The 144179-nt window shown below is 42.2% G+C and overlaps 2 protein-coding genes across 7 annotated transcripts; one reads left to right on the top strand and one right to left on the bottom strand.

Annotated features, from left to right (window-relative positions):
• Nucleotides 1-48455: 48455 nt before the first annotated feature.
• On the top strand, nt 48456-62768 carry ZSWIM2 (zinc finger SWIM-type containing 2). Its single transcript, XM_077830419.1, has 9 exons — nt 48456-48590; nt 48796-48872; nt 52076-52116; nt 52923-53142; nt 54157-54408; nt 57265-57349; nt 58511-58632; nt 59736-59889; nt 61953-62768. The coding sequence occupies exons 1-9, from the start codon at nt 48456-48458 to the stop codon at nt 62766-62768; spliced, it is 1902 nt and encodes a 633-aa protein (XP_077686545.1).
• Nucleotides 62769-70578: 7810 nt separating this feature from the next.
• On the bottom strand, nt 70579-143834 carry FAM171B (family with sequence similarity 171 member B). 6 transcript variants are annotated; one of them, XM_077829769.1, is made up of 10 exons: nt 143532-143603; nt 97066-97550; nt 93011-93290; nt 92679-92912; nt 91724-91816; nt 90556-90714; nt 87872-88042; nt 85240-85356; nt 82272-82395; nt 70579-81915 (listed from the first exon to the last, which is right to left on the bottom strand). In XM_077829769.1, exons 3-10 carry the CDS (start codon nt 93036-93038, stop codon nt 80583-80585), a joined length of 2259 nt encoding a protein of 752 aa, XP_077685895.1. In that variant the 5' UTR covers nt 93039-93290; nt 97066-97550; nt 143532-143603; the 3' UTR covers nt 70579-80582. The 6 variants fall into 6 exon arrangements, with proteins under 6 accessions (XP_077685895.1, XP_077685896.1, XP_077685893.1 ...); XM_077829770.1 differs by lacking the exon at nt 93011-93290; XM_077829767.1 differs by lacking the exons at nt 93011-93290; nt 97066-97550 and having other exon boundaries at nt 143532-143834.
• Nucleotides 143835-144179: the final 345 nt, after the last annotated feature.

The following is a 144179-nucleotide window of genomic DNA, read 5'->3' as shown; positions in this document are numbered from 1 at the left end:
GACTTTATTATGTTCCTTTGGTAAACATTTCATTCCCGTTATCTATTGTTTTCATTATGTACTGTCCTAATGAAAAGTACGTAATTAGACTGCAAATAGCTATTAGTGATCAGCCTGTTACAGGCTTCTTTATCTAATATTATAATTAAAACCAGATAATACAAAGAAAGACTTACATCAAACCTATTTTAGAATCTGAACCTCCTGGAGAACAGCTTAGAGATGAGTAATTGAGGAACATTTATCCAAGAATTAACGAGAAATAGCTTTTTTGGAAATAGCTATATGTTTGCATGTTGACCAGTGGTGGCTGGTAGCTCAAATAGATTTAAAAGTATAAATAGTAGAATGATCGTATGACTCCTTTAGAAGGTATAAAGTGGTATCACAGTTACAAAAACCCATTAAAGAAAGTATTTACATTATTATAGGGACAGTAGAGAAAATGTCTGAACAAAACAGCATGCTATATTGTGAAGTTGCTCATTCAAGTGTTGAATCTGAGAAGAAATTTTCAGTGTTCCCTTATGGGATACATCTATTACCTAAATAAAGTGGATATGTATTATAGATTTCAGTGTTGTGTTTGTAGTCAAGTGTCACAGATTACTTATAGGGGAAAGTACAAAGCATAACCTGTAAGGTTTTTGAATTTGCTGTGCAGAAATCTGCAAAAGATAGCATCCCAAGAGGTAAGAGGAAGAAATGCACTCCACATTGGAATGATGTTGGCATAGCAAATCTTATCATGGAAAGGAATCAAGTTCAAGTAGAGACTGAATGGAACCCTGGAGATGAAGAGACCAGATGAAAATGGAACAAAGTCTCAAAAGAGGTAACCACGAAATTGCTGAATGTAGATGCAGGCAACAGAAAGACTTGTGAAAGGCTGAATCTTCACAAAAGAAAAGAATTATGGGTGATACTGAAGTGAACTGAGAACAAACAGACTAAGGCCTTCAATCTAAAAAACACCAATATCCTGAAAATGGAAATACAGAGGCACTGGGCGATAACGTCCGTCAATATGTTGGTCAAAGATTACACCGCATATAAAAAGATGATAATGGAGCTGTTGCAAAACACACAAGATGAATTATTCAAGAATAAAGACAAAGAGAATCTAAAAACATGCACACAGCCCCAACTGAGTACCCTCGCTTCAGTAAGATCTTTTTCATACCTGATCTAGAAGAAGATGCAACAGGAAGCTCAAACCCAGCAAATGCCCGGTACTCAATGTCATTTTTGGCCATATGATAAAGCACTTTAGGAAGCAAGCTAAAGCCAGGTTATTGATCATCATAAACAAATCATGGATAAAAGGGAAGGTATCTAAAAAGGCAGAAGTCAGCAATTATTGTTCCTCTTCTTAAGACTAGCAAGGATCCCTCTTCCTCAGGTAGCTATCTTTAACTAGACACGTTTGTAAGAAAATTGAAAGAATGGTACAATCAAGTCTTCTATGTGGCTGTTAAAAAAAAAAAAAAAGACAGAACCTACCCAGATCTCATACAGGTCCTTGTACTCGAATATGGACCTACTGGTGGACTTCCGCTAGCCAATTGGTGGATTTCAATGAAAGCCTCCACAATCATCAATAGGCATCCATTTGGATCTTATTGCAGCATTTGATAGAGTGTCATGAGATGCTCTTAGTGAAATTCAATGAGATGGGAAACTGTGGCAAAACATGGTTCTGGACAAGAGACTTCCTGCAGTACAGGAAAATTACAGTAAGACTAAATGGTACTTTTTCCAAAGACAAGGCCACTTGGAGTGGGAGATCCTCGGGACTAAGTTCTAAGTCCTCTTCTTTTCCTGCTATAGACTTCTGGACTGTTACGCTGCTTGAAATCATCTGTATACACATATGTAGAAGATATTGTGCTTGGTATCATGGGTCATGAAACTGATGAACTGGAGAATGCATTTAATGAGGACTTAGAAATTGTAAATAGATGGTCAGAGGAGCATAAATTCCATCTGAAACCAGCAAAAACCAAGTCCACCTACTTTACCACAGAGTTTAAGAGGTTCAGGTATCATCCAAAATTGACACTGGATGAAGAAGGTACTGGTGTTGAGAGAAACCCAGTATACCTTTTAGTGACCTTGGACACAGAATTAAGGTTCGGACAAGAGTCATAAAGATGGTAGCCAAACCAAAGAAGAGACTGAATCTTCTGCAATGTATTGCTGGCACCAGTGGAAGCTCATACCGTAGGACACTGAACTCAATGTACTGTTTGATAGTTTGCCCAATACTCAGCAGAGCAAGTAGGGAGGTATGGTCCGGTACGCCGTACCAGCAAGATACTTATAGCTGGTACGGCGTAACAGAATGCCAGCAGCTCCTCCAGTGCAGTTCTACCGCCCCAGCCCTTCCACACAGGGTCTTCTCCATCTGTACAGCAGCCACGCCAGAGGACAGGGCTGAGGGCGGTACAGTAGCCACGCCGGAGGAGCTGTCGGCGTGGGGCCAGCCAATGGTCCCACGTTCTGCTCCTTTCCCCACTGCGGTTCCCGGAAGAGCCCTTTCCCTCGAACTGCAGTGGGGAAAGGAGCCCTGCTCCCTGTCCTTCCACGGAGCTGTGCCTCCTCCGGCTCCCAGCAGCAGCCCTGCCGGAGGACAGGCCTGGCGGGAGGGGGCGGGGGGTAGAACAGCCACCGGAGGAGCTACCAGCCTTCTGCTCCTTTCCCCACTGCGGTTCCTGGGAGAGCCCTGAACCACAGGGTTTTCCCAGGAACTGCAACGGGGAAAGGAACAGAATGTGGGGCCACCAGCCAGCCCCATGCCAACAGCTCCTCCAGCGCGGCTGCTTACCACCCCCAGCCCTGTCCTCTGGCGGGGCTGCGGCTCTACAGACGGAGGAGACCCTGTGTGGAAGGGCTGGGGTGGCCCCACATTCTGCTCCTTTCACTGCTGCGGCACCAAAGACACAGCAGGAGAAGGACAGAGCCCTCCTCCATTCCCAGGTAAGGGGGGGTGGATCATGGGGAGGGCATAGGGAGATCATGGGGGTCTACTGCCAATACTTGAATATGCCTCATCGGTCTGGTCACATGCTGCTGTCAGTAACCTTACCAAGACTGATGTTGAGCAGTTGTCCCCAGTTCACATGATAACTGGAGTTGTAAGATCAACTCCAAGTGCAATTTATTTGTGAAAAAGAATGATCTTCCACCTCTTGAGAACCGTAGAAAAGAACAGCTAATTCAGTATGGAAGCATCTTTGAATGTCATCACTGTTCAGGTCTATTCAGACTGAAACAATTGTCTTGTATAAAGGTGTATAAAGGCTACAGAAGACATGGAAGTAATTTATGATGCTAGGAAGATGAAGAGTGTGAAGAAGCTTATATGCCCACTAATTCCTCCACGTGAACCTACTTACATTAGTAAATCTCTCCCCCTTTGGAACTTTCCTCCGAGGAACACATGAACATGCCTACACTAAGGAAAATTATAGAAAAGACCTTCCAACAGTATCAGTCACAAGGCAAACAGATTCATATGTACACTGATGGTTCATCAGACAAATCCTTCTAGAATGGTGGTTGTGGTTCTTCATCCAGTGGTCTAATGGACACAATACAAAAAAGAACACTAATTCAGGACACATCAGCTCAAACTATATGGCTGAAATGAAAGCTATTCTCACTGAATTGAAAGAAATAAACGGAGCAGAAACAGAGGCGGATGTTGTGATGTTAGGTGACCCACAGGCAGAATTCCTCAGTTCCCTTTAAAGAAATCAGAACACTATTATCAATCATAAGGAGGCTTAGAGTGTGAGGCAACACTAACTTCAGTGAATTCCATCGTACACTGGTATATAAAGGAGGTAGCTGATGATCTGGCTAAAGTAGGAAGATTGGAAACTCAGTTGAGGATACCTATGCCCTATGAATGAAAATATTAGCTGGAATAAATGGCTGAAAAATAAAAGATCTTCTGATTGATATCAGAGCATCTCAGAAAATAATATCCACTATTATGAGACTGCAGACAGGGCACACAGCAGGAATGAACATTAGTAGAGATAGGACCAAGATATATCCACTCTACAAGTTGTGTTGGGAGCAGGCTTTAGCACCTGGCCATGCTTTTAAATGTAATTTTGTAAGGAAAATGATACTCTTTGGATTTGGATCAACCCCTAACAAAGGACCCCGTAAGAGTCGCCAAATTCATTCTTGAACTTAATGGCCTCATATGATTATTGTGGGACAATAACAACAGCAAAACAAAGCATTCTTATGCTAGAGAGGGGACAAATCTACCCAAACCATATCAAAGCACCTCAATTCTTTTCTTTCAGTGGACGGACTAAATTGAATACAATCATTTATCCATATGACTCTAAAGTGTCATGTCATCTTATTAAGCTTTGATTTATAAAGGTTTCTGTACTAAATTGAAATACTTATTGACTGTCGTTTTAATCTGCATTATATTAGAAGATGACTTGCCGAGACAACAATGTACATTGGCTTGGATTCAACATGCTACTTCAGCACATGCCTAGTTTTAAATGAGTAGTCCCATTGAAATCAAGAGGATTACATACATGCTTAAAGTTAGGTATCTAAGCTTGCTGAAGAAGGGCCAATATTGCCAGTATCAGATTTTCAATTTTAAATAATTTTACCAGCTTTAATATTGGCAAAAAAAAATCTCTCAAGTGAAGTAACATGGTTAAAGGTGGTTAACTAGATTTAGGACCACACTATAACTTATTAAATGCATTTTGGAACTGTGTTAAACAATAGCCTTTGAAGCCTGCTTTGGAAGATAGTTGAATAAGATAGCTGAATATGACTTTGCTTAAATCATTTTAGCAATAATAAGGTCCACACCTGGGCGTTCCAGGATTTGCTGCAGATCCATGTTAGTTATTCATTCCAATCCAGGGGCACCGAAATGGGGGGGCCAGGCACCTATGGCCCCATCACTTTTAAAAGCTCTTCCGCTTTTTACCTGCCTTAAGGGTGAGTGATGGAGGGAGGGGCGGAGAGGAGAGAACAGCGGTGGGGCCTCAGGAGAAGTGGTGGAGTGAGGGCAGGGCCTTGGGGGAAGGGGCAGAGCGAGGGTGGGGCCATGGTTCGGGCACCGGTGTCTCTCCCACCCTTCTAGGGAGCATCTGGCGTGCCTGCTCCAATCAATCTACCACACACATTGATGGGCAAAAGACACATGGGCCAAATTTTCTAAGTCACCAACAAACTTGTGCCTGCAAGATATACATGTGCACCCATTGCCTGCACAGACTGTAGCTTTGCACATGCAAATGGGTGTTTGTGCACAGAAATGGTATATTTTCCAGTACAGATATTCATTTGAAAGTATTTTGCACCTAAAATTTAAATGGCCAACTTTGAAAATATAGCTCCGCAACACCAAAACCCTAGGTCCAGATTATCAAAAGAATCCTGTAAATCTAAACCCACAATTTTACATGAGGGGGAAATTGAATGCCAGTCTCACATCCCAGATAAGTACCCTAACCACTTGGCAAAGCTTATAAGCACCAAGCACCACCACTTCCTCCACCTCCAGCTGTTTTATGCTCTTTACTTTGTTTTCATAAAAATGCCTAGAAATCTAAACACAACTTTTCAATGAAGTGTTTCATTTTGACTCATTGTTACTCAACATTTTTTCAACTTTTCAAGTCACTGAAAAACAGATTTTGGTTTAACCCAAATAAAAAATAATTCCAATTTTTTGAAATTGCCAGTGAGCTGAAAAATCCATTATTCACCCAGCTCTGTATAGGTGTTAAAAAAAAAATCAAACGAACATTCAGGTTGCACAAGCAAACTCTGTAAATGTCTACCCACTTTCTGCAAATGAAACATACATGCACCAACATGAGTTTTAGGATCCAAAATTCGCACATAAAAACATGCATGCAAAATGGGAACACAATTTTAGATGCTTTGTTAACATCACTTACAATTTTTGGACCAAATGGTCAAAAGAACAAGAAAGACAGATCCTTCATATTACATATGGATATACAGAAGGATAGCAAAGATTACCAATTGCTTCTGTAGTCAGGGGTCTATAAAAGTGTCACATTGTTCTTTACCAGCAGAGATTCTCAAAATAAATCAAGGATCATTTAATAACCTACTAGGATGACTCTGAATTTAAATAAAATCAGTTTTCAGACTCTGACTATTCTCTTGTATTAGTCTAATTAAATTAGTTTACTGTGCCTCAGTGATTTGGCAGAGATGCCTATTAATCATCAAGATGAAGAAAGCTCACTAGCAAACTGCTATTTATAGTAGAATTCAGTGCATGGTAATGATGAGAACCTGAATCATGACAGGAAGGTGAAAATTAAGATTGCCCATGTGTAGAAAACATATTTTCATAAACTGTTAGTGTAGCAGTAACTGGAAAAATTTTAAAATGACATGGCAAAGAAAAATAGAAGTATTATTTTGATTTCTATATCTTGTCTCTGCTTTTTTTGGAAATTCTCCCAAGGGCATTTCTGGTTGGTGTCCTTTTTTTCCCCATCGGTTGGCCTGCTGGGGTTTCTGAAATCCAAGCTACATGTAAAGATATGGGTATTTTATGATCGCATCTAACACTAGACCACATTAATACAGAAAAAATTAGTGTCTGTAAATTAATTGGAATAATGTAATTTACAAAGCCAGCCATGGCATTTTTGTGTGTGCCTACAAAACAATTGCCTCTCTCCAGAAACAACTGCCCACTTCTCAACGAGGTCTCACAACACTATCCATAGGACCAGCCTCAAGATTTTGGGGAGGAACAGTAAAATCAACTTTAAAATTCATCTCGCTCTTCCACTATACTGGATATATGGAGAGAAAGAAAAATTATTAAGAAACCATGGAGGAGTCTTGCTCAGTAAGTGGCTGGCCAAAGTGACAAGTACCATAAGAAAATCCTAAAAGTGATGAGCTTTGTCACAAAAGTCATGGCTGTGATAAAAATGCAGTTTTAATCATTAATGTTCATTGGTTAAACTACCTACTGTGGCTGAACACAGTATACTAATTTAGCTGACCACAAGTGATGAGACAGCACTGTCAACACTGGTCCCTGAGGAACACGAGAGCCCATTCTGAATTGAGCTGTTTGATTTCTAATTTAAAACTAAAACAATGGAGGGCTCAACTGGTTTCCAGTGTTGTGGTGAGGCAGAACATTTAGGGACAGATTCTGACACACTTACTTGTGTTGAAAAGCCATTTACACCTCGAATCTTCCCACTGAATTCAGTTGGACAACTTGCGGATTGAAGTGCTAATCTCTCTGATTAAAGGGATCAGATTCTGCCTCTTATTAAACAAATATGGAGCCATTGGAAGCCTCATAGACACTACAGTGATAAAAGGAATATAAATGGATAGACAGGCAGAAAGAAAGTGGAGGGATCTTTCTTTCTCCATGTTCCAACGGTTGTTTGAATTGTAAGCTCTTTGGACAGGGACTGTCTTTTTACTACACTTTTGGCCAGTGCCTACTACAATGAGGCCCCCAATCCCTGACTGAAATCTCTATGCTCTATCACAATATAAACAAAAAATATTTTCTGCAGACATTGGCTATTTTTCAAATAGTTAAGGAGAAAGTTTCTCTATCCCCCGGGGGGGTGGGGGGGGAGGAGGAGAGAGCCTGGCAATTCCTCACTCTGTAAACAGTAGTTCTGATCCACACACATCTCCTCTCTGACTGCTTAATACTATTTCTTCTGCCCTTCTTATTACCCCACTCATTTGTTGTACTTTATAAATACAAAGCCCAGCTGCTCACTAAAGTCTCTCCTAGAAGTGTTAGAGTTTCCTTTCCCAAGTTTAATTTATATTTTTCCACCGTCCATAAAGCAACTGTCAGCAGAAAACAAATTGGCCTATAAAGATAATTACTGCACTTGAGCCTCTATTCAAAGTATCAGAGTGGTAGCCATGTTAGTCTGTATCAGCAGAAAGAATGGGGAGTACTTGTGGCACCTGAGAGACTAACAAATTTATTTGAGCATAAGCTTTCATGGGCTAAAGCCCACTTCATCAGATGCATGCAGGGGAAAATACAGCAGGAAGATATAGATATATACACACATACATACATACAGAGAACATGAAAAAATGGGGGTTGCCATACCAACTCTTAATGAGACCAATCAATTAAGGTGGGCTGTTATCAGCAGGAGAAAAAAAACTTTTGTAGTGATAATCAAGATGGCCTATTTCAAACAGTTGACAAGAAGATGTGAGTAACAGTAGGGGGAAAATTAGCATGGGGAAATAGTTTTTATTTAGTGTAATGTCTCATCCACTCCCAGTCTTTATTCCAGCCTAATTTAATGGTGTCCAGTTTGCAGATTAATTCAGTTCTGGTGTTTCTCGTTGGAGTCTGTTTTTGAAGTTTTTTGGTGAATAATTGTGACTTTTAGGTCTGTAATTGAGTGTGCAGGGAGGATGAAGTGTTCTCGGACTGGTTTTTGAATGTTATAATTCTTGACGTCTGATTTGTGTCCATTTACTCTTTTGCGTAGAGACTCTCCAGTTTGGCCAATGTACATGGCAGAGGGGCATTGCTGGCACATGATGGCATATATCACATTGGTAGATGTGCAGGTGAATGAGCCTCTGATAGTGTGGCTGATTGATTAGGTCCTATGATGGTGTCCCTTGAATAGATCTCTGGACAGATTTGGCAACAGGCTTTGTTGCAAGGATAGGTTCCTGGGTTAGTGTTTTTGTTGTGTGGTGTGTGGATGCTGGTGAGTATTTGCTTCAGGTTGGGGAGCTGTCTGTAAGCGAGGACTGCGCTGTCTCCCAAGATCTGTGAGAGTGAGGGATCGTCCTTCAGGATAGGTTGTAGATCTTTGATGATGCGTTGGAGAGGTTTTCGTTGGGGGCTGAAGGTGACGGCTAGTGGCGTTCTGTTACTTTCTTTGTTGGGCCTGTCCTGTAGTCGGTGACTTCTGGGTACTCTTCTGGCTCTGTCAGTCTGTTTCTTCACTTCAGCAGGTGGGTATTGTAGTTGTAAGAATGCTTGATAGAGATCTTGTAGGTGTTTGTCTCTGTCTGAGGGTTTGGAGCAAATGCGGTTGTATCTTCGAGGTTGGCTGTAGACAATGGATCGTGTGGTGTGGTCTGGATGAAAGCTGGAGGCAAGTAGGTAAGTATAGCGGTCAGCAGGTTTCTGGTATAGGGTGATGTTTATGTGCTCACCGCTTATTAGCACTGTAGTGTCCAGGAAGTGGATCTCTTGTGTGGACTGGTCCATGCTGAGGTTGATGGTGGGATGGAAATTGTGGAAATCGTGGTGAAATTCCTCAAGGGCTTCTTTTCTATGGGTCCAGATGATGAAGATATCATCAATGTAGCACAAGTAGAGTAGGGGCATTAGGGGACGAGAGCTGAAGAAGCGTTGTTCTAAGTCAGCCATAAAAATGTTGGCATACTGTGAGGCCATGTGGGTACCCATAGCAGTGCCGCTGACTTGAAGGGTCACTTGCCCCATATCCTCAGCCGTGCAGAACACAATGCCATCCACAGCCTCAGGAACAACTCTGACATCATAATCAAAAAGGCTGACAAAGGAGGTGCTGTCGTCATCATGAATAGGTCAGAATATGAACGAGAGGCTGCTAGGCAGCTCTCCAACACAACATTCTACAAGCCATTACCCTCTGATCCCACTGAGGGTTACCAAAAGAAACTACACCATCTGCTCAGGAAACTCCATGAAAAAGCACAAGAACAAATCTTCACAGACACACCCCTAGAACTCCGACCAGGGGTATTCTATCTGCTACCCAAGACCCATAAACCTGGAAATCCTGGATGCCTCATCATCTCAGGCATTGGCACCCTGACAGCAGGATTGTCTGGCTATGTAGACTCTCTCCTCAGGCCCTACGCTACCAGCACTCCTAGCTATCTTCGAGACACCACAGACTTCCTGAGGAACCTACAATCCATTGGTGATCTTCCAGAAAACACCATCCTAGCCACTATGGATGTAGAAGCCCTCTACACCAACATTCCACACAAAGATGGACTACAAGCTGTCAAGAACAGTATCCCTGATGAGGCCATGGTACACCTGGTGGCTGAGCTTTGTGACTTTGTCCTCACCCACAACTATTTCACATTTGGGGACAATGTATACCTTCAAGTCAGTGGCACTGCTATGGGTACCCGCATGGCCCCACAGTATGCCAACATTTTTTGGCTGACTTAAAACAACACTTCTTCAGCTCTCATCCCCTAATGTCCCTACTCACGCTACATTGATGACATCTTCATCATCTGGACCCATGGAAAAGAAGTCCTTGAGGAATCTACACCAAAAGAAACTACACCATCTGCTCAGGAAACTCCATGAAAAAGCACAAGAACAAATCTTCACAGACACACCTCTAGAACTCCGACCAGGGGTATTCTATCTGCTACCCAAGACCCATAAACCTGGAAATCCTGGATGCCCCATCATCTCAGGCATTGGCACCCTGACAGCAGGATTGTCTGGCTATGTAGACTCTCTTCTCAGGCCCTACACTACCAGCACTCCTAGCTATCTTCGAGACACCACTGACTTCCTGAGGAAACTACACCACACGATCCATTGTTAATCTCTAATATGCCACAAGTACTCCTCGTTCTTATTCAAAGTATGTGTTTCTCACACTCTAAGGGTGTGTGTGCCCTACAAGAATAATACATGAGTAAGCAAGTGCCAGAAATGGCACCACAAATCCCTTTCTCACACAATTTCTATGGTAGTAAGGAAAATATGGCTCATGCCAGTGTATCTAACATCTGAATTTTAAACTGACAGAAGCGTTATGCACCTGTAACCTGATTATCGATGCTGGTTTTCGATAATAAAAGCAGGTGATGAGATTTGCTACAAAATCATTAATTTAGCAAAGTGTTGACTGTATTTTCATAGTGAAGCATCCAATTACAGTGATTGATAAAATTTTCTGTGGGAATGGTTCACTGTAAACAATATCCTTACAATAGATCCATTAGAAAATGTAAGTTGCTCCAAAAAGAGTGCTACTTAAGGTGTATTAAATTATAGCTTTTAAATAGCATATGATGTTTACATAATTACAGTGAAATTTGCAAAAAGATGTGGGTTTCCAACTGCTGGTTTCCAACTGGTGGTGTGTAAAAGCAAGGAAACTACTGCATGAGAGCCCTAATCCTATTGAGAAATCCTATGTGGGGGAACTAAAACAAACTGGCAGACTTGGAGGGATAGCCCTTTATTTAAGGACAAAACTGAATATCTAAACCTAATTAATAATGTGCAGTGTTTACATATATAAATAAATATTGTGGCAAAAGTAGCCTGAACAATATCTAACAACTTGTTACTTATTTGGGCTTGTCTACACTCAAAAGTGAATTTGAAGTGCAACCCCTATTCCATAGTAACTCCATTTCTAGGTAAGCCCTTAGAGATACTGTTGTCTTTAGAGAAATAAAAAATACAAAGGGAATTTTTAAGCCTTCTTTGTTATACATGGTACGATTGATTATTTTAACAACATAACCAAAGAAAACTGAAAAAGCTAACCAACCCAGACCTCATTAAAAATTGCTCAAGTATCCAATTCACAAGGGTCAGCACTGCTCATATTGGAATGTATCAAACACCCAAATTTTTCCTATTGACGGTGGATGGATTACATGAGACCAAGACGGCATGTTGCCTAATACTACCCATTTGCATGTGTTTTACTGGCGATTCAACATCAAGAAACTAACAGAATGGTGGGGGAATATCTCATGGGACAGCTCTGTCACTTTTACTTATGCTAAATTGCACTTGTCCCACTGAAATCAATGGGACTATTCACAGGATAAAACTATTGCAGCGGGCAAAAAAGGCCCTCAACTCACTACATTAAAAATATTAAACTGGTCAAAATGAGTGACATGAGCACACACATTTCAGGAGATAGAGAAGAAAGAAATTGCCCTTCCTTCTTTTAAGTTTGGAATTAGTTTAATCTTTTAGATAATCAGGAAAAAAATCATCATTATGAGGAAGATTTTGTAAAATAAGTATTTTCTGCCTGAAATTTAGCACCTGTTTCCTTGGGCTCATGAGCTGACTTCTCAGCAGGGGAGCAAAAAGCAAAAGTACATTATTTGAACAGATGACGTATGGTGCGAAGAGTTTATGATGGGAAGACTGTGACCTAGAGGCACTTTATATGTTGGCAGCTGTTTTAAAAGCTTGCACAAATTCAAAGGGCATAGAAGTCCTTTATTACATCACAATAGAGACACTGAACTTGCCAATACATTAAAAAAGATACAAAGGTTCTATTTGGTGCATTAAATAACTGCATCATCTATTTCAGAGACTTAGTTTGAAATATTAGTTTGAAATATTCTCATTTATCTGGGTGTCCATTCTTACGAACAATATCTCCCTGCCTAGATGAATTAAGTTTTATTGGTTGCTCAGATAAATATACTTTGTTTCAGTCCAGGTGACATGAAGATCAAGCACAATAAATAGCTAGCCAGCAAGAGACATATGGTATTGTACAAAACCACTCTTGTATTGTAGATTACACATACGCAACAGTTTTACACTGCAGGTCATACGAAGCCACAAAATCCATGGTGTAAAATGTCCACTCCAACTTTAGTTATTTCCTAAAGAAATTTCATTGCTGAAAAGGAATCTATAGCAAAATCTTCACTGGACTCCAATTAAAATTTTAAGTGAAAATGTTGCTGGATTTAGAAAGAGGGAGAAAGAGCGTGTCCCCATTTTAACATAGAGTTAACGGTGCCAAGAGGAAGACGACTTAGAATTCCAGTATTTCTAGTAATGTGATAGTTTTTTAGAGTGGAAGCAATAATACCATTCCACAGATCCTCACTGTGTCATTCAGATTTTAAACATAAACCACAGTGGGTACATATTTTAATAAGCAAAAGCTATATGGAGTTATGCAAGTGTGGGAAAAAGACAAGTGTGGGAAAATACAAAGGAGATGGTTAATGAAACTTGTGTTGACCTTTGTTCAACATTCCCAGAAGCTAATACAGATTGAGCTGTAACTCATGAACTGTGGCAATGCTTTTATGATCCCCTGCATTGGATTTGTGAGCACTGCTGTACCTTTAAGAACAACAGTATGAGAGAATAAGGACATAGTCTCTCTAGTTCTCAACTAATTCTAAAACAAAATCAGTTAGAGAAGCATGGGCTCTTTTTACTAATGCTACATCCATGGATTTTTCGGTTTCTCCCTTTTTTTTTTGTTTGAGGTTTTCAACAGAAAATCTAGATAAATTTAACAGAGCTTAAGAAAAAGAAACATTCCTTTTTAAGAGTTAAAAATGGACCTATGTAAAAACTATTCTTCATGAAGGATGCATCCTGTCCATTAGGGCTTCATGTACAGTGAGTTACCATTATTCTGAAATGATTCTTGCCTGACTTCATTCAGCATAAAGGGTGTTTTTCTGAAGTAGACTTGTTGTTGCCTTGAGAACCACTTCTGTCTTCTAAAAGACCGTGCTTTTTTATTATTATCCTAGCAAAGCTTAGGTGCATGTAGCCTCTGAGAACATTTAAGCCATAAAATGAGAATCCAGAAAGATCACTCTCCAAAGCCTTTCAGTGGTAGATGGGAAAGAGCTTCAAGGGGCCCTCCTCAAGATTTACAAGGCTTGAATTGCTCCCAGACATACGCAACTTGGAACTTTTTTTTTCTTTTCTGCTTTCTGAGCTTTACTGGACAAGTCCAACCTTGGTGATATTCCTGAGCAGTCATTGCACAATGTAAAACGCTACAAAAAAATATAAACAAAATGGCTTAAATAAACTCAGTGGATGGTTTTCTGAAAAGAGTTAAGGATTTAAGAAGCAGCACTTCAAAAAGCCATGGGTATGGCCATGATCTTCCCAAAAAGCCATGATCTTCCCAGAACCAGAAAGACCAGGAAGGTTTAAGTTGCCCCACAAACAGATACAGGACTTCAGCTGCTTAGCCTTTCTTATCCCACAACGTTCACGACTGAGTTTAACTTGATCTTTGTAATCATGTGACCTCCACTAAATGGGGGACTACACTCCTCAGACCCCCATGCAAAGGAAACCATCCTCACACAAATCCCCCCCATACATCTATGAAAGAGGGCCTCAGCCAACTTTGCGCTACAGTTCCATCTTTACCGAAGTCCTGTGAGGATGCGCCACAGGGGCTGGACCCACATGGTAGGAAGGGGTGGTGAGTGGATGAGCCAAGGACTCACATGGCCTCCTAACCCTCCGAAGCCTACAGCATTTACCAAAAAAGATCATGGGATTATATACCATATGAGATTACATTAGTTCTATTGAGCCCTCTCTAATAGCACAGTTACTTTGGAGTCACTTTATCAGAAAACTGGAGGGGAACTGCCACAGAGATGGCCCTGGCCTCCTGAAAACCCCCAGGAGTAAGGGGCAAGATACTCACTGGGTGTAAAATGTCATAGCTCCATTGACTTCAGTTGAACCACTGATGACATACAAATTAAGCACCTGTCCCTTGAGATGAATCCTGCGGCCCGTTCCCCCATGGAATGATTGGAGGGGATGGGGGAAGGGAAATCTGCATGGGGATCCTCACAGAGATTTCCTCCTCTGACTCCACTGCCATAGGTTTCACCAGGCAAGATGGAGGGTGATCATGCTCAGTAAACCTTGATACAGACACACAAGTTATTATTTTCTTATCATATGAGTGCAAAATACAAAATAAAAAGTAGGATAACATGGAATACGATACATATTATATATATCGTAAATACTCATTTTTCAAACTAATGATTCTTTAGAGTTTTGCCAGTTGTTTGGACCTGACCATTTCAATGGGCAACTTTATCCCCTCTATTTAAAAATACAATCCTTTAATATCAAGTCTAGAGGTGTTTTTGTATTCTTTTTTTTTTTTAGAGAAAGGTTACCCTATATTGAAATGGAACGTCAGCTTTTATAAATTACAAAGAACTCTGACTCCCTCTTGTGACTGAGGAACAGAAAGCGAACAGACCTTCAAGTTGAAGTTTGTTTCACAGAGTGTGCAGTATGTTATTCTTGCAAATGAGACTGCATTCAGAATGAGTCCCAAAAACCTTTCGCCCATTGGAACTAGAGAGAATTAATTCAGATTAACTACATTCCAGATGGTTTCTTCCAAACTTAATAGCAGAGATTCCAAGGGGAAATGGATCATACCGCAGGGACAATAATATTGTGTGTGTGTGTTCTATGTCTGAGTGCCTTTGCTTTAGGACTCATTGTGAATTTCACCTTGTCTTTATTCCTGAAGCACTGTGTCTTAAGATAAATAGAATACTGACCATCAAGTACCATTCCACCAGCCAAGGATCAGAGATGTTCATCACACTATCTGCTACCCCTGCAGCACGTCCCCGGCCTGGGCCTCCAGAAAGCCCCTATGACCCCTATGCGAAGGTACAATGGAATGGGTGCTATAAAACTAACTTTCCTGGCTTTTTGTCATCCACACAGGGGAAATCCTCGGATGAACCTTTGGGGCAGCTTTAATGTTATTTTGTGCTGTTCTAGTGATGCAAAGTAACATTACAGGGGCTGCCACATTATCAGGATGTCTCCCCAGGAACCAACTAATGGTAAGAACTGCAGCTTAATTTATGCAATTCCTCTTAGTTCCTCTTAGAATTTTCCAGCCTGTGTCAAGTGACTATTTAATGTTTTTATCTTTAAAACAAACAAACAAAAAAAACCTCTAGCTTTTATACCGATGTTTACATATTAAACATGCAGAAATAGCTTGCTGAATACAAACAATGACCATTAGCACTGCCTGGAATTTCCACAGGGCTGTGTGGGCCTGTCCTCAGCACATCCCTCCTACCCGCAGCCTTGACCCTGCACACGCCTTACACCTGGGTTTGCAAATAGGTCACTGGAAGGTAGCCTTATGGCTGTTTTCCACAGTGCTTCTCCTGGGGCATTTCCACCACAACTGGAACCAGGGCTTTTAGGGCCCCTTTATGTGGCATAAAGGGGCTGGATTGTATGCGTGGGTGAGTGGGGGAAGGATCTGTGGTGTCTGAGGCTGACAATCCTATAATTACAGCAGAAAAGAGAAACTACTCCCCATTTTTTCAGATCATCAAGAACCATCATTTCCACAGTATTGGTGAAGTAATAAAATCTCTTTTCTTATCCATACCTGGCGTGACCTAGTTTGAGATGACGGTTTCTTCCCTTATGTCTGGAGTGAGCTCGGCAAAGTCTTCAGTCAGAGATCTTTCCCAAATATTCCAAGAAATCCCCAGATAGAGAAGATGGCCACAGAGCCTACTGAGCCTTTTCAAAGGATTTTTCAGATGGCTGCCAGAATAAATAGATGGATTTAGTGTGGCCTACTTAGTGCTAACGAGAATCTGTGCAGAAAGGGACAATAATGATGTGCAACTATGCTGGAAAGAGCCACTTCCACAGTGAGCCCAATCCCTTCTTGGCACATGGAGAAAGTGACGACCTTGTGAGAGATGGTCAAGCGGAGGGCAACCCCCAATCTGAAAGGGGAGTTTTACAATCATTAAGGAACATATTCAGCATATTTATGTTACTAATGAAGTTCATTTGTTATGAGACCACAGTCAAGGTGCATCTGTCAAAGTGAGTGACTTTCCTGGTTTGACCATTCCTGCCTTTCCCAGAAACTTTCTGAAAGTTATGCGTCTGAAGCAAGTAATATCGCCCTGAGCAGAGGATGGTCCTCAAATGAATAGCATAAGAGGGGGAAAAAACACCTTCTCAAAGACGGTGTTCATATAATGGGGCAAAACCTTCTGTCTTCTTAAATGATTGTGTCATTTCCTGCTATTCTCCTTATGGAAATATTTATTTTGTGACCTCAAATACCGGCTAATCAGGAGGCCTGATTCTTTGTAGAAATTTTCAATGTGCAATTGAATAGAATATTATTTAGAATGAATTCTTGGGCAGTGCCCTTCCTGTCTAATGAGGAGTTGTTCTGCTGGGAAACTGCAAAGGCAAAAGATATATACAGGCTTTTATTAAAACAGGGTTTTTTCCTTTGTTTTTCTCAGATGCTACCAAGGACTAAAACAGCAAACTATAGGGAAAGTGGCCATGACAGTGAAAGATGACATTCAGGCCCACTCAGACACTGAGATGTAGAAAATGCTGCACTTTTTGGGACAAGAAAAAGTCAACAAAATAACAATACATTTTTACAACTATGCTACGTTCCATTTGGTTGATAAGCAACACAGATGTAATATTTTTGCTGGTTTTCTGAAGCACCAGGAGGGCATTAATGAGTGCATAGTATTATAGTGGAAGCATTCGTGCATACCTCTGGTAAACTTCTAAAACACAAAAGGATAGATAGACTAAAGGATTTAAAATAATTAAATATCAATGGGGCCAGAAAGTGAGAGAGTGACTTTATAGCCCGGTTGTGAGGACACTCACCTAGATTTTGGGAGCATACGGTTCAATTCCATCATCCAATCAATATTTAGTTACACAAAGTGAAACAGCTTCAACAGGAAAGACTGAGAGGGACCCACCCAGCCTGAGGCTGAAGGGACTCACCTGGGACACGGAAGACCCAAGTTCAAGTCCCTGCTCCAAATCTGGCAGAGTAGAGGTGTGAAAACAGGTCTTCCACATCCCAGGAGAGTGCCCGAACCACTGACCTATTGGCTATAATGGGGTGCAGTCTCTCCTTCCCTCTTGAGCACTTAACTCCAGAAGAGGATTCACAGCTGTGAATCTGAAGCAGAAGTAGTACCTCCCTCCAGCCCAGAGCTAGGCGCTTAACTACCTTTTGAGATACCTCAACCCCTGTTGGTGGCTATCACATCATCTTGCGGGCACATGCTTCAGTAAAGCAAAAAATAGGGACAGAAGAAATGTATCCTTAAGGAGTTGCTGTTCCCAAGCAGATCCATAGGCAGCCAAGAAAAATGTGTGTTTGTGTGGAGCTATGCAGTGGCACATCTGCTCATCACCACCTTACTTTCTGCCAAGATGGAGAATCCAAATCGATTTAAAAAATGACAGGGGGGCACTACAGGTGTCCCCATAAATTTTGAAACGTTGATGCAGGTTAATTCTCCTGCATGGTAGAAGACTGAAAGTCGTTTACGAAAAGATGTTATACAAAATCTGATCTCTTCGGTATTATTCAGGTATATTTACCTCCAAAAGTACTCTCTATCATTCCATTGACTCACAACACTCCTGACAAGATACATACCTCATCATTCAGCAGGGACTGCTGAGTCAGCTGGGGTATTCATGCCATTGCTGCTCTGCTCCAAGGCTTATGAAGGGTGAGAGCAGTTTTAAAATTCATGTGCGACTCCACAGGCCCCCAGATGATGGAGCTGCACCCCCTTTCCAGGTGGACTTACTGCCAGAATGGGCCCACAAGCCGGGTTGCACCAATGGAAGTGAACATATCCTCTGGAACAAATGAAGTCAGGGTGCATAATGATGCTGTTGTGGGTACACACCTGAAGCACATATGCAAATCTTCCCTTATCGCTAGATCTTTGTAAAGTACAGTCTCTTCTGAAACACAAAATAAGGCCTTCTCTACGTAATTATCAACTGAAGATTTTTTATTAACTCCTAGCATTTTCAACCATGCTATTGCCAGGCTGACAGCTTCAGAGGTAGAGAAAGAGTCTCACTACAGATGTGTGAATCACTGGTCTGGCTCTTATCAACACCCACTTTGACTGCATAGCAGGAAGATTTAATCTAATCATGGTAGCCGGCAAGCAGAGAACACAGAATCGTAATAAAAATATACTATTTTAGGGCCTGGGCACAGCAAAGGAACAAAACAAGGCGCCTGTTACAAGGAGACTCAAAATCCTCATCTGGGCTAACAGAATTAGCTGTGCCCTGAAGAACTAATCTACCTTTTAGTTTGCTGAAACACCTGCCACATAATACAAGAGGAACTCAGCAAAAGTGAATTAGTTTCATTATATGGTATGTCAATAAAGAGATTTTAATCACTTCAGTCTAATAAGAATTTCAAATTTGATTTCTGTCAAGAGGCATAAAAGAGCAATTCACAAACAAACAATTTACTAACCGTTAGAAGGCAAATCATAAATAGCAGGAAGATCCAGGGTCAGAATGGCAGCAGCATCCTCAAGAGGAAGACCAACAGTTCCAGAATATAAACATTACTCCTAAGCCTCCTGACTAAAAAAACTTCACTTTTTAATTCTTTGTAGATAATATAGGAAGACAAAAATATTAAGGGAAAATATGATAGGAAACAAAAACTCACTACAACCTGATGTTTTTCTATATTACTACTCAAAATCGTAAGTAATCTGCTCTGATATTACTGTAAGATTTACCAAATGCAGATAAAAATAGGTTGTACCTACTATCTCTAGACTGGGGTGGCCAACCTGTGGCTCCAGAGCCACATGCGGCTCTTCAGAAGTTAATATGCAGCTCCTTGTCTAGGCACCGACTCCAGGGCTGAAGCTACAGGCGACAACTTTCCAATGTGCTGGGGGACGCTCACTAAAGCACTACTGCAGCACAGCTACACCGGTGCACCTACAGCGCTGTATATGTAGACAAACCTTAAGGCAAAACTTAGATTAGAGGTGGGAAAACTAGTTTCCTGACCTTAATCTGGTTTTGTTGTCTGCTCAGAGTACGATGAGATGTGTCTCTCTGAGTTTGACAAACAGAAGCGGTAAAGATTGAAAAAAAAAAAAAAATAGATGGCCAAAGCACATGTCCCTTTCAGCAATGGAAATGTTGGGAATTAATGGATATAGGAGAATTTCATGGTTTTATTGTTTATTGTTGTGTTTTTTCATATGTCCATATTTTTTTTATTTTTTCTGATGAGTTCTAGTCTGATGGATAATTTTCCTATGCGGTTCTCCAAATGTGAATGGGTGCAGTAACATTAAAAAAAAAAAAATCTCTTTTTTTGAATACCTGTCCCAGAAAAAGCTGGGCATTTCATTTTTGCAAGAGATGCACACCGATGCTGGCAACCAAACCCACTGGCTTACTGAGGTTTTTCTGAGTCACGGTTCCACTGCAAATGCAGGGGTTGCCATTTGCTTTACAGGCAGGGTGAAGCCAGATTTGGTGATTGTGCAGGAAGTTGTTCCAGAACATTTATTGACAGTTCAAGCTACTTTTCAGTAACATCATCTTTTCTTTATTAATACCAATGGTCCAGCAGTAGGGAAAGACAGGGTGTGAGTTTTTCAGATGTTGGGAGCTCATTTTGCAAATTGTTTGGTACGTGATGTTTTAATTTTGGGGGGTGATTTTAATTGTATTCTTAATGAGAGATTGGATAGGAATCATTCAGAACCACAGCTACTGCCTGCTCAGCGACTTGCAACTCTTCTACAGGTTTCTTACCTGGCTGAGGTGTGGCAACATTTTCACTCTTACGCACAGCAATGCACCTGGTTGCGTTCCAGTGGCAGTTCTTTCTCTACGGCCTTTTTGAATCATTATGTTTTTAGTGATCATTTGTCTCATTTTCTTTCTAGCTGTATTGTCCCTACCAGCATTTCAGATCGTGTGTTGGTCTTATTTGTGTTGTTTCTTCCTTCTATTCAAGACCATTGTCCATACTGGCATTTTAATGCTCACTTTTTACAGAATGTCACTTTCTGGGGGAGTCTGGAGTGCCTCAAAGGATGTTTTCCCCTCCTTGAAGCCATGGAGGGAGGTGGGTGGGTACTGGTTAACCAAGTGCCAGCTCTGGCCAAGGCTGTAGGCGTTATCTAAGAACTGACAAACTCATAGCTGGAAACCAAACCAGCTGTATGTTAGTTTTGTTCAAAGTTGGTATTAGTCTTACAAGAACGTATTTAGTGTTTAAATTCCATGAAATGCTTGTAAATTGCTGCATGCCTTAATCTCACTTGTAGTGTCTCAATTCTATGCTACAAAGTAAAATATATGTTTGTTTTATTATTGTAAAAGTGCCTGCTCTGAACTTGTGAATTCAGACAGGAAGAGTGGCTCCCCGCCCACCCATCCAGGGACTATCAAAATGAAGTGCGCCATTACAGGACAAAAGCTTTGTTAATTGCCCCATCCACCCATGGGGAAGTAGGTGCAAAAGGCCTCATCCCATCAGTTTTAATGCTGGAAAAGGGAAATAAAAATAGCTAAATGAAGATTTTTCATCTTTGTGCTATTTGAGCTCTCACAAGGGCTAAAAAAAGCAGAGATTGCCAGTGTTGACCTTGGTTAAGCCCTAAAAAGACATTCAGTGCTGACAGCTTACTCATATCTCTCTGGCACCTTTTGAATCACAGAATGAAATTCATTTATATGTACTGTGACAAAGTTCCTCCTCTACCTTGGTGGGTCTTGCACTTATTGGCAGATTTGCTCACCTTGGAGCTTCATGGCAGCCTCAGTTTGGCCATTTTTCTGAATCCACAATCCAGGTCAGCTCCTCCTGTGTCTGACTAGGAGTTGGGAGGTTTGGGGGGATCCTGGGCCCACCCTCTACTCCGGGTTCCAGCCCAGGGCCTGGTGGATTGCAGCTGTCTAGAGTGCCTCCTGGAACAGCTGTGCGACAGCTACAACTCCCTGGGCTACTTCCCCATGGCCTCCTCCCAACACCTTCTTTATCCTCGGCATAGGACCTTCCTCCTGGTGTCTGATAATGCTTGTACTCCTCAGTCCTCTGACAGTCCACGTTCTCACTCTCAGCTCCTAGTGCTTCTTGCTTCCAGCTCCTCACACGCACACCACAAACTGAAGTGAGCGCCTATTTAAACCCAGGTGCCCTGATTAGCCTGCCTTAATTGATTCTAGCAGCTTCTTGATTGGCTGCAGGTGTCCTAATCAGCCTGTCTGTCTTAATTGTCTCCAGAAAGTTCCTGATTGTTCTGGAACCTACCCTGTTACCTTACCCAGGGAAAAGGGACCTACTTAGCCTACTCTCCTGCTGCTGCCTTCTGGCCTGGGCTTTCCTTGCTTTTTACCCCTGCTTTCAGCTTCCCCCCGACCGGACCAGACGCTCTCCCCGCTTTCTTTTCCTTTTGTTGTTTTTTTTCTTTCTCCACTGTTGCTAGAGTGCTGGCCGGCTGTTAGCCCCCGCCTGCCCGCCCTTGGACACTGCTGACACTCCAGCTGAAACCCCCCCCCCGCAAGAGAGGGGGGGCCTACCAGCCCGCTTCCCCGGAGGGGAGGTGTGGAAGGACCCAGCCCCCAGACCCAGCCGCTTGCTGTTTGTTTGTGGACCCGTCTCCGGTTGAGAGGAATCTTATCACTTGCTCCAGCATTTCTGGAATGCAAAAAAGAAAACTCGGAACAGACAGAGAAACAGCCATCTACCAGAGGAACACCGCCCGGGGAACTTACAAATCGCTGTGGAAGGGGCCCAAGACTGAGTAACTTTCGAACTGTGCTCTCGTGTGGGGGGAGGCCTTGACTGTGTCGTGACTGTGTTTGTAGGGACACAGGGGGTGTGGCATGGAGCTGCCCCCCGATCCATCTAGTGTCCTCCCAACCCCCACACTACCATCTTCACAACTGCCTCCTCCACCATCATTGCTGGCTGTTTAACATCTGCCTCTGGACTTAGCTGCTCACCCTGATTCCACTGTGTGGGCCAGAAGCACCAGCCAACCAAACAGGACTCTCTGGACAAGCGTACGGTGGCTCATGTGCCCCCCCACCCCTGAACTGCCCATCCCACAGCCTGTCCCTTTTTACCTGACCCCAACTCCTGTTAACCACCTGCCACCACCCCTGCTGGGGCATCGGCAATGGAGGGCACCGGGGTGACCTCTGCCATGCCCACCGCCTCCCCAGACTCTAGGGGAGCCCCCCCAGCTGGCGGGAAAGGCCAGTGCAAGAAGAAGGGGAAGGGCCCCACTAAAACCACCAGGCCCTCCGTGGCAGAGACCACCCCCACTGCTGCGGCCCCACCACTGACCACGGCGTCCCTCCCCGCTGCCCCCTTCACCAGCTGTGCGGGTGTCCCTCCCTCACGCCCCAGGACATATGCCCGGGCGGCGGCAGCCCCCCCGCCTGCCACCTCATCATCTCTCCCGCCCACTGCCTCCGCTACCATCAACAGCGGCCGGGCCCCCTTCCCCACCATGACAAGGAAGCACGGTGTCCGATGCCTCCTGGTGCCTGCCTTGCCCCACATGGAGACCTACGTGTGGGCATTGGCAAGGGTGGTGGGGCCCTCGGCCATTAATACCACCCTCGAGAAGTGAGACCGCTTGGGGACTGAGCAGAGCCCGGCCGCCGCGGACACCCTCCGGGAGATAGTTGAACATCACTCTCTAGAGGACATCTGGCATGACCACCACCCGGATGACACTTCCACGTTCACCTTTGTCCGGGTGGAAGCCCATCGGTCGAGCCACTCCCAGTTGGACCGCATTTATTTATCATGCTTCCATCTCTCACGAGCCCACTCCTCCAGCATTCGGCTGGCCCCATTTTCTGACCATCACCTAGCCACCATGACAGCCTCCTTCTGTGCGGAGAGGCTGGGGCCGGCCTATTGGCATTTTAACAACAGCCTGTTAGAGGATGAAGGCTTCGTGACGTCCTTCTGGGAATTCTGGGTGGCCTGGCGAGGGCAACAGCGTGCCTTTCCCTCGGCGCGGCGATGGTGGGACCTGGGGAAGGTGCGCGCCCGGCTTTTCTGCCGCGACTACACCCGGGGCACCAGCCGACGGAGAAATGCGGCGATAGAACAGTTGGAACGGGAGGTCTTAGAGCTGGAGAGGCATTTGGCCGCCATCCCTAAAGACCCACTCCTCTGCGGAGCATGCCAGGAGAAGTGGGAGGAGCTCCGGGCCCTCGAGGATCATCGGGCCCGGGGCACCTTTGTTCGATCCCTCATCCACCTCCTTTGGGAAATGGATCGCAGCTTCTGCTTCTTCTATGCCCTGGAGAAAACGAGGGGGGCAAAGAAACACGCCACCTGCCTCCTGGCAGAAGACGGCACCCCCCTCATGGAACCGGTGGAGATGTGTGGGAGGGCCCGAGCCTTCTACACAAGTCTTTTCTCCCCGGATCCGACGACCCTAGCGCTTGCAGAGTGCTTTGGGAGGAGCTCCCTACGGTCAGCGCGAGCGACCGAGACCGGCTAGAATTGCCTCTCACTCTGGCCGAGTTCTCAGAAGCCCTCTGTCATATGCCCACTAATAAGTCTCCAGGCATGGACGGGCTGACCGTGGAGTTCTACCGCGTGTTTTGGGACGTCCTCAGCTCAGACCTAGTCACCATCTGGGCCGAGTCTCTGCAGAGCGGGGTCCTCCCTCTTTCGTGCAGGCGAGCTGTGCTCGCCTTATTGCCGAAGAAGGGGGACCACCGCGATTTAAGAAATTGGCGTCCCGTCTCGCTCCTCAGCACGGACTACAAAATCGTAGCAAAAGCAATCTTGCTGCGACTAGGGTCTGTGCTGGTGGACATGATCCACCCAGACCAGACCTACACCATCCCGGACCGCAGTATCTTTGATAACCTATTTATGGTTCGGGACCTTTTGGAACTCGGGCATAGAGACAGTCTGTCGTTCGCCCGCCTGTCCCTAGATCAGGAGAAGGCGTTCGATAGGGTGGACCACGGGTACCTCCTGAGCACTCTGCAGGCATTTGGCTTCGGACCCAGTTTGTGGGTTTTCTCCAGGTGCTGTACACTTCCACAGAGTGTCTGGTTAAGCTCAACTGGACCCTGACCGAACCGGTCAGCTTTGGGCGAGGAGTACAGCAGGGGTGCCCCCTCTTGGGCCAACTGTACGCTCTGGCGATCGAACCCTTCCTCTGTCTCCTCCGCAGGAGGTTGACAGGGTTGGTGCTGCTGGAGCTGGAGCTGCAGCTGGTCCTGTCGGCGTACGCTGATGACGTGCTCCTCGTGATCCAGGACCCCGGCGACTTGGTGCGGGTGGAGGCTTGCCAGGCCATCTGTTCGGCAGCCTCCTCCGCCCGGGTCAACTGGGTCAAGAGCTCTGACTTGGCAGTAGGAGACTGGCAGCAGGCGAGCTCCCTCCCACCCGCGCTTCAGACCATCCGGTGGCACGCAGGTCCGCTGCTCTACCTCAGCGTTTACCTTTCTGCCACGCATCCCTCTCCACCAGAAAACTGGGAGAATTTAGAGGGCGGGATGATAGAGCGGCTCCAGAAATGGACGGAACTACTCCGATGTCTCTCCGTCTGAGGGAGAGTGCTGGTGCTTAATCAATTAGTCCTGTCCATGCTCTGGTACGGGCTCAACACCCTGGTCCTGGCCCCAGGTTTCCTGACCAACCTCCGGACATCGATTCTGGGGTTCTTTTGGTCAGGAACGCACTGGGTCCCTGTAGGGGTTCTTCATCTACCCCTGAAGGAAGGAGGACAGGGCCTGAAGTGTCTACACACTCAGGTCCGTGTCTTCTGCCTCCAGGTCCTACAGAGACTCCTCTATGGTGCAGGCAGTTCAGTGTGGAGCACACTGGCGCATGCCATCCTGCGCTGCATCCGAGGGCTCCAATATGACCGGCAGCTCTTTTATCTCCGTCCGGGAGGTCTTCTGCAAGACCTCTCCGGGCTGCCGGTCTTCTACCAGGACCTCCTCCGGACTTGGAAACTGTTTTTAACGACCAGGTCTGTGGCGGCCACCGAGGGGGTAGATCTCCTCGCGGAGCCATTGCTACACAACCCCCAGCTCCGTGTGCAGGTGGCGGAGTTCCGCTCGGTGCGCCAGAGCTTGATCCTGGCAGAAGTCACGAGAGTCGGAGACCTCCTGGACTACAACCAGGGAGACTGGCTGGATCCCCTGACACTCGCCCGGCGCATGGGGCTCTCCAGACCTCGCACCCCCCCAGCGCGTACTTCAGGAGGCGAAGGCCGCTTTGCCGCCCGCTGCTTGAGCTTACCTCAACCGGGTCCTGCTCAAGAGCACGCCCCGCCCACCCTCTACCCCAGGCCCGCCGGACCTTTTAATTGGACCCCTACCCCGCAGACCCAATCGACCCCCTCACCCCTTCACTGCGAGCCGGCTGCATGAACTGCAGCCGGTACGCTTCGAAACCGCGCCAAGGAAACATCTATACATGCTCGTGCTCCACAACCTTCACGCCCTCACCCTAGTGTCCCAGCCCGATACAAAGTGGCGAGACCTTCTGCCACCTTTGGAGGGTGAGCAGCCCCGGTGGGCCAGCCTATATTCCACCTTGGTTCCGAGGCCCGTCGGGAACATCAATTGGAGGCTCCTTCATGGAGCTGTGAGCACGGGCACGTATTTGGCACAGTTCACCCCCATCCCAGATACTTGTCCCTTTTGTGGTGTGAGGGAAATCCTGGCGCACGTATATTTGGAGTGCGCCAGGCTGCATCCCCTGTTCCGGTTCCTCACAAATTTCCTATTACGTTTTTGGTTGCATTTTTTCCCTCATCTTTTTATTTATGCACTCCCCATCCGTGGCCTCACAAAGTTGCAGGATCTCCTAGTTAACCTCCTCCTGGCCCTAGCTAAAATGGCCATCTATAAAACCAGAGAGAGGAGGTTGGCCGATGGAGTTTCCTGTGACTCTGGGGCCGTTTTCCAATCCTCGGTCCATTCACGTATCCGGGCGGAGTTCCTCTGGACGGCGTCCACCGACTCTCTTGATGCTTTTGAGAAGCGGTGGGCACTGTCCGAGGTTCTTTGCTCGGTGTCCCCATCCGGGTCCCTTTGATTGAGGGAGAGAGTAAGGGACCCCAGCCCCAGCCATTGCTGCTGTGGACACCACCACCTTAGAGGGGTCCTTTCACACATGCGTGCATGTGTCGTCCCCCCCCCCGGATTGTCCACCCCACAGCCTGCCCCTCTTGTTGGGTGCTTTCAGAGGAGGGAATTGTTGGTGACACTCGGGCATGGCGCCAGGTAACTCGAAGGGGGTGGAAGACCACGAGAGTCGATGAAGCCCCCTCGCTCTGGGCCACCAGGTAACTCGGAAGGATGGAAGACCACGAGAGTCGAGGAAGGCCCCCGCTCTGGGCCCAGGCAAGCTTGAACACTTCCCTCCCCTGACGCTAATGAGAAAACAGTTGTGATTGGTTGCTGTGTTACACATTGCATATGCTGCTGTTTTTACTTTGTAAGTGTGTTAGGCAAATAAAAAACATCTTTTGCTTCAAAAAAAAAAAATTACTCTCCTATAGCCATCTGGCCCGACCCTGTCACAATACATGCTTGCTTGCTTTAACCAGTAAATAACTCTGTCTTTTTCCTAGTTAATAAATCTTTACTCAGTTTTATTACAGGAATGGCTACAGGTGTGAAATCTAAGGTACAAATTGATCTGGGATAAGTAACTGGTCTCTTGGTCCTGGGAGCAACCTGGGTGGCAAGATAGAAAAGCCCAAGGGTAAACTGGTTTCAGAGTAGCAGCCGTGTTAGTCTGTATCCGCAAAAAGAAAAGGAGTACTTGTGGCACCGTAGAGACTAACAAATTTATTTAAGCATAAGCTTTCGTGAGCTACAGCTCACTTCATCGGATGCATGCAGTAGAAAAAGTGGCAATTCTTCAACAAAAAACTTCAAAAATAGAGTCCAACGAGAGACTGCTGAATTGGAATTAATTTGCAAACTGGACACAATTAACTTAGGCTTGAATAAAGCCTAGGAGTGGATGTGTCATTTCACGAAGTAAAACTATTTCCCCATGTTTATTTCCTCCTTCCCACTGTTCCTCAGACGTTCTTGTCAACTGCTGGAAATGGCCCACCTTGATTATCACTACAAAAGTCCCTCCCCCGAACCCCGCCTTCCTGCTGGTAATAGCTCACCTTACCTGATCACTCTCATTATAGTGTGTATGGTAACACCCATTGTTTCATGTTCTCTGTGTGTATAAAATCTCCCCACTGTATTTTCTACTGCATGCCTCCGATGAAGTGAGCTGTAGCTCACGAAAGCTTATGCTCAAATAAATTTGTTAGTCTCTAAGGTGCCACAAGTACTTCTTTTCTTTTTTCAGGGTAAAACTGTTACAGTGATCTAGGAATTCACATTTGTTACTAGGTTGGTGAAATCTAATTGTAGAACATATTACTAGTTTGCAGTGCCTCCCTTGCTTTTGACAGTCGGCCCTGAGGTTGGCATGACAGTAGGTAAAGTTAATATTAAGTATTTTTGTCAGCAATACACTCAGTATTCAAGGTGTGGGCATACCATGTATTTAAATAGTGATGTTATGATATTTTCTTATCAATATCCCTTTTCTAATGGTTCTTAAAATTCCACTAGCTTTTTTGACTACCACTGAACACTAAGCAGATGTTTTCAGAGAACTATCCATGGTGACTCCAAGATCTCTTTCTTGAGTTGTAATAGCTAATTTAGACCCCATCATTTTGTATGTAGAGGTGGAATGATGTTTTTCAATGTGCATTACTTTTCATTTATCAACGTCTGAATTTCATCTGCCATTTTGTTGCCCATTCACCCAGTTTCATGAGATCCCTCTGTAACTCTTCACAGTCTGCTTTGAAGTTAACTATCTGAAAACTTTGCCACCTCACTGTTTACCCCTTTTCCCAGATCATTTAGGAATCTGTTGAACAGCACTGATCCCAGTACAGATCCTTGGGGAACCCCGCTATTTACCTTTCCACTGTGAAAACTGACCATTTATTTCTACCCTTTTTTCCTATCTTTTCACCAGTTACTGATCCATGAGAGAAAGTTCCTTCTTATCCCATGACAGCTAAGTTGCTTAAGAGCCTTTGGTGAGGGACCTTGTCAAAGGCTTTCTGAAAGTCCAAGTACACTATATCCACTGGATTACTCTTGTCCACATGTTTGTTGACCCCCCTCAAATAATTCTAATAGATTGGTGAGGCATGATTTCCCTTTACAAAAGACATGTTGACTCTTCCCCAACATATTGTGTCTGATAATTCTGTTGTTTACTATATTTTCAACCAATTTACCTGGAACTGAAATTAGGCTTACTGGCCTGTTGTCAGGATCAGGATCCTTCCCCTGGAACAGCAGCACCAGATAGCCAGCAAAAGGGAAAGTCCTTGCGCCCACCAGTCCAAGAGCTATGACAGCGGCCAGGAGAAAGGAGAACCTCTGAGTCCAGTGGAGGAAACTCTCATGTGCAGTACTATCCACATGACCAAAAGCCTCCTCTGATCTCAGCAGGAATAATAGCAGCTACAGTGCTTAGCTCTTAAACAGGGCTTTTTACCAGAGATCTACAAATGTTTTACAGAGGAAGACAAGTATCATTATCCCCATTTTACAAATGAGGGAAGTGAGCCACAGAGAGATGAAGTGATCTGGCCAAGGTCGCTCAGTAGGCAGAGTGCAGGGAATATAACCAAGGTCTCCTGAATCCCAGTCAAGTGCAAGCCCATTTGACTGTTCCAGGTATGTCAGAAGCTTGGTAAGATATCTGTGGACTAGTCCATTAAAGATGGAATCATTTAGGGCCAAATCCTGCACACACTGAAGTCTCTCATAATTTGGCCATTGATTTTGAGGAGTTCAGGTTTGTGGCCTTAGATTGCACATGCAATAAGGAGGGAACCATTTTCCTTGTGATTTGTAAACCATCAGGCATATGATCCATACTCAATAAATCAAAATGAGCAAATGCTACTACTGCTACTGACTTTAGAAACACTGGAGGTGTCACACTGAAGACAGAGACCTCACACACAATGGGACAGACTCCCAAGATGGGGCACAGCCCCTTTGTTCCAGTGAGGTGGTGTAAAGGGGCCACAATCTTCTGGGCATTTGCTGCAGGAGAGTGGGGGAACTCTCCGTTGGTGCATCTGTGATGTTGCTGGCCCTGAGCCTCTGTCTTCAACTCTCTTCCCAGGATAGGGGGCATGTTGGGCAGGGTCAGGGGAGCATGGTGGAACTGTGTTCAGTTCCACTAATCCTCCACTGATGTAGGATCCATTGAGGATCATACACTGATGGCAGGGCTACTGGAACAATTTTTATAGTGTGGGTGCTGAGAGCCATTGAACAAAACTGTAAACTCTGTATATGATGGAAACCATTTCAAACCAGCACCTATTTCCAGCACCTATGATTGATGGTGCAACCTAGAGCTTCCTGGCAACAGTTGTATGTTGCATCAGAGCTTGGGCTGGCCCTTAGAACCAAGAGCTGGACCTGGCTCCAAGTACTCCTGGCCCTCACTTCTCCTGAACTGAGCAAAGCCCTGAGTAGAGAATCTAGACCATTACGTGCAACTGTAAAAAAAAAGAAAAATAAAAAAAAAATCTGGAAAGACATTCCTCAAGTAGTAAATGTACTGGAAACGGAAGACAAACTGCAATTGGATCCAAAATTAGTACTAATGACCATAATTCCAGAAAATCAGCCATCACTGCACAAACCACAAAACTCCTATTAATAGTATTCTGATATGTCAAAACTATCATTACAAAGAAGTGGAAATCCCCTACAAGCCTATAGTAAAACAGAAATGATGACTCAAGGCTGTGAAATAAATGAGACCATTGTATATGTAGATTAACAAATTTGACAAGGCATTTTTTTGTAACACATGGGAACCCTAGATTCATTACTCAACATAGTATTAACTTGCAACATGAGATCTAAGTCTTTCACAGTGAAGTATATATTGCAGTTATGCTACAGCTATTATTTCTATTAGAGAACTAGTTTTTTTAAAAATGTACAAACTGTAACAAACACTCTCTAAGAGATGACACCTCCTGTAAAAAGTTTTACATGGTTGCATGATTTTACGCTATAGGCATATAGCACCAACCAAAAATATGGGGAAACATGACTGTGAATCAAATCATAAACAGTATATAGTATTAGTTTAATATTCTCTTAGCAAAGTTTCACCGCCTTTTGACCAATCTGATACCCTTCCTGTATTTGTGCTCTGTTGAACACAAGCAAGCTCACGGCTTCCTGTGCGATGGTGATAACATATGTCTGACTTTGTTGTTGGCTGCTGGAGTGGAGGGGAAGACAATGCCCTTTCACCTGTCTAAAGCAGCACAGAGCTTATCAGATCCTCTCCAGATATCACTGAAGGAAATGGGCTGGGAGGGCTGGCCCCACATAGGAAACATATATATAAAAAACTGTCAGGGGCAATCTTTTTTTAATGCCATTGGAAAAGCACTTCTATGAAATTTAGTCCTAGACAATGGCATTTGTACAAGGTAATTTGAAGCAAAAGAACAGGAGAAAGCATGCGATACAGCACATTAAACTTAGGTTCGTATCTTCTCAAGTGATTTTATAGTCACACATAGCAAGCATGCTTCACTTTATGGTGCCAGAATAATTTGTTCTTCACTGTTCTTCCTCTTCTCTGTTTCTACAGTGGACCAAGCCTTTAGAGGTCATACATCGGGTTACAAGCCTCCTTTTCCCCAGTAGGTACATTTTAGGGTTTTGTTAATCTGCTAGGGCTTCTCGCCAAGCTATGGCAAGCACATTTTCTTAAAAACGACCGTAAAGGAAACCATATGTCCCGGTGACTATTAGGACCATTTCTGAATGTCCCAGTGCAGCAATCTAGATAATATCCATACTCTCAACTGGTAAATAAAAAGGACTGTACTGTTTAATGAAACACGTGATCTCCTCTACATAGTTACACTAAGTCAATTCACAATAAAAATGATAAAAGGGCCTCAACAAACCAAACTTGATTCTGAAGGGTTTTTTTCCCATATTGTTAGCAAGACACACTTGAACTGATAACTAATTGGGATTAAACAAACTCCCTTTTTCATTGTGTTTACTTTGTGCATTTGACAGCACTTCCTTTATAATCAGTTTCACTGCTTCCTGTATATAGGGCCTGATCAAAAACTTCCACTGAAGTCAATGGGAGTGTTTCTAGTCATTGGATTCAGAGAGAAACGCACTTAAAAAAAACAGGATGTAATTGACAAAACAAAAAAATTGCAGTGGGACACAGGGTCAGACGTAGCACCTGAAATGACAGAACTTCCATTTTTGAATTAACAAGATTTCAAGCTGGTGTTCTCCCTTTATCTTGATATATTTATTAATGTTGTTACATTTCATTCTCAGAATCCTAAATTCTTTCCAGAAACAAACCTGTCAGTACAATAACAAAATTGAACAGTGAAATAATTTAGAAGTCAGGAAATGGTGTTGGAATGCATATTAAAGCATATGAAACACAGGAGTGATAGTAAAACTGAACTTTATTCCCTGACCTAGTTACCTGACATGGGTCAGGGTTACACAAGGTTAGTGCCCGTTTCCTGACAAGAGTCAGTATCCACTTATTCCAGAGAACCTCTGAGGATTGAGAAACTGGCTTTACAGGAAACCCTAAGAACAGCTTTTTGGCCCGAGGGCCACATCTGGGTATGGAAATTGTATAGCAGGCCACGAATGCTCATGAAATTGGGGGTTGTGGTGCAGGAGGGGATGAGGGCTCTCGTGGGGGTGCAGGCTCTGGGGTGGGGCTGGGGATGAGGGTTGGGGGTGCAGGAGAGTGCTCCAGGCTGGGACTGAACGGTTCAGAAGGTAGGAGGAGGATCAGGGCTGGGGCAGGGGGTTGGGGCAGAGGAAGGGGTCAGGGGTGCAGGATCTGGACAGCGCTTACCTCAAGCAGTTCCCGGAATCAGCAGTATGTCCCTGTTCCTGCTTCTATGTGGAGATGCATCCAGGCGGCATACCTGCAGCTCCCATTAGCCAGGAACCCATTGGCAGGGGTGGCGCTTGGGGCGGTGGTAGCATGTGGAGCTCCCTGGCTGACCCTACGCATAGGAGCTGGAGGGGGGACATGCTGCTGCTTCCGGGAGCCACAGTACACACAGAGCGGGGCAAGCCTGTGACCCTGCTCCCTGGCGGGAGCTCGAGGGCCAGACTAAAATGTCTGAAGGGACAGATGTGGCCCCCGGGCCATAGTTTGCCCATCCCTGATCTATATACACCTGTGGTAAGGTTTTACATCCAGTTTGCAAAGCTGTAAGGGACTACACAAGAGTTGTAACTGTAGCTCACGAAAGCTCATGCTCAAATAAATTTGTTAGTCTCTAAGGTGCCACAAGTCCTCCTTTTCTTTTTACACAAGAGTTGTAAAAGCAATAGAGAGCCCATACTCTTTCCTCCAACAGTACACTCCAACATTATGCAGCCTTTTATTACAACATTAAATACCTGCAGTTATGCACAGAGGTCACAAAAATAATGAGACTGGCCTAAAAGTGATGAGATTTCTTTCTTTTTTTTTTTTTTCTTTTTCTTTTTTTCTTTAATTGTGGTTTGGTCCATATCCTGGCTTTGGAACTCCCCATGACCAGACCCAGGGTATGTTAGAGTCAGTTACAGGGTAAAAATTCAACCTTAATGTATGCCAAGTATGCACATAAAAAATGCAAGCCTCCACTCCACCAGGAACCTGCTCTCCAAATTCCCCCCTCCCCTCACCCAGATCCCTGCTGGCTCTTCTCAGGCTGGCTCCGCCAGGCCCTATCCCAGCAGGGTCTCATGGCCCCTCAGAGTCACTCATTGTCTCCAGCCTGCAGAGGAAATGGGTCCTCGTGGCCTCTTACTTACATGAACTCCCCCTTCCTGCACTGTGATGGTGAAGGTGAAAACACTGCTGCCCAGCTGGCAGCTTTGCTCTGCTGCACCTGCTCCAGAACTCCACTCCTCTCAGAGCACAGGCACGCACCTGGACTGCCAGCAACAGCTATGGCGGCCTGCTGGAGCACAAGTAGCACAGAGGCCACTAGTGGCTGAAGGAGCTATTGCAGGCCGTTTGGGCAAAATTCCTGAGCTGCCTGATGACAGGTTTCAGAGTAGCAGCCGTGTTAGTCTGTATCCGCAAAAAGCACAGGAGGACTTGTGGCACCTTAGAGACTAACCAATTTATTTGAGCATAAGCTTTCGTGAGATGAGTTCTCTTGCAATATCACAAATAGGAATATGGCAAAATAAGCCCAAGATTACCACACTCATGATAATATCCTGCATGTTAACAATACCGCATCTGTAGTAGTTCATAGTTCTGTGCAGTGCTTTGTGTCTGAAAGAGAGAAAGAGGCACTGCATCAAAGTCTGAGCTATGTACTTTTTTTTGTGGGGGAGGGAGAGTTGTTTATTTATTTTGGGTTGTAAAACTGCATGGAAATAATGTAGCTAGAGAGGTCTGCCGAACTGACATCAGCTTATTAATTTAGAACCTACTGTCCAGTTCTCAAGAGGTCACAGAAATCATTGGCTGGTTTTGTTGATTTGTTTGACAAAAACCTACACCCCAAATTTATCATATTTGTATTGTATATTTGTATTACAGTAACACCTAGCAGACCTAACCACGATCAGGGCCCATTGCACTAGACACAGTACAGATACATAGTGAGATAATCCCTGCCCCTATGAAGTTACAACCTGAACAGACAAGGTGAACAAAGAGTAGGGGAAAAGGACACATTACCCCTATTTTACATAGGGGAACAAAGGCACAGAGAGGCGAAGTCAGAAGTGCTGGAACAACATGTATAGTGGGGGTCCTGTGAACCGTTGAACCAAACTGTAAATCTTGTATATAATGGAAACCACTTCAAGTAAGGGGGTGCTGCAGCACCCCCCGCATCCCTAGTTCCAGCACCTATGAGCTAAGCGACTTGCTTTAGGTCACACAGGAAGTCTGTGGCCAAACAGGAAAATTAAACCAGATCACTTGAGTCCCAGTGTGGTGGCTAAACCACAAGACCATCCAACTTTTCAAGTCTAAATATATTGACCTGATAGTTTTCAAATATGTTAAAACTAGGGCTGCTATAAAGAGGACAGTAGTCAATTGTTCCTCATGTCCACTGAAGGTGAGACAATAGTAATGGGCTTAATCTGCAGAAAGCAAGATTTATATTAGATATTAGGAAAACCTTTCTAACTACAGGGTAGTTAAGCTCTGAAAGAGGCTTCCAAGGGAGGCTGTGGAATCCCCATCATTGGTGGTTTTTAAGAATAGGCTAGACAACACCTGTCAGGGGTAATCTAAGGTTTACTTGGTCCTACCCCAGTGCAAGTGACTAGACTTGATGACCTCTCAAGGTCCATTCCAGCCCTACACTTCTGTGTTCTGTGTAGATACTTATAGACAATGCTCAAGTCTTTTAACCTTCTCTTTGTTAAACTAAATAGATTGAGCTCTTTGAGTCTGTCACTATAAGGCATGTTTTCTAATCATTCCTGTGGCTCTTCTCTGAACCCTCTTCAATGTAGCATTCCTGGACATTGCTCCCCTTTCAGTGAATAATTGATTGCAATGGGAGTTAGGTGTCCAAATAACTTTGAGGATCTAGGCCAAATGCTTATGCAAAGATTTGCTTAACTTCCATAGAAACTATACTGAACTATTAGGATAACTGGTATTTCTTGGTTTCAAATCAGGATGGAAATACAGCATGAATAGGGGGAGAAGAGTTTCCCTGTCACCATAAAGGGGGATTTTTTCCTCTCTTTTTTCAGGACAGATTAGTTATAACAGGCATCTTACAGCTCCTTAAATTCCATAGTCCTGGCACCAATTTTTTTTATTAAATTTACAGTTAGTGGCTAGGACACGTCCAAGCTTTTTGTTCTTATTATAATTATTATTTTATAACTTTTAGGGGATTTTAGAACATTATGAACAATGCGTGGGAAGTTTCTATTTACCATAAATACCCTCCTTGCACTCTGGACTTGCCTTGGAGAATTGTAGTTTAGTAACTGGGTAGTTGTTTTATTCCAGACATTGTGCTTTGTGATTCACTGGCTCTGTTAAGAATGTAATTTTATTAGAGGTGTATAGGAGTGAACAGCAAATTCAGCCTAGGGCTGACAGTTGTGATGGCAGTATATGGTCCTGCTTTGAGCAGGGGGTTGGACTAGATGACCTCCTGAGGTCCCTTCCGACCCTGATATACTATGATTCTATATATACACATCTGGCTTTCTGAGAATCTACTGCAAGAGAAAGGAACTCCCCTCCCCCAATATCTTTCACATAGAGTGAAACGTGATCAACTGGCAGAAGAATTACCAGGAACTCCATAAACTGTACTCTGTGGAGTTTCCACTCCTCTAAGTCAGAGTAAGCACCCGCATAGGGAAGACTATTGCTTGTGTTTATATACTTCTAAAGTAATTGGAGGAGCATTTAGTATGTATAAATATAACTTAAGCCATGACCCGTGCAAGAGAACCCCTGTAAAACGGAGTTTCTGGGGAAACCCCAGGTAGAGGAAGCACTTGTACCATTCCATCAAACCATGCAGTACCAATGGAACAACTTGGGAGGGATCTCTGTGAGAAAATCCTTGGGTTTCCCTGCCATATAGCCTCCTCATGTAGCTTTTACCAACAGGGGAGCAGTAATCTGGCCTAGCGATCTCGTATGTCCTGTCCGCATCAAACAACATTACATTAAAAAGATGCCATCAGAGAAGCAGCATGATCATTTCACTTTGTATTTGCGTCTTACAATTTTCTTCATTTCTCATCTAAGTCATTTGAGTCTTAAAACTTTTCTCACCACCATCACCCCAATATTTTGTTAATTATTTACCAACAGTTCTCTGACTAGGACTTGAAAAATATGAAATACAATGTAAAATATGTAATAAAGATATAATAGGGATAAACTTATAGTCTTTGCTTTCCTTATATCACTTTATGGTCCTCCTAAACCTGCACTACTTAAGTCAATGGTAGTTTTGAGATTGACTTCAACAGTGAAAGATCAGAGTCCTTTTATAGCCAGTGAGTTTCACATGTATTTGCTGACAGCAGAGGAATGGTGGGACTCAAGAATCTTGGGTTCCATTCTAGATTTGGCAGGGAGTATTCTAAGATAGTCACAGATCATAGAATCATAGAATCATAGAATATCAGGGTTGGAAGGGACTCCTGAAGGTCATCTAGTCCAACCCCCTGCTCGAAGCAGGACCAATTCCCAGTTAAATCATCCAAGCCAGGGCTTTGTCAAGCCTGACCTTAAAAACCTCTAAGGAAGGAGATTCTACCACCTCCCTAGGTAACGCATTCCAGTGTTTCACCACCCTCTTAGTGAAAAAGTTTTTCCTAATATCCAATCTAAACCTCCCCCACTGCAACTTGAGACCATTACTCCTCGTTCTGTCATCTGCTACCTTTGAGAACAGTCTAGAGCCATCCTCTTTGGAACCCCCTTTCAGGTAGTTGAAAGCAGCTATCAAATCCCCCCTCATTCTTCTCTTCTGCAGGCTAAACAATCCCAGCTCCCTCAGCCTCTCCTCATAAGTCATGTGTTCTAGACCCCTAATCATTTTTGTTGCACTTCGCTGGACTCTCTCCAATTTATCCACATCCTTCTTGTAGTGTGGGGCCCAAAACTGGACACAGTACTCCAGATGAGGCCTCACCAATGTCGAATAGAGGGGAACGATCACGTCCCTCGATCTGCTCGCTATGCCCCTACTTATACATCCCAAAATGCCATTGGCCTTCTTGGCAACAAGGGCACACTGCTGACTCATATCCAGCTTCTCGTCCACCGTCACCCCTAGGTCCTTTTCCGCAGAACTGCTGCCTAGCCATTCGGTCCCTAGTCTGTAGCGGTGCATTGGATTCTTCCATCCTAAGTGCAGGACCCTGCACTTATCCTTATTGAACCTCATCAGATTTCTTTTGGCCCAATCCTCCAATTTGTCTAGGTCCTTCTGTATCCTATCCCTCCCCTCCAGCGTATCTACCACTCCTCCCAGTTTAGTATCATCCGCAAATTTGCTGAGAGTGCAATCCACACCATCCTCCAGATCATTTATGAAGATATTGAACAAAACCGGCCCCAGGACCGACCCCTGGGGCACTCCACTTGATACCGGCTGCCAACTAGACATGGAGCCATTGATCACTACCCGTTGAGCCCGACAATCTAGCCAGCTTTCTACCCACCTTATAGTGCATTCATCCAGCCCATACTTCCTTAACTTGCTGACAAGAATACTGTGGGAGACCGTGTCAAAAGCTTTGCTAAAGTCAAGAAACAATACATCCACTGCTTTCCCTTCATCCTTCATAATCTCATCATAAAAGGCGATTAGATTAGTCAGGCATGACCTTCCCTTGGTGAATCCATGCTGGCTGTTCCTGATCACTTTTCTCTCATGCAAGTGCATCAGGATTGATTCTTTGAGGACCTGCTCCATGATTTTTCCAGGGACTGAGGTGAGGCTGACTGGCCTGTAGTTCCCAGGATCCTCCTTCTTCCCTTTTTTAAAGATTGGCAGTACATTAGCCTTTTTCCAGTCATCCGGGACTTCCCCGGTTCGCCACGAGTTTTCAAAGATAATGGCCAATGGCTCTGCAATCACAGCCGCCAATTCCTTCAGCACTCTCGGATGCAACTCGTCCGGCCCCATGGACTTGTGTACGTCCAGCTTTTCTAAATAGTCCCTAACCACCTCTATCTCCACAGAGGGCTGGCCATCTCTTCCCCATTTTGTGATGCCCAGCGCAGCAGTCTGGGAGCTGACCTTGTTAGTGAAAACAGAGGCAAAAAAAGCATTGAGTACATTAGCTTTTTCCACATCCTCTGTCACTAGGTTGCCTCCCTCATTCAGTAAGGGGCCCACACTTTCCTTGGCTTTCTTCTTGTTGCCAACATACCTGAAAAAACCCTTCTTGTTACTCTTGACATCTCTCGCTAGCTGCAGCTCCAGGTGCGATTTGGCCCTCCTGATTTCATTCCTACATGCCCGAGCAATATTTTTATACTCTTCCCTGGTCATATGTCCAACCTTCCACTTCTTGTAAGCTTCTTTTTTATGTTTAAGATCCGCTAGGATTTCACCATTAAGCCAAGCTGGTCGCCTGCCATATTTACTATTCTTTCGACTCATCATTCTGCCTGTTCCCTATCCAAGTTTGAGTCATTCTGTTTTGTCCACTCCAACTCTGTCCCTGTCCTATCACTTTCCCACCTCTGGCTCCTTGTCTCACTGCCATTCTCTTTGCCTTCCCAATCCCAGTCTCCCTTCCTCAGATTTCTCAACCCAGTCCCAGTCTCCTCACCCAGTCAGTCCCAGTCTCCCCCTCTGGATGCCCCATTCAAATCCCAATTTCTGACATTCTCAGCCCGTCTCCTTCCTTGCCCAAACAATCACAATTCCCTCCTCACAGTCTTTCATCCAGTCTGCCTCTTCCTCCCACCAAATTTTAACAGTGGCAATTACCTTCTCCCCACCTAACTCCCCCTCAACCTCTCTTTCCCCAACACCAGTTCCCTGTCTCCATTCCAGATTCCTCATCCCCTATCAGTCTCCCTCCCCAGACTCCCAATTCCTTGTCCCAATCTCTTTGGACAGCCAGTCACAGTTCTCCCCACATATCTGACAAGGAGCAGGGTTGTCTTCCCTCCTCCTGCCCCCATTCCCCCCAACAGGTTCCCAGCCCCAGTCTCCTTGTTCAGCTTGTCCCAGTCTTCTCCCCTCCCCACAGCTCTTTGACCAATCTGTCCCCCTGCCAATAATTAGTTCTTAGACTCTTCCCCTTACCCTCACCATCTCCCAGTCCCAGCCTTCCCTACTCCTAGTCTCCTTGCCCACCAAATCCCAGCCTCCACGAGCCCCAGGCCATCTCCTTGCCCAACTTATCCCAGTATCCCTCCTCCAGGGTCTCAGTCCCAAGACTCCCCCAAATCAGTCACAGTTTCTCTCTCCCCCCAACTCACCCCAGTATCACAGGCTCCTTTTCCAAATCTGCTCCCTTCCCTCAGCCCCTTGGTCCAGATCTTGTCACCTGTGCATTTGAGTCAGGCTGCCTGGGTGCCAACGGGGCATGGGAGAGTGTTACTGACAGCACAGAAGAGACATTATTCCTGCTCTCTATTTTGGTGCCCAGCTCAACGCAGCCATTAGAGGGAAAGACTGGCTTAGCTCCTAGGCCTGGCTAAAGCATGCCGAGTCACTTTCTGGAGATAATTCATGCATAGTCTGGTCAGCAGTAGGAGTTGTGAGAAGTCTGAGCATGCTCAATGTACATGGAATCCTTGGAGACTTTAGATACTAAACTCTAAGGCCTCGATCCACAAATATATTTAGGCTCCTAACTTTCATTAATTTCAATGGAAGTTAGGAGCCTGAATATCTTTGTGGATCTGAGCCTAAGTCTGTACTGAGCATTTGTGAACCAAGATGTTTTGAAAAGGGGTTATAAATTGGCCAAATTTGGGTACATTTTCACAAGAAGAGCAAAGGGCATACCCCTGACACAAAGACCACTTCACTGCCTGATTTTAAGTGTCTGCTCCAAAGCATATTGGCGTTAGAGCTTCTCAAAGAAAAGGATGGCAGACTATTTTTAAATAGCAAAACAACATATTTCCCTCATCCTCAAAAATGGCTGAACCTTTTCATAAAAATTCAGTCTAAGGCAGATAACCATCATGGAAAATTTCAGCCCAAAGAGTTAAAGTATGGCAGACTTACTAAAAATAGGGTGTTATAATGGGAAGTGTTGGACAACTTTAAAAATAAGGGAACTACCATCCCCACCTATATCATCATCTAATTCTCTGTTCACCTGCTCTTTTTAGTTAATACCTTGTGAAATCAGACTGGTGATGTCAGCAGCCAATCTTCTTATTTTTTCTAGTGACAGGTATACATAATATAGTTATTTTAGAGTAGGTAAGCAGGTACAAAATATTCCTATAATGTACAGCTGGAACATATTTGGGAAACAACTGAATGAGTCAAAACAAAGAAAACAGCCTGATAAGAAATAAATTAAACTAATCAAATAGATTTAAGATGCAGTTGATTTTTGGTCACTTTCAACTTGGCTGAAATTTGATTGAAGGTCAATATGCTATTACTAATCTAAATCATCCAAACCAATCTAAATCGTCTGTACAATCTTTCAAGTCAACATACAACCTTACAAAAATTTAGAAGATGTCTGCAAGACTTCTTGTATTTCCCTTTCCCCCACACCCATGTTACACAAGTGAAGCTTCATATTTGGAATTAGGATCTGTTCATAGCAACACTTCCAGTAAATACAGGAAGTTGTGTCATCCTAAGTGTTTGGTAGTTACAATTTAAATGAGTGGAAAGTCTGCAAAGGAAATCTTTTGAACCTGAATAATTAGCAATTTGGGTGGAGCACTGGGATAAGGCATTGCTTTACTGTATTGACCTTTCACCTCTGGAATTTAAGCTTGAAGTCCAGAGATATGTAATGGAAAATTCACTTTAACAATTTAACATTTAGTATTTAACATTAGTATCACATTTAGTGTGAAATTAACTACAAAAATATAAAGGCCTCCACAGCTAATATTTTAACTCATAGGGTAACCATATTTCCCAAAGGGAAAATGGGACACCGCGTTGGGATAGCCCAGGGATCGGCAATCTTTGGCACGTGGCCCATCAGGGAAATCCGCTGGTAAGAAGGGATGGTTTGTTTACCTGCAGCGTCTGCAGGTTCGGGCCGATCGCAGCTCCCACTGGCCACGGTTCACCATTCCAGGCCAATGGGGGCTGCGGGAAACGGCGCAGGCACAGGGATTTCCCTGATGGGCCACATGCCAAAGGTTGCCAATCCCTGGGATAGCCCAAGCCCTCCCCTCCCCTAAGCAGGGCTGGCCCAAGCTGCTTGCCCAAAACCCTCTCCCTGCACAAGGCTGGAGCTGGTTTCACTGGATGCCCAAGCCCTGTCTTCCCCATGGGCGAGGCTGGAGCTGGCCAAAACAGGATGTATGGTCACCATAAATCCAATGATCAATGTACTGCTGTGATGTGAAAATAAAAAAATAGCATGATCTGGCATGTTTCATGATAAAAAAAATATTTAAAGTATACATTTTACCCACTCCATTAGGTATATTCTAATTACATAATTAAAAATGAGATTCGCTTTGAGATTTAAAAAGTACAGGACCAATGACATATAGCTGAGCAGGTCTGATTCCGTCCTGCATAGAGCAGCGGTGGGTATATATATTTATATATACACACACAAACCATTTCATGTATTATAAAGTAACACATGCACCACTACACTAACCCCAGTATATGCCAGAGGTAGAAACACAACTGTTAACATACTTGGAAACCAATGTATTTAAATTAGGCAATGAACCCAGCCACACATCAATGCATATCTAGAGTCTCCCACAGCAGAGTGTCAACAGTAGTGGTTCTCAACCTTTCCAGATTACTGTACCCCTTTCAGGAGTCCGATTTGTCTTGGTAACCCCAAGTTTCACCTCACTTAAAAAATACTTACTTACAAAATCAGACATAAAAATACAAAAAAGTGTCTCAGCACACTAATACTGAAAAATTGCTTACTTTCTCATTTTTATCATGTAATTTTAAAATAAATTGATTGGAATATAAATGTTGTACTTACATTTAAGTGTAAACTATATAAAGCAATATAAACAAGTCATTGTCTGTATGAAATGTTAGTTCATACTGATTTTGCTAGTGCTTTTTATGTAGCCTATTTGTAAAACTAAGCAAATATCTAGTTGATGTACACCCTGGAAAACCTCTGAGTATCCCTGGTTGAGAACCACTGGTCTACAGGTTATTTTTAATCTGCCAATAAAAGGGTTGGTATAATCCTTCCAATACACACCTGCTATGCTGAACTTCACTAACAGGTATAAAATACAGTGGGGGAAAATCACTAGGCTAAAATCTATGTTACACATTATTTCCTGCGGCATCTGCCAGTGGCTTAAAGATGCCCATGATCTGACAAAGATTAATTGATAACATGAATATTACTTCAAGAAAACCATGTCACTTCAGCTTCACATGTTGTTTATGACACTGAGCCCTCATCGTCATCAATAATGCAATTCAGCTGCTCATTACAACCCTCCACCACAAACTCAGTTGTCTGTCATTAAAGTAGTTGATTAGCAGGGATGAGTCTGATGAATAACAGACAACCAGACTGTGGAAGGAAGAGCTGAAGAAAACACACCATTGTTTAGTACAACATAGTCTGTATCAGTGTGAGGTTATGATTCCCCTGCATGCAGACAGTGACTGCAAGCACCCCTTAAAATAGAGCAATACAAGTAGCAAAGATCTGAAAGGAGCAGGTGTGGAAATTTCAAGGAATCAGTTCAAAGAAAGATGTTAAGTAGCAGTATTTGCTTGTTCATCTGTTCCAGTGGTTCTCAACCAGGGGTCTGGGAGCCCCTGGGGGGCAATAAGCAGGTTTCAGGGGTTCGCCAAGCAGGGCTGGCATTAGACATGCTGGGGCCCAGGGCAGAAAGCCAAAACCCCACCGCATGGGGGTGAAGCCCAGGGCCCCAATCCCCACCACCTGAGGTTGAAGCCAAAGCCTAAGCAACTTAGCTCTGCCGGGCCTCCTGTGGCATGGGGCCCCAAGCTATTGCCCTGCTTGCTACCCTCCTAATGCCAGCCCTGCCTTTTATATGCAGAAAAAGTTGTTATGGCACAGGTTGGCCATGGAGTTTTTATAGCATGGAGTGGAGGGGGCCTCAGAAAGAAAAGGGTTGAGAACCCCTGCTCTATCACACAATCATACTGCAGGGAGCGTGCAATCAGTAAGCAGCCAGCAAGCTCTTACTGGTGCCCGTGCCCCATAAACACTACAAGCATCTATGCAATGGCTAATTCACAGGTGTCTATGACCAGACATATTACACAGAGATGGAGTGAGAGATTACAGTTGCCCATCTACCTTTGGAGAACACCATGATATGCAGCTGTACGGGATGCTCACAGACAGAGTAAGTCTACTGCACCTATTAAATGCTGCTCAATCCCCAGGACTAGATCAAATGATCAAACTTCCATTTGAATTTAATAAATAGTACAATATGAGAAATAGACTGTGATTACATAAGTATACATAAACAAAGAATCAGAATTAAGGTGGAGCACTGAGCTTTAATTGATAGTTCTTGACATTGGAGTGCTCCATTTTACAATCTTCACACAGTATCAGTATTTTAAATTTAATTTTCTAAATTTGGTGGACTTGTTTGTTTGTGGAGGTACTACAGGGTAAAAAGCAAAGGGCACTTCAGTCTCCAAGGTTTCCAAGCTCCTTGGGTCTGAAAAAAATTGCAAATGGAAGTTGTAATATCTCTATATATAATTTTGAACTAATTGGCTTCAGTGCCATTGTCCTTTAACAAAGATCATTAGAACCCCGTTGCTTTTGACAGAGGGTTGTGGATAATCAGAGAAAACATACACCTCCGTCTTGTTTTGGTAAATACCTAATAAAGTTACTTAGCCTCACTGTGCCTCAGTTAGCCCACTTGTAAAATAAGGATTAATATTATTAATCAGGTTTATTATGGTAGTTCCTAGAAACCAACCAAGAATGGGCCCTGCTGTGCTAAGAACCATACAAACAGAGTAGTAATCAATCTCTTACCCAAAGAGCTTATACCAAAGGAATATTTACTAACATCACAGATATGGTAGGAGATCTCACTAAATTACGGTTGTAAAGTTTAAAACCTTCCTAAGGTCACTGGTTGGAAGAAGAATAATTCTATTCTAGTCTATCTTGTATACATTCTTATACCATACATAATGCACTGCTGGAAGAATTCAGATATTTGAATACCTTCCAGCAGTGCATTACGAGTATGTCTACACTACAATCAGGAAGTGTGATTACAGCATACGTAGACATACCAAAGCTAGCTTTGATCTAGGTTGCTTGAGTACCAATATCAGGGAAGCCACAGCAGCACAGGTACCAGCTGCTTGAGGGTCCTAGGTGGGCAAGGCTAGCCAGTACTGCAGCAATTTCACTACTAGTGTTACTCAAGCTAGCTTTGACCTACTACAGACCATCTACACTTCAAACTTCCAGCTCAGGCAGACTAGCTTTGATTGGACTAGCATGCTAAAAATAGAAGTGTACCTGCAGCAGCGCAGGTGGTAGGGTGGGGTAGCTGCCCAACTAAGTACTTAGGGTCCTGGGCAGGATTGTACTTGGGATATCAAGCCTGTCCCACTGCTTGTACCTCCTAGGCTATACTTCTAATTTTAGCATGCTCACTATAGGGCATTTGGTAGCCACAGATTTATGAAATGCTGGCTTTTCCAAAACATTTGCTTTGATTGTTTGCCAGGTTTGGCAAATGTATACAAAGCATGTATACAAAGCAAAGCAAAGAATGTATACAAAGCATGACATCCAACTTTCCACTATACTGTTATATCACCACATCTGCATATGCACTGCATCTGAAGTTAAAACCAGACTTTTCATATTGCATGTCCATCAGGATACATTTTCAAATGTTCTCAATTTTTTTTAATATGTCCAGATTTTTCAAACTGTAGCAAAGGTTCAGCCACTTTTAGTTTTCCTTTAAATGTGAGAATATTTCTTCTACCAGAGTATTTTCCCCATTCTTCCATAACTCAAAAATAGCTGAATACATTTTTCCTGTGAGTTAACACACAAGTAGCTTTGCGCAGAGACCAAATATAGAAAATTCCGCCAAATAGGTGAATGTTTTGGAAATCTGAGCATACGAAAACAGAAGGAAACTGTTTATCAGTCATATTGTTCAAGTGAATTGTGTGCTTAGCACAATCATGTCTTGGTCCCTGACTGGGGCCTTTACTAGCTACCATGTACAAATAATAAAAGAATAGCATGCACAATCAAGCAAACCCTATCATATCTTCAAGAACAAGTTGTTCAAACATTTAAGTTGATATTTTGATGTGCCCAAAGTTTGTTTCCTGTATAGTCAATACAAACAAGGATCCAGTTTTCAAACACATCCAAAAGGTTGATTCTCAGCTGCTGGAATCTTATGTGACCAAAATTATAAGTACAGACAACAGAAAATTATTGTGATGCTTGAAAAAAATCAGAGCTATTTTACAACTAAACATCAATGATTAGAGTTAGTTACACATGTTTTTGTTGGTTTGCATAACTTTTACATTATCTATCCAAGTAAAGCCTATCTGCACCTACTGCTGGACAGAAATATTGATACAAACATAAAACTCTCCTTTATGATAGATTCAGAGCAAATGTGTTTCTGTAATCAACTTGTAAAGCTAAAATTTACAAAAATGAGAATCTTCCTATCTGAATTAGCAATTATAGTTTATCCGCTTAAATTCACAGTTATGTCACAAGAGCATAGAAAAAGAGCTAGTTTTTATTATTCTTACAAAGTTGTTATGTAATAACAAAGAGCAGGGGTAGTGGAGGACGCTGGGGATACAGAACTGGCAGTCTGTGGTCTCCTGCTGATCCCCTGCAATCTGTGCAGACAAGACTCCAGCCTCTTCTACCACTGAAAAAAGAGCAGTATCAGCCTACCTCCCAATGGAACAATTCTAAACCGAACCCGGTCAGATACGCACACAACATACTTGAGCTAATATTGACACAAGATGGTAGGAACTGTAATATCCTCTGAATAGACACAATTCCATCATAATTACTTTCCTGTACCTCTGGAGGAGCGATAAGCAGATGGTAGGAGAGGTTAAATCACTATGTGGCTTCAAAGAGGTCCGTACTATTTTTGTTGCTGAGTATTTTTCATTGAAATGGAATGAGCTGTCCATTTTTAATATTATTGGGGGAATTAATTATGTAAGGATGCCTAAAGAATGAGATTGGTAATTAATCGAAAAGAAAGATACATAAAATAACTAAACAAATAATGATCATCAATATTTATGTAAAGATTAAGAAAGAAACAAAGTGCAACAGTTCCCCCTATTGGCTCCACAAAAACCAGGTTACTAACAAATACTGTTCCCAGAGTGGCACTCACATTTTATTATATTACATTACTGGTACATAAGCAAGAAAAAATATATATACAAAAGAAAAGATTAATTTCAACTGCATAAGAAAATAATTAAATTTTTCCAAATGCTGGAGGACAAAGTGTTATTTTCAACCTTGAGGAAATGCTACAGACAGTGAAGAGTAAAAATAATATTGAATAAACCTCTGAGTGTTCTTAGGTTTACTTTTAGCTACTCAAAATAAAGAAGGAAATGCAAAAATGACATTAAAGAAAGGTAAAGAGTTCACACAGCATTTCAATTAAGTTCTAAATTAGGGCTGCTATTTCTGGGCCTGTTACCTATGATGATGTGAATGATTCTGGCACAAGGCAAGTATCCATTCCCTCCCAGCTAGTGTTGTAAACACTGCCCCTGACCATTCCTAAGGTTCTCCTGCAAACAAGCATCCCTTCCTTATCTAGATTTAATTACAGCCAGGTCACTTCCACCAAGATTTTAATTCAGTGAAGCAGACTCTGGCAGGAAGACTATAGAAAGGTGGAGTTAATGAAGAGAGAACATTAATAACGCTGCAGTGGAAGACATCTCACAATGGCCATGAAAAATTAAAGGAAAAGGTAAAGCCCACAGGTGAAAGGCCCTGCAATAAAAGAGCAGTTACACACTGGGAAGAAGGGCTTGGATGCTGCTCCATAAGTCCCCATTATCTACTTGCCTATTTGCTCCAAACCCCTCCCAGATGCCCCCTGAAGCTAAATCTATTGTGAGGGAGGCTGTAGGATGTTGTGGTGGGGTTATAGTTCTACTTACATGTGATTTTTTTTTTTTTTTTTTTTACACATTGTGAAAAGAACACAGAATCAGATGAAAACCAAAGAATGGCAAAAACCTGGCGGGGCCGCAGCACTACGGCGGTTTGGCCTGGCCTCTGCCCCCCTCCACACAGGCCAACGCCAAACTGGAGTGGTGCTGCGACCCTGTGCACCAGGTCACAACACCGGCGTAGGAGCAGGCCCGGGCCCTGCCAGGGGAGAGCGTGGGGTGGATTTATTCGCCAGCACCCCCCGGCCGGCCCTCCTCTCCTCCGTACCTGGAACTTTGCTTTAATCCCCCCCGCGGGGGGTGGGGGCAGGACGCCCCCCAGCCTCTTACCCCGGGGCAGGACCTGACCCGACCCATCCCCACCCCCAAGGCAGGATCTGGCCCGACGTGGGCAGGTGGTAGCACGAAATAACACGAATTTCCCGAACAATACGACGGAGCAGTCCGAGCCCCACGGAGCTGCGCGGCTCTAGACGGGAGCCCCGGGATCGAGCGCCGGGCGGAGGCCGATCCGCGGACGCCCCCGCAGCACGAACGCTCCGTGGCCTGGAAGGGCCCGCGGCTAAAAGCCCGCCGCCGCCGCGCGCCACACCAGCAATTAACGGCTCCAGCCAGTCATCGTCACCGCGTCGCTTTGCCCCCGCCCCCGCCCCCGCCCCCCACGGGCGCGCGCTCGCTGAGAAGCGCCGAATGCTCGCGGGGACGCGCCGTTTCTATGGGGACCGGCATCCACAGCAGCGGCTGCCGTTTTGGACCCTCCACCAACTGCCAGCCGGGACCCCGCCATGTCCCGGCGGCGGTGCGCGAGCGCCGGGCTGAGCTGGCAGCAGGACCAGGCGCTGGGCAGCACCATGCGCATCGTGCGGGAGCTGGGCCCCACCGGCTTCGTGCTGCGGGAGGAGGGCGGGCCCGCGCACCGGGTACGGAGAGATGGCGGGGGGGGCGCAGGGGCGGGCTCGCTATAAGGCCCGCGGTGCCGCGCCAGCCCTGCCCGCCGCTGGGTGCTGAGTGACCCGCCGCCCCGCAGCGTCTGCCGGGGCGCCAGCCAAGGGGGCCGCGAGGTCCCTCCCGAGGCCCCCGCTCTGCTGCGCCGCGACCGACGCCGCTGTCCGTCTGTTTCCCCAGGTGCTCCTGGGGGAGCCCCACTCCTGCACCTGCGCCACGTTCCTGAGGGAGAAGGAGCTGTGCAGCCACATCTGTTGGTAAAGGCGTTGTTCCTGGGGCATCTCCCCCCTCTCCACCCCGGCTACGGGGGCAGTGCCAGCCCTTACTCCTGCCTTTCCTCCAGGGAAGACGAAGCACTGGTGGTACAGATCAGGTGTCAAAACAGGACTTGCTGAAACAAACCCCCTTACCTCTTAACTTCGTAGTACACATGAAAGAGCAGGGAAGGAACCCAAGAATGAGGGGGCTGAATTGCTACCAATCATGTGCAATTTTCTCATTAAAGTTACCTATTTTAAATGTAGAATGGAGGGTAGAAAATTTCATATCTTTCTGAAAGAGAGTAGTGGGAGTGAAGTTACAGACCAGTGGTCTTACTTCAGATTCAGGTAAATTACAAACCCCTCGGTTAACATCAACTGCTGGGGACCTACTAGCTGTGCTTGCTGTAAAGGAAAAGTGGTTGCTTTCTAATTTATCAGTTTGCTCTAGCAGCTCTTCTTTGATACCCTGATCTCTGAGAGGACTTCATCTTTATTACCAGGAGAAAGCAGGCCTAGGATAGATATCTGCCACCTTTACTGCAAGGACTTTACTTGCAACTTTAAGGCATTTTTGACGAACCATCTCATTTTATTTAACTCTCCCCTTCTAAAGTTTCTAGAGTATTATGTTTTGGTATCTTATTTCCTCATTCCACTCAGGGTGTTGTTACTATTTAATGGCTATTTCTACTTTTTGAATTAATGCTTGTGTATCACATAATACTCAAACAACAAGTTTCTCCTCATGTTTGCTCTAGAATTAACTTTTCCAAAAAGCAATCCATTAAAGCATGAAATTGTTTCTCTAAATGTTATGCCAGTGTGCAATTTAACCAATTAGATGTAGTCAATTATGTATTTCCACTCTAAGAGAATTCTTTGACTGTGAAAACAAAATAATGGATGAAAGAACAGGTGGATGTAATTTTCATTTGGATTTCAAAAGTGTCCCTCACAAGAGACTCTTAAAGAAACCAAATAGATCTGGGGTAGTAGCTAAAGTACTGTCATGGATTAGAAAATGGCAAAGAAATGGGGGGAAATAGCAAAAAATAATTGGTAGTTTTGAGCTTTCAAACAACCGGCAGAGGCACAGAGGACCCCAGTTTGGATAAGACCTCATTTGTAGCTTAGCACTATAAACTTTTGTTCTTACAGTTTTAGTCCTAATATTTTCTCTCTGAAGTATTTAAGATGGCTGTTGTCCTTGAAATGTAAATGTGATGGGTTCAGTCACAAAAACTTCCTTGGGACTGTCACTTGACGTGCTGGAATGACCTCTGAGCCCATTTTCCCTGCCAGCTTCGGACTCCAGAACCCTGCCTTGTTGAGCCAGACTTGCTAGCCTGCTGCAACACAGACCCCACAAAGCTACAGACTTTAACCAAAAAGTGCTCAGAAGGTCACTTATCTCCAGCACCCAGACACCCAGCTCCCAATGGGATCCAAACCCCAAATAAATCCGTTTTACTCCGTATAAAGCTTATACAGGGTAAACTCATAAATTGTCCGCCCTCTATATCACTCATAGAGAGATATGCACAGCTGTTTGCTCCCCCAGGTATTAATCGCTTACTCTGGGTTCAATAATGAACAAAAGTGATTTTATTAAGAATAAAAAGTAGGATTTAAGTAGTTTCAAGTAATAACAGATGGAACAAAGTAAGTCACCAAGCAAAATAAAGCAAAAACACACAGTCTAAGCATAATACATTAAGAAACTGTTTACAGTTAATGTAAAATCTCACCCGCAGAGATGTTCCAATACGCTTCTTTCACAGATTAGACTCCTTCCCAGTCTGGGCCCAATCCTCTTCCCAAGTACAGTCTTTGTTAGTTGCAGCAGACATCTTTAGGTGGAAACTAGGGGTGTTCTCATGACTGGCCGCCCTCTTTGTTCTGTTCCACCCGCTTTTATAGCTTTGGCACAAGGCGGGAATCTTTTGTCTCTCTGGGTCCCCACCTCTCCTTCTAAAAGGAAAAGCAACAGATTTAAGATGGATTCCCGTATCAGGAGATAGGTTTCAGAGTAACAGCCGTGTTAGTCTGTCTTTGCAAAAAGAAAAGGAGTACTTGTGGCACCTTAGAGACTAACCAATTTATTTGAGCATGAGCTTTCGTGAGCTACAGCTCACTTCATCGGATGCATACCGTGGAAACTGCAGTAGATATTATATACACACAGAGACCATGAAACAATACCCCCTCCCACCCCACTGTCCTGCTGGTAATAGCTTATCTAAAGTGATCATCAAGTTGGGCCATTTCCAGCACAAATCCAGGTTTTCTCACCCTCCGCCCCCTCCCCCCCCACACAAACTCACTCTCCTGCTGGTAATAGCCCATCCAAAGTGACCACTCTCTTCACAATAAGAAAAGGAGTACTTGTGGCACCTTAGAGACTAACCAATTTATTTGAGCATGAGCTTTCGTGAGCTACAGCTCACTTCATCGAGGTGAGCTGTAGCTCACGAAAGCTCATGCTCAAATAAATTGGTTAGTCTCTAAGGTGCCACAAGTACTCCTTTTCTTTTTGCGAATACAGACTAACACGGTTGTTACTCTGAAACATCTCTTCACAATGTGTATGATAATCAAGGTGGGTCATTTCCAGTACAAATCCAGGTTCTCTCACTCCCTCACCCCCTTCCAAAAAACCACACACACAAACTCACTCTCCTGCTGGTAATAGCTTATCAAAAGTGACCACTCTCCCTACACACTCCCTACAATCAGGAGATACGTTCACATGTCCTTCCTGTGGGACCCCAGCTTCCATTCTTTCAGAGCTGGCCCACACGTACCCAGGAAGGTTTGCAAGTAAACAGAGCCATTTACAACCAATTGTCCTAGTCAGTGGGAGCCATCAAGATTCTAAACCACCATTAATAGCCCACACTTTGCATAATTACAATAGGACCTCAGAGTTATACCTCATATTTCTAGTTTCAGATACAATAATGATACATGCATACAAATAGGATGAATACACTCAGATTATGAGCTTTGTAATGATACCTTACAAGAGACCTTTTGCCTAAAGCATATTCCAGTTACTCATAAGCATATTCACACTCATAAGCATATTTCCGTAAAACATTATGGAGTGCAACGTCACAGTAAAGTTGAAAGTAATAGGTAGTAGTTAGCTTTAGTTGACTTCCACAAGCTGATGGTTATTTTATTATCATTGTTAGGATATTGTTGAAAAAATTCAAAATTCCAAGAAACCATGAATGTAAGTATAATTATTTTTGCTTGCTTGTTTTATCTTGCATATAGAGTTTAAAGGCAAAGTTCTCTGGAGGTTGGATAAGCTCAGCTTTTAGATCAATGATTGTTTTCCCTTAACTAGCATACCAACATTTTTATGCTTTGGGGCATTTTCAGAATTCTGAAACATGATACCTTTTTCCTATCTGTAATACTGCTGCTAAAGGTACAACTGTAAAGTACTTAAAGAAAAATCTAGTCATTTGCAACACTTTCAGGGCCTTAGAGTAGAAGATCATGTGATTTAATAAAGCACATATCCCACTCAGAGTATCCTAAAACATTTTCAGATCCAAGTACTTCATTGATTTGGCAAACATATAATCCATTTTGCACTTGGACAGATTCTGCACAGCACCTAGTACTACTCATTACAGTAAGTGAAACTCCCTTCTAGCCATGTTTGTGCCACACAGATTCTGTGGGTGATGGGTCTCCTGGAATAAATTAATAGCTGCAGTTTTGGGTTGCTTCTGATCATAGCTAATACATATACACCACCACATTTTGGTGCTGTTTCAGGAAACTTGACTTGAGTTGTACAGAAAAACCTTTGAACCAATTTTGCCATAAAGATCAGATTTAGATGTGAAGTTGTACAAAACTATCATTACAAATTGCAAATGAGAAATGAAGATTTACAACATTTCTGGCAGTAGAAGCACTGACAGAGTTGGTTCACTGCAGATGATTTAGCCTGACAGTTATTATAGCTGAGTATTAGTAAACGTAAAATTTTTGCCAAAGAGCTTTAATCTGAGTTTTCTATAGATGCTTTTCAGCTGGGTCTTCTGGAAGGAGAGATCAATGACATGCTTCAGCGATTACAGCAAGAACAGACCCTCCCCCCAAGAGCAAACACTCTCTCCACCAAAACATTTCAGAAAGAGGATGATGGATACATTAATCAGAAAGAAATTGATGCAGAGGCTGTCTGTCCTATTTGCCAGGAAGAGCTACTAAAGAAAATGTTTCCCATCACTTACTGCAGGTTAGATATATGGTTTTTCTAGTTTGTTTTCATGGTGGAAACTCAGAAAATGTTTGTTATATTAGCTAGTGATAGCAAGTTTCTACACAATGTTGCAGGGGTCCCATTGGAGGGTTGGTCTTGACATGTAAAAATCATAATTTTAAATAGTTAATTTTTACCGATGGCTTTTTTTTTAATAAATGCTCTTTGAAACAAAGCAGTAGTAGTGCATGACTTTTGCATTGTAGCTGAAAAACTATTGTATTAATGATACTGAATTTTCTAAATGTTTATGGACAGGGTACAGTAATTGATGCCTGTTTCAGACCTTGTCTATTCTCTACAGTTTTGTCGACATAAGTCAGCTTTCGTCGACAAAAGAGTGGAAGTGTACATCCTGAAATGCTCCTCCTGCTGATGTAACTCCCCTGCTATGCAGACATAATAAAAGCACCTCAACAAGAGGCGTAGGACTTATGTCAGTGTAGTTAAGATGCTGCAGTGTCTGTGTAGACACTGAGTTCCTTACATTGGCTGTCATTCTTGTCAATTTCATGAAATTGACAAGAAAGCTGGCTCCTGGCTCCCCAGCCAGACTGCTGCCCTGTCTCCACTCCAAGCTGGGTTGCTTCCTGGCTCCCTGTTCCTCGCTGGGAGTCCTGCTGCCCCTTGGGGTCCTGGCTCCCCGCTCCCCACCAGGAGCATGGCAGCTGACCGGATTCTAGGCACGAATATCCCCATCAAAGCCGAGAAACCCCTGTTGTCTGCCCCTGTCCCGTCCCTGCTCCCAGCTGAGAGCATGGAAGCAAGAAGGACTCCCAGTGGGGAGCTTCGTGGAGCTGAGACCCCTGACTCTCAGTCCTCCACATTACCCCTCTTCAGTTGGTGGAAGCACTTCTGTTGAGGACATGCACCACTGACAGAAGGAAGGTAGTGTGGACATCAGCCACTGCCATAATTAATGTGGTGGCTGTAAGTTGACCTAAAATAGGTTGACTTAAGATTGTATAGACATAACCTTACTTTTTGTAGGTACAGCTGTGGAAACAACGTTCACATCACATGCATGAAGATTTGGGCTGATCACCAGGGTGAACTGGAGAGTGACTTTGTGGTGAAGTGTCCCCTCTGTAGACAAGAATTTGCACCATTAAAGCTCATTTTAGAAGAATTCAGAAACTCCACTCAGCTTGTGACTGCAGCAGAGAAAGAGAGACTTGACAAACACCTTGGACTCCCCTGTAATAACTGCAGAGCATTTCCAGTTGAGGGAAAATGCTACAAGTATGTACTTTTAAAACACTTCTAGTTTAACCGTACAATTCCTTGTAACAACCTATACTTTACTACTTATTCCCCTTTGTCTTTATTATAACCAAACAATGTTTCTCTGTGAGTTAGATGACTTTGGTTCAAGTCTGGTTATACACTCAACCCCTTGGTGCTGATTTCTGGTCAATTTACATTACAGTGATCTGTGTAACAGACTCCTAATGGGATCTTTAGCTCAATGATGTATGAGGTTGAGTCAGCGCCTCAGAATTCCTTAGTGTAATGCATTTCATCTGAAGACTTACGGCTATATCCACTGAAAAACACAAATAACTTTACTCACACAAGATGTTGCATTGCCAATGATGAGAGTAAAATTATTTGTGTTTGCAGTGGTGTTGTAGATGTGTTTGTGCCAAGATATTAGAGAGACAAGGTGGGTGAGGACACACAGGGTTCCGGAAGGTGCAGTCCACGGAGGGGTTGTCATCTCTTACCCTTTAACCCAGTGTGCCTCACAATGCCTTGCCACTGTAGATCCCAGTTTGGGATGTTCACAGCCAGCAACAAGCATGCAGGTCAAGTGTCTGTGCACTATGCAGCCAGCCCTGGTTGAGGAACTCAGCAGCCTGTTGACGGCCCCTCTCTGGCTTCCACAAGTCTTGGTTAAGACCAAGGTGACCCCAATACATGCCCAGTCCCAAATTTTCCTCAAACCATGTTCTCTGCAACGTCTAGCCCTCTCCTGGACAGTTCAGAGAAATAATAAGGTTTGTTTGTTCCTTTAAAGAAACAAAAGCACATCACAGCTTGTTTACTGGGGTAAATACACTATTCCCTGCAAACACATCACTAAGTTGGTTTATAATAAATTGATTTTATTTTTTAATAATAGGACAAAGGTTAAATGACACCAAGTAAAAGGAATAAAATTAGAAAGGGTTAGGCCTGGTCTACACTACAGAGTTAGGTCAACGTAAGGCAGCTTATATCAACCTAACTTTGTAAGGATCTACACTACAATGTTCCTCCTGCCAATTTAACTCGCCTGCTGTGGCAATGTACTAACACCACGTCTGCAAGAGGCGTAGAGATTAGATCAATGTAGTTAGGTCAACACACTGTCCATGTAAGACACTGCATTGCTTACATTGCCTGTTGCTGCCTTTGACAGCCCAAGCCCCACCACCCCACCTAGGACAGACGGCCAGGGCTCTCAGTGCCGGGGCTCTGGCTTTCAGTGCCCCACAATGCCCCACTTTAGTCCGTGCAAGCACTCCTGGTGAGGACACACACTGCCTACAGAAGGGCAGAGTGTGGACATCAAGAGCCAATTTAATTACTACAGTGGCTGTAGGTCGACCTAACTTAAGTCGACTTAATTTTATAGCATAGACATGCCCTTAAAAGAAAAAAAAATCTGAAAACACATCTAAAACTTAATCTAGCTAGGTACAGGCTTTGTTCAGGACAGTTGTCTCTCACCAGTATTCTTCTCAGTTATGACTGACTTTTTCCTCAGTCTGGACCTTTCACAGAAGTACAAGATGCTGTCTACCCTTGTCTTCCTAGGTGAAGGATCTTTGCCTAAGCCCATTTCTCACCTATTTTCAGTTTCCAGAGACTTCAACCCCTCCTTGGTTGAAGGACTCATCTTTCTCATCTTGAAAAAGCACTGGCCTCTTGTCTGTCTAGTGATGGATGCTCTGTGTAGCTCCACAGCTTGTCTGTTTCACCAACAGAAATTGATCCACTAAAAGATTTGCTGGACAGCTTGCCTCTCTCAAATTATTCATGTAATTGTTTGCCAAATCAGGGTCATTGTGCTGACTAGTTGCTTTTTCCTTTAGATCAGCTGTACTGAGAATTGCATCAAGGTCAAATGTACCAAAGCTATGTTGAACCATTTGTGTTTTAAATGAAATACTGTTACGCTAGAATCTTCTTTTCAATAAATATAGACAGCCATCAAGTTATTTATTTTAAAAAGTGATTGTGCAACCCAAAATCACCTTTGGAAAATATTTTGCCCATCCTCCCATGCAGCATGTGGCCACAAGGTTTGCTTTTTCCCTCCCCCCTTGCCCTTCTTACTGAGAAGAGCATCCTCCAGGATTCCTTCATCTTGAATTACTTCTTGAACAGTAAAAAGAAAAGGAGTACTTGTGGCACCTTAAAGACTAACCAATTTATTTGAGCATCCGATGAAGTGAGCTGTAGCTCACGAAAGTTTATGCTCAAATAAATTGGTTAGTCTCTACGGTGCCACAAGTCCTCCTGTGCTTTTTGCGAATACAGACTAACACGACTGCTACTCTGAAACCTTCTTGAACAGTGTGCATGTGCCACTTCATCATGAGCTTTAGTATACTTAGGAGAAAAATACAGAAATGTTGCTGTACAGCAAGCTGAAGGAACGTATATAGGTTTTCTCCTTCAAGTATAGAATCCACCAATGGTTTTTTCTTTAGCAGACCCCTAAAAAACTTTGAATGGAGGTACAGGACCCCTTTGGAAAGTTAAGACATAGTTCACGGACACCCAGGGGTCTGCAGACCACAGGTTGAAAACCACTGTTCTGTTGTAATGACAACTTTTCGCTGACCCCATTGAATTAGTCTGTGGACCCCCACAACACTGGCGTACACTATTCACTTTTGTATAAAATTCAGCCAGAAAGAAAGCAACAGGCTTTATTTTCTACAAACTTTCACTGGTGAAATGGGCTTGAGTTTGGATAATTTTATACTGTAATATGGGACTTCCTGATACTAAATAGTAGAATTTTCAACAAAGGTTTTTCATACATTAATAAGTTCTCCTAAACTTAACATTCCACTCCAACTACCTTATATTTTTGTTTTTTAGGTGCACTGAGTGTAGTGAATATCACCTATGCCATGAATGCTTCACTAGCGTTTGCCATCCTCCACATGTTTTCACCTTTCGACAGGTACAGAACTATATTTTATTGCATCATATCCAAAGCACTCTAATGGTCAGACATAGAAAACATTTTATTTGGGAATGTAAAGCTGATCTTGTTTTTTAAAAATAAAAACCACTGTTACAATGACTGGGATTACTTGTGATGGACTGTAGACCACTATGAAATACTTAAACAGTGAGGAAGGAGTAGAACCATAAACTGAAATGGTCCTTCAAAATAGGCTCAATTGTGGGGGTGAGGAAGACAACATGACAGCTGCCTCTGTACTATTTGTCTTCTGTCTTGCTCTGGACCTTTCAAATTACTCTGCAGAACCTGGGAACAGACAGATAATGGGTCATTTTGGGGCTGGGGGACTGAATGCCGTCATCCCCTCTCCTGGCCCTCATATCCAGTGGTATTTTCTATGAAAAAAATACAGAACCATACTGTATTAACTTCTTGGAGCCCCACTCCATGGTAGGATCACCCTTTTAAAAATGCTCAGGACAGCCACAAGCTGGAGGAGCCCAGTCAGCATAGCTATATTGGAACCACAGTGTCAGGGGAGTGCTGGGAGCACAGACCTAGATCTAAGGCATGGGGTTATCACTGTCGTCTAGCTTGGCCTTCCACTGTGCCATATCCCAGGATCTAAAAGTCTTGGGCCGTGATCTAGCCTATTATCAGTTGGTGCATTTCCATAGTTAACTAATTTTTACATCATTAACTCACTGTGTAGAGTCAAGGCACAAACCATGTGAATGAGGATTGCCATAGGTTCAATGACAGGTTCAAGTGTATACATTTGATTTTTCTGCAGCTTTGCTTCTAAAGACCCAGAAATATTAACTCTTCAAGTTTACCATCCATAAGGATAAGTTTGTTTGTTAGACATAAGGGCCAAGATTGTCCTCACTGTTGTGAAAGACAGCACAGCACTTCAGAGCTTTTGCAAAACCTCATACAACAAGAGTGTCTTTTAAAATACAGGGACTTCAGTCAGAATGGCGATTAATCTGTTTTTGTTGCTACAGAAAAAATTTGTTGTTAAATTGTTCATGGTTTTGTAAATCATGAAAAGAGAAACTCATATTTTGGCTACTGAAAATTGGAGGTCTTTTTCTCAATTACTTATTGCACCATATTCTGTGATCTTTCATTAGCTCTTTCTGTATTCAACAGAAGAGAAATCAGAGGTGGAGGTCACTTGACCAAGTTTCACAATTGTCAATTCCAGGAGGAAATTTAAAAAGCATTAATCCAGGCAGTAATTCTAAAGAAAAGATGTTACATCTTCAGGAGAAGTAAGATAAAAAAAATTTCATACTATTTAATGTAATCAATTTCAACATTCTTTAAAAACAATTTTTTTTCCAATTCATTAATATTTACTTTTGTTTATAGAAATGATCCTGTAAAGGGTAACAGGAAATGCTTTAGAGAAACCAGATGTGTATTAACTTTGTATCTTATTAATCTTGTTAAAATAAAATTTTAAATGTACCTTGCAGGTGAGTGCGATTCTTCTCACCTGTGTTTAGAGACTAATGGCTTGAGCCTTGGAAAAACATTTGAAACCGTCACATTATGAACTAACCTTTGAATAGCTGTAACAAAATCTGCCAGCAAAAAGCAAAAGCTATGCATTTAAAAAATTTAATGTGTTTGTGGAATTTCTGAATGGAAAGAGAAAGTACCAGCAATATCATAAGAAAACCTTATGAAAATAGGCTTACCAGCCGGGTTTGCAGATGAAAAAGATTTGGATAAATATGAGTTGAATTGATGTGCTTATTGAAATCAAACTCTTTGCAGTTCATTGATAACTAAGAGCTAGCATTGCACCTCTTTGTACTAGAACAGAATACTGCTGTAGTGCACTATCTGCAACAGGATCCATACTTGTAAACAAAATCTGTGTACACCTCACAGAAAGTCTTAGTGAGGAAGTATAGCCTTGTGGTTAAGACACTAGCCTGGGCCTCAGAACATAAGGATTAATTTCCAGGCTCAGCACAAGCTCCCTATGTGACCTTGAGCAACTCACTTGACCCCTTTTGTGCCTTGGTTCTCCCAGAAATAAAAAGGAGATTATAATATTTCAACCAAAAGTTATAGGCTTGATGCAAGAATTACTTGAGTGAAATTCTCTCACCTGTATAACACAGAAGGTCAGACTAGATTATCATAATGGCCTCTTTTCTGCGGAGAGTAAGGGTCCACTGATGATGGTTTTCTAGCAAGATCAGGGCCTCAGTAATAGTGGCCAAACACATTAATCTATTGAACCATCAGCCTGTAAAGTGATAGTCCCATCACCAAAACTAGCCTGCCATTTTGAAAGTTTCAGTTTCTATTGCTATTTTCCTACTATGTACTAAAAACATGTTCTGTATTTTCTGTTTAGATCCAGTTGCATCCCAAAGCACATTGTAAAATCTTTACCTGTGATGTGGATCAGAAAACATAGCAACTTTCTTGCTCCAGGTCTCCAATGTAGGCTCTGCTTGAAGATCTTTTGCCTTGGTCAATGTGCTAGACTCTTGCCATGTAATCACAAGGTAGAGAAAACTAAAGGCTCTAAATTTTACTGAACCCAAAACCCAATGTTCATGCCAAAATCTCACTGTTAGCCTGTGTGTTCATGCTTGTGGTTCAGCTCTTTAACATAGTCTAGACACTTATTATTCTCTTCTGCAAAGTTGATGAAAATGTAAGCATTGGAGGGAATATGTGACGTATTCTGTATGCAGGGTTGTTGTAGTCGTGTCAGTCCCAGGATATTCGAGACAAGGTGGGTGAGGTAATCTTTTATTCTTCAACTTCTGTTGGTGAGAGAGAAGCTTTCGTGCCTACACAGAGCTTTTCTTCATCTCTGGGAAAGCTTACTCAAGCTATGTCTCCACTACAGCTTATGTCGGCATAAAAACGTCACTCAGGGGTATGAATAAGTTCTCTCCCATCAGCTTAGAGCATCTGCACTAGCAGCGTTACAGCAGCCCAGCTGCATCGGTGCAGGTGCGCTGCTGTCAGCTCTGTAGTGTAGCCGTAGCCTCAGTGTCACAACTATATACAGGATGGAACAGATTGTTTAATATAAGTAATTAATATATTTCAAGGAAACATTCAGGGTGAAGTGGGCCGTAACACCTTTCCAGTCATAGGGAGGAAAGGAAGGGGTGGGGAACAGCTGCGGGGGGAAGAGTCAGTGGGCTATAGATTGTTGTAATAAACCATAAATTACAACAGTTACGCCCAGCCTTATAGTCAGAAGCAATCTCCCCACAGACCAGGACACACCAACTCAAAGGGGCACCACACCCTTCCAGAACAGATGCAAAACCTGCAGACATATCTCCACTGCTACAATGATTAACACCCCCCACAACACACCTTTCACGATCCATGGGTTCTACACGTCTATCACAACATGTAGTGTATCTCATCCAGTGCACTAAATGCCTCTATAGCTACTATGTGGGTGAAACCAGACAATCACTACACTTTCAAATGAACTTGCACAGGAAAATGATAAAAGACAAAACTACCACGTCCCCTACGGGTGAACACTTTTCACAAAGCGATCACTCTAAATCTGACCTCTTTGTCCTCTTCCTCAAAGGAAACCTGTACAACACTTTCAAAAGACGAGCCTGGGAGCTTCAATTCATAAATCTTTGCTAGACACTAAAAATCATGGACTGAATAGAAATACTGGATTTATGACTTATTACAAGAATATATAACCTACTAACAACTTCCTCCCAGTAGTTCTTCCTTTCCATGCTATGACTGGAGGGGTGCTAATCGCCCACTTCACCTTGAATGGTCCCTTGAAATACGTGTTAACTACTTATGTTAAACAATATGTTCCGTCTTGTATTTAGCTGTGACACTGAGGCCAGGACTACATTACGCACTTACTTTGGAATAACTGTGTCGCTCAGGGCTGTGAAAAATCCACCCCCCTTCCCTTCTCCAGCACACCTTAGGAAGCCCATAGAAGACATCCTTTTTCGGATTTGCATAACTGCTGGGGATCTTCTAGTTTACAAACATGATGAACTATTTTTACAGCAATTCACACCATCCTGTAAAAAGAAAAGCCAGTGTTGCCTGAAAGTACACAAACAAATATTAATCTAACATCTATAGTTAGTATCTTTTATAGATTTCTAGAAAGAGTGCAAGTGAAGTGCCAGGAGAATTAGGCTAAAAGAAAAATACTGAAGTCAACATTGAGTCTGTAGATCAGTGAGCATAGGTGCAACTACTTTCTTCAAGGGAGGTAATTAAAATGTATTTGAAATCTGAAGCACGTCAATAAATGTATTGATTTACAGCAGCCAATCCAAGTTGACATAAGGCATTTTCCATAGTAAATTAGAGTTGGGACTTTTTACATGAAAGGAATATGCCAATTATACACTAATGTAGCTCCAGTGAAGGTACTTCTGGTTTATAATGGTAAGAGAGAAGAATCCGACTCCTTAGAATATCCTTTCTGCATGCAAGAATAATTACTTCCGTAGTATTCTTCCAAGTTGGATTAATTATTATTATTATATTGTTGATAATTATCAGGACACAGCTCCATGTATCTTAACTGACTCTCTTTTTTAAGTTCCACAGAGAATGTATTGACAACTGGTTATTGCACCAAAAAAATGCATGTCCTATTGATGGATATATTGTGTATAATCCATTAACCTGGAAGGATATATCAGCCATTCATAATGTCAGTCAGCCAGGATCTCAAACAAATACTACCAAACTTGTAAAGCAGATGGAACCAGAGCTTTTCATACCTGGAATTGGATTGTTCTTCAAGCAAACACTGTTAGGCCATACACTTGAAAAATCTCAAGATAGCCTCCAGAGACTTCATAACAATAAAGATCCACCACATTCTCAACAGGGTTTAACTTTAAATGGTTTAAGCTACTTTCATTTAGGAGATTCTGATTCTAGTCAGCACAACATTGATAGAAATTTAAGTCTACAATTTTCCAGGCATGGTAAGGATTTAGCTCATAAGCCTTTCCAGAAAATACTCTCTCAAAAATCCTATTCTGTTACATCTAGTAAAGATGCAATTTCTAATGGTACGAGAGGATTAAATGGAACTTGTACCAATAAAGAGAAAGGAGCAAAAGTGTACCACGTTGACCATGCTAACCCAAACAAAGTAGTTGCTTTTGAAGACAGGAATAACCATGAAATTTCAGCAGGTGTAAGATTTCCTGGGAAATTGAACTTTGAGGATAATTTGGGGAGTACAATTGGCTTTATGTTCCCAAAAAGGGACAATAAGTGTGTGGGAAAAGCCAGACAGCAAAAAAGGCTTCTAGCAAGACCACCTAAGCATAAGCCTCTGAGCCTTAAAACTTCAGAAGTAGCTTTATTAATGGAAGGAATTCCACTGAACAACAAGTCATAATATAAAGAATGTATGAAATATTTAGAAAACAGCTATATTTTTATAGTTTTAAACTCATGCTTTTTGTCTGAGTTTTTATTTTCCATTAGTGTATTCCCTAGAGGCTGTTTCTACCAAGTTTAAAGGTCCTTTACACCACTGGACTGGCTTAATGGAGTCCGAGAATCAGCTCCAATAACTAAGCGGAGGTGAATAAAGTTAAGCTGAAAGCTGAAATATTTATTGCAAAAACACTAATAATTTAAAAAAAAAAAAAACTTACAGCTCTTAGTTGGCTAGTCAAAGATATAATAGAATTTCTGAGACAACAGGAAAGACTTACACGTTACAATATTGAAATAAAATATTCAAATTTTAACTGAGACTACAAAGTGGGCTTCAGAGTACTGTAAAGTAAGCAGATTTGACATACACATCTCACACTAAATATAGGAATCCACAATGCTATTTTTAGTTGCTTTTCAGAGTAGAATCACACCATTAAAGAACAATCAAAGTTTGATGCACCATTTTTTAACCTCCAATTAACTTCTTCCAAAAAAAGGGGAACTTAATATGTTTGAGAGGCTGCAGGGGGCCAAATATCAGGGTCTTTAATTTATCTGAAATTAATTGGAGCAAGTAGTTTATCTAGTTATATCAAATTATGTCCAACTAGTATTTACATATTGCTGAAATACTAAGACTGAACCTGTCATTTTCAATAAAAAAAAGATTTAACACAAAGAACCTATTTATAATATTGAATTATATTAAAGCCATTCTTTCTCTGCTGACATTCTAACTCTTTTCCTATACACTTCCATTGACGTAAAAACAATATACAAGACATATTATGGTTAAATGACAACTCATTTTCTAAAAGTTGGTGGGCTGCTATCTGACATCGGACAAGGAGCTCTTGGGTAATTTAACAAAAATTGCATTCATTTTCAGAGTACAGACCAAAGGAAAAGAGTCTGTCATCTGAGGAGTAAATTTTTAAGATAATACATAGGAATTTAGCCACACAACTCCCATTAACCTTAGTGTATATCTGCATCCCTGTGTATTGTACTGTCACAGGGTAGGTACATCCCGTCAGGGTACTGGGTCACATATGGACAGAAGAAAGGGAAAGGCTGTATAGCAGTCAGTTAGGTCCCACATTAGTGACCCTGACTGTAAACTGGGGTAGTAGGGCCTAGCGGCCGGAGTCAATAAAGCAGCCCTCCCACTCAGGGCAGCGTGGTCTAATAGCCCGAGTCAAGAGCGTAGCCCTTCTACTTAGGGCAGCATGGCCCAATAGCCCAAGTCAATAGCACGGGCCTCCTGCTCAGGACAGCATAGCCTAATAACCAGAGTCAATAACGCAGTCCTTCTGCTCAGGACAGAGTAGCTTAAGGGCCAGAGTCAATAAATGTGTCCACTTCTGGGGTACCCTGTGGCTTACTGGCTTGTTGGGGAAGTGGGGTGCCACCTAGGGGTATGTGGCGCCCAGGGTAGGGGGACTTGGGCCCTCCCTGCTCCTCTACGTCCCAGCCCATGGCTCTGGCAGTGATGGGAGTGCTCACCACCAAGTCAGCGGGGATCCTCCCAAAACATGCTGGCCGGTTCCCTGGTTCACTCACGGGAGCAAAGTCTAAGTCCCCGGGCCGCTTCCTACCCTTTCTCCCTCAGCGATACTCCATGGTTCCCTTGGGTCTCTGGGGTCCTCCAGCTGTGTAGCTCCTGCTCGTGTGTCCTCTTCTCTGGGTTTGTCAGGCAGCCTGGAGTCCATCTGGAGCGGTGTGTGTCTTGAGTCTGTAATCGAGGCCTGTAGCAACTCCCTGAAGAGATCCTGCATTCTGTGTCATCCCACTTCAGCAGCCTGCCCAGACTGAGGTGGGCCGCTTCCTTTTATACTCTGCCTCCAAGCTGAGCATGTGCAGCAGGGTCTGAGGGATGGGGCTTCCTCAGCCTGCAAAGCACAGTTAACCCTTTGGGGGCTGGTGCAGGGTAGGTACACCCCATCACATGTACCAATAAGTTAATCAATTACTAATACACTAAACAGAAAAACTTCAAGTATTAAAATGTAGATATTTGTGATAGCAAACCACACATTTTTTTTATGATTTGGTACTGATAAACTGAGAAATGGGAGGTGATTTTATGAAACTTACTCAAACAATTTGACATCTGTCTTTTCCCAGCCATCTTTCATTGCTTTGGTCTTTAAATCAGATGCTGTAGATTTTGGTAGTGCTTGCAAACTCTCTAGTTGCAATATTTTATTGCTATCTTCCATCCAGTTGCTTCAGATTATATTTAATGAGATCCATCAAGTATGCTATGATGTAGTGTCTCTGTTTTAATATTTTTGTTGTATTTTTTTTTAAAGTACAACAATCTACCATAGAACTCAACACGGCCTTTAATTTTGCAAGTATTTATTTGCAGATACAAATCAGGTGGGGACCCATCAGATGTAACTTTGAGAAAATGTGGCCCTCTTTACTCATAGAAGTGGAAATAATCTATTAAAAGTCTATGATTGCCAGTAAAAAGAAAAGTAGTTCTTCTAATTTATAGCATATGTCTAATGAGATTACAGTGGTAATGGGATGCATTTTGTTGAATTATTGAAAACATACTGGATATGAAACTATCAGTCAGGTGAGCGGCACATAAAGTCATTACATACAACCAGGGAACTTCCCAATATTTAATAGGTCAGAATTTAAGAATATTTAAGCAACTAATGAGTGAGCTCTACTTAATTCACTAACAGTCTGAAGTCTTGTGTTAGAGGGAGCATTCTTGAATGTATATGGTTTCCTCTCTTGATAAGAGAATATCAGAAAAATGGGTACCACTGAAAAGAAGAAGCAAACACACTCACTGAATACAGCTGAAGATTTGAGTGACTCCTGAGTGACAATTCAGGACACTTTTTAAAAGTGCATTTATAAAGTGGAGGGGAGAACAGAAAAAAGAAACAAAAAAGTAAAGAAATGAAGGGAGGGAAAGAAAAGGAAGAGGGAAGAAAAGAGACTGACATCTGGTTCCATCCACTAAGAATTAATCAAATATTTTTTTTACAAAATAGACTAAAATCTTTTCAAGTTTGTCTAAGGTCCCTCTTCTCCAAAATGTTACCTGCTCATCTGCAGCTTAAAGGACATATTTGGTCCAGATGCACTGGGAGCACCAGAGACTCCAAAATTGTTGTTTAGGTGGAGAAAGCTCCATAGGTTCACCCGACTAGCTTAACCTGTTAACGATTTCCTGAGAGAGGGTTTGAGAGATGAGCGTCCAGTGCTGGGCACCAGTTGGTACAAAAGCAGGACAAGAGGTCAGCATGGTGCTGTTGTGTAACAATGTCTTGCTGGAGTTGTGAAGATAGAATTACCTGTGCATAGCTTTGTTGTGGCTTTTGCCGACTCTGTTCAAGATGAACTGGACAGGAGGTCTCTTATCTGTAATCAGTATTGGGGCCTCATTATGCTGCATGGTGTACAAACGAGTAGCACAGGGATTCTCAAACTGGGGGTCAGGACCCCTCAGGGGGTCACAAGGTTATTACATGGGGGGTCGCGAGCTGTCAGTTCCACCCTAAACCCCGCTTTGCATCCAGCATTTATAATGGTGTTAACTATATTAACAAGTGTCTTTAATTTATAAGGGGGGGCTACATTCAGAGGCTAGCTATGTGAAAGGGGTCATGAGTACAAAAGTTTGAGAACTACCTGTGTAGCAAGATAGTCCCTGCAATCAAGAGCCAATATAAGAAAATACTTTTCAGTAGGTTTAACAATTGCAGTGAACATGGGGCAGAGTGGAAAAGAAACCACATATGAATGAAATAGATTAGGAAGGATACCCTGAGCTTCTGGGTAATATTACATGACCTCAAGAAAATCAACATACTTAAGTAATAATTTCAGTTCTGCCTTTGGCTGCTCAGGAGCCAGGGAGTGGGACCACTACATTTGATATAATTGTGGGTACGAAATCTTTGCACCTTTGAAGAAAACAGAAAAGATGAGTATGAGGTATCCTATCCAAGACAGAGCACCAGTCAGTCACATGATATCACACTGTATAAAGAGATATTTTCCCTTCCTAAAACCGATCTTTGCAGCCATATGGCATTTAGAAACAAATTCAAATACCTCTATCCAAAGTTACACAAACGTCATCAAGTCCTAAACAGCATTTAAGATCAGAATTTCACAGCAGTAATCTGAATTTATATAAAATGATGGTAATCAATACAGTACCTTTGGGAAGCTGTTGCTTGACTAAAGTGTACCACAAAAAACTCAATTCTCACCAAATTGCTAATTTTGCTCCCCTTCTCTGGTCCTCTTTATTCTTTTCCTAGTTTTATGCAATTTAAAATTAATTTATATAATGACACACATGACAAAATATCTCTAGGATTAGGACCTGAAGCCATTCCAGTGGTATCAGCCAATATCCTGACATTTAGTTAGTTACTGCTGAGTACAACAAACTAGCATAGCTAATTTGATTTAAAGCACATTCTCTACAAATCTGGATAGGTAAATCAATCCTGCAAAAGACAGCACCCCTTCATTTGAATCCCAAAGCAGCTGCATAACTAAAAACCAATTTCTCACCTGTTAATTTTGTGTGTGTGTGAGAGAACACACTGGTACAGATAAACTGAGTGTTTTCCTTTCCTCTGGACATTGGATAGGTGGTATCCCATCAGAATACAGAAGTTTTTTTTACTTTGCTGTACATAGGTAAACTCCTCAGTTGATGACTTCCAAAGCTGCAAAATATGGATTGTTGACCCTATCGTCCTAATTCAAGTTACTCATACCAGGCCTCGTATCTAATGAGACATTTGGGTGAGTGTCTGTTACTGGTCAGACCACAAAAAACAAGAAATTTGTTTTCCTTGTGGTGTAATTGCCGTAGGTGTGCGTGTGTCATAAATATAAAGGGAAGGGTAAACACCTTTAAATCCCTCCTGGCCAGAGGAAAAGCCCTTTCACCTGTAAAGGGTTAAGAAGCTAAGATAACCTCGCTGGCACCTGACCAAAATGACCAATGAGGAGACAAGATACTTTCAAAGCTGGAGGTGCAGGGGGGGACAAAGGGTTCTCTCTGTCTGTGTGTTGCTTTTGCTGGGACTAGAGCAGGAATGCAGGTCAGAACTCCTGTAAAAGGTTAATAAGCAATTTAGTTAGATATGCGTTAGATTCTGTTTTGTTTAAATGGCTGACAAAATAAGTTGTGCTGGATGGAATGTATATTCCTGTTTTTTGTGTCTTTTCGTAACTTAAGGTTTTGCCTAGAGGGATTCTCTATGTTTTGAATCTGATTACCCTGTAAGGTATTTACCATCCTGATTTTACAGAGGTGATTCTTTTACTTTTTCTTTACTTAAAATTCTTCTTTTAAGAACCTGATTTGCTTTTTCATTGTTCTTAAGATCCAAGGATTTGGGTCTGTGCTCCCCTATGCAAATTGGTGAGGACTTTTATCAAGCCTTCCCCAGGATAGGGGGTGTAGGGTTTGGGAGGATTTTTGGGGGGGAAAGACGTTTTAACCGAAGCTGGTAAGATTAAGCTTAGGGGGTTTTTCATGCAGGTCCCCACATGTGTACCCTAGAGTTCAGAGTGGGGAAGGAACCTTGACAATGTGGATAGGTCTGACACCCTAGTTATTTGTCCAAGGAACCAGGAACCAACAGCAGGGTCATTGAGGTCATAGGGGCTGCTCAAGCTGTTGAAATAGAAGTGTATTTGCTCCACAGATTACATCACTTGAGGGCATTAGATGATTTTCTAAGGGGTAAAGCAAACAAACAATACAGAGCATGTAGTGAAAACGCTCTTTGCCAATGGGAGAGAGCTCTCCCGTCTGCATAATAAAACCACCTCCACGAACAGCGGAAACTATGTCAGCGGGAGAAACTCTCCCAGAAGTGTTGTCCACGCAAGCACTTTTGTTGGTGTACCTTATGTCTCTCAGGGAGGTGGTTTATTCACACCCCTGAGCAACATAAATTATGCCGGCATAAGATGTAGTGTAGACATAGCCTAAAAAAGAACAAAAGAAAGAACTGAGAGAGAAAGCAATTCAGATTTCTTATTCAACTTAAAATAGAGTAACCTATCAAGCTACTGGTAAGAAAGGCATGTTTGTTTCAGCGAGAGGACTTCTGATATATGAAAACAGTAATCTTTGCAATATTTATAGATATACAGTAGTGAAACTCTTTTTGTATATCACATTACCTAGAGAAAACAATCACCCTGAACTCTCCTTCAAAAACCCCAAACAGCAGCAAACAACCACCTTCTGGCTGGAACTCAGGTTCCTGAGGGATGATAGAGGATTAACTTTATTTTAACCTATCATCTTTGTGTGTAGAGAATTAGAGAAACTAGACACAGACCGCTTTGGGAGCCAGCTAGTAAACATTTGTTTAAAGTTACAACAACAAAGTATGTACCAGAGAGAGCGTGAGAATGAACAGGGTATAATCTCCTCTAATTCCCATTATAATAAACAAGGTTACATTTGTGCATCAAGAGCACTCTGTGTGTCTGCTGAAGAGATAAAATATAATTGTAATTTAATTGTTAAATTGTGGGATTATAGCTCCTACTCATTTTCCAATCTCAGTTTCTCAGGGAAGCGGACTATACTCTTTTGAAATGAGAAACTGGTTGAGGCCCTGGACTCTCAAAATCTCAGTTCAATTCCCAGCTCTGCTACAGATTTCTTATGGACCTTGGCCAAGTCATTTCATCTCTCCATGTCTCAGTTCCTCATCTGTAAAATGTATTTCCCCTTTCACATCCAGTGTCTTGACAATTTATATTATAAACTCTCGGTATTGTCTTGTACATCTGTACAGTTCCTAGCCCAGTGAAGGGTCTGATCACAGACAAAATACATGTGAGAGATGGGCAGGACAAAGGAAGATGTCAAATCTTAGATTTATTGATAAATCAAGTACCTCTCTTTAGGTATTGTCTTTGTGATGTCACAAAACAGTTACAATGTTGTTCTTATACTGCCAGGTTTGTCAATAGAGCCAGACTATTTAGATAACATTCTATGGAGAGCACTTCAGATCTTATTTAATCCTTTCATGGCTTCTCTGTGAACAGTCAACATTCCACTGACATTAACAGAAATTAGGCCTTACTGTTACAGTCAGCAATCTAGTTACTATGGACATTTAAAAAAATTGTACTGACCCCAAAGATGTAACTGGGGACCAAAACAGAAGGCAATTAAGTGTAATAACACAACATAGACTTCAAAGGACTTGCTCTGTTCTGAAGGTAAAATCCTGAGATTCTCTGAAGCGGAGCACATTATGCAAGCAGGACTGCAATGAACCAAAACATTTGGGCTTGGGTCTGAGAATGTTCCTGCAATTCCCAGTGACGTCAGTAGAAATTGTGGGTACTCAGCACCTTTCAGAATCATGCCCATTGTAATGACTCAGTCCTGCTCTAAATTAAGTCAATAGGGGGTTTTATCAGGACATAAGGTCTCAATTCTTTAGTGAACTCCTTGAGGACACAGATGACTGCCTACACAGAGCTTATTACTGGATTTGGAGCCTAAGTAAACAAATTAATAGTAAGTACAGTTTTGGTGACCAGTGACAAGCTCTTAATATAGGAGTGGTTTGGTGGGAAAATTTAATTTCTTGTCATAAATCTAGCAAACAAAGTTCACATGAAACTAGTGTGTTCCTGAATAATGTGTGCTGCTTAAAGAAATTCAAAATACAAATTAAAAATAAGGCAGCAATAACTTTTAAAAACTATTTTATTATATTGCATGAGCTATAATGTTTTACAAATCTTAATTACATTTTCAGCAATAAAGAGAGTAGTACTGTAGTAAATACTCTGAGACATGAAGACACCTGACAAAAGGATACAAAAAAGATAGAAACACCTAAAAAGAGGGATGCAAAATGTCAATTATGTTTGAAATAGAAAATAAATGTTTACAAGACTGTGTGTTTGAAAATGATTGCCAAGGCAATGAAGTGCTTGTTCAACATTTAAGGCGCAGTCCTGCAAGATGTTAAGCACTTCCTGTGCCATCAGCTCCACGGGATTCATCATCTCACAGAATTGGACTCTTTGTGAGCTTCATGCTCTACTGAGCATTAAAAAGGGCCCTTTCCCCAACACAGCTGCAAAGATGCTGTAAAAATAGTTACAAAAGACTTGAGATCATAAAATGCATTAAAGTCTAACATCATATTATGCTTTAACTGAATCTATCAGTTCAATTGAGGAATAATATATCCAAATACTTGGAAAACATGTATAGAGATTTATTAAATCTTAATTTGTGACTAAAATTATGGAAATTTCAGTTGGTAAAAACTAATTTTTAAACTTTAAAATGTTGAGAACATGAATTACTACATAAATTTTTTTGTTTGGTTTTTTGTTTTTTAAAAGGTTTACTACAAAGGGGTGAATGGCTTCAGATTTTTAGCAGGAAATATTTAATAATACTTTTAAAAGTAAACAAAAAAGCTTGGATAAAAGTGTTTATCATTAAAAAACGGCTATAATATCCCAAATCCTTAGCAGAATGCAGAGTGCCTATGGCCAAAAGAGTAACACACATTTACATTTTAATACGAACAATTTCGAGAATAGCATCCTCACTTTTTAAACATGATGGGCCTACTCCTGTATCTCTTGCATGCCCAAAGGCCCACTAAATTCAATGTCAAGGAAGTCAGTGGGGGAACTTGGAGTACGTAAGCAATGCAGGGTCAGGCTCAAAAGTGTGATTAAAATTAGCTCCCTCATTGTAAGTCATAAAATACCTGTCTCCATACTGCTTCTACCTCCTGCTAGCCAGGTAGCTCAGCACTTAAAGTAAGATGTATAATTTTTTAGCTATGTGTACATTCCATTTGAGATAATAAATGTATTAGATCTGATATCGAGATCATTTAAATCAGTTTTATACTTTGACATCAATGGATTTCAACACATTTACTCCCTGATTTAAGGAAGTGTGATCAGAATCAGGCCCTGCGTGTTTAAAAAAAACCCTTGATTGTTGAAATCCCTGGAGAGATGTGATTTCATTGATAATTTCTGACTTCTTTCCAACAAACATTTTCTTAACACTTCCCGAATAGAAAATGTAAAAACATGGCTTACAGCAAACAAGTGTTGTTATCTACATGCAGGAGGCAATGTTCCAACATGAAACACTAGATTAGTCTTTCAAAAACTACAGAAACTACATAGTTTTAGTCATGATCTTTTTTGGCTAACAGAAAAAAATTTACATGTGCTTTTCATATAGTGGAGCGTCCGACCGATAAAATAACTCTCTGAGGAAAAAGAAAGGCACTTTAGCAGGCTAGTTTACTTTCTTCAGCTCTTCCATGCCTCGGTTGTTTACTCTATCCGTGTAAAGGGTTCCAAATACAGTACCACTCATTGAAAGTCATCTAATTTCAGAAGTAACTGCATTTTAACTTGTAGACTGCTACGTTAAAATCTACCATTAACCCGCTTTGTTTTTATTATAATTAATGAAAAAGACTGACAACGAGAGAGTGAATTCAGTTATTGTGGAATATCCACAGGCAATTTCCTCCTCTTTGGTACAAATCACTGCACGTGAGCAAGACCGTGGAACTCAAACAAAGTATTTTCCTTCTTGCATCATGGATTTTGTTGCGAGGGTCTGGTTGTGGGAAGCTTCTCCAGATCTGCATTGCTCGAACATGCTCACTGTTCGACTAGTAAATCTGGCAGTACACAAGTATTTTTTTCAGGATGTCAAACATAGAACAGGATGCCAAACATAGTTATGTTCTAATCAGAACCCTCTATGTACATTCTTGATTAGACAACAGTCCCCTCACACCAGGAATAAACAATTCCTCTCCTGTGGTGTTTGCCTATCTATGATGGTGTTTGCCAAGTTAACAGAAAACTACCTCCATTTGGTGCCTAAGAAAACATCAGTAAGTTTAATATTCTCAGTTTATTCCAACATAGTCACTTATCTTCATTACAAAGAAGTGCTTGGTCTGAAAAATGTGCTATATTGCATAAAAAACACATGACTAAATTACCCCCCCCCTTTTTTTTTTAGGGACTCCATTAGCCTACCTTATACAAGGCAGAAGAGATTTGAAACTGGTGTGCTACTCTGAAGTGGGAAAATTCTGGAGCTCCTTAAGTCACACTTAAGCAGCCACAGGGGAAAAAACCTATAAAGTTACTTATTTGAAGTCTGCCCCATGCATCTGACAAAATCTGACCCTCAGGGGAAATACAAAAGGTACATTTGTGCACACACATTCTTAACTCCTAGTGTTTATGCTCAGAGTAAGTGATACCTAGTTTTTCATTACATGAGGCAACGGCAATAATCATCTTTTGAAGAATCTTGCTTCTCAGAGACGGCGTTCTTTTACAATGCCTAACACCAGCAGCTCTGATCACAATTGTGAACTCCACTGCCCAGGGGTCATGGAGACTAGAAGCCCTCCCCCCTTTAAAACTCCACGAATTTTTTGAACTCCTTTTCTTGATTGTCCATTTCAAAAAGCACACCTAGCAGCTCTCCAGTTGTGTGCAGCAGCATAGTTGATTATGCTAGCTACAGGCTCCAGACATGCACCTGCCCAAGTACACAGAAGATATTGGCTCCCCTGGGCCTGTGGGGAGAAGCAGCTGTAGAAATGTGGACAATGACCATGTCTTGTTTATAACTTTAGGGAGGAAAGGAAGGGAGGTCTGAATCTCGACTTTTGCCTTCTGTTGTGACTATCCTGAGAATGGTCTCTCTGGCGTGTTTTATCTGCAGCTGCTGCCATTGCAGCCTTGAGGGCCCCCCCCCCAGAACACCTGGGCCAAATAAGGAAAAGAAAAAAAAGGACTTGGGATGAGACACTCAATGAGAGTCTACAAGCCAGTGAACAGAGGCCCTGGAGGATGAATACTGTATGGAAAAGGAAAGAACAAGAGAAAGACCCAGGAGTCCCAGCAGGTAAGAGATGGAGATGCACCAGGTGATAATGGGGCTTCTCCAGCAACAAACACAGAAACTGCAGGACTCTTGTGGACCTACAAGATCGTTAACGCTGCCTGTTGTGTCCTGCATAGTGAAACAAAGGGAGAAGAGTTGCCACCAGGATGGAGGGCAGGGATTGACCGCCTATCTGCTGAGTTTGAACAGTCAAACAAAAGGGCTATCAGAATAGTTCAACAGGAAGCTATCTGTATAGGGAAGCTCTGAAAGAGCACTTTAACAGTGAGCCACAGCAATGCATTGTGGCGTACCTCGCCCTGCAGTTTGCAAGCCTATTAGGAACTACGATGTGCTTGGTGCACATCTATTAATATAACACTGTCAATGCACCTATTAATTTTGTGGCTCTTACTGTATATTTATCATTATTACACTGTGTTTGTCACTGATCCTACAAGTTGTCACAGTATGTAATAATAAGTCAAGTGAGTGCTTTTGCTGTCACCAGGCACTGTGCAGCATATGTTGGGAACTAATAAAGATGAATTGTTTTCCAAACAAAGTTTTATTGAGTAACAAAAACACTTCAGAAAAAATTCAGTGCAAGTTAAAAACAAATACATTAAAACCTTAAATTTATGAAAGAGAGCTTAAAGAGGAAGGAATGTTCCTGTGCATTTTACCCATGCACACATCAGCCCTGGCTTTCGTAGGTCAGTGTATGTGAAGCTGTGTCTGAGTAGAGTGGTAGGGATGCAGCCCGATGCTACATGAAATGTTGGGGGAAGGCACAGGGAGGTGCTATACTTGAGTTTTTCAAAGACTGCAAAAGGAGACAAGCCCAGGATTGTTGACTGGGATATTTTTCTCAGAGATCCAATCTTGTGAGTGAACAATGCCTGCACACCTTCAATCTACCAAAAGCACATTCAATTACCATTCTGCACTTCCTAAGCTGGTAGTCAAATCTTTCCTTGGTGCTGTCAAGGTGGCTAGTGTATGGCTTCAAGAGCCAGGGGAGCTAGAGTTAAGTTGGGTCCCCCAGAATCACTATGGGTATTTCAATATCACCAGGTGAAAGAAAGTCCCTGTTTGCAGCTTTCTGAACTGTCCTTGTTCTTAAAAATGCAAGTGTCTTGCACCTTCCCTGACCAGACCACACTGAGGTCAGCGAAGCATCTCCACCAACACTTGCATAACTAGAGGAAATAGCCCTTTCTGTTGATGTACTCTGTGACAAGGTGGTCTTATGCCAAAATAGGGATATGCGTGCCATCTATCGCTGCTCTGCAGTTTAGGAACCCCATTGCTGCAAACCAATATGTTATGTTCTGCATGTTACTAATAGTCACATTCCTGCATAGCAGGAGATACTTAATGGCCTTGCACACTTGTATGACAACAGCCCTGTGATGGGGTGTACCAGGCTCAGAGGTCTCCTGCTGTTCTACCACACCCCGTCCCAGAAAAGAGCTGTGGAACTAAGTCCTCCAAATGGCCTAGAGAGACTGTTCAGGAGGCAGCCAATTAGGGAAAGGCTGCAGGGAGAAGCCAATCAGAGGTTTGCAGACCCATACAAAAAAGGCTGCAGAGGTAGTGTCAGGCAGTTGCTGTTTGGAGCCTGAGGAGTACACACAGTGCTCCTAGCAGGCTGAAGGACTGCAGCACCACAGACAGCTCACTGCTGGCAGTGACCAGAGGAGAAAGAGCTCCTGGCTGGCTGCTGGGCCTGAACATAGAAGAGCCCTGAGGTAAAGGTGAAACATTAGTTGAAGGCTGGGGCCATGGGGAAGCAGAGGGGGCATCTTAGGACTGCCATTCTGTGTGAGGTGGGGCCATGGCATGTGGACAGGGAGGGTTAATATCATGGTGCACTTAGGGCCCTTAACTGCCTTAATATGACCCTTCCTCTCTGGAGTCTGTGGCCAATATTTTTCCCCTGGGCCTGTTACAGGTCAGCCTTTTATACCCTTCTGACATCTTAAAGGGTGAGGAAAAATAAAGGAAAACCAACCACTGAGCTAAGTACTACAGACCTTCTGGTCTACAAGCACAAAAATGTAGCAAACAAGCATAATGTAGCAAAGCCACTTGACATGTCTCACTATTGTGAGAGTGCTGGAGACAAACAAGCAAGCCAGCCCTCTGATCACCAATTAGTTCCCCTGGAGAAGACTCAGTGGCAGATAGCTAGCTAATTGGTCTATCAGCCCAAGACTGATTAGCTAAGGGCTAGAAAAGTTGACACAGGAAGAAAGGGGAGAGATTGGATTAGTGAACTCAGCATGCTCTGAGATCCCAAGGGAGGGACGTTTCTGTTTCTCTCTGGCCCTGGGGTGACAGGGCAAGAAACCACTGTAAATACTTGGCTGCACAAGACTGTATTGGTGGCAGTGGTGGGAATATAAATAAATAACATGAAGGTGCCACTCACTGGAGAGTCTGAGGTTTCTGGGCCTACAAGGGCTGGGACAGAGTGCACCACGTTACAACTGCTAGTAATACTTAATCAGTTCATGCCAGTAAATCAAAAGAGAGCAACAAAAACAGCACTAGTGCTAGCAAGTGGGAGGTTGCGAAACAAAGATGGCTGTAGTAAGGCCACTATGACAGATGTACTACTGCAATTATCACCAAACCAATGGCTGGTGGGAATAGTCCAGAAAATCCCAATACTGACACTGGACAAGAACAGGGCCAGGTAAAAGTGAGAAAATCCCAACAGAGATATCAACCAACATTTAGATACTTCAGTGAAGGTATTGCTTGAGATGGTGTTTCAACTGTCTTAGAACCTTTGTTGTATAGACATGTGCTTTCTGTATGTTTGCAGTGTTGTTGCAGCTGCAGAACACCTTCAAAAGAAGAGCCTGGGAGCTTAAATTCATAACATTGCTAGACACTAAAAATCATAGACTGAATACAGACACTGGATTTATGGCTTATTATAACGATCTGTAACCCACTAACCCATCCCCTGACTTTTTTTTTTTTTTGTCCTATGACTGCAGGGGTATTCCCTGGCCACTCACCTTTAATGGTCCCATAGAATATGTTAACTACTTATGCTAAACAAGCTGTTCCACCTTCATTTAGCTGTGGCACGTTGCAATTGTTTCCCAGACCTGAAGAGCTCTGTGTAAACTCAAAAGCTTGTCTCCTTCATAACAGAAGTTAGTCCAATAAAAGACATTATCGCACCCACCTTTCCCTAACGTGCTTCGTCTACACAGATACTGTGTCATTTAACATGTATTGCCTTATCCATCCATCTTGTGTCTCTAATATCTTGAGATCAACATGGTACAGCATCACTGCACACAACATGTATTGCCTTGAAATGTGTATAAAGGGGACTGTTTTAACAAATCACTCATTCACCTCTGAGCCAAAATATAAGCTCATGAAGTCCAAACACTAGCTGTATGATTTTGCATAAAAAAAGTGTATATATTTTTTGATCCATGTTGCTGCTGGAAGCCTAAAAGCAAGCCAAATTTTCTGGGGTCTGTTAGCCTAACAAACCAGATCTGAGGGTATCAGCTGAAATGCACTACTGGCATATGTGCTCAGAAGGGGCACTTTGTATTGCCACATCTATACGGTCAGATTCTGCTTGATGAGCCCAAACAGCACAATGTTTGGTTGGGGGGAGGTATGCAAGAGTGCAATCCCCTACTCTGCTGGGGGTGGCAACCTGGAGCTAGTCAGCACAGCCCATCAGGTAGATGCACCAACCAATACAGTGCACATCCCAGCCAGCCACCACTGGGCTTCTATGGAGTCCCAGACTTAAAACTGAGCCTCCCAACAAACGTACACATCCCTGGGGGGAGTGAATCCCAGCTTTGGTGCATAACAACTTCTTGTGGGAACAGCAGAATGCCAAAAAATCTCTCTGAGCTTGCAGGGATTAAATAAAGCCATTATTTTATTGTGTCCTATCACTCCCATTAGTGAGCCACATACAGTAGGCTTGAGGAATCAATTATTTTCTTCTCCACAGAATGGATTTATTCACAAAAATTCCATAGGGGAATCTGCAAACTAACATTCATCAGTGTCAAGCTGCTGTAGTTCACAAAGTGACATAGAAGCATATTCTCAGTATTGACTGGTATCTGACAAACCCTCAACTCATGAGAGAGATTTTTAGCTGCTCTTTTACAGGGCACAGCATTAGGAACACTATTTTTCCCCTCAGCAAATATGCCACCATTAGCTAAAGGGAAAAATAGAAACAACATTAATAAAAATTGGAGTGGCAGCAGTAGATCCTAATAAGATGCATAAAAATATATTAAGGAAATAAAATAACTGTTTATAAGGTTTGTGTGTATGCTTGAGATAATAAAGTTGGATGCCTGTGTGTGTATGTATGTTTGTTATTATGTACAAAGTTCAGTATTTAATTGAAATTGCTGTCAGCATCCATCTGATTGATCACCGTATGTAGAACGAAATCACTTAAGCCACCTCCAAATATATGATACTACAGTATTTCTTATTTTAATGTACACACTTGTGCTCACAGAATTTGTGTTTCTGTTTCTTAATATATGCTTTTAAGATCTATTGTATTAAGGAATATTGGTACGTTAAATAGAGAATATTTTGTTTTCAATGACTACTGCCTAAGTGTCAATCCTTTAAGCAGAAGGCTGTATCCATCCTCCCAAGGGTAAACAAAGTTAGTTAGTTCTGGAGAGTTTCCTGAAGGTCATAGGGGAACCCCTGGTAAAACCCTAGCAATTCCTCTAGGGTAGGCCACCTCCTTTTATGTACCAAAACAGACAATAGAGTTACTGGAATAGGCAAACCATTGTGGGCGTGCTCCAAGTCTGATTTTGGGGGTAACAAAGCTTATCAAGGACATTATATTAGTATCAATGTAAACCCTGGTTCTGTATTTGAAGGACTGAACAAAACTGGTGCAACAATGAAAGCACTGACAGTGACAATAACTTATAAGCTTGACATTCAAATAGTCTTTTAAATGTATATCGGTTTTGAAGTGTGGTTGATTATTTAACAATTATGAATCCATCAGAGAAAAAAAATTCCATCCAGAGGGTGGAACTTGATGAAGGATATATGTTATAAACATTTTTATATGAATAATTAGTTACACAAATCAAAACACATTACCAAAGCAAGCAAACTTGGCAAATACCCACACTCAGCTGTAAGGCAGATGACTTGTGTAATCTTTCAGATTTATTTTTCTGTTGGCCAAACAATAATCTACTTACCAAATTTAATATTTCTCTCTGAACATTTTGTTTTTCATTGTTATATTCACGGGATCGATAAGGATTTCATATGTTCAGGAAGCAATGGCATACTAGGAAGAGTCAGAAACATGGTATTGTTTGCAATTTGGTTTGCAAATTCTTCAAGTAAAAGAAGGAATGGTACCAACGCCCAAAAGACAAAGGTGTTAACCGAGTTTGATGGTATTATTTCCTGAGTGAAGATGACTGCAGCCCAGGTCCATAGCGTATATATATATATATTTTGGTTGTGTTACTTCAACCATATTTATTATATAGACAATAAAAAGCTTTTTTTTTCTTTAAAAGGAATTTTCTACTATAACACTTTTTAAAGCAATCCTTTATAATCAAATTGCCAAAGCCAAAATGCTGTGACTTATTTCTTCAGAGAAACATCTTAAAGGTCATAGGAAATATTCTGTTTCATGTGAAGCACATTAAAAAGTGCGAGTCTACTTTTCTGTTAGCCAAAGCTAAATCTATCACTTTGACAAAATGACCATTTAAAACAAAGAATATATTTTGATGGACATTTCCTTCCTCTGTACATATGTAAGTTACATCTCATGCATTCAAAACTTTTGGTAGCTGTTTAACTTAGTAATAACTCATAATCAAGTGTCTCTGTTGTACTGTGGACCAAGTTTGGAGCTCAGCTTCCATACGCTCAAAAGTCTAAACAATCAGGTTTTTTTTAAGCCTGTTTAACACCTCTGTGCTGCATGGCCTACTAACAAAAGTAGCAAAAAAGGGGCACGTTAGCCAATGTGATCAAATTTACTATTTGTTTTTAAAAACTTTTAAAAGTGAATGAACTTAACAGTACAGGTCATTCCTTCTAAAAGTACCTTTTCTGCAAAAGGTGCCATTTGCTCATATTTACAAAAGTATTTTCATTAGACATCAAGTTTTATCCTAAATACACCTGTGTGAATCAGGAATAGCTCGATAGCCTATGATAGAGCGCCAAATTTGACTCAATATGCATTGAGTAACACATGAAAAGGAAGATTTTTGCAGACTTAACTAGTGTCTGGAGTTGATACTAAATCCCTGATTATTTCCAAGAACACATTGAGACTAATGTGGTGAAACTTTATACAAAATAGGAATTACTACGGTCAGGGCTCCAGTAAAAGTTATGTGTAAATGCTACACAATAGCCTGCTGCTCACACCAGTTAGGAACAACATTTTGGAAACATTTTAACAATCGCTACCCAGAAATATGCCTACAAAAAATAAAATATTTTCTTTTTCTGAGTGCCTAAATTTCTAACTGTGCACCCCAAGAGGTGTACCCCAAGAATGAAAAATTTAAACAAACCATTGTAGCATTTCTTAGTGACAAATTCACATTTTATATCCAATGCTCTGTTGAAATCATAATCCTTAGTCTGCACGTTAAGAAATGTAACTTTACCTGATACTAGAAAACCATTTTGACTGCTCCTTATAAATCCAACATTGCAAATTTACCAGAAGCAAAGAGGAAAGAGTGCATAAACTGCTAGAAAAAGCAAGAACACTGAACACACTGTGTTTCAATTTATAGGAATCAGTGGTCTCTCCTCTCTTTTTTTCCAGATATTGGTTTGACTATCTCTCTTAGTTACAGGTGGTCTACCTCTTTTTTTAGCTGGAGGAGTATTGGACTCATGACCTTTTGTTGTGTTTTTTTTCCGAGGTGGTTCTTCAGTGTGCTGTTCTAGGACCTGCCTACTTCCTCCGTCCAATAGGTGTCTCACAGACTGATCATCAGGGCTACAAACAGTGGTCCCACTTTCGCTGCTGCTCAGATCCAAATCTTCCAAATAAAGGATCTTAGAATGATGCATGCTTTTAATGAAAGTTTTCTCTCTCTCCAGTTTTCGACTGGGATGATGCTCATTCATGTCCACGCCAGAGTCCAGGCTGGTGTCATTACTTTCTGTTTTCCTGCCCTTTTTCAGATCTATAAAAGAGTGCCTCACTTGAGCGACTGGCTTTCCATCTAGTGACACGAACCATGCTCTGGGGTGTGGGGATGGTTTTCCTTTAGAAAGCTCCAATAACGTTTGCTCTGAAATACCTTGAAGTTCAGATGAAAATGGTGTCATAACTGCTTCGTTCAGTGTCCCAGGAACAGAGACAGACTCCAGCAAATTATTGGTATACCGACCCCAGTTTGAAGTTTGTGAAGATAAGCCCTGTTGACCATCTAATGTGGCTCTCTCATCTCTGGAAGTGGGGGGCTGGAGTGGAGAGTGCATTGGCATTTTGGGTAGTGTCTGTGTATAGCTGTTTCGATTCGTGGGCTCCATCATTGGGCTGTAGACTAACTGCCCTTTTCTTGGCAAAGTAGCTGACTTAGCCGCATGCAATTGCTCCGGAGAGTGGAACAGGTCAGAGGTTTGAAGGATGGCAACAGGCTGACTGTAAATATTAATTAGTTGTTCTGGGATATGGGAAAGCCCATACATCTCTTCGTTCACTGCAAGATATCGGTTTTGGTCTTGAATGTCCCTGGGAGATTGAGAAACACTGCTGTTAATGTGCCTTGGCGGCTGTAATTGTCTAACTCCAACATTAGGCTCCAAGGACTGGGCTGAATTCCTCGAGTGACCACTCTGATTGGATGATTGATATGAAACATTTTCTGTGTAGATTTTAAAATTGTCCCAGGCTTTTTTGTCCTCTGTTTCCATAGAAGTCTTTCTGTGAGGGCTATAGGAGGAAAGCTTGGGCATGTATAATTGTGACTTATCCTCTAGCTTTACTGACCCCTTCACAGCACTGATGTGATTTATGTGAGTTGTTGATGTTGTCTGGTCTTTTTTTAAGACCTCCAGTTTAGTTGTATTTTTTTCCCTCCTATGTGATTGGCCACATTTATCCCTATGGGGAAAAAAAAAGGGGGGGGGGGAGAGAGAGAATTGTAGGACATATGATTCAAAATACTAGTGATGAGCACAGATTGCACTTAAGACTTCACAGACTAAAAGGTATGATGTACAATTTGAAAGCCAGTAGGTACCAACTTAAACCTGTTCAAAAACCAATGAAATCATTTGTGATTACACTGCATATTAATGTAGTGTATATATTTAAATTAGTACGTTTGAAAAAGACTTTAAACACATGCACTTCCTAGATATTACAAAGAAAACAACTATTTTGTCTCAAAAGAGCCCCATATGTTAACTTTAAACTCCATCCATGCTAAGCATATTAAAGCTTTTCTTTTTCCTTACCTGCAGTAACAGAGAAGAACAGTGAAGAATCCAATGATAATGACTATAGTACCTCCAAGTATGGCTGTAAGGAACACTGTGTGATAGGCTGTTATGTCCTTGGAAACTGCATTAATAATAGAGTCTAGATTTTTTAAACACAAAACCAAACAAATGAGATGTCAAGAACTAAGAATTGTGTTTCTCATGCAAAACTGCATTTGATAAATTGCACTGTAGTTTTCTAGCTGCTGTTCTGCTCCCCTGCACTATCCTGCTATTGGTCATTTTAGCCATTATGGAAATGTGGGAACCATCACCAATATCAAATCACACGTCAGGGGCTGATGTCACAAACACTGACATATTGCCTTTGCTCAATTCCAGCCAAATGGTGTTCATGCTATATGTCCGAATTTGTTTCAAAATCCTAGTCCCTAAACAGAGCTGCTGTCACATCATGTCACATTAATTTTAAAATTCTGAAACCACATTTTCTCTTTCAAAAGTTGTCCATATGAATCCCCACTCCAGGGATAAGTACAACTTTACCTGTGCAAGCTCAGATTCTTCTATATAAGCTGTAACCACTGTGGCCAATCAATCCAATCCCATCCTCCTCCCCACACAGTTCCAGGGACTAAAACAGACAGAGGGTTCCAACAGCTTTTCAGTTCATTATGTTGATACTTCTCTTCTAGAGTACGCCCAGAAGATGGCAGTAATATATATACCTAACATGGCTTGGCTCTCTCTCCCTCCAAAAATGTATCTGACAAGAGGTCTGAAAATGGGGAAAATGAGGGAGACCATGTCTGCTCTGAGGCACCAGCTGATCTGGAAGAATACTTTTTCCAACTTATTGGAAACGATTCCACAAATCATATTTCTTCTTTCGAAGTATGCTGGGTTTCAGGGCCGTCCTTAGGCATATGCAGCATACGCGGCTCCATAGGGCACCTGAAAATTTGGGGCACCTCCTAGCTCTTCCTATCCCTGTTCTGACCCTTTCTGCAGGCTCCCACCACAGCTGGCTGCTGGTGAGTCTTCCTCCAGAGGGTATCTAATAACTTAAAAGTGAAAAAGCCTTCCAGCCTGCCAGATCAATTAGCACAACATTGAAACTGTTAAAGAGCCATTCAAGTGGCAATGAAGCCATTTAACAGGCATTTGCTAAGCCCCAGGTACATACTGTCAATTTCTGAATTTACTGACAAAAACAGTTGTGCATTACTATAATATTTACTCAGAACATGTTAATCCATAGGACCTTAGTTTAAAATTTGCTTTAAAAATATTTCATTAGTGAGTTGGTGAAGATTATAAAATCAAATCTCTAAAAATCCTTGCATAGATTTTTAGATGCACAATCGTCTTTAGCCTTAAATGCTTGGATCTTCAGACATGTAGTTTTTTATATAAATCCCTCAAAAGACCACCTTTATCTAAAATACACATTTTAATTTTAATTACAATAGTAAAAAAGAACTTGCTTCCAAAGTCTTCCTGTCCTTCCCTTTCTCCCTTCACCCCCGGCTCCCCTGGTTGAAGAGAGCCCTGAATGGGACAACAGCCCTTTCCTTCCAGATAGGTAGACAGAGTTTCTCTTTCTTTACTTCTGACTATCTGATGAACTAGTTTTACGAGAACCCTCCAGCAAAATCAGTACCTAGTAAGATATCAAATCCTTTGTTATGCCTAAAATCTTTGGAAACACATTTTTTAAAGTTGCTGAAATTTCATAAACATGTCTATTGTTATGGAGATCACACAGGGTAAATAAATTAGTGTTCCCTTTTTCTAAAAGCAATGAACCTTGTTATGAACACACTAAACCTCTGTGACTGATTAATTTAAAATATCATCTTTGTTTCAGTGAGTTAAATATGTAGTAATCTGGAAAGATTACTTTATGAAGACTTAAGAGTACATTTAAAATATAAAATCATCTTAGAAATACTGATTAAGAAAATGTAAAACAGAGAAGAGCTGCATTATGTATTCCATAATATTTAATGTTGTATTCAGCAAGACGGCTGACTCGCCCTTACTACAAAGTTTTTGCAAATAAATCTCTGACAAACTTCAGGGCATATCAAAAAACCTGCGACTGACATTTTTATTCCCAAGTTTAGTGCTTTTAATTAGGTACGTTCTGCATGTCCAGTCTTCACCACCTGGCATGCAGTGGAAAACGTGCCCCGTTTTCTTTAGAAAGAAATTGCAGAAGAGTTTTTTTTTCAAATGTCATTTGCTTCGTTTGGGTTCAGGGATTTGGCTGGAAGGGAGTGAGCAGGGAGAGGGAGGGAAGAGAAGAGGGAGACAGTGGGGAGAGGACAGGGCCTGGGCAGAGGGGGACGGGGCCTGGGGTGGAGCAGGACTGGAGCCTGGGTGGGGCCACAGACAGAAGAGGTGGGCTGGCAGCAGCTTCACCCACCACCCATGAGAGCAGATAAGAGCGGGTCAGCTCCCGCACACCCAGTGCGCGTTGCAGTGTCCTTAGGCAGGAGCCGTATTCACAGAACCGAATGCGCCGGTGCTGCGCATTCTGCATGAGGAAGAGGGTATGGGGGTCTCTGCGGGGAACTGACTCTCTGCTGCTGTGAGTTGGGCCGGGTGGCTCAGTATCCTTTGATGCCGCCGCCGTGAGGCAAGCCCAGGCTGCCGCTGGGCATAGGGGCACCAGTTTAATATTACTGCATAGGGCCCCATGAATCCTAAGGACAGCCCTGCTGGGTTGTGTTCCCTGCAATCCCCAAGTCAACTGTATCACTAGCAGTTAAAGGACACAAGAACGCACGTGTATGTTGTATACAGAAGCAGAGGCACCCTCAGAATTCCATCTTATTAACAATGACTCTCATCAGATTGAAGCCACCTGCATACCAATTTTTCCTCTATTTTTCAAGAAGCAAATTATACTGACAAACAGCTATTAAGTTATTATTTGGATAGTGTAATGATTTTGTGTTCTAATAATATGCAATACCTCTGGTTCCAGGCACTGGCGCTGCTATCCAGTATCCCAAGTGCGGCGCAACATACGTCCATACTAAATGGTCATTTGCATTCTTCACCATTCCCAGCCCACGATTTACCCAGGCACCTGAAAAAGAAGGCAGCCATTAAACATATCACGGGACATGGTTTTGTTTTATATATGGTTCTACCACTGAAAAAGGCATTACATAAAGCAAGTCATCAGAAAAGTATGGAAAATCAAAAAGGAACCATTTAAAATCAAGCTCTTCTGGGACTTTCATCTTATATACTAAACCCTGTCGACACACAAACTTGTATGACTTAACTAAATCTTTTTCTACACCCGATTTAGATATTTCAGTGCAATTCTATGAGTGGACAGTTATTTTCAAAGAAGAATAACTAAAGTCAATCTAGTGGTTTGTTAAATGACTTTAGCCAGTTTTATTCCAAAATAATAATAAATAATAATAATAATAAAAAAGAGTCCACACACAGACTTGCACCAAAATAATTTTAATTCATACCTTCTGCTACTTTAGTGCAAGGCTTAAATTTATTAAGGGTGGGTAACTTAAGCACAACTAATAGAATTTCCAGCATTAGTTATTAGTGTACAGTGGACAAGCAATGGTAATCCATTAAGACTGCAACGGGATCAACAATACCTGCCTTGAACATTTTTTTTTTTCTGTTTAAATTGTCTAAGGCTGAAACAGCTCAATTAGCCCAAGGAAGACTTATTGTTAGGCCACAGATCCCACACCATCTGTCTTGCAGTGCAAAACAACAGGTTTTGGGTCATGTCAAGCTTCTGCAAGGTAGGATACTGCACTTGCATACTGTGAAGAGCTTGCAAAGAAGTTTGCTTAAAAAACCTTGAGGCCTTGGTCCCCCTGCCACTAACCCCACCCCTGAGGTGGTGGCCTATTCACAGTAGGTGGAGCGCCTGTGCGTTTGGGGCTTTCACCAGCCAGGAGGCTGTGAGCCCTAGGCTGTGAATTGCTAGGAGGCGCAGGCTAAAGAATGCTTGTTATTGTGCCCCGCCCAAAAGGGCCTGGGCTGTAGACTGTTAATTGCTGCTTGCCCAGCCAGGAGTCTAAGCTAACTTCTAATTCCCTGTGATTTGACTATTTGAGGTAGTAAGTCAGTGGGGCCTCCCTCCAAGCCTAACAGCGAAGCATGGCCACAGACCCACTACAGAGAACCATTTTACAAGGTACAAAATGGTGAAGTAAGGTAACAGATGAGAAGACAGCACAATTCGTCCCACTCCAAGCCATCCAGTCATTTGTAAGGTGCGGGGGCTGTGTATAATGTGAAGGAAAGAAGAGGGTAACAATCGATATACAAAGCCATATGTTTAGTAAAAAAGGAAATTATTCCAAGTTTTAGAGGTAGTTTTATGAGAAGTACAACCTAGATTCTCATGAGAATTAATCTCTGTAAAAGTCCTACCTGGAGTGAGAATAAAAATATCTATGCAAAGTAACAAAGATTTGTAATCACCTTTAAAATTAGAGAGTTAGCATTCTTTAATTTTTTTACTTTCTACTCCATAGGAAACAGCATGTACTAAGAAAAATGTAGGGGTATTTATTTATAATTTAATTGTCCTTTAGTACCCTTTAAACAGAGTGATATAATTTTCAGTTATCTTATAACAAGTCTGAAAAATCAGTTTAACTACATGTTGAGAACAAGAGTACTTTAAATATTATTGATGCAAATACTTCAGTAAGAGTCAAGAAAAGGATTAGCTCTATATGAATTAGAATAGTATCCATGGTAGCTGGGATACAATTACATAGGCTTATATTTCAGGCATAAGCTAATTGCCAGTGAGAGTCAGGACCACCTGCCAATATAGTATTGCAAGATGAGCTGCATTATGGAGGTTTCTGCCTTCCTCTAGTGCATCTGAGCGGGTCAACAAGATCACTGGTCTATTTCAATTTAGTTGTTACTGTAAATATTTGACAGGAGATATTTATATGTCAGATTACAACAAAAGAAAAACTCTAATTTAATTCTATTATTTCTCCTATATACCTTTTACTTTCTTAACTGTTTGCAATAATCATAAAATAATAATAATAGTAATAAAACAGACTAAAGCTATGTCTGTCCCAGTATTAACATTTAATTTCAAGTGAACGTTAGGGGTATGACTCTGGAGCATAATATATTCAAATAATTCTTAATTTTGAATGTCAGTGAAACCATCAGCCAAGACACCATCATCATGCTTAAATTTACATCAGTTTTAAAAAGTCTATCTTGTCCCAAATACTTATGGAATTGTGAAAATAAAGATCAACATGTGATCAATCCTTAAAACTACTCTTTGATATAACTCATTTACATACATATGGTTCATGGCTGAATTCATCAAAGCAGGGATATACTTTTGAAAAAACAGAAATGCAAGTTAAAACATTTACAACCAGGAAAATCCTGCTAAAATATCTATGACCCTACTTGAAAAAAACCCAAACCAAAACCAACAGGTTTTAGTGGTATATATTATTCAACACATGCACACAGATTCAAACTACTCCACATCACACTAATACTACATATTGCAGTGTATGATATACAGCATTAAAGTGGGATTCCAAAGTATATAGCAGACATACCAGTTTTCATATCAAATGTCCATGCAGGTATAGCATCTCCTGATTTTACCCTACTTGTCGGTAGAAGAGGCAGCGTAATATGAATTGGACCAGTCACTTTCAATTCTTTCCCAGCTGAAAGGAGGTTTACACATATTGCAGCAAGAGGGGTCAATTCAATGCTTTTAAAACCTAATCAACAGAAGGAATAATTTGTCCATAAGTAATACACACTCAAGAACATTATTTACTATTTTTTTAAAAATGGGTTTTCATTTGTAACTGAAGGCAAGCCATCATGAGAATGTATGGTCTGTACCACGAGATGTCAATATAACTTGAAAAAACTCAAGTCTCAAGCATTTCACCTCTTCAATGAATACTTTTTAATAATTGGTACACAGCAATTCCTATTTAAGGCCTGTAAAAGAGAAATATAACTTTTAAACAAAGCTGGTTCGACAGTATTCACAGAATTCAATATTAAGCAAATTTGGCTTTTGGGGAGCGATACCTGGTAGCAAGTACTTTAAATCTCAGATACCAGACTAGCTATTCTATGTTGAATACTGCAGACCAAGTCGAATGATTTGTGAATCCACGCATATTAAGGGGTGTTCTGTTACAGATTAATCAAACTGAAGCTCCAGTATTCATGATATATTTGCATGTCTTTTCCAGTATTTAAGTAGCTCTGTTAATAAAATTTACTGAAAGGATTAATTTGTTAATTTAGAAGTTTCTGTAGCGTTAATCATGAGGTACAGTACTTATGGTTTGTCAAAATATTCAAAGGAACCACTGTGTTTGTACTGCTTTATTGTGTGGGCTGTAACTTTGTCTCCCTTCGTTCTTCTTGCACTAAACTTGCAATAACTGATACTATGTGATACAAATATTTCAGGATCCAGAGTGTGACAGGTTGCTCAAGAAAGACAAACAGAATTATTAAGTAGCAGAATGATATTAGAGCTTTGCACACTGTTAGAAACTAGTTGCGAGACAACTGTCAGTGTATCAGATATCAGCCTCTACCGGCTATAAAATATAGTCCTGAAGGAAGAGGCTCTATGAATAATTTAAAAAGACACCAGACAGAATTTAAGAGAAGAACACTGCTTATCTCTGATGCTTCAAGTTCAAAAGTTGTATTATAAACAATTTTTTTAAATCTTCAAATGTCCACACACAAATAGGATACTGGTATTTGTGAGAATTTTGATTAAATATAAATTAAACTAGAATATGAAACTCAGATAATTTGGCTAGAAGCCACGGCAAGGACATCATCCAATTCACATTAATGAAACCATAAAACTGCAGTGAATTTTTAAGAGCCTTGTTGTACCGTGGGCATTGGGAAGAAAAGAAAAAAACATTTAAGTAGGATGGAATAAAGGGTACAGCATGGTGATCTCTTGGATACCAACATAACTATGTGGATTAGAAAGTAAGCGTGAATCAATATGAGGAATGCAGTCAGTGGCTTATGTCAGAGTGCATTAAAAAGGTGTAGCACTACAGATGTACAACGTATTACCACGGCTACTACCACCACCGCCACCAGGGGTGAAAGCAAGCCTGCCCAGTCCAGCGTACCAGCAAGAGCCGGTACACAGCCGACTCTACTGGCAGGGTGCAGCTTCCCCAGGCTGGCAATTCAAAAGGGCCCTGGGCAGCAGCAGCCAGAGCCCCAGGCACGTTAAATTGGCGCCAGAACGCCGTTGCCAGAGCCCCTGGCCCTCTAAATCGCTGCCAGAGCCCTGGGGCTCCTGGGGATTCAAACTCCCTGCCCCTTCCGGTTGAGGCCACACCCCTTCTGATTGAGGACCCTGCCCCTGCGTACCGGTTAAGTCTTTTAAGATACTTCCCCCCCCCGACTACTACCAACCCATGAAACAACTTAGACCTGTTTCAAAATGTATTTTTACTCACTGAAACAGATGTGGAGAACATACTTTATTTCTTCAATTGCTCTCCATATATTTAAAGTGCCTGTCTGGTATCACCAGGCTTACATGGATTAACTTCAAGTAAATCAATAATGCTGCATGGATTAACTGTCTGCAAGTCAAATGATAATTTCTGTGTTATCCTTATGTGGGTGGGTGGGGCAAAGTGCCCACGCTGACTAGGTAATAGAATTAAAGTGAAAAATATAGGCAGATCCTCCACTGGTATAAATTGATGAAGCTCCATTGACTTCAATAGCCCTAACCCAGTTTACACCACTTGAGGATCTCACCATAGAATTGTGAATGCATTCTGGAAAGTTGTGAACACCTTCAACTCTCAATAAAATCAATGGGAGCTGAAAGTGTTCTGCACATTGCAGGATCAGACCCTACTTTGGTTGCACTGAGGGGTAATATAGTATGTGTGGAACCCCCCCAGAGAAGGAAATCAGCATATGGCCCTCTGTACCACTATTTATGCCTGTGGAAAAGAGGTGTTTATTATGTTCTTGAATGAGATGTAAAGTGATGTAAATTACTCATCTACAATTATAACATGTATTGGTTCAATCCAGCTCTCGTGAAAGTCAAAAGGAGTTTTGCTATTGCATGAAATGGGCGCAGCATCAGGCCCTCGTGACTACAGGGGAAATGTATATTTACATAAGCACATACATACATATGTATATTTACATAAGCACATACTTGTATTATGTTTTTAAAGTGCAGATTCTAACAAATTTAATATACCTGATTTATTTAGAAGAATTCCTGTTGTATAAAAAAAATTGTCCACTTTCAAAAACTGCTGTGGCACTGTCAAATAGGCTGTCACGTTTGTAATATGGTGGCTTATAGGAAGTTTTATTAAAATTTTGGGAAACTGAACACTTGGTTGAGATTTGGCATCTGGAAAAAAAGAGTAACATTTTAAATTAGCAATAATTCAATCTGAATTAATCCTTTCTATGGCCAAACAGCCCAGAAATCCTTTGTGCAAAACACTGCTTCAAACCCCTACTCTCGAGTGTTTGCAATTGTCTAGATTTAGGCCAGTACTTGCCGCTAGCATATATACAACAGTATCTGAAAACAGAATAATTTCTTCTTGCTCCCATCCCTAATCCTTGGCTTCTCTAAACACTCTCTGCTACAGCAAATGTTCTCCAGCTTCAATCTTTCCTGAGGCAGATACATTTCAAATAACTATCTTGGGTAACCATATTGAAGACTACCAGAGCCTTTCAATGCAGTGGAATAATGCACATGCACGCCAGTGCAATGAGCTCCTCTGAGATTTCTGGTGTTTTTAATAGCGCTGGTTCTCCACAGGACATGTCTTCAATCCATTAATCTCCCCCCTCCTCCACCTCCCACCCCTACATGTACAGAGTGCAAAATCAGCAGCTTTCTATTCAGACTCCCTTGTGATTTGAGATGAGAAGGTCAGAAATAAATAATAAATACAGGGATAATAACCTAATGTCTACATGGCTGTAAATAACACTCACATCCGTGGAAGGCCGGAAGATTTGGAAGGAGCTTCGCTTGCTACATTATAGAATCTGAGGGCCAGCTCTTCAGCTGGTGTAAATCAGCATAGCCCCAATTCAGTGGAGCTGTGTCAATTTACACCAGTTTGGAATTTGGCCATAAGTAATAGGTCTATTTATTTTTAGTGGAAACCGGTGCCAGAAGCCATTGCTTTGCTAACCAAAAGCTGGTTATTTGTGCACAAGGTGGAAAAACATTCATGAATAACCCCTTAAGTGCATAGAAAACAACACCATCATTTGGGAGGTCACTGACTTCTCCCCACAGAATTTGTTGGCAAAAAACAGTTGTATTCATTAGTTAAGGCACATAGTTTTCCATATAAAAAGCATTTACATCCTATCCCATGTAGTGCTGTACTTACCAGACAGTTTTCCAGTGATTAGAACTGTATCTTCAAACAACCATATATTAGCTTGGCTTTGTGGGAACAGAGAAAGTGTTACAGATGAGTATACTGTGGAAAGACAGACATTAAGAATATCTGATTACATGTGTAAAAGTTTCAAAGAAAGTTGTGGTCAAACATATGGTTCCAAAGACAGGGAAACAAATGGGGAAAAAGAAAGAAGGAATGGGAAGACCGAAGGACTAAGCGGTCCCACTAGTCCAGGGATGAATCATACTAGTTAGGCAGTGTGGACTACCAGTGTTCATGGTGTACATGTTCGTGGATTAAACGATAGCTGGAGTTCCTGGACAGCCCATCCTCTTTTAAAAAAAAAATAAATAAAAAAAACCCAGGCACTTTAAAAACACACCCTAATAGAATTATTAAAAACAAAATGTGATAGTTAAAAGCAGGCCATTCATGATGAAACACTGCTGAAAACATAACTAAACTGACAGATGGAAGAGTTCAGAGCAGTAGCTCTGAGCCACGATCACATTTCAGCCTCTCGGTACCCCATAATCTTAACACTTTCTAACATTCCTAGCTGGCCTTTCACTCACTCTGCTATGACCATGAAAAATACACATGTATGTGTACATATATTACATGTATGTATGTATACATATATGTATATGCACATGCGTTCACTTTCTTCAAATCATACCCCCACTGCAGTATAAACTCTCAGCATGGACAGATAATTTCAACAACAGTTAAAAATATTTTTATTTCAGTTTTAAAAATCCATGTTATAATTTTATCAAGTCTAAAGGGTCATTTACCTTTAATATCTGGCGTTCAATCATGACCGACTTTGACTTCATTCAGTCATGTACAGCTCATTACAATTAGGTGGATTACCCAAGGAAGAAAGAAGCTTCAATTGAACACAGTGTAATAATAGGACTTTAAAGGGTTTACTTACTTGGCATTCTCCCAGTCTTCCAAGGCAATGGTGTTAACATGTAGCCCTCTTTGTAAGATGCAATAGTTAAACTTAGACCTAACTTGTAGGGAACTTTTATCAACACTACTCCATTGTTTCCAGTGAGGGTGGAATTTGTTTTTGTGTAGTTAACAAACACTTCTACAATTGCTTGGGGTAGGTACTGATGACTGATGATGTCATTTACTTGAACTTTCAGCATAAACACAGATCCTATGAAAAAAAGGGGGAAAAAATGAGATAGGTCATAACCCATAATGACTAAGCATAATATTTAACTAAGCAACAATATTTGTCATACTTTAAATTACCAGGCTGACGACAGACAAAAGTAACCATATTCTGTGGTTTACTCGTTGTCAATTTTGCATATTTCTCTTTTTCTCACATCCCAAATTTTAGCATTCAAAATGCATTTGTCCAACAAGAATAATGTGATTGTTCAACACTAGCATCAGTGCAAAATTATGCTGATGGAATGCTTAGGGGATATTTTCTTTAAAGTACTTTTTAGTCCTTTTCTCTAGGTTTTCTTCTACCATCTTGCAAAGCCAGCTTTGTAGAAGTGATGTCATAGCTCAAAACTGTAACCTACCAAGAGGAAAAAAAGATAATGCTATTGGGACACAACATACTGAGATATGAAACTCTGAAGCAACAGATACTGCAGTTCCAAACCCAAAATAAATGATAGCTCCACTGGGGCCCAGATTCTCCTGTACCTTGTATGAAAGAAGTATCATATTACAGTGTGCTGTGCATTTCCAATAGAATCTCAGCAACTCAGAACATTATTTATCCTATGGGATAGATTTAGAGTTGTCTGAGATAATTTAGGAATATTATGTGTTGACTTGTTTATCAGGATGTTTATTGTATGAAAATGCAGGTTTGGTTTGATAGGAGGTGGGAAAAACAAGCAGGTTCCTGATAAGACACCTCCAGCTAAATGCTTCAAAGCCCTCGTCTACACTACGGGATTAGGTCTAATTTAGCCACGTTAGGTCGATTTTAAAATGAATGCGTCTACACAACCAACCCCGTTCCGTCGATCTAAAGGGCTCTTAAAATCAACTTCTGTACTCCTCCCTGGCGAGGGAAGTAGCGCTAAAATTGACCTTGCTGGGTCGAATTTGGGATAGCCTCCAGAAGCTATCCCAGAGTGTGCCATTGTGACCGCTCTGGGCACCATGTTGAACTTCAATGCACTAGCCAGGTACACAGGAAAAGCCCTGGGAAATTTTGAATTTCATTTCCTGTTTGGTCAGCGTGGCAAGCGCAGCAGCACAGGTGACCATACAGTCCCCCCAGAATCGCAAACGAGCTCCAGCATGGACTGAAAGGGAGACATTGGATCTGATTGCTGTATGGGGAGAAGAATCTGTGCAGGCTGAATTCCGATCAAAAAGAAGAAATGCTAACATATATGCCAAAATCGCACAGGGCATGGTGGAGAAAGGCTACAACAGGGACACACAGCAGTGTCACGTGAAAGTTACGGAGCTCATGCAAGCCTACCAAAAGACAAAGGAGGCCAACGGTCACTCTGGGTCAGAGCCCCATACATACTACCTCACCGCTGTTGGTGGACACCTGCAAGGGGGGAGTCTCACGCAACAGGGAGGAGGATTTTGTGGATGAGAAGGAGGAGGAGAATACATAGCAGGCAAGCAGTGAATCTGTTCTCCCTGGCAGCCAGGACCTTTTCATCATCCTGGAGCCAATACCCTCCCAAGGCCGGTTCCCGGACCCTGAAGCCAGAGAAAGGCACCTCTGGTGAGTGCATATTTGTAACTATAGTACAGGGTTTAAAAGCAATAGTGTTTAATGTTTGATGTGCCCTGAAGAATTGGGATGCATTCGCGGCCAGTACAGCTACCGGAAAAGTCTGTTAACGTATCTGGGGATGGAGCGGAAATCCTCCAGGGACATCTCCATGAAGCTCTCCTGGAAGTGCTCTGAAAGCCTTTGCAGAAGGTTTCTGGGAGGGCTGCCTTATTTCTTCCTCCATGGTAGGACACTTTCCCATGCCAAGCCAGTAGCAAGTAGTCTGGAATCACTGCAGCACAAAGCATGGCAGCAAATGGTCCTGGGTTTTGGTCGCATTCAGTCTATATCTTTCTGTTTTAGCCTCAGGAAAGTGATATCATTCATGGTCACCTGGTTGAAATAGGGGACTTTTTGTAAGGGAACAGTAAAAGGACCCCGTTCATGCTGGGTTGTTTGCACTTGGCTAAAAGGGATCATCCTGGAGAATAGCCAAGCAGCGAGGGGAGGGGTGAAGGAATCATCCTGGAGAATAGCCACGCGGTGAGATGGGAGGAGGTGTGTGCTGCACATCCACCCGAAAATGGCAGCCCCTCCTTTTAAATGTGAAACCCAACTGGCATTGATTGCTATGGGAAAGGATGGTGCTGCAGTTTGAAACCATTCCCACATGTTATGAAGGCGTAAGAAGCCAACCCCACACCAAAAGGCTTACCATGGCTGCCCGGAAACAAAGTTCTGTTGCCCAGCCATTTGTGATGTGTCACCATACCGGCAGGCGCTCAATATAAAAGGCAAAATGCAACCTTGTACCTAAAGCACATGTGCTGTCTGCTATGAATTGCTTGATTCACTGTGAAAGAGCCTCCCTTTTGTTCTCATAAATGTATCATCTTAAATTTTACTCTTTTTATCCCCCCCTGCAGGTGCAAATGTTTCTATGCTCCCCCTATCATCTCCATCTCTGAGGTTATTGCAGATTAGAAGGCAAAAAACAACGCACTCACGCTGATATGTTTTCTGAGCTCATGCACTGACAGGGCACAGCTTAATGCATGGAGGCATTCAGTGGCAGAGGCCAGGAAAGCATTAACTGAGTGCGAAGAGCAGAGGCGATGCTGAGGCTAATGGGGGAGCAAACGGACATGATGAAGTGTCTGCTGGAGCTGCAGGAAAGCCAACAAGAGCACAGACCCCCGCTGCATCCATTGTATAACCGCCTGCCTTCCTCCCCAAGTTCCATATCCTCCTCACCAGACGCCCAAGAACGCACGGAGGGGAAGGCTCTGGCGACCCAGCCACTCCAGAGCATGGCCCAAGCAACAGAAGGCTGTCATTCAAACAGTTTTGTTTTGTAGTGTGGCTACAAAAAGCAATGTGGCCTTGTCCTTCCCTCCTCCCGCACCCCACCCCACCCAGGCTACCTTGTCAATTATCTCACTTTTTAAAAAATTAATAAAGAAAGAATGCATGGTTTCAAAACAATAGTTACTTTATTTCCTTTGCCAGCTGTGATCAAAGGGGGGAGGGTGGTCAGCCTACAGGGAATTAAAATCAACAAAGGGGGTGGGTTTGCCGCAAGGAGAAACACACAGCTGTCACAATGTAGCCTGGCCAGTCATGAAACTGGTTTTCAAAGCCTCTCTGATGCGCAGCGCGCCTAGCTGTGTTTTTCTAATTGCCCTGGTGTCTGGCTGCTCAAAATCGACTGCCAGGCAATTTGCCTCAACTTCCCATCCCACCATAAATGTCTCCGCTTACTCTCACAGATATTGTGGAGCACACAGCAAGCAGCAATAACAATGGAAATGTTGGTTGCGCGGAGCTCTAACCTAGTCAGCAAACAGCACCAGCGAGTTTTTAAACATCCAAAGGCACATTCTACCACCACTCTGCACTTGCTCAGCCTATGGTTGAGCTGCTCCTTACTTCTGTCCAGGCTGCCTGTGTACGGCTTCATAAGCCACGGGATCAAGGGGTAGGCTGGGTCCCCAAGGATAACTATTGGCATTTCAACATCCCCAACGATAATTTTCTGGTCTGGGAAGTAACTCCCTTCTTGCAACTGCTCGAACAGCGCGGAGTTCCTAAAGATGCAAGCATCATGCACCTTTCCCGGCCACCCTACGTCGACGTCAGTGAAACGTCCCTTGTGATCCACCAGTGCTTGCAGCACCATTGAGAAGTACCCCTTGCAGTTTATGTACTGGTTGGCAAGGTGGTCCAGTCCCAAGATAGGGATATGCGTTCCGTCTATCACCCCACCACAGTTAGGGAACCCCACTGCAGCAAAGCCATCACTATGACCTGCACATTTCCCAGAGTCACTACCCTTGATAATATAATGTCAGTGATTGAATTGGCTACTAGGATCACAGCAGTCCCCACAGTAGACTTGCCCACTCCAAATTGATTCCCGACTGACCAGTAGCTGTCTGGCGTTGCAAGCTTCCACAGGGCTATCGCCACTTGCTTCTCCACTGTCAGGGCAGCTCTCATCTTGGGATACCTGCACTTCAGGGTGGGGGAAAGCAACTCACAAAGTTCAAGGAAACTTACGCATGCGGAAGTTTCACAGCCACTGTGAATCATCCCATACCTGCAACACTATGCGGTCCCACCACTCTGTGCTTGTTTGCCGGGCCCAGAATCGGCGTTCCACTGTATCAACCAGCCCCACTGCCACCATGATGTCCCAATTGCCACAGCCCGTGCTTTCAGAAACGTCTGTGTCCATGTCCTCATCACAATCGTCCTTGTGCTGGCGTCTCTTAGCCCAGTTCTGCACATACTCCAGGATAATGCATGAGATGTATACAATGCTCACAACAGCAGCGGTGAGCTGAGCAGGCTCCACGCTTGCCATGGTATGGCGTCTGCAGGAGAGCAGAGTTGCAGCGGAAGTGGTGGATGATGACAACATGGAGAAATTTGCTATTGAGACTGAGCTTATTTACAAGAGCAGGAGAGCAGAGTTGCAGGGGAAGCGATGGATGATGTCGGTTATCAGTCGTACTGCATCAAAACAGCAGCAGTGACAGTGAGCTGAACTGAGCGGGCTCCATGCTTGCTGTGGGATGGCATCTGCATGGAAAAAAGGTGTGAAACGACTGTCTGCTGTTGCTTTCATGGAGGGAGGGGCGACTGACGACATGTATCCAAAAACACTTACGACAAGCACTCCACCGACTTAATGCACTTAGTGGGGACACACATAACCAACTGTAAAAAACTGATTTCTAAAAACCAACTTCTATAAAATCGACCTAATTTCGTCGTGTAGGCATACCCAAAATGTCAAAGAGACAATGCCTGGGCTATTGAATGGAATGATCTCATTTCCTTGGCTCCAGTCAAGTTACACAGCTTGTTTTGCCAATATGGAACAGAAGAACTACAAACAGTTTAAAAGTCTCTGTCAAGAAGGGAAGCAGTTGTTTAAGGACACACAAACAGACCCTGCTTGGAAGGTCTGAAGCAGTTAGGTCTTCTTAGGCTTCCAACACAATGGGTAGATAAGCCTTAAATATGGTAAGTATTTTGGGGCAGGGACTGACTTTTTGTTCTGTTTGTACAGAATCTACCACAACAGGGTTCAGGTCCATGACTGGAGCTCCTAGGTGCTATGCGAAGAGAAATAATAAGTAATAATAATAGACATGTGTAGATAATTTGTTGTTTTAAAACTCCTCTCTTATTTTATGCGTTGCTCCTATGGTTAAAATAAACAATACTTTTTCTTTAAGAAGGCCATTTTGGGTCACTAGATCCATTGGTCACAGACGCTCGAAGGGATGAACTGCAACTACCCAAACCCAGTCGGACCTGTTGGGTTAAACATGTTTCATCTACAGAGTACTGTAGGACAGGACCTGGTCTAAGAATGAAAGAAACGCATAATTCCACGGAGGATGAGAATACATAAGAAGGTGTTTGCCATTGCCTCTGCTTCTGCTAAATGATCCGAATCAGAGAGATTTCCTGCATCATCACCAGAGTTTATGACGGGGCCCCAAAACCTATTGAAAAGGTCTTTCCTAAATACAAGAACTCACATCACCACAAGTCCTCGTACAGAAATGAGGAATCTCCACCAATTTACAAGCTCATAGTGCAGTTGTGCTTTCTGGCTTGAAGAACAGAGTGATAATCCTGGAACAGCCAACAGAGAATGCTACCAGAGCAAAGGCTTATGAGATTTCTGTACTATAACCAGATGGTTAGGATACATCACCAGCCAATCAGGTTGGTAAAATTACTAAATGCCATTTTGTAATGTATTATATTGCATAAAATAAATACAGTTCTAAATTCACAAACTAAGGAACTGCAGATTGTAAAATAACCATCCTTCCAGGGTGTTTTATTCAAGAGAAGGTCCACTTCAATATATTGATCTCAATAAGAGAAATGAGAATTTTGCTAACAGTCCAACAAGACTTCATTGATTTTTTTAAAATGTTTTTGTTTTGGAAAATCGAACTTTTTAAATCCAATGAAAAATATTGTAGTTAATTTCAACAAACACCCAAAGCAGTATATTTTCATTCTATTGCAGGCATTCCCTATTACAGAAAAAGCACAATTTGACTAATGGTCATATTTTGTATGCCTGCATCTGAGCAGCTCTTACTTGTGAAATTAGGTCCATTGAACGCCACAAGTCTATTTGGTGGAATAAGCATAAAAGGAGTGTAACAGTGAAGAGACAGTGTAGGCCAAATTCATGTTAGATATACCTGTGCAGTTCTTACAGGTATTTTTAGAGTGGAATTTAGAGACATCTATTCCAATAAAGGTCTGTACAATAAAAGGAAAGCTAACAAGAAGCTGAGTAGGAACATGACAAGAGAAGAAATTACCAAAAAAAAAAAAAAAAGGGGGGGGGGGAGCAGATTTTATGCATGTGCTTAAGTACTCCATGCACATATGCTTGTGCTTTAAGTTAAGTACAAACTTAAACACTTTGCTGAATTGGGGCCTAATTGATGATACAAAATGAATGTCAGTGCAGGACTCAGGCAGGTCAATTCCAAAGTGGATTGCTGAATATCTTCAAGAACAGATCCAAAACCATATTTATTTTTACACACTTGCTGCTTTTAGACAAGTCATTTCAGAATCTATCCAAAGCTCTAGGATTTGTGCTGAATCCCAAAGACTTTGGATTAGCAAGTAGATGATGAACGGCATCAAAAGCTTTAGCTAAATCCATAAATAAAACAGTACACATTCATTTACCATCCAAAGCTAACAAAATAGCCTTTCAAAATGTACTTGTCAGAGTAACAGTTAAAGATATCTTCCTAACCCCCAACAACAATCTCTGAAAGATGTCATTAATCAGAGGTTTCAGAGTAGCAGCCATGTTAGTCTGTAGTCACAAAAAGAAAAGGAATACTTGTGGCACCTTAGAGACTAACAAATTTATTTGAGCATAAGCTTTCGTGAGCTACAGCTCACTTAATCAGAGGCTTTCCATTACAGCTAGACTCTATGATTACTCACCATGTGCACCATCACCAACTACATATAAAAGTTTATTTAATACACTTCTCCAATGTTTAATGAACTCTTTAAAAACAATGACAAGATCTACGAAATTAGAAACCAGAGTTCAAGTATAACAAATTTAATAATCATACTATCAGCTAATTTAAAATATAATAATTGGGACAGTTGAGATTTTAGCCTGTCCATTTCAGAATACGAAAAATTTCATTGAGATGCTAATTTAAAATAAGAATGGTTTAAAACTGTAATTTTTTAAATTCCTGAAACAGAAGTGCAACTTCAGAATAAACTCATCACTACACTTCTTTCAAAAGGCCAGAGTGGCCTTTATAAAAAAGCGTTTATTAGAGTGTATAAAACCATGTTTTGAAACCGCTATTCATAAGCCACCTTTATTATAATCACGATAGCCATGATTTTTGTTTTTTTTTGTCTGCCTTGCCACTTGAGAGGCAAAAATGATGGCTGGTTGAAAATCACAGATCTCTACAAAGTCCCATGCAAATAATAATAAAGGATAGCCATAACATTTTTAAATGTCAGCTATCTACTGAGGTAGTTCTAACCTTTTAAAATTTAATGTTAAATGTCTATGTATTTCTTTTCCAAATCCAGCAAGTCTGGAAAAAGTCTTAATTTAGTTGTTAGTGAATAATGGGTCTCACTCAACTCCATTAAGCCAACAAATAAATAAAAATACATAGAAAGGAATTCCATAAAATTAATACGCTAATTTCCCTCTTTCTTCCTCCACTAATATCCTCCATTAATCCCAATGGGCATTACATGTGCATCAAGAAAAAAAAAAGGAACAAAAAGCAGCCAGTTAGTTCAGCTTTCATCCAATTAAATATATTGTCTTTGCGTGTATGGATTAGTGGTGTTGCCCTCTACTAGTGAGTGGCCTACAGGAAAGAAATAGAACATGCTGTTACTTGTCAGCTAAATGACTTCTCCTTTAGATCAAGTGGGAAAGGTTCGTCGTTTTGGAAATGAAGGTTCAGAGTGCTGTAGCCCTGACTCCCGCTGTTCATGCAGTTTATACAGTATTTATGTCTGTTTATAGGATGCGTGTTCATTGCAGTGAGCCCCTCAAAAGTGACTGTACAATGCAAAGGAAAATGCCAGAATACTGAACGGTCTCTTTGCATCATAGCACTAATACTACAGCCATGTATAGAATGCCCATGATCCGCTACCATGAATAGAATGTTCATGAGATGTCATCTCTGTAGAATTCATCTGGGTTGGTAACAGAAAAACAAAAAAAACCCACCATACATTCAATTACATCAATTTTAGGGGGTAACACAACCTTAGGGTGCTGTGCTGGGAACTTCTACAGAGATCTTCCTTTGGGCTTAGAAGACTCCTAGGTGCGACTGTTTGGATCTCCATGCCCTCCATTACCTGAAATTTGTTTTACTAGCTGAGGGCTTCTGAAATTTTTCATTGGTCCTTGTCCTTTTGCCCAGGGAGACAAGGAGTGCTTCCCAAGAGCACTCCTTGGTGGAAAAGACTGGAATCAGGCCATAAATCCTGGCCGAAGCCATAAGACTGAAGGCACAAAAACTGGAAGCCAGGAGGGAATAAATCTCATCCACTGCTCTCCAGATGGCTCCCAAGCATGTAGTGAAACACATGGTAGTCACAGAAACAAGTGTTCAACAAAAAAGCATTTAGCCTGGGATCAAGGGGCTGGGAGAGAGAGTCTATAACTTTCTTCCAAAGTCTTCTATGGAGAGCATGGTCATCATCACAAAGGCCTAGCTGCACCTCTGTCCCTTTGAGGTCTCTGAGCTCACCCCCCTCAGGTTTTAGGCCTCATGGGGTAGAATTTCACAAGTATCCTACTCTTAGCCTGAGCCTGTGACCAGAGGTATAGACTGACCAAACAGCCTTCTTAAAACAAAGTGTTGTTTATTTAGCAGTAGATGAAAAGAAAAAAAAAAAAAAAAGGAATTTTTAAAAAGCCTACACATGTCTATCTTACCATCTCCTGATGATAACCAACGCAGGCCTAACTTCCTCATATACACCTAGAGAGGTCCTGTGTCAGTCTGGTTTTCCAGAGCAACCATTGCACTGCCTCTCTTTAGAGAGCGTCCCTCTTAATACTGCAGGGAAGTGCATTTGTTCCCAGGCTTTGACCCTTCTGTTCAAAACACATTTTGTAGGTTCACTGGAGATGGAGGTAAAATCATGAACGCTACCAGTTCTGGCATTGTCCCTTAACAACTCTTAACTGTTTGCTCGGTAGCTATCTTGAGCCATTCTTTTCCTTCCTTCCTGTTTTTCCAGACAATCTCTGTTTGAATTAAAGCAACAGCCAAACAGAAATCAAGCCAATAACCAGTCCAACATACAGTATTCATAAATCATCACAGAGTATGTCCAAATCCTTCACAGCAGCCAGACAACCCTGACTGCCTGGACTAATCCTGAAAGCGAGAGGGAGAGGAGGGAATGTACATCTGGAAACCCCAATAAGTTTCACTCTCTCTTTCCAAAAACTGCAGAGTCAGCTGAAGAGACACTGCTAGAATCTGTGGACCTGCTTGAGAAAGAACGCATTATTGGGTAAACGTGTTTGTTTATCCTAATGAATAAAAATATACGAGCAATACATCACATCTGTTGCTCCCCATAAGATTTTCATTCTCTCAATCTAGTTCTCAACTCTCTGTATCAGATCTGCTGTATCGTATTTGTCTGTTTTCTAAACACTGCTAAGTAGAGGATTGGACTTCCCCTTGTGATACCCAGCCTCTTGCAGAGATTATAATTACAGTGACTTTGAGTATGCTTCAAACTGGGGTTTCACTGATAATAGCTGCATGCTACACTTACTCTCAAGATGTTCTGCATTACCTTAATTAATCTTGCATCCTGGATTCCAAATAAGTTCTTAGGGAATCCCTGGCAGCAGAAACACAGGAGTAGAGGGAGTACCATGCTGTCATCAATATGACCATATGCTTTTTGGAAAATGAGTTCTCTCATCACCACAAACTCAAATATGTATGTACCCTCATCAAGATGGACAATGACTAATCACTTTTGTAGCATTATGCATCTTCGCTGCAGAATGGACTGTTAAACAAGATGACATCTGTTTTATATACAAGCCTTTAAGTATTTTACCATAAACAGGACAGCATTTTAATTATGTCAACTGCCATGTAATTTTTATTTAAACAGCACTAAAATGGCTAAGATTTTTCAGGATAAAATATAGTTATCTACTTATAAGCGCGAGAATAGTCCCGCTATTGTGGGGAACTTTCCTGGCTTCTGCACTACCCCGGTGAAGTGGGCTAGCGAAAGGATCTGAGTCCTTACTCCCACTTCCTTTACCCAGTGGCCTCCCTGCCCTTGAGGACTCCCCTTCCACTCTCCTGTCTGGCAGAGTCCTCGTAACCCCAACAAGGCTGGGCCCAGGATTCCTGGGGGGCTCGACCCCCAACCCTGATGTGGTCACCTAGGACAGGGGCTATGGTGTCCCCACTCCGGGGTACTCTGTCTGCACTGGGCACTTCTCTAACCCACTGACCATTACATACAAGTTAAAGTTATTTAATCAACAATTAATTTTAAAAAGAATAAGGAAAAATGGGAAAGGTGAAACGAAACACATCACCCCGCTCTGTGGCAGGGAACATCACAAACAGTCTCTCTGGAATGTCAGGGCAGTTCACAGTCTGTTCCTTGTAAGTCCCCGGCCGCCTTCTCAGGCCCTGGCTGTGCTGCAGGGATGCTGTGGGTTGGACACTCGCTCTGGTGGTGGCCACACGCTCTCAGGCTTTAAGTGGTAGGACCCTTCTTCCCAGTGTCACCCCTGCCCTGTCGGGGTTATGATCCAAGCCTGGCCTGCAGAGCCCCTTGGCTGAGGGGTGTCCCTGGGCTGGGCCCGCTGCCCAGGGTCCCCCTCGCACTCCACAGCTGCTCACCGCACCCAGCTCCAGCCCCAGCTCCACCACTCTGCCTCAGCACTGCTGCTGCTTCTGCTCTGCCTCCAGCTCCCTGGGCTGCTTCTCTGGCCCCTCTGGCTCTGGTTGCTGCAGCTCTGCTCCCAGGACAGGTCTACTCTGAAGGCTGCTTCTGTGACTCTGCTCCCAGCACTGACCTGCTTCCTGGGCTGCTTTTCTGGCCCCTCTGGCTCTGGTTGCTGCAGCTCTGCTCCCAGGGCAAGTCTGCTCTCTCTGGGCTGTGCCTCTGGCTTTGGGGCTGCAGCTCTGCTCCCAGGACAGGGTCTGCTCTCTCTGGATCTGGCACAGTTCTGATCCCCAGCTCAGCTTAGACCCCTCCTTTCTCCTTAGCTTGGCCCCACTCTTTCTGACCCAGGCAATTCCAGCTCACGTGGAGGACGGGACCTCCCTGGCCTCCTGACTCCCTGGTTAGCCTGCTCGCCCTGTCAGTTAGGCTGACCTGGAGCATTGGCCTCTCCCCATTGTTCCTGAGGGCTGTCAGTCTCAGGGTCCTGATTCCCCATCGACCCTTCTCAGTACTGGGAGTTAGCAACTAAAACACCCCCACTGAATGTTAGCAAGGGGGCAACAGTCCCCTTACATACTGATAAAAAGCAGATACCAGTTCACCACAACTATGCTATCTTTCCTACGGTCTGTATTGTACCATGATAATTATTACTGCCATTGACCCATAATTTGCTTCTCAATGCCTTTTTTCTTAAAAATAAAATAAATAAAACCAAGATAGAGATAAGTACACGAATAAATGCTATGTAATGCAGGGATCTGAATGAGAATCTCTGTAGGGATTTAATTATTTCCATTTACTACATCTAAAGTATACACAGTACATTAATCTGCAGTGAAGAGGTACAATAAAAACTGCCCTGGATTAAATCTAGTAATAATTATGTTACATAGGGTGATAATGTGCCATTTTGGGATGTTCTTTGTAAAGAAATGTTTAACACAGAAACAAAACTGTTCTTACACATGGACAAGAAAACTAAAAATAACTGGAAAGCTTAAGTACCAGCTCTTTAGCTACTTCAGTAATTACTTTGTTTTTTTCCAGAGTAGCAGCCATGTTAGTCTGTATTCACAAAAAGGAAAGGAGTACTTGTGGCACCTTAGAGACTAACTAAATTTGTTAGTCTCTAAGGTGCCACAGGTACTCCTTTTTGAGGATATTTTATGTATTTCCTAGGCGCCGGTCACTGTAAAACTTGAGTAAAGAGTTAGATGTATCTTAAAAAGTTCAAGTAAGGACAATTTTTTCTGTTTTTCCTTCAGCAGAGGCATCCTTCTGAGAGTTAAGGTTCAGTCAAGAAGTCTAGGAGTGGAAAATGCTGGGTCAGTTTCCTCCTCTCTTTTTTTTTATTTACAGAGACATTTGTTGAGCTCTGAGAAGCATGCTGTGCTCATCCTGATTGCCAGAGACGTTTTACAGGAGGAAGCTCTTTACTGAAAACAATCTGGGGGAGATCCTCTTCTGCTTCTCTTAAAAGCTCAGCACAGAACTCGCAGCCCAGAGGGAGGCAGGGCTAAGGTGGCTTTTATCCACGTTTGCACCCTCCTGATCCTGGGCTGCTCCAGCACTCTCCTGATTCTTTGTTGCGTATCTTAAACAGCCATAAGCCCTGGCATGTCTCCTATGTTGGGGCTTGGAAGGTCACCCAACTTACCAGTGGCAGAGTAGGGAATAGAACTCATGTCTCCTGAGTCCCAGTCCAGCGTTCTATGCATTAGGTCACACTACCCCTCTAAGGCATACAATCCTAAAATAGAATAAAGTTGGTTTTAAAAAAAAATTGAGATTTTTTAAAATTTGTTTAAAAAAAAATATCCTTTTTTTCCCCCCTTTTTTCTTTTCTTCTTCTTCTTCTTCTTCTTCTTTTTTTTTTTTTTTTTTTTGTCCATTTTGGAACTTTAGATTTTTTTGACCATCTCTAATCGGGACCTTCAAGTGGATCCAGTATTAAGTTAGGAGCCATTCTGGAGATTACAAACTCGTGTTATGTGTTATACATCAGTTAGGGTGGCTCATAATAGAAGTGAGTTATAGCCAAAATGTTGTAGTTTTAAAAAAAATATTCTGGAAAAGGGTATTAATAAAGTAATTATTAATGTCTGATTATGTGCTTTGTAGTGTGTAGGAATTAGGTGGTATCCCTTTAAACAGTTTGTGAGCCCTCTGATGGCTCTCACCATCTTCTGTGTTTCATAAGCTGCCAGAACCCTGCCAGAGCAGTGGTACCTATATGTGGCTAAGCCTTGTATCTTAAGTAAAGAGTTATCTGAACCTCACCTTCCTTGTGTTTTGGTTCCTTCCTATTACTTGTGTAAATGTAAAAGACAGAACATATGTATGTATTACATTTTTTGTTTGGTAGCTTCTTTAAAGCAAAACTTTCACAGTGTGTAAAAGAAACAGCTTCTATGTTTAATTCTAATAAGCACATTCAAGAAATACCATCTGGAATTTAGGGAGGTATCCCTCAGTTAGGTACATACATATACAGTAAAACCTCTTTAGTGACCACCTCTGAAGAGAAACCACCTGTCACAAGTGACTACTTGCAGAGGCCACAGAGCACCTCTGCTCTCTGGTGTGCAAACCTTTGAAGAGAGACCACCTCTTACAAGCAACCACTTTTGTTAACTCCCATGAGTGGTCACTCTTGGTACTGTAATTTTGAAGGTGTTAGAAAACATTCAAGAGTATACAATCCATTGAATTGCATAGGAGAGGCTGGCACATTATCACCCTATGTAACATAATTATTACCAGATTTAATCCAGGGCAGTTTTTATTGTACCTCTTCACTGCAGATTAATGTACTGTGTATACTTTAGATGTAGTAAATGGAAATAATTAAATCCCTACAGAGGTTCTCATTCAGATCCCTGCATTACATAGCATTTATTCATGTACTTATCTCTATCTTGGTTTTATTTATTTTATTTTTAAGAAAAAAGGCATTGAGAAGCAAATTATGGGTCAATGGCAGTAATAATTATCATGGTACAATACAGACCATAGGAAAGATAGCATAGTTGTGGTGAACTGGTATCTGCTTTTCATCAGTATGTAAGGGGACTGTTGCCCCCTGCTAACATTCAGTGGGGCTGTTTTAGTTGCTAACTCCCAGTACTAAAAAGGGAGAAGGGTCGATGGGGAATCAGGACCCTGAGACTGACAGTTATCATTTAAAGAAGTTATCATTTAAATCCCCGGAATCCTCACATTCTCCAGATATAAAAACACATCAAAATCCAAATGTCAACCTATTCCCTTTCCCCACCTTGTAGAACTGCTGTAAGATGCAATTCTGGAGACAAAGACTTCTACCTTCATGAACTATTTGGTAACCAATTCACATGTTTTCTCAGCTCCTGGCATTACTCTGCTCATTGAAGTCAGACTCATAAGAAAAATCCAGCCAGGCTTCATAGTTTACATAATGTTGAGGCCGTATTTTAAAACATTTTTTAAGAGCTGACCTCTTAAAAGTCAAGCAAAGTTTTAGCAAAAATATTTTTTTCTATGGCAGAGATTATGCTTTTGTGGGATGTGACTCAAACATCTGAATTTTGCAGCACCTACAGAAAAGAGCCTTTTCTCTCTTTACCTTTCTTGTCCTCTCTCCCCAATGTCCCTTCTAAAAGAAAAACAAAACTTAAAGGGGAACATTGTCTACCCGATCGCTAGTCAATTTAAAAAAACAAGCTAAAAGCAATTTCAGATTCTACATCTGGGTGTTCCCCTACCCAGTTTTTGTGGTTTATTCCAATCACACATTTAAAAAAAAAATTTCTATCTTCCCTGGTAACATGGATCTATTCAAAAGAGAGGAAAACTGACTGTATGGGAGGAGGAGCGTAGCAATGTGCTGTCAAATGCACAAAGTAAACAAAATGAAAGGATATTTCTCTTTCATTTACAAATAACACCCAAGATGACTGTAACAACAGTAGGTTAAAAGAAAGATTTCAAACAGCAAGCATGATATTTGATGTGACAATCTCCCTTCTAGTTTATAAAAGATTGCATACTCAAACACTGGAGTACTGTAGTGGGCAAGAAGGTAAAAAAGAAGGGGAGGAATGTTATATTACAGGTTCATGTAAACTGATAAAAGTCGCATCACTCCCCAGCGCATTAGCCCTCCTCACCTTTTAATACTATTTACTACCTTGGCAAGTGGAATTTTCATTGCATTTATCACAGTTGATATTCTGGCTGAAAGGCAAAGGACTAAATGAAAGAGAAACATGCTTTGAAAGCACGTGTACACTGGAGAAATTACTGAAGCACAGTGTTCCAGCATGAAAGTGTTACACCCATCATAATACTATTAGAGTCAAGGTCTGAAAGAGTAATCACCTGTTCAATTATTCTACTGTGTAAATAACAGTCACCTAAATTAAAAAAAAAATGCTCATCTCACCTAAATCAAGATTATATAGAGCCAGATCCTTGGCCCTGGCTGCTTTGCACTGCCAGAAAAAGCGTAACCAAGGATTGATACTAACAGAGTCTGTGTGTTTTTAAAAAGTAGGTCAACAGGAAGGAAAAAATACCTTGTCCCCATACCTGCAGTACAAATATCAATGCTTTAGCTCACACATATTGAGCGTTAGGCAGAATATACTGTGCCAACAAGCCCTTTTGATTTTATGTGGAATGTCTTTGGAAAGTTTATTTTAAAAGTCATCCCGTTCTTCCCTAGACAGTACTGACACTAGGACCAAAAAAATGACTATACAATATGATGTATCAACATAAGTAAATACAGTGACACAGAAAAAGTGTGTAGTGTCAATATGTGAAATAGCTTCCCTCATTTTTTTTCCAGGAGCAATTTCAGTCTTGGTTTGTGTAAAACTGACTGCCATGAGAAAGAAACTTCAGATAGCATCCTGCTGCAGCACAACCATATTTATTAGAGATCTAGTTAAGATAAATAATTGCTAGGCTATAATACCTTAGGTTTTAAGCCCACTGATGCTGTGATATATAGAGCTGGTGAAAAAATTTCAAATTTTGAAAAAAAAAATTGGATTTACAAAATAGTTTTCTTGCAAACAACTTTTCCACTTTTTTGGGAAGCTCTAGTAATATTGCTGATAATACTTTGTTCACCTTCTGGTTGTAAGCAAGTTGTAACGACACTACACCATTAAACAACACATTATTTAGCTACTCCCCCTCCCCCACTTTTTCACAGTGCTATTAAGGCATGTATTTATCTGTCGTGGTTGGGGACATGCAGATTAAAAATGAAACTATTTCTCCACATAAAATGGAAAACAAAGGTGCTTACAAGATGGTAGGAATTTCAATTTGCCTTGAATACTACTGCTGGGGATCATTTACTAAGAAAACTCTGTATTTTCTTACAGAGAAAGAAAAAGATTGCAGAGATCTTACAGAGATAAGATTGCAAAGATAAGATTGCAGAGATCTCACAGAGATCTTAACTACAGTTTTCTCTTCAAGCCTTAAATATGCAAGTGCTGTGGTATGAACTTGTATTTATCGCAATAAAATGGGATGCACAACATTACACAACAAAATTAACCGCTGGGTAATTCCTCTACAATACTGAAGTTTCAGATATAATGAAATCACCCAACTTGCAAACTCATCATGTTCATTTTTGGTGGTGCGCATATGTTTAGGCTGTATCTCGACATTGAAGAGATTCAATAGAACTCCCAGAATTAGAAAGATAACTCAATCTTAGCTAGTTCAATTTGCACCACTCCAGAGGAGGTGGGATTTTGCTTACTGGAAATGCTAACCTGTAAAACACTTAACCAGTTGCTGCTAAATGGTCTCACAAATACAATCGACATTGATACAGAAGTGAACACAACAGCTAAAGCTCTAATTTATTCAACACAGCTATCATTTTAAAATGTACAAAATCTTAAAGGTAATAAAAGATGGAGTTTGATTTCTTGCATTTCTGTGAGCAATAACATTCCAAGCTACCATGTACTTCGGGCTTCAGAGTATTGCTCTGCTATGAACATGTCAAATGCCTTGCTTAACTATGGAATTGCATTTATGGAGTCACCATGAAAAGAAAAAATGACTATTCTACAATCCTAACCTCATAATTCTAAACCAACAGGGCACTAGACTGAATTTTTTTACATTACGTCTACAGCTATTTTCTTTTCTCAGTGGATGTTCCTTGAGGCAAGCTGGTTATATCAGCTATACTGTTTCCTATGCTGAATACATCAAAATGCACCTTTTGGGGAAGGGTTTGATCAAGGGCATATGAATGCACATTTCAACAGACAACCCCCACGCTCTCATAGTCCCACACATGGTTTTTATTGAATTTTATCAAATACTAAGAAACTGTGCAAGTCAAAGAACACAATGTCCACTTTATATACTGTCCTGTACCACTTCATAGCAATAGCTATTGCCATTGGATTAAACCAAAGAACTGCTTGGGATTTTTAGAAAATTGGTGTTTGTGCTATCTCTGTACAGTTTGCTTATACTCCTAATGACACTGCATTGCAACTCCTAAACAGCTGGTGCGTTCACATCCTCCACCGTGGCCGACTCTTGGGAGATGGCACACGGGCATACTCTGGCTCTACATATTCCAGGATGAAGATAATCAGTCTCAGTTGTCACTGGGGACAAACAAAAATGAATCTACTGATGGAGAAAACGAATAAATTCAGCCAATTACTGCCAAAAGCCAGCATAACTAGATCCCATGCTAAATTCCCCACTGAACTGTGGGTCAGAGGATTTTGAATCTGAATGGAGATGGGACCTCCCCCTCTCCTGCTACTCACAATAGCAAATGACAGGTTTCAGAGTAAAGGTTAGTCTGTATTCGCAAAAAGAAAAGGAGTACTTGTGGTACCAATTGGTTAGTCTCTAAGGTACCACAATAGCAAATGTTGGTCAAAAGAAAATACAGGAGGAAACAAACTCTTCTTAATGTCTGATTTGGAAGAAAAACATAAGAACGGCAATCTATCCCTTTCTTAATGATTCCCAACATTCTGTTTGCTTTTTTGCCTGCCGCTGCAAATTGACTGGGCACTTTCAGAGAACTATCCACAATGACTCCAAGATCTCTTTTTTTGAGTGGTAACAGTCAATTTAGACCCCATCATTTTATATGTATAGTTGGGATTATGTTTTCCAATGTGCATTACTTTGCATTTATCAATATTGAATTTCATCTGCCATTTTGTTGCCCACTCATCCAGTTTTGAGAGATCCTTTTATAGCTCTTCACAGTCTGCCTGGGACCTAACTATCTTGAGTATTTAGTATCATCTGCAAATTTTGCCACCTCACTGTTTACCCCTTTGTCCAGATCATTTATGAACATGTTGAATAGGACTGGTCCCAGTACATACCTTTGGGGCCAGCACTATTTACCTCTCTCCATTCTGAAAACTGACCATTTAGTCCTACCCTTTGTTTCCTATCTTTTATCCAGTTATCAATCCATGAGAGGACTTTCCCTCTTACCCCATGACAGCTTACTTTGCCTAAGAGCCTTTGGCAAAGTACTTTGTTAAAGGCTTTCTGAAAATCTAAGTACAATTAGATCTTCCGTGTCCACATCCTTGTTGATCCCCGTCAAAGAATTCTAGTAGATTGGTGAGGCATGATTTCTCTTTACAAAAATCATGTTGACTCTTCCCCAACAAATGATGTTAATCTATGTGTCCGACAATTTTGTTCTTTACTATAGTTTCAACCAGTTTGCCCAGTACTGAAGTCATGCTTACCAGCCTGTAATTGCTGGGATCACCCCTGGAGCCCTTTTTAAAAATTGGCGTCACATTAGCTATACTCCAGTCATTTGGTACAGAAGCTGATTTAAATGATAAGTTACAAACTACAGTTAGTAGTTCTGCAATTTCACATCTGTGCACTTTCTTCTATTTTCTCTGTCTCGATATAAAGGTGAATGGGTTAACTACTAACTTCTGTAGATCTGTACAGGTTCTGTTTTTTAAACAGGCAAATAACTCCATTCTCCTAGGCAAATAGAGGTTTCCCCTACAGTAATTGGTTTAGGACTTGAGGGAAGAGAATAAAATTAAGACATTCGTTAATTATTCCTTTTCTTAGTAGAAGGCTTCCCCCCCGCATCTTTGCCTACGGCATGTTTAAATCAATGTAGGAGAAACTGTTCTGGCTAGAAAATGCAAGATATTCATGTAAGCATGTTTTACAGAAACTGTCTACAACATATTAACATCCCATCAGTAAGTAGATGAGAGCACTGTGCTGTGAGATTTGTTTGGTCTAAGCTGAATGAACAATCATCATTTTTCCACACTTCACTACTGGCTTTATAGAACATGGTATTTTCAGCTCAATCTAATTAGGGATATGAAAGGTGCACTGACCTGTAAAGAGGAAATCAGAGATGTTCCAAGAATAAGAGGGCTTACCATGCATTAGCACAGCATGTGTAGAATCATGGAGAGCTACCAATGTGGTAGTTAGTTAACTTATATAGTCAACAAACAGCCATGTTCAGTGATGGTGCTTATTTAAAAAACAAACAAAAGCCCAAAAGAAAAAAAAAATTCCTTTCCTGGTGTTTCCATAAAAACAGAATAATCAGAATCAAGCAAGAGTGACAAAATAAAGGAGCATTCCAACAAAAGTAAAACCTATTATACCTTCAAAGCAGTTTTTTTTAAAACCCAGCATACTTGAAAGTGAATTGTGACAGCAACTAATTTATAGGGGACTGATTTAATGCTGCAGTAAGCCTTCCATACTACACAGCCAGTCAGCAGTTATCCTTCATTCTTTATTTCAGTATAATGCATTGATACCCCTCAGATTTTACTGCACAGTACATTAAAATGACAAAAAGCTACCCTGAAAATACAGTGAAACTATTTTACTATATTCTGACAACTATTAGCACCCTTTGATCAGTTTTCAGTTATCATTCTTTCCAAAGAGATCTGATTACCTGTGAGTCCAACCAAAAAGATTGCAAACTAAAAAGTAGTTTATCAGAACTAATTCACAATCACATCTTACTATACTGTAGGTATTGCACTATTAGCTAAACAAATGCCCAGATTTTCTGTACAGAACTTTTAAAATGGATTGAAAGTAATTTCAGAATAATTTAATCACAATTGTTATGGTTTCAAGAAAATAATATGCTATTTGTGCATCTGTGTTCATTTTAATGGGTTTCACTAATACTGGATTATGCTGTAAATGGTTGCACACAGAAGAAGACATCTCTTTTGATACTAAAACATTATTTATTTATATTTTCAAATGCTAGAAGATCAGATTAAGAATCTAATGGTAGCTTTCATTTGAGAAAGACAGATTTTAATGTGTTAATCTTCAATGAAACAACTAACTCACTAACCGTGTGGAAAGTAAATTATTTTTTCCTAAAGGGTGATATATGGAAGCCATTAAAACATGGAAACCACCAACGGTATAAAATGTTTAATATCAGTCAATTTCAAATTTATATTGCATAGCATTTACTATTATAATATAACAACCCATAAAGTTACCTTCAGTACACATAAAATAAACGGAGGAGGGAATTAGATATCTAATTTGTGGGTACAAGGAAATTACAGAAAACTTCACTGCCTTTTTTGTTGTTGTTGTTAGAAAATCATCTTCTTCAGAGTACAAACAGAATTTCAAAGCCTGAACAGATGCTATGGCATGCATCGTTTCATACCAGATTAAAAATGCAAATGGTGAAAGTTAGCTTAAGTAGAACAGTTCTTCTGGACTTAAAACAAGGTTAAAAGTTGACGTATCCCTCTATAATATTCCCCTAACCAGATTAAAACCCTGGACACGATCACCACTCACCTACAGGACAACTTTTAACCTTGGGTAACTGGGTAGGGACATGATGGTTTAACTAGGTCTCTGACAGTTATAGTTTTTGCAGGGCCTTACTCAAACACAGGCACAAATATAGCATCATTCCACCAATTAACTCAGGGTGAGGGATGACTGCTGCTTGAAACTTCCTTAAATTTTTTTTCCTATATATAAAAATAAAAGTTAAGGACATCTTGATAGACTATTTGATTTTCACATTTGTGCTATTGCTCTACAAAATTCAAATATGCAGAACAGTGGTTCTCAACCTTTTCTGGCTCAGGACCCATTTGTGAACTTTGATGACTTGTTGCGACCCAATATATAGCTTTAGTACAAAAAACATCTGGGTTACTAAATATTTCTTACTCACAATATACAATACACACATTAATGTAACAAGTACGAAACAAGTACACCGCGTGTACCATATGGGGGACTCCTGTGTTACAGGGCTGGCTGGGCTTGGCTCCCAGCTCCAGGTGTTGCAACACTTGGGGTCACAGCGCTGCTCAGGTTTGGTATGGTGCCTCAGTGGAGGGCTGACCAGGCCAAATTTGTGGCACTGCGACCTGGCCAGAATGCGGAGCCAAGCCCAACCAGCCCCAGGAGATCAGAGCTGCCGCTGCAGGGTGAGTGCAGGGCAAACTCTACATACACCTCCCCACCCCCAGCCTCCCTCCTACCTGGTAGCAGGACCCAACCTCAACCCTCAGGCCTCCCACACAGCCCTTTGACACATTCCAGTGAAGCAATTTGGGGTTGCAACCCACAGGCTGAGAAACCCTGAAGGCAGGGATGTAGAAAAAAACAGGTCCTGTACAGGTTTTGTCAATTCCAGGATAAGTGAAGAGAGAGCAGATCTTGTGTGAATTTTTATAGCAGTAAACAGCTCCCAGAACTAATCAACAGACTTTGAATCTTTATTGTACAGTCCTGTAGTCTAGTGTTCCCTGGAGATTATTTTTAAATGCAGGACTGAACACTGAGATGCATCCTGTGCAACTGCAGAATATTTTATCAAAAGATACTGTTCTTGAAATACATTTGTCAAGGTTCCTCCCCCACTCTGAACTCTAGGGTACAGATGTGGGGACCTGCATGAAAAACCTCCTAAGCTTATCTTTACCAGCTTAGGTCAAAACTTCCCCAAGGTACAAAGTATTCCACCCGTGGTCCTTGGAATGGCCGCTACCACCACCAAACTAATACTGGCTACTGGGGAAGAGCTGTTTGGACGCGTCTTTCCCCCCAAAATACTTCCCAAAACCCTGCACCCCACTTCCTGGACAAGGTTTGGTAAAAAGCCTCACCAATTTGCCTAGGTGACTACAGACCCAGACCCTTGGATCTTAAGAACAATGAACAATCCTCCCAACACTTGCACCCCCCCTTTCCTGGGAAATGTTGGATAAAAAGCCTCACCAATTTGCATAGGTGACCACAGACCCAAACCCTTGGATCTGAGAACAATGAAAAAGCATTCAGTTTTTTACAAGAAAACTTTTAATAGAAAATAGAAGTAAATAGAAATAAAGAAATCCCCCCTGTAAAACCAGGATGGTAGATATCTTACAGGGTAATTAGATTAAAAAACATAGAGAACCCCTCTAGGCAAAACCTTAAGTTACAAAAAAGATACACAGACAGAAATAGTTATTCTATTCAGCACAATTCTTTTCTCAGCCATTTAAAGAAATCATAATCTAACACATACCTAGCTAGATTACTTACTAAAAGTTCTAAGACTCCATTCCTGGTCTATCCCCGGCAGAAACCAGCATATAGACAGACACAGACCCTTTGTTTCTCTCCCTCCTCCCAGCTTTTGAAAGTATCTTGTCCCCTCATTGGTCATTTTGGTCAGGTGCCAGCGAGGTTACCTTTAGCTTCTTAACCCTTTACAGGTGAGAGGAGCTTTCCCCTGGCCAGGAGGGATTTCAAAGGGGTTTACCCTTCCCTTTATATTTATGACAACATTATTCACTTCAATAGTAATCAAGTGCAGCACAACAAAAAGCTTAGGACAGGAGGAAATGGGTCAGTAAGACAGCCTAGGTTTCAGACTGCCCTGTTTCCAGCGATCCAGTTCCCATTGAGGTCAATGACAAAATTCCCATTTACTTGTAAGGGGCTAGGATTTTGCTTGAAGAGCACAATACCTTTTATACTGGGTAAGTACTCGTACATTCTGTACAATAGCAGAACGTCACTGTGTTCCCACTTGTCCTAGATGGCTCCAGCAAGTTCTTCTTGATATTCAGGTGACACGTGGGACGGCAAGGTTACAATCTAAACTAAAAATAAACTGCAACTAGTGCTTTGACAGCCAATGGCTCAAGCAAAAAATCTTCTCAATTAAAAAAAATAAAACTTCACAGTAGTTTGTGTAAATTTACTGCTGACACATCAACATTTCAAACCTTTCTCCTGGTTATCAACGTTATTTTTACTTGCTCCAGTGACAGCGTTGTTTCAGCTATAAGAAAGCATTAACTTACTGCCACACCTCATGCAATACCTGTCATGTTGAGATGTACATGGAGCACATGTCAGCAGTCCTCTAAGCAGATAAGAGTATTCAAAACCGGTCCAACTAAATTTGATAGGAGACAGAGGTTATTTACTGGGAACTCTTCCCCATTAACGCACACATTTTACTGTCAACATATACTGGAAGCTTCAGTTGGTCTTTTTTGGGCACTTACAAGATAGGACTGGTCAAAAATCGCATAACATAGCAGTAGGGTTTACACCTTCCTACTTGCACAAAACCGAACACCCCTGCCGTGCCCTGCCCCTCCTGTGAAGCCCAGCCCCTGCCCCACCCCTTCTGAGGCCCCGCCCCATCTCACTGCACCCCCCACCCTGCTAATCCCTCTCCCCACCCTCACTTACTTGCTCATTTTCACTAGGCTGGTTTAGGGGTTTGGGGTGCAGGATGGGACTCTGGACTGGAGGGTGGAGCTCAGGGGTTCGGAATATGGGACAGGGCTCCAGGCTGAGGCAGGGGTTGGGGTCTGGAAGGGGGTACGAGCTCTGGGCTGGGGTACGGGTTCTGAGGTTGGGCCAGAAATGAGAGGTTCAGTGTGCGGGAGGGGGCTGTGGGGTTTGGGGTGCTGGGGAGTGAGTGCTCTGGCTTGGGGTGTGGGCTCTGGTGTGGCGCCGGGGATGAGAGATTTGGAGTGCAGGAGGGGGCTCCAGGCTGGGGGGTTTGGAGGGCAGAAAGGGGATCAGGGCTGGGGAAGGGGATTGGGGCACAGGAGGGGGTCACAGAATCATAGAATATCAGGGTTGGAAGGGACCTCAGGAGGTCATCTAGTCCAACCCCTGCTCAAAGCAGGACCAATCCCCAACTAAATCATCCCTCCCAGGGCTTTATCAAGCCTGACCTTAAAAACTTCTAAAGAATTCCCTAAGTAACGCATTCCAGTGTTTCACCACCCTCCTAGTGAAAAAGTTTTTCCTAATATCCAACCTAAACCTCCCCCACTGCAACGTGAGACCATTACTCCTTGTTCTGTCATCAGCTACCACTGAGAACAGTCTAGATCCATCCTCTTTGGAACCCCCTTTCAGGTAGTTGAAAGCAGCTATCAAATCCCCCCCTCATTCTTCTCTTCCGCAGACTAAACAATCACAGTTCCCACAGCCTCTCCTCATAAGTCATGTGTTCCAGACCCCTAATCATTTTTGTTGTCCTCTGCAGGACGTTTTCCAATTTTTCCACATCCTTCTTGTAGTGTGGGGCCCAAAACTGGACACAGTACTCCAGATGAGGCCTCATCAATGTCGAATAGAGGGGAATGATCATGTCCCTCGATCTGCTGGCAATGCCCCTATGTATAATCCCAAAATGCCATTGGCCTTCTTGGCAACAACGGCACACTGTTGACTCATATCCAGCTTCTCGTCCACTGTCACCCCTAGCTCCTTTTCTGCAGGACTGCTGCCTAGCCATTTGGTCCCTAGTCTGTAGCGGTGCATGGGATTCTTCCATCCTAAGTGCAGGACTCTGCACTTGTCCTTGTTGAACCTCATCAGATTTCTTTTGGCCCAATCCTCCAATTTGTCTAGGTCCCTCTGTATCCTATCCCTACCCTCCAGCATATCTACCTCTCCTCCCAGTTTAGTGTCATCTGCAAACTTGCTGAGGGTGCAATCCACACCATCCTCCAGATCATTTATGAAGATATTGAACAAAACCGGCCCGAAGACTGACCCTTGGGGCACTCCACTTGATACCGGCTGCCAACTAGACATGGAGCCATTGATCACTACCCGTTGAGCCTGACAATCTAGCCAACTTTCTATCCACCTTATAATCCATTCATCCAGCCCATACTTCTTTAACTTGCTGACAAGAATACTGTGGGAGACCGTGTCAAAAGCTTTGCTAAAGCCGAGGAACAACATGTCCACTGCTTTCCCCTCATCCACAGAGCCAGTTATCTCGTCATAGAAGGCAATTAGATTAGTCAGGCACGACTTGCCCTTGGTGAATCCAAGCTGACTGTTCCTGTTCACTTTCCTCTCCTCTAAGTGCTTCAGAATTGATTCCTTGAGGACCTGCTCCATGATTTTTCCAGGGACTGAGGTGAGGCTGAGTGGCCTGTAGTTCCCCGGATCCTCCTTCTTCCCTTTTTAAAAGATGGGCACTACATTAGCCTTTTCTGAGTCATCTGGGACCTCCCCCAATTGCCATGAGTTTTCAAAGATAATGGCCAATGGCTCTGCAATCACATCCGCCAACTCCTTTAGCACTCTCGGATGCAGCGCATCTGGCCCCATGGACTTGTGCTCGTCCAGCTTTTCTAAATAGTCCCGAACCACTTCTTTTTCCACAGAGGGCTGGTCACCGCCTCCCCATGCTGTGCTGCCCAGTGCAGCAGTCTGGGAGCTGACCTTGTTCGTGAAGACAGAGGCAAAAAAAGCATTGAGTACATTAGCTTTTTCCACATCCTCTGTCACTAGGTTGCCTCCCTCATTCAGTAAGGGGCCCACACTTTCCTTAAATTTCTTCTTGTTGCTAACATACCTGAAGAAACCCTTCTTGTTACTCTTAACATCTCTTCCTAGCTGCAGCTCCAGGTGTGATTTGGCCTTCCTGATTTCACTCCTGCATGCCCGAGCAATATTTGTATACTCTTCCCTAGTCATTTGTCCAGTCTTCCACTTCTTGTAAGCTTCTTTTTTGTGTTTAAGATCAGCAAGGATTTCACTGTTAAGCCAAGCTGGTCGTCTGCCATATTTACTATTCTTTCTACACATCGGGATGGTTTGTCCCTGTAACCTCAATAAGGATTCTTTAACATACAACCAGCTCTCCTGGACTCCTTTCCCCCTCATGTTATTCTCCCCGGGGATCCTGCCCATCAGTTCCCTGAGGGAGTCAAAGTGTGCTTTTCTGAAGTCCAGGGTCCGTATTCTGCTGCTCTCCTTTCTTCCCTGTGTCAGGATCCTGAACTCGACCATCTCATGGTCACTGCCTCCCAGGTTCCCATTCACTTTTGCTTCCCCTACTAATTCTTCCCGGTTTGTGAGCAGCAGGTCAAGAAGAACTCTGCCCCTAGTTGGTTCCTCCAGCACTTGCACCAGGAAATTGTCCCCTACACTTTCCAAAGTGTGTCGGGTGTAGGCTCTGGGCAGCGCTTATCTCAAGCAGCTCCCGGAAGCAGCAGCATGGCCCTGCTCCAGCTCTTACGTGGCCAGACAGCTCTGCGCAACGCCCCGTCCGCAGGTGCCGCCCCCGCAGCTCCCATTGGCCACAATTCCCAGCCAATGGGAGCTGTGAAGCAGGTGCTTGGGGCGGGGGCAGTGCATGGAGCCCACTGGCTGCCCCTCTGTGTAGGAGCCGGAGGAGGGACATTCCACTGCTTCCGGGAGCCGCACGGAGCCAAGATATGCACGGAACCTGCCTTAGCTCTATGCACGGCGCTGTCAACCAGACTTTTAACAGCCCAGTCAGTGGTGCTGACCGGAGCCATCAGGGGCCCTTTTTGACTGGGCATTCTGGTCAAAAAACGGACACCCGGCAACCCTACATAGCAGTGCTCCACATTGGTTTCCCATCCAATTCCAGATCCACTTCAAAGGTCTTAACGCTGAGCTCCAAAGCCATTAAATCTAAAATGGACTTGGAACTAGACATCTCAGTGCTTTCACTTTCCAGGACCTAGCAGCACTATGTTAAAGTGCGCTAGGAAACCTTCAGTGTGCCCCTGCAGGATCTACACAAAACAATCAATGTGCAACACATTAGTGCATTTCAGAAATCACACCCCTGTAGTGTGCATTACTGTATGTGTAGGCAAGCCCTAAGGTGACAGAAGCGGTAGAAATCAGAGAGGAAGACAGCACAGAACAATTACTCCAATCATCAAGAAATAACATTATGTTGCAGTGGGGGCTCAAAAATAAGAAAATAAAATTATATTAAAACAAAAGATACCTTCTTCCCCATTCTGTGCACCACTCATTGCAGTTAATTTATTGGAATAAAGCTCTTTCAGTGGAAGACTCCAGAAGGGGAAGCAACTCCGACTGCCTGAGTGTATACCACATAGGGTTTCACTGAACCGCTAAGCAAACATTCTGAAGTTTTAAGGGGCACCTACGTTAATTAATTTTCAAAACTACATGTTCCAAAGCATCAGCTGTGGGAGGACTTCACTGAAGACTCCATCAGCCACTATCACAGATGGGCACTTTCAAAATAGCCTTAATTGATTAGCACACATAGAACCAAGGTAAGTCACAGTGCCACATCTTACACAGACTTCAAGCAGCCATTGCTCTTGAGGTTCAAACACTCAGAACTATTTGTTGTAGTCTTTCTGCAGATGACAGTCCCCTCGCCTCCTGTTAGTTTTGAAACTGTCCAAGGTTTGCGTTACACATTACTTTGTTAACCACAGGGCTGAATTTACTTCAAAGGATTCTGTTGGGGATCACAGACACACTCATAGGGTTGACACCATCAGAAGAACCATTCAAGTGAATAATTCATTTTGCAGGGCTTATATTCCTATTAGCGGAATGATCTGATGGAGGCATCTTCAGAACCAGGACACTTACTTGCAACCCAGGCATGGCCAGTAGCCGGAGTATATGTCTGAAAGCCTGAAATTCCTCTGTGCTAATCTTGGCTGTGCTACTGACTTACTCTGGGAAAGTTTAACCCTGGGAAAGTTACTCAGACCTGATCTACACTACAGTTAGTTCAACACAAGGCAGCTTACTTCAACCTGTGCCTATGTAAGTGTCTACACCAAAATTTTGCTGCCGCCGACATAACTGCCCTGCTACGCCGACTTAATAACTCCACCTCCATGAGAGGCACAGTCTCAACGTCCATGTAGTTAGGCTGACCCAGTGTCAGGGTAGACCCTGTGTTGCTTACATCAACTTGCTGGCTTTCAGAAGCTGTCCCACAATGACAGTACAGTCAGTACAAGCGCTCCTGGTGAGGACGCACACCGCCGACACAAGGAGCGTAGTATGGACATGGAAAAGCGATTTAATTACTGTGGCAGCTGTATGCTGACGTAACTCAGGTTGACATAATTTTGTAGTGTAGACATGGTCAAAGGTCTGTATTTATAAAGGTGGAAGCACTGATATGCTAAACGTGAGCATGAAAGTTATGGGGGGGCACATACATACCTTTGCGAATACAATAACTCTAACTTGTGTGCAGGTATTTTATAGACAAAACCAGAGCATGTAAAGTTTTCATCCTTAGCCTCTATGGTGTGAATGGGGAAAAGAATACTTATCTAGTTCATTAGGGTGTTCTGAGGCTTTATATTTATAGTACACTTTGAAGACATAAAGTGCTATGTATTATTAATGAGTCATACCAAATAAAATCCATAAACAATTAAAAAAGCAGTGTTTGCATATTGACCTTAAATGAGCAATTAACAGAAGATGCTACCCAGATTAGCAATAAAACATTTAACACATTAAATATAGTAAATTAAAGCACTTGATCATTAGAGTTTATTTAAATATTTACTGTGGGACAATAAAGAAGCAGGATTCTTGTAACACTAATACATGAAAGGCACTTTCATGTCTTAAAAGTAAGTCTGTTTCAAAAGAAGCAAAATAATTAGTGCAGAAGGGAGGCCAACATTTTTGGACAATTCATTGCATCTCATAAATAATATACTGGTCCTCATCCTTGCTCTCTTTTCCTCCTACTCACCCTCCTTGATCACCTCATTTTTCTCCAAGAGAAATATCTGTTCTCTCACTCCGCTTTTCATGTTGTTCCTTCACTTGGAACAACTTCCCACCTGTCTACCAACTATCCTCCTCCTTCAAATCCTTGTCAACATCCATTCCGTCCTGGGATGTTCTCCTTTGTGCTCTCTCTACAACCCCATACACCTGAATCATGGCGGCCCTACATATTTACATCTGTGACAGGTTGTAAACGATGGGGAAAGGACCTTGCCCTCTTGTTTCTCTAGAGCACCATGCACATAAATGGAACTACATAAATTATTAATCACAAATGCATCAAATTACAGTGAACATGTTAAACCAAATCCTTCAAAAACGAGTGCTGTTAACCAGAATCTATAAACCCATCAGATTTCACAAACTAAACAGGATCGAGCCCAGCAGATAATTCCAAGATCCAGAAGAAAACATAGGGTCCTTAAGAAACCGACGATGGCGAATCAATAGGCAACATTCAGTAATAAACTGAAGTCCCTGTATTGTCCAAAAAGCGCTGCCTCTCATACAAGATGAAAAACTGAGCACCTGACAGTTTATGGCTATTAAAGATCCCAGAGCACTTTTTATAGCCAGATAAAAAGCTTGAATTTTGTCCTTATTCAGAACATATTGTACAGACAACGCAAAGACTAGCGATAAAAACAACTTCACTTATTTTGAAGACTTGTCAGTCATTTTATCCACATCTCAACCACGATTTGATAAATACTTTTACTGCAAAAATGTTAAATTGACTTAGTTGTGTACAATTCAGTGGCATACAACTGAAATGAGGATAATATTGTGTTCTTATCTACTGATTTAGCAAAATTAGAAATAAAATAATATCAGAGAGGCAAAATTACTGTGGCTGTATATTCCAGTTCTGTTAGAAACAGAACAATGATAGTTACGTTCACTATTAACATAAAGAACAGGAGTACTTGTGGCACCTTAGAGACTAACAAATTTATTAGAGCATAAGCTTTCGTGGGCTACAGCCCAATGAAGTGGGCTGTAGCCCACGAAAGCTTATGCTCTACTAAATTTGTTAGTCTCTAAGGTGCCACAAGTACTCCTGTTCTTTTTGCGGATACAGACTAACACGGCTGCTACTCTGAAACCTGTCATAAAGAATAAAGAAGATAGTAACATTACTTGTTCCTCCATTCTTCCAAAAATGTATTAGAAAGTTGATAGTCATTTCAGTGCCTCTCCTTGCAGGAAAGTATTTATTGACATCTCTGCAGTCTAAATAAACAAACATTACAAAAAATTTCAGGGTAACAATATCATCAGGTCATCTGTGCTCAAATAACTTTTTCAAAATGAAAATTTTATTTCTATAGAAAAATATTTCTATAAGAGATCTTGGTCATATTTTTCAAAAATACGAGCCTAAAATTAGGCCCCTAAATCCGTATTTAGGCATCTAAATAAGTAGCCTAATTTTTAAAGTGCTGAGCACCCAGAAGTTCCCACTGAAGTCAATGAGAGCAGCTGGCTGATCAGCACTTTTGAAAAAACATGCTACTTCTTTAGCTGCCTAAAAATATGAATTTAGGAACCAAACTTTAGGCTTTGGTCTTTGAAAATCTGATGCCAAATTTCAGTCCTCCAAATTCAGATGATTCCAGTGAAGGCCTTGACTAACCAAGCCTTAATTTGGCCATGGACACTGATGAATTATTTTAATCTCCACCATTTTGGAAGCTGATGTGAAATATAAACTAATTCTTTAAATAAGCGAAATGGTTTGGAAATTTCCCATTCTTTAGAATTACTCTAGAATACATATTCCACAAATACATCAGCTAACCAATGATATTATATGTCTCTACAGATTTATCTCCAAGTAACAGCACTCAGACACACACAGGTTTCAGAATAGCAGCTGTGTTAGTCTGTATTCGCAAAAAGAAAAGGAATACTTGTGGCACCTTTGAGACTAACAATTTTATTTGAGCATAATAATATAAGCTGTAGCTCACGAAAGCTTATGCTCAAATAAATTTGTTAGTCTCTAAGGCACCACAAGTACTCCTTTTCTTTTTGCAGACACACATAAAAACCCTTTTATCACTTGCACTCATTTTAGTGGTCTAGAAAAGATTGATGATTTTATATCTAATCTCTCAGAAAACCACCACATTAAGCTTAGACAGCCAGCTACAGAGAACAATATCTGCAGTATAAAATTAACAGTTCCTCACAAATAAGACCGAAGCACAATAAGTTAATATCTGAAAAATAATTAGAATGCTACAAAGTAGCTAAACTCGCTGAACATCAGAATTAAAGTGACCTAATTTTACTAAAATACAGAAAAACATCTATTGCTTAGGCACATTAACGTTTCACTTCCCATACAAAGTCATAAATATGAGAAACAGAGAGAATGCATGCATTATTTACTGCAAAACTTTCCAGTACCAGCAGCTTGGTAACCCAGCCAATACTAGTAAGGCTTTGGAGCAAGATCTCAATCTGAACACTCAGTAAAACAGACCGGAAGGCCCTTCTAGAAACACGGACAAAGGCCAAATGTCAAATTAAGGCCCTGATCCTGCAAACTTCCATTAATTTTACACTCATTAGTAGTTCCACTGACTTCAAAGAGACTCCTCATGCTTGCAAATTAAGGAATAAACATTTGCAGGCTTGGGACCTAACATATCACACTGCATGCTGCATTACCTGCTCTAAATTCAAGAAGACACACAGTGCATAAGTGGATGAATTTGAATTTACTACAGAAGGAAAAAAATGAGGGCCTGCTTAATAATAATAATTTTAAAAGTCTGAAGTGCCGACTGCCAAGTTGATCCAAGCTCTGCAAAAGCCATTAAAAAGCAGCAACATTCATCACCAAATACATAATATCTAAATCTAATGAAATATTTAGAAGCCAAGGTGGTTATTTACATGAAACATTTACTGATTTATAGGCCCTAATCACATTCTTTTAACACTCTTTATCAAATTTTTCATATAGAAATAGTCAGAAGGAAAAAAGCAACTGAAAAATACACTACTACCAGAGTTAAATGGCTAAGAACAGTTCCAACTATATAAGCTTATTCAATACAATCTTTACATGGCCTGTCTAAAAGCAGTAGTTCTAGAGATATTATGAAAGATAATTTCCAAAAGTTCATTAATTCCTGGAAGCTTCATCGTATGTTTAGTACCAAGTTTACATATTAGCCTAATTTGGTTTTAACTGCAACTCCCCATCCTCTCCCAGGAGAATTCTTCTTCAGGAAACCTAAAAACGTGAAAAATACTGAAGTGCTCTCTCTAACTTCAGGGTCTACAATCATTTAAAGACCTGAAGAAGAACTCTTTGTAAGCTCGAAAGTTTGTACCTTCCATTAACTTGGTGCACTAAAAGACATTACCTTACTTAGTTTCTCTCATATCCTGAGACCAATACCGCTACAACAACACCGCAAACAATCATTTAAAGGGTGAAGTGACAATCTGAACTTCTTTAAATTGACTAATATTTTGAAAAATAAAAAATAGAATTTCACCTTTTTAAAAAGCATGCATAGTGAGACAGTTTGGGGAATACATGCCCAATGATAGATTCTACTTGGTATTATGAACACTATTTGTATTTGTAACAATCATTGTGAATCAGATCATCCATTTGCAGGAAGAACTTGGCAGGTAGTTCGAAGCTATGTCTGACCGATAGTAATCTGACATTGCGATCACCACTTGTTTCTTAACTGTCAGTGCACCTCTCATTTTGGTATCCCTGTGCTGAAGGGCTGGGGCAAGCTCGGCAGGCAGATGCAGAAACGTAGCCTTTTGCATCCAAAAAGCGCCATGCGGGTTTGTGGGATTAAAAAAAAAAAAAAAAGGCATGAAATTATGGGCTATGTATGGCATTATGGGATGGAGAAAGTTGTGTACTGAAAACTTGATCCCTAGCTCCCAGAGATTCTGGGTGACTCATTTCTATCCCACAACAAATTGTGAAAAGTTCCCAAAACGCATTTGCACCTGACTGCCATGCATGATGCACTGGGACATCGACTTGGGGTGCACTGCACTTTGCATCAACAGAAGTACACCTGTTCAGTACACACAGTGCTGATGCAAGCAGCCACATGGGCATGAGCAATATACCAACTGTGATAGATGTACACCAACATAACTTGCACTGATCAAAATTTGAAGTACAGACAAGGCCTTAAGAGTAAAGACACCGTGCTTAAATTCCTTTGCTAAGCCTGAATTCCTTTCTTTCTTGCCACATTGTCTCCAAAGGGACTAAACTAGAAGTCCAGGAAGTCCACAACCAAGGTGGAGCTCTGGAGGAGCACATGTAAGCAATTGGGCAGGGGGGAGAGGAGCGCTGGGAGGTGACAGACACCATTTTGGGTCTCTGGCTCCTGAGTAGTGGCCCCCGACATCCCAATGAACGGCATCAGACAGGATGTTTGAGCTTATCTTAAGAACCCTGAGCGAGAAACTGTGACTAAACTCTATCCAGACCCAGCTGGCTTGGAAATGACTGGGTCCATTCACAACTAACTGGTGACCATACAGCATGGTTCTGGGCCAGGTTATAAGAATGCCAACCTTTTAATTATGTTTCTAGTAAATTAGCAAATGTGAGGGAGAAATACCTGAACTTCTGTAGAAGTACAGTATCCCATGCTGTACCTTATATAAGTATTTCATCCTTTCCGTCAACAGCGACAATGAATAGCTAAAAGTACTCACCGGCTAAGATAGGTGATATTTCACCAGGAGGGTAGTGAAGCACTGGAATGGGTTACCTTGGGAGGTGGTGGAATCTCCATCCTTAGAGGTTTTTAAGGCCCGGCTTGACAAAGCCTTGGCTCGGATGATTTAGTTGGTGTTGGTCCTGCTTTGAGCAAGGGATTGGACTAGATGACCTCCTGAGGTCTCTTCCAACTCTAATCTTCTATGATTCTATAGCAATTCTGCCTATTTTGCATTAGATACACACTCACAGATAATGGTCTTGTGCTTTGTCAATCAGAGTGAAATTCCATTAAAAAAACAAACCAAACCAACCAACAAAAAAAGAAAAACAAAGTCAAGCACTCAAAAATCAGGAAGTGTCACTCGTAAAGTTGCCCCCTTGTATATATGCATTATGATTCAATCTTTAACAACACAATTGTATCCTTTATTTTCCATTACACCCCTGCCTTACTTAGTGCACAGGATGAAAACTGGGTCTGGTTTTATATATGTCTTGGGGATATGGAACATATTTTAGTAATCTCATGAGTTACCAGAAATTTTATTACAGTGTTATTAAGTTATTTGTGTAGTCTTCACTTTACCGAAAGCTCTATACTTTATCCACTACATAAACTCTAGGTACATTACTGTGAAGTTATGCCCAGCATTTTAGTTACCGTAGTAATTTTGCTTTTGCTTTTTGATGTAACTCTTAAGTGCCACAGTTAGATATCCAGCTGCATGAGTTTTAGAACTTTGGCTATTATGATACCCAGAAGATTCACCCTCCTGAGTGCAAAGATGCAAAATGAAGGACAAAAGAAAAACTATGGTCCAGGGAGCTTTCAATTACACAGGAATAATTTCTTCAGCACAAATAACATTTTCTGTAACCTTACTTAAATGGCTCAGCATTTCTGATGTAAATAATTAACCACATTACAGCAACAATTAAATAAGACCAGTTAGGTGTGGGATAAGATAAATTCATGTCCTGGACTGTTAAGAGAAACTGATCTAAAGTACTTTAATGAGCGAGTTCTGCCATCACAATTTGTAAAACATACTGACAGAGAACATCTCTGTACATATACTTCAAAGGATTAATTGTTTTTAAAAGGTGGCTTTTTCTCCTCCAGTCTCCTGCAGTTGTTACCTTTAAATCTGAGCTTTCATTTTTATACTGAATGACAATACAAGTCTATCTTGTAATGAAATGGATGGTATTATGAAGGAGTATCAAAAATATAATCCCCATACAAAATTTTGGGGCTTTATAATAGTCTTGCATCAGAGTGCTGTACAGATTCTAGCTTCAATATCTTGAAAAAGTTTTGACAAATGGTTGTTTCATAAATGGCATTCCTGTTATGAACGGTATGTATTTCCTTCTGACGATCTTCACAGAACCATGGAAGTTAGACGTGGAATGGAGCTATTAAATCATCTAGTCCCATCTTCCTGCCAATGCAGAGTTGCTTCTATAGTATATTTCCTAATATTGTCCACTCTGATATTTCTTTGTCCACCGAAGCATTTTCTTTGGGGGACAATTCCACACCTCAATAATCTCATAACATGTCTTTTTCTTACTATCATATTATGGGAGTGTTTTCCAGCATGGTACAGGGTTTGGTCTAGATTGATTTTCATTAGCACTACTGGGTGTCAGGGTGGATAAAAGTGGATGATTTAACAACAATGGACTTCTTTATGTTAAATGAAACACGTTTTTTTTTTAAATAATCCTATTTAAAATTAAATTTGAAATTGACAACCTATGTTAAGACCTGTATTTATAATCTATTAAAATCATTTAAATTATGTATTAAAAAACCCAAATATTAAGCAATGCATGTCTGTTGCCAAGATTTAAAGAAAGGCACTGCAAGGGGGAGGGGAGCTGATAAAGGGCTGCCGGTGGGTGCTCAGCACCCACCATTTTTCCCCAAGGGTGCTCCAGCCCCACAGCACCCACAGAGTCAGTGCCTATGAAACATTAGATGTGAGAGGATGAGATCTACATGTTCTAAAATCCTGAAGGACAGAAATTATCAGTTCAATTCACTAGCTACAGATACTTCCTACAGTTAATAATTTGTTTTGTTTTAAATGTAAAACATGTTTTGATAAACTTTTTCTTTCTTATGTATACAGGTCACTTACAGTATAATTTAATACAATATTTAATATGCTGTTTTTGTGAATTTAATTGAATTTGAAGAGATAGCTGTTGGTCTGTGCTGTGCTGACAAAGATATGCTCTAATAAATTTGTTAGTCTCTAAGGTGCCAAAAGTACTCCTGTTCTTTTTACATATATAGCTGTTTCTCAGACCACATCTATAGTATGGGGACTACTGCAACAAGTGCTGTAGCCATGCTAGCATAACCCCAGAGTGCAGACAGAGCCTACAGCGACAGAAGGGTATTTTTTCATTACTATACCTCCCCTAGCGATGATAGCTCAGGTTGACGGGAAGCATTCTTCCATCAACCTATCTGCATCTACATCAGGGATTAGGCTGACAAAGCTACAGAGCTCAGGGGTAGGGATTTTTCACACCCCTGAGCAAAGCAGCTATCTGTATCTAAATCTTAAATGTATACCTCTCCTCACATTTTCTCTAGGACAACTGAGACACCAAGGGGTAGGAGGGACACACAGTAAAGCAGAAACGTAAAACAGAGAGTAACAGTGCTTCACTTCATTGCATTACCGAGTATGCCAATTTAAATAAAAGTGACTGAGCGCTGTAGGGACAGTGCACTAAAGTATGGTGCCTTGTGAAAATCAGAATTCAGAGCTAGTGGCAAGTTCCATGCTTCCTTGGGGAAAAGGGACAGAGAGAAGGAAAGCTGCAAGAGTGACACTAATGAATTCTGGAGGGAGTAGCTTTCAGAATCTTTCTAGACCAGAGAATGCTGCTGTGATGCAGCACTTTTCGGGGAGGGATCACAGGGAAAGGAGGGAGCTCACAGAGGAATCCCAAAAGTGAATGCAAGTTAAGGATTCCTGAGCAATCTAGGTGGGGAAAAAAGGGTAATGCCACCCACACCAAAACTCTTGCTAACTCGGGATGTGGAAGATCCAAGTCTGATTCCTTGCGGCACCACAGGCTTCCTGCTGACCTTGAGTCAGTCACTTAGTCTCTGTGCCTAAGTCCCCCATCTATAAAATGTGGATTATAGTTAGGGCCCTACAAAATTCACAGACCATTTTGATCAATTTCACGGCCAGATGGTTTTTAAACTGGTCAAGTTCACATTTTCAGATGTTTACATCTGAAATTTCATGGTGTTGTAACTGTAGGGGTTCCAACCCAAAAGGTACCCGGAGGTGGGTCTGTTCTCCCCACCTTTGCTCCCACCTCAGCAGCCCTGCAGGGGAAAGACAAGTCCTTTCCCTCCCCAGCCTGGTGGGGGGACTTGTAACTTGGAGCCCCCTGGCTGGGGTGTTCCCAGCAGCATAGGGGAGATCAGATTTCACAGTCCGTGACACGTTTTTCATGGTCATGAAATTGGTAGGGCCCTAATTGTTGTGTTTCCCTACCTCGCAGGGCTAGATACATCTCCAGTAGAATCTGGAATCTATTTTGAATAAACTTGCCTCTCTCAAATCTCAGCCTTAGTCTTCAGAAGTGATACCAGTCAGCTCTGTGTTTTTGGAGAACCAGGGCGCAGTATCTAGCTTGTCTGACTCATGAAAGACACCGCCCCACCACCAGTCTCTTCCTGAACCAACACCGATCAGAGAAAAGAGGGGCTTTCAGAGAACACTGAAGGGCAGATGGGAGACACACTTAGACCCCTCCTGACAAGGGTGACAAGATTAAGACATCTCCATTAGCATTCAGAATGGAAAAAAGAGACAACTCCCCTAGCCTCATCTGCATGAAAGATGGGAGAGGGAGACATCTCAATTTATATACAGAATGGAGAACAAAGAACCGCACTGAACTCTGGGACCAGAAAAGCAGGGACGCACTGCATCATGGGAATCTCCGCTCCAGATGTTAATGAACCTACGCCTGCACACACCCAGCTCAGCAATTATCAGACCAATTCTAGTAGTAAATCCTTGATTGATATCCAAAATACTGAAGCAGCCTAACTGCATTGTGAGCTCCCTGGAAGAAAACACCACCCATAGCCAAGAGTGATCAGCTCCTATTGTCTAGCCTAAAGAAAACTCTTAAGTCATCAGTTTACATAAACAAATCTAGTGTTCTCCCTTGAACCACTGTATTTTCTCTACAAAAACCCCTACCTATGCCCAAGTAAGTGTTCTGATGCTTAGATCCAAACTATGCATGAGTTCCACTAGGAATCCATCTTCTCCTGACTGATCATGCTGGGGGCTCTGCCTGTCTCCAGCACTCAGGACCCTGAGCTACCACCATCACCTTGGAACCCCGACCAGTTCAAGCCTCATGGAGTGGGTGAGATCCCCCTCTTTCTCTTTCTCGGTTTTCCTTTCTACCCTTAGGTATTACATTATTAAAGGTTATGCTATGTTGGTTTATCCCTCCTTGTGTAGTTATCACTATTATTCAATAAATAACTTTTATGGTTAAGCTGGTTGCTTCTCTTTCTCTCTCTCTCTCTCTGCACTTTACTCTTTTGGGTTTTAGCTTCCCCCATTTACTCTGCAGCAATGCCTCTTTTACCTAAGCTAAAGATCCTTGTAGCACCCCAAAATACTGTGGGGTTTGCTCATCAAGTGGGTTACTACCAGTACAATCGTGATGTGAAAGTGGGATAGGGACGTGTTAAACCTGTGGCACATAAGGGGGTCTGGGGCAGGTGAAAGTGCTGCTCAGACCACCCTACTGAGACCAGGAGCACATAAGGATGACAGCTTGAAGGTGCTGCTTAACCCAGCCCATTGAGTACAGGGACATATAAGGGGATCAGGTTGAGAATGCTGATTGACCCGGTCCTCTCAGACTTGCTCTGTTAGTGTGTGTGTGCCCGCATATTCATCTAGTTCTAGAGCTGGAGGAACCCAGCTCCAGGGAACCTAGGTCCTGCAGAATAGCTCCATTGGGAGAGGACTTGCAGAAGGAAGGAGCAGAGCTCCATATGAACACACAAGTGAAACAAGCAGTACATTAATAGAATTACAGAACCCCCCCTGCCCTCCAAAGAGCAACCCTAATAAATGAGCATACCCCAAATTAACAGGCATATCTGGTAACAGAAGTTTTCCTCTACTAACAACTAATTCATAGATAAAACACACTGCAGATCCCTGATGGCACCACTCAATAGCTGTATTACAAATCCTGACACTGCCCTCTTTCAGACTTACAGCAATTTTAGTAGAAGCTGACATATTGGTTGGCCACTGATGATTTAGTGCCTGCCAACATCTTACCAAAAATTAACAGAAACCAATAAAAAGAACAGCAGAAACTACAACCATTTGGCTACATTCACGTATTGCCATCTGACAAACTAAACTGCAAGCTCTTCAGGGCTGAATCAGAGGTTCCATTTCCCAATTCCGCACTCTAACCACTCAACACTTCTTCCGCCCAATTACCTCCTTGCTCTTCACTGAGGAAATTAATGCCAATTTGGGCTTCTTGAATCACACTGGAACACTGGTGCTACTACTGTTCAGTATGATGGTCCTCAAATTTTCAGTACAACTGAATTGTTTATAATAATTCTCCTTTCTTTCGCTCCTCACTACTTCACTGTCACAGATTGCTTACATCTCCTACCAACTTTCCCTTTTCAAATATTGATTTTTTGTTTCAGTTTTTGGGTTCACCTTTCCCATGATTGCTCCTGACAGCTGAGCAATCACCCTTCATAAAACACACAGAAAATAAGCCTCCCTCCACATATATTTCCTCTTCTCCATTATATGTTCCTGTCTCATATTCCACCTGTCATATCACCTCTCAATTTCTTCCCTAACTTAGTTTCATAACATCTTATCTCATTCCTTTATTGCACTATTCTCCTGTCTCCAGTCTACTAGGTTTTATAGTTTCATCCAATCTCCTCCTGTGCTGTGCTACTATAGTCACTGACAATTATCTTCTCTTGCCATTTCTAATAACTTGAGTGCTCTGAACACGGGTCCTGAATAAATGGAAAACCACTATATATAAAATTGTGTTTCCCCCCTCTACTTACTTAAGAAACTAGAACTAAAAATGCCAGCAAGAATCGTACTTTAGAGAATAGCAATGAGCTTCCACACAACAATGTGCATTCAGAACTTGTTTCTGGAGGCAGCAGGGGTTAGTACCTTGCATTCTGTTCGATGACATCTTCTGTCTGGGGTGAGAACTGTACCGAACTTCAGTAATTCCACTTGAAACCAGGTGCAGATTTGCCAAAAGGTTCATGTTATTTATCTGGAAATGCATATTGGTGCCTATCTTCAACTGCCTTGGCACCCTACATTCCTAAACGCTACACAAAAACAAAACATTAGCCTTTTAACTCAGGGTTGCAAGGCACGCTCCCCCACCCCATAATAAATTTAAAAAACCCACAATTCCTGATTTAATTAGTAATCTTTCAAAGGCTTGAATATATAAGTCTTATCACACTGCACCCGGACACTGGCTAAACTCTGGCTCCAATGACCCTCCACTGAAAAAGCCAAGCTGCCAGTGGAAAGTTTAACCCCAGAAATGACGGCAAGAGACAATGGATCTTAATTTCTGTGATAGGAATTATGCCGGCTGGCCGCATCAATAGTCCCTAATTTGACAGCCCTGACCTCATGAGCAAGGCCCCATGTCCTATGCAATTATAGGAAAACGGCTGCACAATTTCCTTCTTTCTACAGATGCTTTCTACACCCTTAAGAAACCAATCCGAAGAGAGATCTGTCCTTTTGAGAATGTGCTACCAATTTTTTTCAAAATATTTAATTTGGGAGTATAAGGATGGCCTGACAGGGTGGGGCTGAAGAGGGAAAGCCGGAGCAGGAGCCCAGAACAAACTATGGAGGCAAACAGAATGGCTATAGAGTTGAGCTGCCATATAGGAAGCAGCAACCTGTGGGTAGCTACACAGTCAATTCAATAAGACTTTGTTGGTATGACAAGCAGGCTGGTTTGATTTAAATCAGCCAGCAAGAAACGTGATTTAAACCATTGATTTTAATCATGGTTTGCAATTGAACTTTTCAGTTATTTTCCTAAAGAAAGGTTGATTCTCATTGGTTGATAATCATTAAATCATTAAAAGAAAAGGAGTACTTGTGGCACCTTAGAGACTAACCAATTTATTTGAGCATAAGCTTTCGTGTAGCTCACGAAAGCTTATGCTCAAATAAATTGGTTAGTCTCTAAGGTGCCACAAGTACTCCTTTTCTTTTTGCAAATACAGACTAACATGGCTGTTACTTTGAAACCTGTCATTAAATCATTGCAATCTAGTACTTCTTTTTGCTAACCAGAAGGATACACTATATTGATACACATTTGTTTCAGCAATTACATAGCTTAACATATATTTATTCATATTCTTAATTTTTACTTTTTTATTATGTTAGAAAATGGTGAATGATGTGTTACTATTTACTAGATTTGCGTCAAACTATCTGGATGGAAATAGGAATTAAATTAAAAACGCACAAATGCATTTTAAATTTAGTTTTACTGAACTGTTAAACAATCTTAAGTGTGCTGGACATGTAAGGGGAAAAAAGTTAATCAAAACGTGTTTTACATTTAAAACTAACTGATTTATTAAGCAAAGGAGGTATTCTCTGTAGTTAGTGAATTGAAATTATTGTTTCTGGTCACCCTTTAGAACTAGTAGAGCACATCCTCTCACACCTAACTTGTATTCATAGATTGGAAAGGAAAAACAAGCTTTCCTACCTCTTCAACTTCCATTGAGAATCTCAGTTCTGAATGGACTAGTCTGCAAAAAACTGTCAAAAGCTATTTTAGAACTTCAGAAAACACTGGTTCTAGTTGCTTAGCCAGTAACTTCCTTCAGCTCAGTAGTCTGACTTGCTTTAAAACTTTGGCAACAAATATGAACTGTTTAATGTTATTTTTGTGCAATTAATTTAAATTTAATCAGATTCTAATACACTTAGGCCTTAACATCAGTTATCATAAGTCCATTTAAAACTTAATTTGAAATTATTTTTAAAAACAAAACAAAAGTATTTTTAAAAAAATCTCATATAAATCAAAAAGACTTTGTGATGCATGGCTAGAAAGTGTTACACATCCCGTAAAATAAATGGCTCAAATTCAACCCTTAAAGACATGTGGAAAGATAATGTTTGTGGTTTTGCGTATTTACATGTATATGGGTAATGGTCAACAATGTAATCAACAGTCCCTGTCTATGCTGTATTCTGATAATTCAGGTATCAAAAGAACACCCTAGCATTTAAATGAATTGTGAATATGGGATCTCTCTGTATTCATCTCTCTTTGAAATGTGTAGCAAATCATGTGTGAATGGTGGAGGAACAAGCCAATCTCGTATGTTAATTATATACCAAAGTACAGGTGTTGGATCTCCTTCAAAGTCATCCAAATTATCTTTTGTTCCCAAGGAACGCCCAACTTGTCAAAGAGGACATGAAATTGTATAAAATATCCTTGGGTCCCGATTCTGTCATCTCAGATCTGCTTGAGACTTCATACAGGGGAAACTTAGGCATAAGGACTGAGATCCCAGTCCTAAATTGGAACACCCTGCAATGACTTCGGACTGTAACTATGAACTATTTCTGAAAGAACTCTTTGCAACTACAAAGCTCACCATCTCTGCTATGAATCTGAACCTCAATGAATTGAACTCACGTCCGTATGCATATTAATATTTTAACCATACTTTCTGTTTTTTTAAATAAATTTTAGTTTAGTTAATAAGAATTATCTGTAGCGTGTATTTGGGTAAGATCTGAAACATTAATTAACCTGGGAGGTAACGTGTCCGATCCTTTGGGATTGGTAGAACCTTTTCTTTTTTATGATGAAATAAGATGAAATAAGATTTTCAGAAATCATCATATTTGACTTAGGTACCTGAATGGCGGCCTGAGGCCGGATCACTTTAAGGGAACTGTGTTGTCTGCCTCCTGAATAACCAGTGAGGTAATTAAGAAGCTGTTCTATGCTGGTTTAGTAAATCTAAGCATTGGACTATCCACCACCTTTTTGGGGATTTTCTGCCCCATTCTATACAGTTCATCCTAATTGAGTGACCTCAGCTGGTCCCCACTAGGACCCTGGTCACAGACTTATTTAAAAAAGAAAAAATCAATTAGATTTATCCACCTGCTGACAAGCTATACAAGTGTTTCCAACGTGTAAGAAAAAGATGGATCCCTTTTCAGATATTTCTCAGAGTCAGACTGGACCCATCCTAGAAAGGGGTGGACACTGTGTTTGGAGTTTGATCCCCTCAGTCCATTTGTTGTTACTGTCCATTCCTGAACCAGAAGTATATTGCTATGCCACGCAATGCCATCTTTTTTTTTCCTTCCAGGCTCAGCCACAGTGTTTTATTCATCGGTTGTTGATGAGATGTCTTATGAATCCTGACCATTGGAAGGAATGTCTTTCTTGTGCTTCCTTGTATCTGGGACACTGGAGTACAAAGTGTTGCTTTATCTCAGTATTTCCTCTGCCACATTGCCTCCTCTCTGGATTTAAATGATTTTGTGCCTCCCAAATTCCTCCTCTATTTACTGATCATTGATTAGATTTTTAGTGAGAGTCTGCTGTGGTGATGTAATGTGAAGGTTCTGTGCAGGTGTCTAACAGTCAAGCTTGTGGTTATTTTTTGATTTACTCTCCCAAGTGACTCATAAATTAGTGTGATAGATGCTGTTCTAACAATGAGCATTTTTGGTTTTGATAGCTTGCTCTGGTGGTCAGGGGGTTCAAGTTGTTGAGCCTTAGGAATTATGACTTAGGAATTATGAATTAGGAATTTTTCGCCTTCCTCTGTAGCATGGGGCACGGGTCACTTGCTGGAGGATTCTCTGCTCCTTGAGGTCTTTAAACTACAATTTGAGGACTTCAATAGCACAGATATAGGTGTGAGGTTTTTTTTGTAGGAGTGGTGGGTGAAATTCTGTGGCCTGCGTTGTGCAGGAGGTCAGACTAGATGATCATAATGGTCCCTTCTGACCTAAATATCTATGAATCTATGACAAGTAGGAATGCACTGTGTTTTCATTTGAATCTATTTTTTGATTTTGTGGTGGAAGGAGTATTTACCACTTTGGCTGAGATATCACTAGAAGCTGAATATTGTTTTCCACATGTTAATTAGTTGAGGGAATTGGCTCAGTTCTGCTCTGGCTCGCCTCTCTCCCTGGGCTTCAGAGCCTGAGTGCAACTTCAAAGCTCTGTTTACACAGCTATTTTTAGAGTGAAAGCCCCACTAGCTCAAGTCTGTAGACTGGTCTGCGATGCTCAGTCCTGTAGCTTGTGTAGAGATACCGTTAGAGCCCAAATTTCTTGTCTTGCAATGTGACGGGAAGGTTCTTTCTTTTTAACTCTCTGCTCTAAGGCTGAGGGGCGGTGGGGATGGCCTGCAGTGGACAGACATATGGCCAGTCCTTTGTTTGTTCATTCTGTGATTTCTCATGAATGGGGTAGGCCCACATGACTGGACGGGTGCCTGTAGTTGATTTTTGAAAGCTGAACAAACTAATAACAGTTAAGGTATGTTAAAAGAACATTTTTTAGATTACGAAGTCAAGCAATCAAAACTTAGAGCCAGAATTAAGGTTACCTGTGCAACTTCAATTCACCCCCTGACCCACCTTGTGCAATATGAGATAGTCTTTAAATACAGTATTACATACTATTATTTTCCCCACAGGAGCCCTCATTTATTGCACAGAATAGACCATGCTGTGGGGATGAAACAGATATTTATTTTTATCCTTATCATTCAATTAGTGGCCCGACTCATTTACTGCACATCATCCAAAGTCTGTATTTTACAGAATTATTCATTTTCTCAACATCGTCAGACTAATGGAGTGCCTCACAAACATTAATTAATTGACCTCCATATCTGCCTTGCAAGGTAAGAGATTATCCCCATTTTACAAATGGGGAAACTGAGACAAATCTTTGCCTGAGATCAAAGCCATGGGTAGAACTTTCAGTCCTGAGCTCATTCCCCCAGACCTCACTTCCTTTCTGACAGAGATGTTGAGCATTCACAGCTCCCACTGACTTCAATTGCAGTACTCAGCATTTCTACAGATCCCAGGTGTCTCAAGTTGGGCACACAGAAAATGAGGAATACACAAAATCTTTGGAGCAGAGACAATCTTTCTGGTCTGTATTTGTACAGCACCGAGGAGAGTCCTGGTCTATTACTCGGGCTTCTAGGTGTTACTGCAATTGAAATAAATAATATTATGAGTGGCCATCTGCCAAAATAATGGTTCAAGTGGCCAACTCAGCATCACATAGGAAATCTGTGACAGAGGGAGAGAGATAAGCCATAAGCTCCATCCCTCTCTCTTCCTGTTAGGCCTGTGACTTGTTCTCTACACATCTTCTAACTTATAGAGAAAATAAGGGAGGAACCTTACAAACAGCCTCATTCACTTATATAACCCTTACTGATTCCCTGAATACTACCCATCCTGTGCACACTGCAGCAATATGAACATATGTCAACCATAGTTCTTTAATACAATTCTTTAGGTTTTTTTAAACAGGAAAAAAGTAAAATACAAATTCTATTATACACAACCATACATTTGTATGGTGAGCTTAAACAAAAATGGAAGCTTACAAGAAGTGGAAACTTGGACAGATGACTAGGGAGGAGTATAAAAACATTGCTCGAGCATGCAGGGGTAATCAGGAAGGCTAAAGCACAATTTGAGTTGCAGCTAGCAAGGGATGTGAAAGGAACAAGGAGGGTTTCTACAGGTATGTTAGCAACAAGAAGGTGGTCAAGGAAAGTATGGGACCCTTACTGAATGGGGGAGACAACCTAGTGATGTCAATGGGTAGTGATCAACGGCTCAATGTCTAGTTGGCAGCCAGTATCAAGCAGAATGCCTTAGGAGTTGGTCCTGGGGCCGGTTTTGTTCAACATCTTCATTAATAATCTGGATGATGGGATGGATTGCACCCTCAGCAAGTTCACAAATGACACTAAGCTGGGAGGACAGGTAGATATGCTGGAGGGTAGGGATAGGGTCCAGAGAGACCTAGACCGGGGTGGCCAACCTGAGCCTGAGAAGGAGCCAGAATTTACCAATGTATGTTGCCAAAGAGCCACAGTAATACGTCAGCAGCCCCCCCATGAGCTCCTCCACCCCCATCCAAGCACCTCCTACCCACCGGCAGCCTCACTGATCAGTGTCTCCTGCTCCCTCCCTGCACTTCCCAATTAGCTGTTTTGTGGGGTGCAGGAGGCTCTGGGGCGGACGAGCAAGGACAGTGCACGCTCAGGGGAGGGAAGGGGTAGAGTGAGGGCACGGCAGGCTCAGGGGAGGGGGCAGGAAGGGGTGGAGTGGGGCAGGGCCTGTGGCAGAGCCAGGGGTGGAGCAGTGAGTACCCCCCAGCACACTGGAAAGTTGGCGCCTGTAGCTCCAACCCGGAGTCGGTGCCTAGACAAGGAGCCGCATATGAACGTCTGAAGAGCCGCACGTGGCTCCGGAGCCACAGGTTGGCCACCCCTGACCTAAATAAATAAAATAAATTGGAGGATTGGGCCAAAAGAAATTTGATGAGGTTCAACAAGGACAAGTGCAGAGTCCTGCACTTAGGACGGAAGAATCTCATGCACTGCTACAGGCTGGGGACTGACTGGCTAGGCAGCAGTTCTGCAGAAAAGGACCTGGATATTACAGTGGAAGAGAAGCTGGATATGAGTCAGCAGTGTGCCCTTGTTGCCAAGAAGGCCAACAGCATATTGGGCTGCATTAGTAGGAGCACTGCCAGCAGATCGAGGGAAGTGATTATTCCCCTCTTTTCGGCACTGGTGAGGCCACATCTGGAGTACTGTGTGCAGTTTTGGGCCCCCCACTACAGAAAGGATGTGGACAAATTGGAGAGTGTCCAGTAGAGAACAACAAAAATGATTAGGGGGTTGGGGCACATGACTTACAAGGAAAGGCTGAGGGAACTGGCGTTATTTAGTCTGCAGAAGAGAAGAGTGAGGGGAAATTTGGTAGTAGCCTTCAACTACAAGAAGGGGGGTCTCAGAGAAGATGAAGCGAAGCTATTCTCGGTGGTGGCAGATGACAGAACAAGGACCAATGGTCTCAAGTTGCAGTGGGGAAGGTCTAGGTTGGATATTAGGAAAAAACTATTTTACTAGGAGGGTGGTGAAGCACTAGAATGGGTTACCTAGGGAGGTGGTAGAATCTCCATCTTCAGAGGCTTTTAAGGCCCGGCTTGACAAAGCCCTGACTGGGATGATTTAGTTGGGGGTTGGTCCTGCTTTGAGCAGGGGGTTGAACTAGATGACCTCCTGAGGTCTCTTCCAACCCTAATCTTCTATGATTCCCAATGTCTCCTTTATGTCACATCAATAGAATCTGAACCCTGAAACTGGAGCACTACAACTCACGCTTTGACCACTTGAGCTACCAGACTAAGTATTTCAATAAAATGCTATTGTGCTAGAGGACAATGGGCCTCTGAAGCCACATGCTTAACCTGGAGTGGTGGTGGTGGTGGAGGGGGTAAAGTAGAACCCAATCCAACTCTCCCCTCTCTCCTTCAGGAGTCTGGGGAAGCTCCTTCCTCCTTCGGTGGAAAGGTTACCAGGGCAACATGATGGGTTAAAGAACACAGCCAAGTCCAGCCCAGTTCTTTTTTACCTCCTGGAAAGATTGTCTGCTCCTGGGGCTCCCAGTGCAGTGTGTGCTCCTGCTGCAGCAGCATGGGACCAGTGCTTTAGAATGTTCATGTTCAGTTATTCTGCTGCCTGGACATTGCTGGTCATGGAAGTGACAGAAGGAAAATTACCATTTTCAGCAGCTGATAATTCAGCTAAATCTGAACAGAATTTCACAGGACAAAGAAAAGATTTATTTCTGGCCCCAAGGCTTTCTTCTTGTTGAATTTCAGTGGCTCATTGTGAACAATTAAGTGTTAGAGAATCTTGAAAAAATGTCACAAATGTTATGATAAACAAATCTTATGACAGACAACCTAAATATAAAGCTGGCTACCAAACTGCCTAATTCTCAAGTAAAGAATGATAGTTTAGTCACAGCTATTTAAAGGCAATATATGGTTACATAAATTGGACCAAGATCATTTCTAAAACAGACAACTGGAACAGTAGCTGAAGACTGAGACGCACACTAACAGAGCTGTGAATATATTTAAACAGTACCTAGTCAGTGCATTCAATCACTTTGATGAATGGTAGTTGGCTTGGACTGTCAACAGGAAATGTGCACCAAACTGCCTTAGACTTTTTTTTTTTTTTAAAAGCCCAGCCATCAAGAATTTTTATTTAAAATAAAACCAAATAGAATCAGCGAAGAATGTGGTGCCATTTATTTTTCTGTGAGTGACTTGACAGAAAAATAAATGTCTTATAAATAAAAAGTTTACCACACAAACCAGTAATGTTGACACAATCTTTTAACTTGGGCTAGGGTGAATGGTAAATATTTTCCATTAAAAATTGGGAGGGAAAATACAGGAATTTTTGTTTTTCTTCTAAAGCTAAATGACAACAATGCAGTTTTCAGTTCCCACATCTTAGCCTTTTTTCCCCCCTTTGCCTACATTAAAAGGTTTCTGAAAAACAAAAATGTTTTGATTTTCTGTAGAAAAACAAATGTGTGGCATCAAAAAAAATTTTTTTCAACCCCTTTCTCTCTCAAGCTTTCCTGATATTTGTTTAATTATTTCATTAGCGATTGTAGATGGAAAAGGAACAAATCCCCAGATCTACAACAATAACCATGAATTGTATTCATGTTCGACAGAAACTTTTTCCTTTCTGTATGCATGTTCTAGTGGTTATAAAATAAGTGTTTCCAGCTCTACAATTGACCTATCTGTACAATCAGTCTAACACTTGGACATACTTCACATGGGCTTCATTTCAGCAAAGCACTTAAGCACACGCATAAATTTAAACATATAGTTAGGTCTGCTAGGCAGTATTCAGTGCCGGACTGGACTGAACTGAACTGAAGCTAAATCTGTGCTTATTCGCCAAAATGAGGCCATGATAATACAAAGGCTTAAATAATGTTTGGACACATTTTGAAATCCTTAGATGAAAGCCAGTATGACAAGTACAAATTTTTTTAGGCTGATTTCGGAAGATAGATGTGTAGAAAAGAGTCTTTTAATCAGAAATATTTTTTTAAAACCGTATTGACTGGTTCCCTGATTCTGCACCTGGGTCTATCTACATGGATTCAATTGCAGGATTGAGACCTTCATTTGTGAAATAAATACATTGTTCTACATTCACAATCGTTGGGAAAATTAACAGATTTTCTTGTTCCACAGAGTGCATGTGAAAACAAATGAGCTCACAGATTGTGCCACTCATTTGAGAGATTTAAGAAGCCTACAAATGCATCATCCATTACATTAATCTAGCGATTACTGCCTGCATATAGGAATTCACCAAGGCACACTTTCCTGAACAGCATTATCCAGTCACTTAAAGGACCATCTCCGGCTATCAGTAGGTCAAAGCAACCACATAGCTGAAGGGATACATTCCTCCCTCCCACCCTGCAACAACATGTTATAGTATCCGCACAGTAAAGAGATCCAGCGATAGCAAAGATGGATTCTGTTTAGGTGTTAGGAACGAATACGGATCTACTATCTGCTTCCCTAAAAAACACTTTTTTCGGGCTTCGGAAAAATAAAATGTTCCACTCTTTGCGTAAGCAACTTGAAGCTGTATTTTCACAAATTCAGTCATCACTGAGGTGTCGCAGATCGCAGCCAGCAGTGTGTGTTGGCCAGGAGTGCTAACACAAGCAGTTTAAAACGATGCTGAACCTGCCTCAATCCCAAGCCCGTTTTTCGCACGGCGCAGGATGAAAACACCAGGCGGGGGTGGAGGGGAATAAAGACCACCGGGACACGTAATTTCTCCCAAGCCACGCAGAAACCTAGATGTATCTTATGGAGACTAATCATGACGCCTTCTTTTCCACTCCCACAAAAATACTGTGTCACTCTTCCCTTGGGACCAATTTTGTTTTTCAGACAAGAAAAAGCTAAGTCATGGCCTTTTCAGCGCTGGGTGCTGGGACAGCTGCGGAGAAAGGTCCATTCAAAGGCTCCCACGGGCTCTGCCTCCGGGCGAGCCCCAAGTCGGGCAGCTGCTGCTGTGACCTGCCAGGCCAGGCCAGCGAGCCGGGAGAAGGGGGCTGGGAGGGGGAAGGAAGAGCAGCTCCTTCGAGGCGACTTCACGTGCCCCAGAGCCGTGAAAGAGGCTTCGCTGGACACGCAGCGGCCACGACCCTGCCCCGGCAACCCGCTCGGCGCAGCGCATGCACAGGCGTGTCCGGGCAGCCCCCGGGGGCAGGGGGAGGGCTCTGCAGGGGAGCGGTGCAACCTCCGGGGGTAGGGGCGAGCGCCCGGCCCCGCACCCGGGGGTCCAGCGGAGGGAAGGCTGGGGCGATCTCCCGGGGGAAAGCGGCAGGTGCGCTCCCGGGCATGGGACAGCGCCGGTGCCATCTCCCCGGGGCAGGTGGCCGGGGCGCGAAGCCGCGGCGGGGTAGCGGGGACGGTACCTGCAGTGGCCGCGGAGGGTGCCCCGGGGCGGCTGCGGCTCAGCTCGGCGGGGCTGGTGGCGGCGGCGGCGGGGAGCAGCCGCCCCCGGAGCAGCAGCGCGGCCGCCAGCGCCAGCAGCAGGGAGGGGAAGCGCCCGCACAGCCCCGGCATGGCCAGCGGGCAGCGGAGGCATATTGCGGGCGAGGCGGCGGAGGCGGGGGCCGGCAGCTCCCTGCTGCCCGCCCGGCTGCGGCGGCTGCCGGAGGAGGATGGCGGGGCGGGAGGCGGCCCGCGCCCCCTGCACAGACACACGTGACGGAGGGGGAGGGAGCCCAGCGGGGGAGCGCGGCCCGGCTCGCCCCAGCCCCCCACAGGGGCTCGCCGGGCTGCCCCGGCCGGCCGCCGCCGCGCGGGAAGCTGAAGCTGGGCAGAGTCTGGCTGGGAGCCGGGATTCGTCGCCAGGGCCCTGCTGCAGCCCTGGCGCCTGTCAGAGCAAGCGGGGGCGGGGGGGGTGTGACCGCAATGGCCCCTTGCGAGGTAGGGAAGCTCTGACTTCCCTGACCCCGCTCAGATCCAAGTGTGAGTTAATACCTGCCCCGCCCCTGTTAAAACCCCCCGGGGGTGTGGGCGACCCTGGGCCTGCCCGCTGCGGCTGAGCTCAGCGCCGC

This window comes from Eretmochelys imbricata, chromosome 11 (genome assembly GCF_965152235.1).
Source record: "Eretmochelys imbricata isolate rEreImb1 chromosome 11, rEreImb1.hap1, whole genome shotgun sequence".
Taxonomy (NCBI): domain Eukaryota; kingdom Metazoa; phylum Chordata; order Testudines; family Cheloniidae; genus Eretmochelys; species Eretmochelys imbricata.
Note: the sequence above shows the minus strand (reverse complement) of the source record. Positions and strands in the feature narration are given on the sequence as shown.

Coding starts and splice junctions, on each gene's coding strand:
- FAM171B (XM_077829767.1), bottom strand. CDS start 143,682: ATGCCGGGGCTGTGCGGGCGCTTCCCCTCCCTGCTGCTGGCGCTGGCG. Junction 92,913..143,531: donor ACCCTCCGCGGCCACTGCAG/GTACCGTCCCCG, acceptor TTTTTTTCATAG/GATCTGTGTTTATGCTGAAA. Junction 81,916..82,271: donor GTTCTTCTCTGTTACTGCAG/GTAAGGAAAAAG, acceptor TTTTCCCCATAG/GGATAAATGTGGCCAATCAC.
- ZSWIM2 (XM_077830419.1), top strand. CDS start 48,456: ATGTCCCGGCGGCGGTGCGCGAGCGCCGGGCTGAGCTGGCAGCAGGAC. Junction 48,591..48,795: donor AGGGCGGGCCCGCGCACCGG/GTACGGAGAGAT, acceptor CTGTTTCCCCAG/GTGCTCCTGGGGGAGCCCCA. Junction 59,890..61,952: donor TCTTGCCATGTAATCACAAG/GTAGAGAAAACT, acceptor CTCTTTTTTAAG/TTCCACAGAGAATGTATTGA.